Source organism: Ursus arctos, unplaced genomic scaffold (assembly GCF_023065955.2).
Source record: "Ursus arctos isolate Adak ecotype North America unplaced genomic scaffold, UrsArc2.0 scaffold_1, whole genome shotgun sequence".
NCBI lineage: Eukaryota > Metazoa > Chordata > Mammalia > Carnivora > Ursidae > Ursus > Ursus arctos.
The window spans coordinates 20,474,945-20,619,123 of record NW_026622763.1 but is presented as its reverse complement, the minus strand read 5'-3'; the positions used below and the strand labels follow the sequence as shown (position 1 = coordinate 20,619,123).

The window sequence follows — 144,179 nt, the reverse complement described above, 5'->3', positions numbered from 1 at the left end:
GACATGGTCCTTTTCCCTGCAGAGCTTACAGTTCAATAATCAAAACGGGCCATCAAGTTGCATTTAGTTCTTCATAATAACAGCAGGCAGGACTAAAGATGGAGGGGAGGAAGGAAAGGAGCCAGTTTTGAGCTTCCCTCCTTCAATAATTCTGTGCTCACTGCCAAATGGATATTGGAAAGTAGAGAGCATGAGAGTAGAAACGTTTTATACAGTATCACTGTAGAAATGGTTTTCATAGATTCATAAAATGTAAAAATAGGAAAGGTGATCTTAGAGACGTGTTGTCTAGCCACCTTATGTTACAGACGTGGAGACCAAAACACAGGGAGTGGTTGCGTAGGGTAACACGGCTAATTAGGAGCAGAGGGTTAGGACCAGAAATCAGATACCCTGACTCTCTAAGTCCAGTGCTCTTTCTAGAACACTGTACAGCAATGTTCCCCCTCTTTTTGGTTAGCATCCTTCCTTCTCTATTTCGTGGCCCCAAATCTATCCAGAATGCTGAGAATGATCAGAACCCCCTGAAAGTTCATTTCTAAACAAAGTCAAGAGTCCTAGATGAATCAGTTTAAAAGCTTTAACAAATTGAACGAAACCTCAAGTTAACAAAACTTTATGCTAATTGCATGGTTTCATGTAGACAAAATAAAGTACTAAAAGAATCACTGATTGAGCTATGTCACTTGAGAATACAGACCCCATTCACTTAGAGGATATTCCAGTCAGAAAATTTACCTACATTCCATTCAATCAGCATATACTGTCTCCCCTCAGGAGGGAAGGAAGGGGGAAGGGAAGAAGGAAGAGAGAGAAAGAGAGAGACAGGGAGGGTAAATTTCACTAGAATCATTACAAGAATTTACACTGCTTTATGTGATGCTCGTTTCCTTTTTTCAAAAAAGATTTTATGTATTTGGGAGAGAGTGAGAGCACATGTGCACATGCAAGTAGGGGGAGGATCTGAGGGAAGAGGGACAAGCAGACTCTGCGCTGAAAACAGATCCCAATGCGGGGCTGGATCCCACAACCCTGTGATCAGGACCTGAGCCAAAATCAAGAGTCGGACGATTAACCAACTGAACCACCCAGGGGCCCCTCTGTGATGCTAGTTTCTAAGTCACTCTATCCAACAAATATTTCATGAGCGCCTACTGTGTGTAAGGCACATCGTGAGCAGTCACTGTGTTCAAGGCTGGGTGTTACAGGTGATACCGGGAAAGGGTCTCACATCTCAAGGAGTCTGCAATCTAGCTCCAGAAGCTATACTCAAATAACAAACACAGACCAGACTGTGCTCAGGGTTACAATGGAGGGAAAATGACCTGGAAACACAGACGGGGAAAAGGGCGTGGGAGGAAATTTTCTAGATGAGCCTGCATTTGAGCTGGGCCTTGAAGATCGGATGAGACACTACGCAGAAAGAATTCAGACCTCCTGATCTTAAAAGAGTGGCCCACTTTATGTTTTCCACTCTTCATTCCTGGCTCATGTCTCAATCCCTTGAAATGTAGATTCCACTTCCCACCTCTGAATTTAAGCTATTCACACCAATTTCTCCAGTGACCTCCTAGCTGTCAGATTCAACCAGCATTCTTCGTCCTGATTCCAAACTATCCCCTTTGCAAACGCTGTTGGCCTTGACCTTCTTGAAATGCTTCTCTCGTTTTCACCATCCACTCCCTCCTGCTGCTCCCTTGCCTCTGTAACAGCTCCCTCTCAGTCCTCCTGTTCTCCATAGCTCTTTGCTCATATCTTTGAGGTTTGGGCCTTATACATCCTACCTAGATCATTTCCCCAACTCCACAGCTCCAACTCCTTCCTTGCACTAACGACATAAATCTAAACTTCTCATTCCCTATCTTTTTTTTAAACTCCAAACTCATCTTTCCAACTATTCACTGACCCACCAATGTGGACAGCCTATAAATGCCCCAAACTGAACATGCCTGGAACCGAATGCATCCTTTTTCTCCCTAAGCCTCCTCCTCCTCCTCCAATGTTCCTGATTTCTACTCCAAACTCTAATGCATACTCTTTCATAGTTCTCTACCTTTTGCATCCTATTCCCTATGCTAGGAATTCTTTTCTACACGTGAACTACCGAGAAAAGTTCAGCTATAAACAACTGACACACTTGTCACTTCCTCTGTGATAGCCCAGGGAATAATGTGCTATCCTGAAAAGGTAGCATCCAATTTTGAATCCTGGTCCCAGCACTTACTAAGTAGTCCTATAACCTTGACCCCACTGAACTTACCTTTCCTCAGCTACAGTATCGACCTCAGAGGGTCGTAAGCTTCTACTGAGATTCTATAGGAAGGACCTAGTGCAGGAAATGGCACCTGGCAGGTCCTCCATGAATAGATGTCATCTTCCCTTCCCTCCTGTCACTGGGCTACCAAAGCACATGAACCTGTCGACAGAGGCTCTGGTTATATGATGTTCTCACTGCAATTCTTCCAACCTACACTCTGCAGTGCGAAAAGCCTACAACACAGCAGTACCAATGGACATTCAGTACATATTTATTTAATTCAATAATACTGGAGACAGCTCAGCACCCAACCCTAGGACTCAGGATCCTGAGTTGGCATCACTGAGGAAATGATGGTACTATTAACAAAAATAGAGAAATCAAGGATAAATTCCTTTTAGGTATAATGTGACAAATTCCACATGGGGTACGTGGACATTTAAAGGGCAGAAGGAAGACACCCAGCAGGCAATTGGGGCTGTGGCTGGGGCAGAAGCCTGCATTTAAGTAAAGGGGGGATGGGGAGGGGAGGAGGAAGAAACAGGAGATAGCAGCAAGGGAAAAAGGCAGGAAGACATCAGAACAATGCAGTGATGGAGAAACAAAAAAAGGAAGAAATTCAGGAAGAAAGCAGAGAGCCCACAGTGCTGAATACAAAAGAGAGTTCCTAGAATTAAGACAAAAAAACAGGCTCTGGGGTTTTAGTCAAGGAGAAAACAATCTCAACAGAAGAATGAAGGCAAAAAAGGTTGCAAGAGGTTAAGAAGTGAGTGGGAGAAAATAGGGGAAAATCTCCAAGGTAACTAACTCATGTCTAGCATCTGTATGTGTGTAAATGTGCAGAATTTTCCATTCCTGACATTTGATACTGTCTGCAGCAGAGCAGAGGCTAGAACCCGGGTTTCCTGCTTCCTAGGAGTCATGATTCCACCACACCGTGCTGGAAGGCATGGTGTCTTTTTTGTTTCTACTTAATTCTCCCCGCCTTCACCCCATCACAGCTACGTGACTCTTAGACATTGGCCTGCGGTCTCATTCAACTAAAGGCTGAGCATCGGATGTGCTCCTGCCTCGCATCATTGACAATTTCATCACTCAGAAGGTGAGGAAGCAATGAGAGCTTTCCCTCGATTAATTTTAATCAGCAGTCAGCCTTGAGTGACAGAGTGGAAGTGACAGCTTCCATGGAACTTTGGGAGAAAAGTGATGAAATTGTTTTGTAATAATCAAGAAAGAGAAAGCTGGTCATAGTCAGACACAACTCATGGCTTAGGAGAGTGGGCTTTATGTGTGACTCCCCAAGGCACAGAACTCCTAAAAGGAAAAGATAGGACCATGAGCCCAGTGCCAGCTGTTTGGTTTGCTTTTCTTTTTCTTGACTGGATAAATTCATGCATCTTAAATTGAAGATGACACAACAGAAGAAGAGAACTTGGAGGAGTAGAATGAGGACCTCAAGATCACTCAATGGGCTCGTGGGATGAATTGAAACTAACAAGATTAATTTTATTTATTTATTTATTTATTTATTTATTTTTAAAGATTTTAATTATTTATTTGACAGAGATAGAGACAGCCAGCGAGAGAGGGAACACAAGCAGGGGGAGTGGGAGAGGAAGAAGCAGGCTCATAGCGGAGGAGCCTGATGCGGGGCTCGATCCCATAACACCGGGATCACGCCCTGAGCCGAAGGCAGATGCTTAACGACTGAGCCACTCAGGTCCCCAAACAAGATTAATTTTAATTAAAAATATATAAAGCTCTTCCTTAGTTAAAAAAAAAAAAAGAACAGAAGAAATACAGGATAAAGATATTTAATTTTAGGCTTTTAAAAATTTGGAAAGAATGTTAAAATTATTAATGATAAGCACTTAGAAACTAGAAATATGATCTATAACTTGCAATAGGAGAAAAAAATCGGAACTTTAAAAATCAAGCAGAAAGCAGGAAGGGAGGAAGGATGGAGTGATAAAATAAAAGTACAAAATATATGGCAAAAATGAGTCCAGTTGCCTTAGTTTTCTCAACAAATATAAATGAAAAAGCTTACCCATTAAAATTCAGAGTATTAAATAGGATTTTGTTAATACACTATACATAAGAGATAATTCTAAAACAAAGTAATATAGGAAATTGAAAATAATGTAAAGGCAAAAAATGCAGGGAAAATCTTGGCAGAACATTTTTAATACAGTAATATCTTTCCAAGACAAAATAGATTTTAAGGTTAAAAACATTCATATGAATAAACAGGGTGACTATATATTAATCAAGGGAACTACCCCAGGAGCAGACCACTGTCATTAAATTACACGCAGAAATGTAGGATAGAAGAGCTCAATTTAACAGTAGACCATGTAAAAATGATGGGGCTTTATTTTTCTAAGTTTAATAATGGCCACAAGGTTAACACAGTTGCCTCCAAAAGTCATTGCAATCTTGGTTAACGTTGATAGTGTGCAGAATAGCTCAGGTTAAGAGCCACTTTCTCTGCACTGTCAAAACTTATCTGGAGTGGAGTGCTCAGGTCTGGGTATGTCATCCTGAGACAGACATTGTCAAATTGGAGAACTTCCAATAGAGATCAACCAGGATGCAAACAGCATGAAAAAACATCACCTAAGTAACAGCTGAAGGACAAGTGATATTATTTAAGAAAAATTTAGAGAAGCATGTCAACCAAGGTGGGCATCATAGAAAGTGGTGGAGCCATGACTGAAGCAGAGCCAGTCTCACTACAGAGAGCATTGTAACCATCCTTAAGTACTCTATCCTTGTTGTCTTTCTATAAAAATAACAGAAGAAAATAAAAGAAATAGCTTTCAGAATATCAGAGTGAAAAATATATCCCTGACTGTACCATGAAGACCACTGCCATAAATGAAAAGAGGACTTCTTTAAACAACGTTAATTTTTGAAATTTTGCATAGAGGAAGATACAGGAAACAGAGAGTAAATAAAGACATAATGAATAGTAGAGTGGCAATACAAAATGCTAGTGAAGACGCAGAGTAACTGGGTGACTCCTACATGACTGGTGGGCATATAAAACAGTACAGCCACTTTGGAAAACAGCTTGGTAATTTCTTGTCAAACTAAATGGTCATTGACCATACAACCTGAAACCACACTTAGGAATTTATTCCAGAGAAATGAAGACCTACATTCACACAAAAACCTGTACATGGATGTTTACAGCAGCTTTATTCATAAAGGCCCAAACTGGAAACAACCCGGATGTCCATCGATGGGTGAATACTTACATCAGCTATGGTGCCTCCAGACCAGAGAACACCACTCAGCAATGAAAAGAAATGCACTACTTATGGGCACAACAACTTGGATAAATTGTCAGAGAATTACACTGACTGAAAAACGTCAGTCCCAAAAGGTTGCTTAGTGTGCAATTCCATTTTGTACAACATTTTTGAAATGACAAAATGGAGAACAACTTAGTGATTGCCGGGGCGGCAGCAAAGAAGGGAGATGGATATGGTTATAAAAGGGTTTCATGAGGGATCCTTGTGGTGATGGGATTGTTCAGTATCTTGATTATGATGGTGGATACAAGAAACTACATATGTGATAAAATTGGAGAATACTTTGGAAGTTCTTCAAAATGTTAAGCATAGAGTTCCTATGTGACTTAGCAATTCTACTCCTAGGTATATACCAAAGAAAAATGGAAACATACATCCACACAAAAACTTGCACGTCAACGTTCCTAGCAGCATTAATCATACTAGTCCAAATGTGTAAATAACCCAGGTTCTATCATCTGATGAATGGGTAAAATAACATGGTAAATCCTTACAGCAGAATATTATTCTGCAATAAAAAGGAAAGAAGTATTGATACATGGTACAACATGAATGAATCCTGAAAATGTTATTTATGCTGAGTGCAACAAATCAGTCATAAAACACCACATGTTGTATGATTCCACTGACGTGAAACGTGTAGAATACACAAATCCATAGAGAAAGAAGATGAGTGGTTACCTAGAGCTGGAGAGAGGGATGGGGAGAGAATGCTAACAAGTACAGAGTTTTCTTTGTGGGTTGATAAAAATGTTCTAGAATTAGACCGTAGTGAAGGTTTCATAACTCTGTGAATATACTAAAAATCACCAGACTGTGTGCTCTAAATGTTAATGAAGTGAATGGATAAAGAAGATATATATATATATATATATATATATATATATATATATATATATATATATGTATATATATATATACACACACACACACACACACACACATACATACAATGGACTACTACTCAGCCATCAAAAAAATGAAATCTTGCCATTTGCAATGACGTGGATGCAACTAGAGGGTATTATGCTAAGCAAAATAAGTCAATCAGAGAAAGACAATTATCATATGATCTCACTCATATGTGGAATTTAAGAAACAAAACAGAAGATCATGGGGGAAGTGGGGGAAAAATAAAACAAGAAGAAGTCAGAGAGGGAGACAAACCATAAGACTCTTAATCATAGGAAACAAGCTGAGAGTTGCTGGAGGGAGGGGGTGCAGGAATGGGGTAACAGGGTGATGAATCTTAAAGAGGGCACGTGATGGAATGAGCACTGGGTGTTATATAAGACTGATGAATCACCGACCTCTACTTCTGAAACTAATAATACAGTATATGTTAATTAATTGAATTTAAATTTAAAAACAAAGAGAAAATAAAGTGTATAGAACTAAATACACACACACATTCGTACAAGTAAAACTGGGCAACTGAATAATACAGGTAAATTCTATCAATGTCAACATCTTAGCCGTGCTATTATACTACCATCTTGCAAAATGGTACCATTGAGGGAAATGATAAAATGTACACAAGATTTCTCCATGGTATTTCTTAAAGCTGCATGTGAAGCTACAGAAGCTGCTTCAAAATTTCACATTCACCATATGCTGCAAAACTTCACATTCACCTACATACACTCGCTCATCAGTGCTAGAGGAGCAATACTACCTTCTGCTTCTGTCTGCTTTCCAATCCCGTGTGAGTCCTGTTACTGACAGAGTCTAAATTAGAACCCAGCTGGCAAAGGATTCTGGGACATGCTGTCCTAGGCTTCCTGCCCCTCTGATACAGGGAGATCATAGAGAGAGTAAGGGTGAAGGCCAATATATATAATTTATATGTACACAGATATATTCATACAAATGCATATATAAATATAAATTATAACCAATATATATACAAGTTCATGTGTATATATGTATGTATGTATATGTATGTGTATATGTATACATATACAGATATATTTATCTCCTAAACTCATAGCATAATGTTTAAATGAAATCTGTGTTGAAAATTGCATCTACAGCAAAGTTTGATGCGTGGGTGATTTATTGAGGGATATGATCCCAGGGAGCAAGAGTAGAGGGGTAGGAGGATTGAACAGAAGAGGACGGAGAGAGAATATAAAGATGAAGTATTGCACTGACCTCTACAAAGAGAAGCCAGACTGCTCCATCTCTTTCTGAAAAGCCCGAGGAACAAAAGGGCGTGTCCCTTTAGTCAGAGGTTTGGGTTGTCCATGTTGAGCAGTTCTCCGAGATGTGTCACACGGCACCATTGTATCAGAGAAGCAAGAGGTACACGGAACTTTCCAGAAGTGAGGCAATGTCAGGTTACACCTGCGGTAAACTGGCTGAAGCCTGCAGAGCCATGGCTGGTGATAATAAGGAGATCTGAAGCAGGGCACAAGAGGTATCTGATAAATATAGGATGATGCCAACTACAGGAATACATGTATCAGAATGAAAAATATCTGGAAGGAAATTTAGTGATATGCTAGCAGTGTTTATTGCTGGGTTATAGAATTATGGATTATTTTTGGTTTCTTTTTTTATATGTTCTTATACTTTCAAGTTTTCTGCAGTAAGTCTATACTATTTCTGTAATCACAAAATGCAACAGAAATTATTTTTAGGGAGCTGAGCTATATGATTGGACGGTGAATATTCATACAGAGACCAGATCACTGAGATGTAGAATTCTACTGGATGGAAAGATCTGACCTCTCAGATCACCAGCCAGGGCTCTATGATAATCAACCTGTCTGCAATGCTTAGGGAAGAACCAGGCACCAGCACTTAACACAGCATATATTTGCCGAATGAATGTACTGTAACAGCAAGACAGAAAAAGTTAGAAAACTCTTGCTTACAGAAACTCACAATCTCTTAGATTAAAGACAAAGACTCAAAGTCATAGGGTCACCATATGACCCAGCAAATCCACTCCTAGGTATATATTCAAAAGAAATGAAAACATGTCCACACAAAAACTTGTATACCAATGTTCACAGGAACACCATTCACAATAGTCAAAAAAGTGGAAACCACCCAAATGTCCATCAACAGATAAATGAATAAACAAAATGTAGTATATCAATAATGGAATATTCCACTATAATAAGGAGTGAAGTACTGATCGATGCTACCACATGCACGAACCTTGAAAATGTTATGCTAAGTGAAAGAAGCTAGACACTTACAGCCATATATTGTATGATTTCTTTAGTGTGAAATATCCAGAATGGGGAAATCCATAAGGAATAAAAAGTAGATTGGCAGCTGCCAAAGGCTGGGGGAAGGGGAAAATGGTCAGTGGTTACTTAGTGGGTATGAGGTTTATTTGGGAGTAATGAAACGTTCTAGAATTAAATGGTGGTGATGGTGGTACAACATTGCGAACATACTAAAAATTACTGAATCGTCCACTTTATAGTGGTTAGAGTGGTAGACTTTATGTTGTGAATTTTATTTCAATTAAAAATGATAGTAAACAGTTCTGGGTAACATGTAATGTGTGGCAAATAGTGGTATTAGAGTCTAGAGGAGAGCAAGAGAGGTCACATGGGTCTAGGGGCATCAGAGATGGCTTCATGAAGGAGGTAGGAGTTTGGGACTTTGAAGGAACAGGATAACAGACATTCCAACGATGCTTGTGGAATGAATTCAACCACAAAACATTCAGGAAGAAGTATCAGCAAAGGCATCAAGATAACAAGGTGCAGGATGAGTCCTTAGGACAACTGGTCAACTTCTCTGGGTAAGGACCATTGCACAGTGAAGGCGTGGTAGCAGATAAGGCACCAGGAAAAAATATTGGGACATTCAGATAAACACTTGACACTGAAAAATCCTGACCAGACAGTGTTTTCTCCAATTTCTACGGTTTTCGTTTCTGATTATAGAAATGATATAAAAGAAGGCACTCTGGTGTAATGGTTTTTTGTGCCAGTCAGATAGTCATGCCACAGAACAAATGACCCCAGGATTTTAGTGGCTTCCAACAGGAATCATTCATTTGTCACCCATTCTACATGCCCATTATGGATGGGCTGTGGCCATACTCTATGTCTAAGCTTCAATCTTCACCTATTAAATGAAGATAAATATTCTTGTGCTATGGAATTATCATGAAGATTAAATGAGATCCTGTAAGTGAATGCTTGGTACCATACTTGCCTCAAATTCACTGCTGACTAAAATGACCAGCTCTACCAGATAATAAATTCCTTGTGGGCAAGGACTTCACTTTACCCACTGTTTACTCAACACCTAGCCTATGTCCAGCATACTCTAAGTACTTCAGTACCTGCTTGGTAAAGGAGTAAATTAGTGAATAAATGGATGAATTAATATATGCTTACTAAAGAAAATTTAGAAAGCACAGAAAAGCACTCAGAAGAAAAATAAACTTACTCTTTTCAATTAACGTCCAATGTACAGGGAATGCACTGATGAGCGAGTTATGGGTCCTTTTTAATCTACATCCTTTCTTGCCCTGGCTCACACCTGATGCAGAAATCAAAGCTTAAATGCACAGACTCTGCCTTTCTTTTGGAGAGCTGAACATAATTCTGAATAACCTTTCTAGCGCAGCGGGGGCCCGGCAATAAACAGTCCTTACAGAGCTCCGCGTCCACACAGGGCACTGGATTGTGCTGGGAACTCCTGAAGGTGAGAGCAAGAGACAGGAAATGGAAATTAATGCCCAACTTGCTCCTTCCTGGGATGGGGATCTCCAAAGAATGCATTCATTTGTCATCCAACAGGATAACAGAGAAGTTCTTCTTGAGATTTTAAATTTTTTATTTAAAAGCCCGTAATTTAGGGCACCTGGGTGGCTCAGTCATTAAGCATCTGCCTTCGGCTCAGGTCATGATCCCAGGGTTCTGGGATCGAGTCCCGCATCGGACTCCCTGCTCAGCGGGGAGCTTGCTTCTCCCTCTCCCACTCCCCTGCTTGTAGTCCCTCTCTCACTGTCTCTCTCTGTCAAATAAATAAAATCCTCAAAAAAATAAATAAAAAATAAAAAAATAAAAGCCCATAATTTAAATTTATACCAGTAGATATGGGAACGAGGAAATACAAGTAAAAATCACGACCAAACCCCACCCTGACTAAATGCAAAAATCGTACCTACTTCTTCACACTCCTTTCAAATATATGAATTAGATATTAAATTTGCCTTTATAATATACAAATTTTCATTACTTGTAGACCCCTTGATTGGTACAGCCCATTATTACAAAGGTTTACTACAGGTAAGAAAATGTTCCCCTCACACCACACACACACACACACTCATTCACACACATGCCCAGACACACACACACACATATATGCACCCACACTACATATATGAGAAGAGACATAATTGCTATCTGTTCTAAGGGCTCCTCTAAGGAATAGAAATCCTTGCCCTGTGTAGCTAATTAGTAGAAGCCACAAGGAAACATTTCTCAGTTAAATGGAAGACTTCTCAAAGAGATAGCTTTTAAAGACCCTGAGATGCAGTGATACTGGTAATAGCCTGCTCTAGCCTAAAGAGCCCGCCGGGCAAGTGTTCCATTGTATTTACGGTTCTTTCTGTTCCCTGAGGGTCTGACAACAAATGCTGGTGAGCACATGCGCACTGTCCCCCACTCTGCTAGACGTTATGAGCACCATCAGACTCAGGACCACAAACCCTCTGAGGGGTTTACCCTCTACCTGTGCAAAAGAGGCACCTATAGAAAATTCAGTCACATGGCCAACAATGACACAATGGCTCACAATGTCACAAGAAAGAATGGTGTCAATTGCCACGAAATTACCACAGACTTTCAGTGCAGAGGGATGGATACATATACCAAAATCCACTCTAGCCGTTGCCTACTTGACAAATTTAGATTAAATATGCTATCAGCAAAACAGATTTGTCAGATTCTCTTGGGCAGATGTTTCAGAAAAACCTCCACCCACTCTCAAGTCCCCGACTCCACCCCCAATACCAGCCCCCCATAAATACACATATGCACACTCACACCTCCCCAACTTCACCCCACCCAAGGACCTCTCATCCTACACACACGCTCACACACACGCACACGCACACACACCACACACACATATTACGACTCTGTGGGGAAGGCTTTTCAGTGCAACAGCTCCTGCACTGTGAACTGTACCATCTTTATAGTTCTCTCCACTTTTTTCCCCTTTGGTCTGACCACCTGCTCATTGCTAAAAGCCACCTGCTTCCTTCTAGGGCTTCGAAACTTGGTTGGACAATCAAAACACTCCATCTGATCCCTTGTAGAATACAGGCAAGATCTGAGAGGGACTAAGAGAGGGCATTCTGAGAAGAGGAGGACATGACCCCTGTTCCTCAAATATTTAAAAGGAAAAAGCAGGCTTGTCCTGTCTGACTTCAAAAGGCAGCAGTTAGGATGATAAGATTTGGCTCAACCTACAACAACACTTTGAACAGGCCATGTCACCCAGGGGTGGCATGAGCCATCGTGGGCACTGGTGAGCTCTTTGTCACCAGCAGAGTTCAAGCCAAGAAGTGGCAAATGCCTGGCAAGGGTGATCTCGGAGCCTGGCCTGAGGGGCCTTCAGGCCTCTCTCCATCTAGCATGTCTGTGCTCTGCAATCCCAGGAATGCACAGGGATTGTCAGGGAAGAGAGACTGGAGCTGGGGGGAGGCTACTGAGTAGCAGGTTAGAACAAACGGACACAATTCCTGGGACAAAGGCTTGAGGGAAAGCACAGGGATTGAGATCATTCGGGGACAGTGGAGGGATTAGACCTGTGTGTGTCTGAATGGGAGGCTTCAGAAGCCTGGTAACCAGGAGACGACAGGGAGAAATTAGTTGGGATTCAATTTTAGATGACCATAAAGGCAAAGATTAAAAATGTAGGTTTTGGGGTTGCCTGGGTGGCTAAGTCGGTCAAGCATCTACCTTCAGCTCGGGACATGATCTCAGGGTCCCAGGATTGAGCCCCGCATTGGGCTCCATGCTCCCCAGGGAGCCTGCTTCTCCTTCTCCCTCTGCTTGTGCTCTCTCTCTCACTCTCTCTGTCAAATAAATAAAATCTTTCAAAAAAATTTAGGTTTTGTCTTAAAGGCCATTGTTTACAAACTGGTAGCCACTGATGCCTTTGTACTTGAATTGCCTGGTGTTTTAAAAGGTATTTGGTCCCAGCACAAGCAGTTTAGAGCCCAGTATCTTACATGCAACAGAACTGTACATGTTTCTATTACCTGCCAGCCGCTGTGACTGCTCCCACAGATGATGATAAATCACCGATGATTTTAAAGTGGGAACGTGGACTGACTGCAACTGTAGGGAAATCAGTACAGCAGGGACGTCCTCCTCAGATCTGAGGCAAGGGAGTCTAGAACATTTCCATTGCAATAGTCCAGGTATGACACACTTGGGCCCCAACCTGAAGAGTGCCAGTGGGAGAGGAAATGAAAGGGAGATGCAAGATGGGTTAGAAGAAGGAAGGGGTGGTAAGAGAAGAGGAGCAACTAGGGGGAGAGCCTCTATTGTATTCAAACCCCCTTTCAGCCAAGATATGCTGTGTGTCTCAGGGAATGTTACGTTACAGCTCTGTTGCTTTACTTGCTCACACAATGTGGATAAAACCGTCTATCCTGCAATGTTGTCCTAAGGATTTGTAATAATTTATGTATATCTACATAAAGTTCTGAGCACAGGCACTGCCACACAGTAAGCATTTTATAAATGATACAAAATGTTATTGTATACGATGAAAATAAAATTGTCTGGTTATGTGTATGTGCCTGTGTGATATACTGACAGCCTCAAAGGAAGAAAAGTCCAAAACCACTAATTTAAACACACTTGAAATGCAGATTTGAGGACAAGATGAGTAGTTAGGTCAGATATTTTGAGTCTGAAGAACAGGGGCTCATAAGTTATATCTAAGCAACAATCTGGAAGTTGACAACATGCACATGCAAGTGGGAAAAAGTTAGACTGAGGTTTCAGATTCATTGGGAAGTTTTGTGCTGTAAGTAACCAAAAACTCAAACTCAACTGGCTGAAACAATAAAGAAAGCAGGTTAGTTCCTACAATGAGAAGTCCAAAGGTGGGACAGCTCAGGATTATTATTTTAAGCACTCTGTGGTGTCCTGAGAAATTCCAGTTCTTTCTATCTCTCCTCCGCCATCACCCCCACCAGCAACCTAAACCCATGCCAACTTATCTCTAGGCCTCTAACCTCATGGTCACAACATGGCTGCAGCCACTTCAAGGATTAGTACATCACGACACAACAATGGAGCCACTCTTTCCCGTGAGAAAATATTTACCAGATATCCCCCAGTATATTTCTCCTCTCTTCTCTTTGGCTAAATTTGGGATAAATTCCCCTTCCTAAACCAGTCATTGGCAAGAACTGGACTTCTAAATTTAACTTAGATTAATCCAGGAGTAAAGCTGAGTCCTGCGCCTGAATCAGGAGACAGAGGAGTAGACCCTCAGATAAAGACAAAAATGGCTGCTGGGCAGTGGCATCACTGGCTGAGTCAGCTGTTCCTCAGCTCCAGGCATCCGGTTAAATTCGTCACCATTGTCCTAGAAGTACTTCAATAAAGCAAGGCACTAGTGGTGGCAGTTTCTTACTTCCCCACCACCACCTGCTGCTCTGGCATTGTCTTTGCAAAACCAGGATAGATCCGATCAGTTACTTGGAGGGCCTCACTCCCCCCACTGAGTCACACAACAGACAGGAAGCTGGATTGGCTGGCTGGCTGGCAGATGGCGGCAAGGGGTGCCCGGCAGATGGTGGAAGGCTGCCCAGTTGCCAAGTGGAGCAGTAAACCCTCGTCCTAGCAGAACCCGAGCCCTTTGTGTCCTTATCCCCAAGACAATCTCACTCTCCATCCGCACAGGATCCCTCCCCTTTCCTGAGGTCCTCCTTGTTTACAATTGACCAGGAGGTGGCATCAGAGCACAGGACAACATGGCTGGCCACCCGCAGTTCTCTGGCGGAGCAACGTGGAGGCGGCCAGAGGAACTTAGGACCTTCACCTCACTCTCACCAAGCAGGAAACTCATAACCAGCTAATCTAAAAACGCCAGCAGGAAAAGATCATTAACCCACCTGCCTGCGTCTCAAGTCTGAATTGAAGTCATTCTGGAATGACCACATTCTCTTAGAACGTTCGTGGCCGTACCACAAACTTTCATGGACTCCCTTGGTAACACACATGCCCCCAGTGAGCCAGTTTGTTTTAATAGCTGAGCCCGCTAATGATGGATGGACTTGTCAAATCGCTATGTTGTACACCTGAAACTAATGTAACACTGCAGCAGCTCTGCTTCAGCTAAAAATGAAAAGAGTCGAGCCCAGAGGATTATTTTTCTGAATTGTATTACTCAATTTAAAATAAAATAAATTTAAAAATAAGGCCACTGGCCCTGAAGCCTTTCACAAGTGGTCCCCTAGGAAATTGTTCATTATATTTTTCCCCAGGGTCGGGCCCACATTTAAAAAATCATTGTCTTCTGAACAATTTTTCCAGCAACAATTAATTTCCTCTCTCATATTACGAAAAGTCATATTTAACTGGGCATGCAATAAAAAGCTGAAATGGCTATCATATAATTTCCATTAAACATTTTTTAAAATTTGAACTGAAGTATAATATGATGTAGAAAAGCACATGCATCGAAAATATATTGCTCAATTTATCTTCACAAACTGAATACACCCACAGAACCAGAATCCAGATTAAGAAACAGAACACGGTAAGTACCCTCGATTACCAGCACCTTCGACCTCCTCTCCGGTCACTAGGCATCACTGCCACCCTGAAGGATAACCACCATCCCGACTTGAGGAGCAGAGAGTAGTTCCTCTGTTTTTGGACTTTATTTAGGTCAATGGGTTTTACAATATGTGTTGTCTCTAGCTACTTTCTGTCAACATTAGCTAAAATCCAGGCTACACACAGGTAAGATCATTCATTCTCAGGCATAGTGCATATTCTATTAAATACGATATAATAAATACAAATACAATAAATAAATACAATTTATCAGTTCTACTACAGGTGGGCATTTGGGTAATTTCCAGGTATTGGCTATCTCCAATAGTACTACTTTGAACACTGGCACCTGTCGTTTGTGCAATATATGCAAGCATCTCCGTATTGAGTGCCCATACCTAGTGGAGGAATTGCTAGATATGCGTGTATTCAGCTTTAGTAGATAGATTCTACCAAACAGAATCTGTCAAAGTGGTTCCATGAAGCATTGGAGATATTTGAGATGTGGAAAATAGCTTGTAGACCCCACTGTTGCCTTCATGGATCCCTTAGAGGTCTAAGGACATCCACTTACGGGCACCTGGGTGGTTCAGTTGGTTAAGTGTCTGCCTTCAACTCAGGTCCTGATCCCAGGGTTCTGGGATGGAGCCCCACATCAGGCTCCCTGCACAGCAGAGAGCCTGCTTCTCCCACTCCCTCTGTGGCTCCCTCTGCTTGTTCTCCCTTTCTGTCAAATAAATAAAAAAAAATATTTTTAAAAAAAAGAAATTCCACTTACAAGAAATTTGTTGTCTTCTGTTCTCAATTAAAATGGGTAATACCTACTATTCCTCATAAAATGCCCTTCAGCTCTTTTGATTAAATCTCTCGGCCCCATGACCCCTGGGCTGTAGAAACCTTTTCTCACAGGTAATGCCCAGCTGAGGCCTTTGTGCTCCCCGGAGGCCTCTCCGTGATGAGGACCCTGAGTCTCAGAGCATTACGTAATCCCAGTTAGAGGAGATAGGTGAGTTCCAGAACCACATCCCCCGTAACATACAGCCTCTCTCTTCAGCATGAGATAGAAAAGGAGACAGAACAGGATCAAAAAGGCACACACTTTGGGGTAGACGGGCCTCCGTCTAGACTCTTGACTTGTGACTAACAACAGTTCCTTCTGGTCTGGTTCCATCCATATGCCTACAATGAGCTTTGCTTTTCTAAACGTAGAGCCTTCCTTCCTGCTGGTTGAAAGAGGCAATCAGAATGAAATCTAAATTCCTTCCCTTGTCCATAATGCCCCACCTGAACCGCATGCATCCTGGTCCCGTTTCCTCCCACTCCCTCCTTGGCTCACGAGGCTCCAGGTGCATGGGTCCTTTTTCTTCCCTGAAACACGGCAAGCACGTTGTCTTTTCAGAGTGTGTCTTCCCCCTGTTCCCTCTGCTCCAGGTGCTCTTTCCCTTGATCTCCACGTGGCTGCCTCATCCTCACGGTTCAGGTCTCAGCTTAAACATCACCGCCTTGGAGCGCCCTTCACTAACCAGCCCTCAGAAAGCAGCCTCCCACCATCTTTCTATATCCCATTAGCCTACTGTTCTTTATAGCATATATCATGTGACATCATTTGCTTATATGCTTATTGCCTTCTAAAACTATATGAAAGATCCATGAGAACAGTGACAATGTTTCTAATTCATTGCTAGGTCCCCAGCATCTAGAAAAGTCCCTGGGACATAGTAGGTATGCAATACATGTTTGAGGAATGAATGACTGTGGTCCCATTGAAGGAGTGTGTGGGCTACCGTTGATTGCTTTTGCAAAAAAAAAAAATTGAAAGCCCAGGTCCCACTCACCATAGTTCAGTACCTTTACCTCCTGAGCCCAGGATCAGCAATTTTGCTGGCTCTAAAGACACCCACTCATCGGAGGGCCCAGCATTACTCTGACCTCATTTCAATAAATCAATGTTGTAAACCTTCTGTTCCACACAAGTTTGCACTAATGCCTTGCAGTGAATCACGAATACACCAAGAAGACCATTTAACTTATCAAAATGAAAACTGTCGGCTGTGGGAAATGCAAACCTGGAGCCTGAAGGCTCTGCAAGGCCACGATGCTCTCCCTGCGAGCAATTCAGGGTCTCACAGGCAAGGCAAGAGCAGTGGGGAAGCGGTCCAGGAGGGCAGACCACATACAGGCAAGGGTGCGGCACCTGCCGAGGCCAGCAAAGGCAGGAGGCACTGCTCGGCGCCTTGCATCACAGGGACACGGTCAGCAGCTTCGAGAGACTCCCGAAGCTCTGCCAGGAAGAAGGGGTTCATTTGTTGGAAGTCCTCAGATTGAAAAACAATACGCATCCATGGTTTCATCTTTTCCCAGAAAGTGTGAGTTCCATGAATATGAACGAATAAGTTTTTGCTTTGCCAACTTCAGTGCTGGTCAACACTTGTAAGAGATCCAGACACAACGCAAAATAATGAAAATCTCAAGAAGCTGTAAGTGCTCTTCAAACAGAACCCTTTAATGCATAGGCTTCATCTGCCAGAAAATGAACCAAGATCATGTAATCAACTCTAGCAGTGGCCTGGCCTGGGCCCTTTATGCTGACATGAATATAGGCCTTGAAGACCCTCTGATTATTCAGCTTCGACGCTAACCACCTATTCCAACCCATCAGTAAATGAGAGCACAGACCACTCCTGAAGCCACAGACTTCTGGCAGGACTTCCCTCCTATCAGAATATAATCTCGCCTCTCCTCTTAACCAAGTCCACCACCATAGGCCGTAATGTCAGTGTTGCCACTGTGTTCGTCTTCGTCCCAGTACCCGGGGAGGAGCAAGACACATCAGGAATCATCACGCCCACAGGTCCATCCTGACTCCGCTGTTCAGAACTCCCTGGCTAAGTGCATGCTGCGGATCACGGCAGCCATGGCACCAGCCTGCTTCTAGAGAGGACCAGGAAGGCCGGGCTGGGGACCAGAAGCACTAGGTGAGATCTTTGTTCAAGGTCCTCTGACTCCTTCGGCCAGGTGGACACACAGAAACTGCGTTACATGGCAAGAACCCAGACACAGACTTCCACCTCCAAGATTCTAGGTGGGGTAGTTGGCGAAGCTGACCTCGTAGGCAGGCACAGCACGTGGCTCACAAGTGGAGGGTCTGGGGGCTCGTGGAGCCGACCTGCGGAAAACCTCGTCTGTGGCAGAGCTTCCTTGTGCGACAACACAACTGTGCTCGGTTGGCAGGAGATCCGGCCAAAAGAGAGCACAAAGGATGTTAAAGCCCAAAACACAAAAATGAGGAAACCAGGATGGGAGCTTGAAATTGACATGGAAACCACTGCAAGCAGTACAGTCATGTACAGAACCGACCCTTTGGAGGTGCGGGAGGCCTCTTAAAGGGGCAATGGCCTCACAGTGTGTTTCTTCAGAAACCTCTGCTACATAAACTTTTGATGATATCCACTTACCCATGACCATGGCTTATACCATTATTATTGGATGGTGCTCACTCCATATCCTAATAGAGCTGGGTCAGATAATAATAATGTGAATTATTTGCCAACATCTTTACACGGGCAAATTGCACATAAAAATCCATACTTACGGGGCGCCTGGGTGGCACGGCGGTTAAGCGTCTGCCTTCGGCTCAGGGCGTGATCCCGGCGTTGTGGGATCGAGCCCCACATCAGGCTCCTCTGCTATGAGCCTGCTTCTTCCTCTCCCACTCCCCCTGCTTGTGTTCCCTCTCTCGCTGGCTGTCTCTATCTCTGTCAAATAAATAAATAAATAATCTTTAAAAAAAAAAATCCATACTTACTATGTCTCTTGAGAAATGCAAAGATCCGACAGAAGTGAGCCTATAGTCCAGCATGGAAACATTCGACCAGAGCCAAGTAGCAGTCTTCTCTCTGGTGAGGCCACGGGCTCTAGGTTCACTGCCATCCCTGTGGCCTATTTATTTAAGCTCCTGCCTGGCCTAGCAGGAATTTGATTTTGAGACCCCTGAGCTCAGCACTTAGTGCACCGAACAGTGGGTGTCTGTGGTGGCACCTGGGGTAAACTAATCATGGTGGTGGCTGATGTAATTGCTCTTGGCCTCACTGTCCTTGTTGAGGTTTGCTGTTGGAGAGTCTATGTGGTACAGTGCCTGTCTCAGGAGACAAGATAGCCATACATCTTCACTGCAAGAGCTTTAAACCAACGGAAAGATCAACATAGGTTGATTTGGTAAGACACTGCAAAAATTCAAAGTGACAATGATTGATGAGGCACAAGAACAGAGGCTCCATAAAGAGAATGGGAGATCATAAACCGGAATTTCATTGCTCACTGTCATAGAGGGAATGAAAGATTCAGCCCATAGCCTCAGATATGAGACAGACAGCTGCAGTTGGCCCCCTTCTGGGTTTTAGTTGCAAAGTCCTGGGATAGCCATAAAGAGGAGAACCCCTGACTCTAAAGCCTGACCTCCTATCAACTCAGGATGCCTCAGGAGGGGTGTTTTTGAGCACTTAGTATGTGCTGGCACTGAATGAGGTACTTGGCCTACACTGGTTCAGAGGAGAGGCAATCTTGGAGTACGGGCTCATAGTTGGCTGACTGGGTTCAAATGCTGGCTCCGTGCCTTACAAGTTGTCAGACCTTGGGTATCTAACCTCTTTAAAATTTTCCTTCCCAACCTATAAAAAGGGAAATTAATGGTCCCTACCATATTGTTGTTAGGTGGATTAAATTAAAGGGTTTAGGATAGTAGCTGGCTTCTACTTAATACACGTAAGTAACTATTAGCATCATTATTATTATTACTAAGCTTCTAGTGGGTGAAAAAAAGTGAAAGCCAAAAAGAGTTAGAACTTGCCCAAGATTATCATATAATCAGTAATAGAACCAGTACTCAAATTCACGTTCATCTGCCTAAGAATATCTATGCTTCTGGCACTTTCCCTCCAAAGATGTCTCAGGACTAGCTGAACAAAGAATAGAGATCCTAACTGAGAAAGACAGAAAGAGTTTGGGTAATGCTTTTGAAGTACAGCATGGCATCATTCCTAGTTTCTGGAACTTTTCCCCCCCTAATTCCCATTGTTCTACCCATCAGTGACGCCATTTTCCATGCACATGTTAAACCCAATTCTCCATGGAACGACAATGTTATCCATCCCAGGCACAAGTCATGCTTAATAGAGAATGGCAGGACAGGGTCATCAGCAAAGCCTGGATCTCAGCCAGTCCTTCCACATGGAAGGTGAACTCACTGCCACTCAACCCCACTGTCCTGGATATTCTCCAGGAATGAGTGACAGGTCCCACCATGTGGGCACTCAAAGGCATGGGGCTGGTGGAGATCGTATGGGAGATGGAGGAAACACATTGGAGATGAGCAAAAGCCAAACAGATGGCATGGCCTCGCTGCAGGTGGCAAAGAAACCACAGCAGTAGGCTGACTAATCGGGCATACACACAGCGGAGGGAGCCGGGAGAGGGGCAAAGGCGGCGAGTCCAAAAGGCACCAGGCTTGGCAAAGAACAGCCACAGGGTTCATGGACTAGTAAAGAATCAAACCCCAGTGGTGTGAGCGGCTCAGGACTGGTGGGGAGCAGGGGCGGGGGACGGGGAGGGGAGAAGTGGAATACTCAGGAATACAGAGCAGCTGAGAACAGAGCCTGAAGCCAGACTGGCCAAGACTAAAAAAATCAGGAAGTAGGGATCACTAACACAAGGACGGTGAGCGAAGTTAGAACGCCTAAGTGCACCAATGCCAAGAAGTCTCCTAATGTCTCAACAAGGCTAAGGGACCAGCTGGATTTCTGTTAGCAGCCCCAGCCCACTCCCCAGAGACAGCCATCGTTAACGGGCATACGCACATATATATAAACGTACAGATGCGTATATATCAAGCATACACGTGCATCTGTCCTCAGATATTCAAAAATGGAATTAGACTATAGATACATTGTCCAATTTTTTTTCACTCGTCTAGATCAGGAACACTTTTCCACGCCTGTGACTGTACTGCCGCGTGATCATTTTATTGCTGTCCTCCGTCACGTACGTGAGCCACAACCCACTCAGCCACTCCCCACTGAAGGGCACGAACCGTAGGGTGTGCACCATTTTCCTCTGTTATAATACAGTACAGTCGTCATCATCTGTTTCTTTGGGATTAATTCCTAGGTGTAGAACTGGTGAAGCAAAGGGCAACAGCATTTTAAAATCTATTGCTACATAAGGAGAAAAAAAAGTGAGGGACGCCTGAGTGGCTCAGTCGGTTAAGCGTCTGCCTTCGGCTCAGGTCATGATCTCAGGGTCCCGGGATCGAGCCCCACACTGGGCTCCCTGCTCAACAGGGTGTCTGCTTCTCTCTCTCACTCTCCCTTTGTGCCCTCTCTCTCCCTCGAAAATAAATAAATAAAATCTTTTAAAAAGAAAAAAAAAAGGAAAAGGCTACATTACTTTGCCTTCTCTCCAGTAGCATGAAAGGGCAATTTGTTCCACACCCGCCCCAACACTGGGTATTATTATTTTGTCAGTTGGCTAAGTAAAAAGTGCCATGTCATTTTTGTATCTGCATTCCTCTATTTATTACAGAGGCTGAACATTTTCAAAAGCACATTCATAATTCCTAAGTACAAGACTGAGTCCCTTATAGAAAGATGACATGGAAGAGGGTGGGTGGGGCCCACTGAGCAGAGGCTCAGACCTGGCCTCAGAGACTCTGTCTTCATGTCTGCACATTCACTCAGCGGTCCCAGAGAAGGCGCCTCAGCTTTGCAGATGCAAAATCTGACTTCTGTTCGCCCAAGTGTGTTCTGGCTCCAAGAACAAATGTTTGCTAAGAAAATTCACAGGTCATGTGCCGATAAACCAGGACATTAATGTATCAACTTATAATAAATATATATATATATATATATAATCTTGGGGCACCTGGGTGGCTCAGTGGGTTAAGCGTCCAACTCTTGATTTCGGCTCAGGTCATGATCTCAGGGTCACAGGATTGAGCTCGGTGGGGAGTCTGCTTGAGATTCTCTCTCTCCCTCTCCCTCTCCCTCTGCCCCTCCCCTGCTTGTGTGTATGCACACGCTCTCTCTCTCTCTAATAAATAAAAAAATCTTTAGAAAAATATATAATCTTTGCAACAGTGGAAATACTCATGTACAATATCTAGGATACTCCGTTCTGAAACACAAATGAGGAATCAGGAGGTTAGCTGATGAATAAAAACATATCCCCAGAGACAGAGAGGAGCTGCAAAAGAGCATTTCTAGAGACCAGAATATATCTGCAGAGAGAGTCAGAATCCCACCCACTGGAGAATTCTTTCTCCAGCTGCATGTGTCCTGAGGACGGTTAGTCTCACCACGCCCATCCAGAGACCCAGCCCCCCTCCTACACAAGGCCAGGAGAGGGGTCTGTGGCTATGGATGACCCACGTGATGGTAAGCTAACAACTTCAGTCTCAGTCACCCGCTACCTACAAGACTTATCAGTCAACAGGCCTAAGGGCACAGAGCCAACAGCTTCCATTAACACCCTGTCCTAAACTTCTGGGTCAATCAATCAATCAATATCCTCTCTCTATCTCTGTCCCTCTGTCTCTCTCTTTCTCTATCTCCATCTCTCTGTCTCTGTCTCCCTCTCTCCTTCTCTTTCTCTCTCACACTTCATTTCCTTGTTTTCTCATACAGTGGTACAGATGTTTTCTATTTTGCCTTACCTTTCTTTTATTACATGAATCCACACTTTGTCTCCCCAGCTTGTACCTGCCTGAGGCCACCCACTGGCTCCCAAACAGGTTACTTGTACCCTGGAGGGTTCACCAAAGTTGTTTGAGTTATACTTGGAGCCAGAGAGATAAATATGGCTTATCGGAGAAAACTCATTTTTCTTAATGTTACATAATTTAAAACATTTCAAAAGTAGAGAAAACATACAATATGTAGAATACAACATGCATGAGTTCTTCAAATAAAATATTTAAAAAAATAACTCAAAAAATTCAATTTGCCTACAGTGTCTGATTCAACCCCTAACCAGTCCCTACCCTCCCACATCCACACCCACCATGGGAAGGCAATGCATCTGAGCTCCTCTGTCCTTAAGAACACCTCGGTGGTAAAGTTTAGGAAGCACTAATGATAACCTAGGGTAAAGGTTAGAGGCAAAGATCAGATAGACCTGGCATCCTATAGACCAGGGTCATGTAGACCTGGCCTGGAAAACAGAACCTCTTTATGAGTTGGGTCGCTTCAAGTGAGTTATTTAATACCTCTAAGCCTCAATTCCTTCATTTGCTGAATGGGATAATAACAGAATAATTGACAGAATATTTGATAGTCATGAGAGCCTAATAAAATTGGCAAAATTGATTTTTACAAATTTATTTATAACCGATCTCAGCTTAGCTCTTGGATTTCCATTTCTGCTGAGAGTGGAAAACTGATCATTCTTCAGTACAAGATAACCCGATCGTCTCTAATTCAAGACTTTCTTTGGGGGTAAGTATCGGTAAACATTGAATAGAGGTTCACCCTTCAAACTTCTCCATCCTTGGAAGGCATCTGAGTCCAAGAGGCTTCTTCATTGTATTGGGACGGAGCAGCGACTGTCAAGTCAGGCCCCCAGCTGGGGTTCACATCTGTTCTGGTGCTCGTGCTGGAAGTATTGTTCCAGCCATGGCCACAGCCAGAGTTAGGGGAGGGAAGGCAAGCCTCTTGTTCGATACCTGGATCGATCGAACTTTGGTGATTTCTGCTAGTAATCCTCATCCAAGGTGGTATGCGGATTTTTCTGGCAACATTCAGCTGCCTCCTGGCTTCCCGGCATATAGACCCTCGAAGAGGTAGCCAAGGTGCCCTGCGGCGACTCCAGGGGCACATGCCCCACTGCAGTGTCCTCTCTGGTGTGCCTTCTGTGATTCAGTCAAGCATCGCCCAGGGCAACACACTGGTACTCACGCTCACACTTTGTCCACTCAGGGAGCTGGGGTCCAGGTGGGTGGAGGTTTGAGGGTACATGTCTTTGGGAAGCCTATGGATATTCTCCTAAGGATGGGACCAGCTAGAACCCAGGACAACTCTGCTGTTTATGAAGCAACTTGCTAGTTTATCTCCTGCTGTCGTGCTCCCTGTCGTAAACCTCGATCTCTGAGGAGAATTTCCAGGCAGGACGCAGGACCTTGGAGGTCAGTTCTGAGCCAAAAGCTATTCAAATAATGGTTGTGCATCAGACAAAAGTTCTCATGGGTTCCCAGTCCACAAAGAGTGCAGTAAACAAAATTAAATGGAAGTCTTCATGACGGAAAATGAAATAGCTACCGACAAAAAAAAGCAGGCGGAAAACACTTATAAACTTGAAACATATACAAATCATGACTTGAAATGACACTTATCTCTAAGTATCATGAGAATTAACTAATGTTGAGCTCCTGGAGAATATAAGTGATATATAAATGCTAAACAATTTACGTTTGCTGAACCACTTAGGGTGCTTACTGAAATACCATGTAATACTGATATTCTAGAAGATTAATCCCCCCAAAAGCAAATGACTTCCAAAGTGGCTTGACAAATGACAAGGAAATAGCAGTTTTATGAATCTGATGCTGATGTTTTGTGTGACAATGGAACAAGTATTAAAAGAGAAAGACCTATCTATATCTCCAGGATAATTTGATGGTGACTGGGTAGTTGCACCTGAATTTCTGAAGAAAGCCATACCAACGCAACAGCTTTCCCCAAAGGCACTGGCACATGAAGAAATGGGTTTGCTACTTCAGTTCACATTTTGTGAACATCTAGATTCTGGTACTATGCGAAATCTTGGGAATACAAAGACAAATAAAGAATGATCCTGCCCTGAGGTCACTCACCCTCACTTGATATTTCACCTATGACCTCTATCTTGACAATACCGTCCCTGGGACTGTCCCAGTCTTCCTGACCTCAACAACCTGGCATCCACCCTGCACTCCTCTGTGCCCCTCAAATGCCAAATCCAATCAGTCACCAGGATCCAGGGCCACTGCTCCAATCCCCCATGGGTTGAGAGTTGCCCCTGGGGTGATGACTCCCCTGTGCTTCTAGGCATTGGAGAAGGTCCTGAGGCAGAGAAGCAAGGAGGGCTTGAAACTGTCCTCCACAGCTCTGGCTGGAATCACTGACAGAGCCAGGAATGTGATACTGGGCACCCAAGCATTTGCTTCACCAGCTGAACTACCCAAGCAGGGCCAGAGAGCTCTTAATGGAGAGACAGTGGGGATAAGGGACCAGAGAGGTACTGAGGAAGAAAGAGAAACAAAGATGGTAGGAACAGAGTCAAGGAGAAGAAAAGAAAAGAGAAAAGAAGGAGTCCAGAAGCCAAGTGAGAGGAAGTAGTGAGGATCCCAGGAAAAGTTCAAACACCTGTTCAGGGGAACAGAATGAGGAGCAGAGAGTAGGGGCTTGGATAAATAAGACAGTGCTACTTGTTGAAATGGGTTTAGAAGCCCTTAGTGGCCTCCAGGTATCTGTCTGAGTGGACCTCTCAGATCATGGAGGTGGGAGTCAGGAGGGTGTTATAAAACATAGTTGAAAAAATTAGGGAGGAAATGGCACTGGGCTTTACCCCCAAATACAGTCATATTCTGAACAGAAGGATCTGAGAATTTGAAATGTGAAATTTGCAACTTGGAGGAAGGAAAAACAAAGGCAATTAGCTGGCCTATAAATTCCACAATGATTGGCAACCTCCACTGCTGGAAAAAGTGTGCTTCCTGCACGGATCTGACATTCCTAATGCAATGTGAGCACAGAGTAAGAGGAGAAGAGAAAGCCGGCACCTAGAAGACCTCTCTCCTCCAAAACTGCCCTCTCACCAACTCACTGCTGCCTGAAACGCCACAGAGTTTTATATCTGGTAGAAGAAAAAAGATGAATGACTGGGTACTGAGTGCCACTCTTGGGCTAGCTCTAAGCCAGGGGATTTACATACATTATCTCATTTTCTTCTCATGACATCTTCTGAAATAAAGAGGTTTAATTCCTCATTTGATAGGTGAGAACATGAATGTGGAGACTGGTTAAGAAACACCTCCAAGGTCACAAAGCTAATAAGAAGCAGAGCCACAACTCAAGTGACACCTCAGTTCCCAATTCTTACCCTATACCATGCCGTAGCTATCAAGCTTAATTAATAATACCTTATCTCTTGGTAGCAATGCCATCAACCCTAAAAAGAATCACACTTTTACATCTGACTTTGTTCATTCATTCATTCATTCATTCATTGCATATCTATCTACTGAGCACTCCACTGGATTTATTCATTCAGCAGGTATTGAGAGTCTGACTATGTGCCAGGTACTACGCTAGGATACCTCAGCAAATGACTTAGATGGGATCCCTATGGTTTGGCGGGATAAAGGAACACAAAACAAATTAAAGAATTACGAACTGCAAATTGTGGAATGGGCTATGAAAAAACTATGAAGGAGGCTGGGACAGACAGTACTAGGGGGAGGGTGGTGCACATTGGAAGGCGACAATTCAAAACAGGCTCTGAAGAATGAAAGGGGCAGCCTCGGAGGAAGGTACTCCAAGCAGCAGGAACAAGCTGGGAAAAGAGGTGAAACAACTTAAAGAAAGCTCATCTGACTGGAGAATGCTGAGTGTAGGAAGTGGGTATGCAGGATGCTTGAGAATCAGGCAGGGCTCTGTAAGCTCTTTGGGGACTTGGGGTTTTATGTGTGTAGGAAGCCTGGTGGATTTCAATCAGAGAAGGGACATGATCCATTTATTTTTAAGAGATTTCCCTGATGCTCATGGAAAATGGACTGTCAGAGGCCAATGGTAGAGACTGGGAGAACAGTTTGTAGGCTGCCACAGTATTTCATAAAAGAAACAAAGATGGCTTGGGTTAGAGTGGTGGCATAGAGGGGGAGGGAAGGAGCTGGCTCTGAGATCTTTTGCAGGTGGAGCCAAAAGAGATTGTTAATAGATCAGATTTGGGAAATGGAAAGGAAGTAAGTACCAGGTTTCTGATGGAGAAATTAGATGGATAGTGGAGCCATATATTGAGATGTTTTGATAAGGGAAGAAGGGGAACAATAGTTTTGATTTTGAATTCTTGGTTTCTGAGATTTGATTTGTCTCTGAGACATCCAAGTGGAGATGTCTAGTAAAAATCCAGCTGTGTGAGTCCGGGACTTGGAGGAGAGGCCAGCTCAGGAGACATCAATTCTGGAGTTGGGAGAAAGAATAAAGAGAGAGGAGAAGCCCAAGTGAAAAGCTGATGTTTAGAGATCTGGATTTAGAAAACTGAGAAGGAGCAGCCAATGGGAAGTCTGAGGAGAACCAGGGGAGACGATGTCATGGAAGCAAGGCAAGACCACCTTTAGGGCCATTCTAAGGCTGCTGAAGTGAAAGAAGTTTCGAGAGTAAAATGATAAATAAGATAGAACTCTCATCGCAAAAGAGTTCACAGTCTGATTAGAAAGAGCAATATGATTGATGAAGGAATAAAAAGCTAGTGTAACATTTATTGAGCACTTACTACCTGACAGGAACAAAGCTAAATGATTTGCAAGCATTATCATCAAAGCCCCCGATGAAGTAGGAATCATTATTATCCTCATTTTACAGATGAGAGAGCTAAGGCTCAGAAAGAGTAGCTCTCCAAAGATCACAGAGCTAGTAAGGGGGAGAATCGGGATTTAAAGGTAGGCAGTGTGACTCCCAAGGCATACTTCTAACCACAAAGATATCCACCTCTAGTTGGGGACATAGACACATAGCCAATTCCCTTATTACTCTCCTTGGTTCTCTCCTGCCTAACTTACTCCTCACCCCTGTTCCCATACAGGTCCTTGCTTAGCACCTGGGACAGCTCTTCTCCCTGCAGTGACCTTGTTCAACGTAAGGATGAGGCTCAGAGGCAGCCCCAGCCCCCGGGCTCTCACAGCACTGAGTTTTCATGTCCCCTCCACTCCCTCATACCTACAGGGTTAACTTACCAGGACGCTAAACCTTGCCCAAGGTCCCCATAAAGGCCCCAACCCCAAAACCTGGCCTGGGGATATTTAGCCTTTATTTTTACATCAGAAACTGATCAGATCAGTCTCGGGCACTATTAGATGTGGGCTGACACGGCACAGAAGCAAAGGGAGTAATCATTCCTGATAAAATTGAGGGAAAAAAAGGAAAAAAGCTATTTTAGCTTAAATTGTTTCCTATAAAACAGTTTTGAAGGTAAAAGGTACTATCTTCTTGTCAGTGTCAACATTTCTCTTGCTGGATAAGTGAAATTATGTTTCTGTCAATGATGAAATCTTTCCAAAAGGGAGGTGACATTTTGTTTGGTTTCTGGCAAGGAATGATTAGGTCTGATAAGACTGGATGCATAAAAGAACATTTCCATAGGACATGAGTGAACATCACCAAATTTCTATAGTCTGCAATGAGCATATGGCCAGAACTCTCAAACCTTGCCTATACTAATTTGGCTCAATGGCCTTGGTGAATATTTTTCACTGAAATTTTGCCCATTGTTTGGGTGATAGATATAGCCAGAGACTGTATGCTCTAGCTTTCTCCCTATGACCTACTATCCAGACTCATCACCTAATTGTCAGCAGCCAATATCCAGAGGGACATCTTTGCTCTCTCTCCCCTATAACATTCAGCAGTATCATCTTCCTGACCCCATCAGTGCTGTAGACTAACCCACATTCATCTGAGTTCAGTTGCATCACAAAACCAAAATGAGACTAAGAGATTCCTGATCCTGCATGAAAACAAAACATTCAAGACTCCCGACCTGAGGCTACCAGGTCCTGGTTTTCCAGCCTCAATGCTTCTCCCTCTGTAGTACAGATGACATGCCAACTGAGCCCATCATAGTTCATGTCTTCACCTCTAAGTGGGAGTCCTCAAGACCTGCAGCTGCACAAAGGAACAAAAGGAATTGCTCTGGAGGGTTCAAAGCATTCCTCCCAGTGGGAGAGAACCAAGGCTCCTTTATTTCATAGTCGCGGAGCTGAAGCTTGTAGCTGCTTGGCATTGAGCATGAGCGTGTGCCCAGAAAATCCAAGATGAGAAAGAGAAGCAGAAGTACAGCTTGGGCAGACATCAATGTGTTTGGACTTAGAGGAAGTGCAACTCTCTAAGATATCAAGGAGCCCTTCATCCCACCTTATGGAACGGCTCTGGTGCTGTTCTTGTCATGGCTGATTCTTCTCCAACCAACAGTTGATCTAAGTCCTGTGGGAGGCTGCAAGTGTGGAGCATGCACCGAGCCCAAGACTCAAGTACATGAGAAGCAGAGAAGGGGTAGGAGGAAAAAAAGTGAAGGAGAATTCAGAAGGAAAAATTTAACCATTTTCGTGGATTCATCCAAAGAATTCAAGTAAATGTCATTTTTATTCCCAAATAGTCATACAAATAATAACTAAAGAAAAAAAGGTTTTTCTGAATTATGCCATTATATAAGGCATCAAATTTTCTCCCACTTCTGTCCTCTTCCTCCTTCTCCACCCCCACCTCACCTCTAAATAAATCAAATTTACAAACTAAGATGTGGCTGATTATAATAGGCAGCATTCCTTTGTAAGCCAGCACAAAAGGAAAAAAAACGCTGCCAGTTAAACCCCAAGGCACACACCTTGGTTTCAGAGATGTTAAAATGTAAAAAAGGTGTTCATCATAAAACCCACAAACCACAACATACACACACACACACACACACACACACACACACACGTGCATACGCACATCACAATCATCGATGAATTTCTCCAGCAAGGGCAGGAAAGCTGTCATCAAGAACCAATTTTCCAAACAGCTAGAGTTGTGCCACTCCTACAAAGGAGGAGGCGGAGAGTTTCAAGTTTATTTTATGGCATATATTTGCTGCCTGAAGACAACTCAGAACACCATTGGCAGATAATGGACCACATTTCATATCTGAGAAATGTGTCTTCTTTTTAAAACTGAAAGCAGAGAAAGTCATTAGATTTGCTTTCACTCTTGCCAACAGAATGGCAGGGCAATTTTCATCGTATCCGCTCCTCTTTGTTTTCTTCATTTTCCATTTTCCTCTCTTCTTTACATTCATCTTCATTCTCACTTTCTCGGTTTTGTGGGTTGTTCTTTTGTTTTTGTTTTTTTGTTTTTTACTTAAAATCTCATTTAGTTGTCTCCATACCTCATTAATGTGGCTTGCCTCAAAGGTGCTTAATAGTAACTTATTGTACATGTTTATTACACTTGATAGGAAGTAATTTTACTGAAGTCCCTTTTGTCTCCTCATTTGTAAGTAATCTTGTGTCTCCACATCTGTAATACTATCCCTAAGAAACTAGTATTCTTAGCATTATACTTGTTTCTTACAGCCAGGGAGATGATAATGAGAATTCATGAGGCTGAAAAGCAGGTACACTGACTCCATCTCCAAACCATCCCATGCCTAACTATAATGAACTATAATGAAGATGATCTGTATTGATTTGGCATAATGTTCCTGACACCTATTATAGTGGCCATTTTCTCTTCAAGACGAAGGATTTATCTAGATTAACTTTCTCATTGCATTGGTTATTTGTTAAAGCCTTAACTAGGTCACTCACACAAAAAGTTGGTGCCAACTAATTGAAATTTAATTATTCATCCAGTCAATATTTACAAAGTGTCCAACTTTTGCCCAGATATTCTGCAGGCACTGAGGATAGCTCACGAGCTAAGACATAGTCTGAGGCTTCAGGTTTAGCAGAAAAGGGAAACTCATTGGAAATAAACATGGCCCACTTCACTGGTCCTTACCAGCTGCTAGAACAAATGACCGACTGAGTAGCTTATAAAGAACAAGTATTTCTTTTGCACGGTTCTGGAGGCTGAAAATCTGAGATCAGACTACCCAGCATGGTCAGGTGAGGGCTCTCTTCTGGCTCACAGACTTCTCATCATATATTCATATGGTGAAAGGGGCTCAGGGGTGACTTGGGGTCTTTCTTATCAAGAGCTCTAATCACATCTATAAGGGCTCCACCCTCTACACCTCATCACCTCCCTAATCACCGCCCCCCCCCCTTCTAACGTCATCACACTGGGCATTAGAACTCAACATGTGAATTTTGAGGGGACGCAAACACTTGGAACATAGCATTCAACAGCCCTCAGTTAAATTAGCACAGTCCCTCCCATAATTGCCCCAGCTGACTAGCGCTTACCACCTCCTCTGGACCCTTGTTCCCCCAACTGAGAGAGCCCGAGCCTATGCCGACAGCACTCCCACTACCTAACCCCACAGACAAGCACAAAATATATCTGTGAGAAAGAAAGACAAATGGAAGTATCAACAAGAGGCACAGCCGATTCCATTATTTATGTCTTCAGCTGCATTTCTCTAAGGCCTTCAAACAAAAACAAAAACTAGAATGTGTTTCAATTATACTTTCACCATTGATTATGGAAATTTTCAAATATATAAAGTAGAAAGAATAGCATATGAATCCCAAGCACCTAGCCCCAGCTTCAATAATTACCAACAATTCTGCCATTTTGATTTTATCTCTGCCCCCTGCCTTTTTTCTTATTGCATTTCAAAGCCAATCCCAGATGTCCTACCATTTCAGCCATAAATACCTCAGCATGTATCTCAAAGTGACTGAGACATTTTTCTTTTTAACATCACCACAATGCCATTATCTCATCCAACAAAATTAACAAGAACTTCTTATTATCACCTAATAACCTGCCTTATTTTTCCCTGGTTTCAAAAATGTGTTTTTACAGTCAATTTGTTGAAATCAGGAGCCACACAAAGTCCACAAATAGCTTTTATTAGTTTCTTAAGTCTCTTTTAATCCAAAACAGTTTTTTCTCCCTTTCTTCTCCATACTGTTTACTTGTTGAAGAAAATTAGTCATTTGTCCAGTGGCTGAATGCATCACTGGTTTTCATCCAGCATGTTTCCCTTTCTGCTGCATTTTCTGGAAACTGGTATTTGGATCTAGAGACATCTAGGTTCAATATTTTCAGCAACAAGATGCCAGAGATAATGCTGTGACTTCCTACTGCATCACATCAGGAGGCATAGAATGTCTGTGGTTTTTTTTTTTTTTTTTCACTTTTTGTGATAATCATTAAGCGCAAGAGATGTCAGCCTGATCCCACTAAAAAGTCTCCCCGTGACCTTTCACCTAGTGCTTGTGGTAACTACTGATAATCATTGCTTAGAGAAACTCTTCTATTCGGGATTTTATTTCGATTAATCAGCCCTTTCACGTTGTAAGTATACTGCAGAGTGAGATCATTTACCCTCCTGTACGTGAAGGTAAATCAGAAAAAACTAAATTTTGAAACATTTTTTAAAACCCCAAAACACACTTGAGACAGTTACCCAAAAAAGTGGCATTTTTCAAATTATAGATTTCTCTACCTCTTTTGAGAACAAGAACCCTAATTTAATATCTAAACATTTCATAGCTCCCCTACTTGATAGTAGTTGTACTTTTGATACCTATTGATTAGGAAAATTCAAATGATGAAAAGCTTCTATGAATTCAGTGACCCCCTAAACAGATTTCTATTATTTTGATCATAATAGTACTCTAAACACATGAGATTTAGCAAGGTCATGTGTCATAGGAATAAAATAAAACACTTTAGAGTATAGAAGTTGCAATCTTTCCCCCTTCTGTCTTATATCCTAAACCATGCCCTTCTGGAGAGAGGAAGGATTTGAAGTTGCTGGTGCAGCCCCATGCACTCCTCTGGAGAACAGATCCCCAGTAATTAACTAAGACGGCATACGGGGAGGGACGGCGGGGGCGGGGGGTAGTGTTTGCAAACGACTCAGCCCAGACAGCCCATAGAGGATACACTATAAAAGGTGACCAAGAAAGACGATGAAGGAAGAAGCTCTTTGGGTTAAGTGTTAGGGAAAGTCTGTGGGCGTTTACAGAGAGCAAAGAGCAAGATTTTATTTAAAGAGCAAGATTTTATTTTCTGGCCGGATTTGTTCTCCTCTCCACTCTCTACCCTTTGCCATTTTCAAAAGAGATTTCAAAGCCTCAAATTCCTATTCCGATTATCCTAGACACCAGGACTTATATGACTTATAAATATACAATGTGAGGCACCGTGTTGATTCAGGACATAATGTTTCCTTACAACTTTCAGGCAGGCCCTGTCCTTCTCCTGACCCCACTGGGATCCCCAGCCAAGCAACTGCCCAATATGGGTATATGGTACTTTGGTTCCTAACACTTCACCTACAGGCTCTATCATCATCACCATCCCATAATAACATCAAGAATACTCTATTAAATGCCATGTCTATATAAATTCAGAGGCAAACAAGGATATTCGCCCCCACAGGGCACCTTTTAAGCTAGAGGTTGGTCCCCCAAGAGCAATCAGACAGCCCACAGGCCCATTAGACTGTTGATCATCAAGGTAAGAAGGCTCATTGGCCTACTCTCCTGTTGAGACCAAAAACTCACCCGGTGCAACTACCTACTTAGGCTGGTTGATCACTGATTAGATACTGGGCTAGTTAGGCCAGCAGCTTAAACTCATGTTTGGAGCGTGCACTCTTTAGGGCGCCAAACTCAACCCTCTTTCATCTATGCAGTAGGCTACTTGGTACTTCTGCTGATATTCTTCACTCAGTGAAGCCATTGCATTCAAAAACTCATGAAGTGCAACCCTTGAAATTGTGAAGGAGTTAAGTGATTTGTTCTAAGCAGAGTTGGCTTTATCGAGATGCTGAGAAGATGAAGTGTAGCTTCAGTCCATCAATCAGAATGAATTTGCAAAACATCCTGAGTGAGTCAGCTCCCTGGGAAGACAGCTCAGATGAGTGGTGGGGGGCATCATGGACCTGAAGGGAATGGTGAGGCTGCCAGCTAAGCAAGAGCCCCTGCCCCAATCCTTAAATCCTATTTGGTTTAAGGGTGCTTTTCCTAATACCCCCTGGATATTAAAAATCCAGAGGGAAAAATTTGCCATGATCCAAAAGGCTAAATTCACTTTCTTCATCAAGCATTTAGCCCAAAACGTTTAAGCACTCTTAACTTTTGTTTATAACTGCTCAACCAGGGGGCACCTGGGTGACTCAGTGGTTGGGCATCTGGCTCTTGGTTTGGGCTTAGGTCATGGTTTCAGGGTCCTGGGATCTGGCTCAGTCTCACAACCCTGAGATCACAACCCTAGTCGAAACCAAGAGTCCCAAGCTCAACTGACTGAGCCACCCAGGTGTCCCTGGACCTATTATGAATAAAGAAAATGTAAACATTTATGTACATGTTTTTCTTTTGTTTTCTTTCGAGATTTTATTTAAATTCAAGTTAATTCACATATAGGGTATTAGTTACAGGGGTAGAATTTAGTGATTCATCAGTTGCAAATAACACCCAGCGCTCATTATATCAAGTGCCCTCCTCAAGGTCCATCACCCAATTACCCCAACCCCCCACTCCAGCAATCCTCAGTTTGTTCCCTATATTTAAGAATCTCTTATGGTTTGCTTCTTTCTCTGTCTTTATTTTATTTTTCCTTCCTTTCCCCTATGTTCATCTGTTTTGTTTCTTAAATTCCACATATGAGTGAAATCATATGGTATTTGTCTTTCTCTGACTGACTTATTTTGCTTAGCATAATACACTCTAGTTCCATCCACGTCATTGCAAATAGCGAGATTTCATTCTTTTTTATGACTAATATTCCTCTGTGTGTGTGTGTGTGTGTGTGTGTGTGTGTGTACCACATCTTCCTTGTCCATTCATCAGTTGATGAACATCTGGGCTCTTTCCATGTTTTGGCTAATGTGGATAGTGCTACTACAAACATTGGGGTACATGTGCCCCTTCAAATCATTCTTTTTGTATCCTTTGGATAAATACCTAGTAGTGCAATTGCCAGGTCATAGGGTAGCTCTATTTTTAACTTTTTGAGGAACCTCCATATTGTTTTTTCAGGAGTGGCTACACCAGTTTGCACTCCCACCAACAGTGTAAGAAGGTTCCCCTTTCTCTGCATCCTAACCAAAACCTATTGTTTCCTGAGTTGTTAATTTTAACCATTCTGACCCCTGTGAGGTGGTATCTTATTGTGGTTTTGATTTGTATTTCCCTGATGATTAGTGATGTTGAGATTCTTTTCATGTGTCTGTTGGCCATCTGTATGCACTCTTTGGAATTCGGATACTCTACCCATTTTCGTAATCAGATTTTTTTTCATTATTATTATTGAGTTGTATGGGTTCTTCCTATATTTTGGACATTGATCCTTTATTGAATATATGATTTGCAAGTATCTTCTCCTTTTCAGTAAGGTGTCTTCATTTTGCTGATGGTTTCCTTCACTATGCTTTAAAAAACAAGCTTTTAACTTTGATGTAGTCCCATTTACTTATTTTTGTTTTGTTGCCCTTGTCTTTGAATTAAGATCCAAAAAACATCACTAAGACATGTCAAGGAGCTTACCATTTACGTTTTCTTCTAGAAATTTTACAATTTCAGATCTTACACACTTTGAACTAATTTTTGTATACGGTATAAGACAGTGGTCCAGCTTCATTCTTTTGCATGCGGCTGTCCAGTTTTCCCAACACCACTGATTGAAAAGACTATCTCTTCCAATTGTATACTTTTGCCTCCTTTGTCATAAATTAATTGACCATCTATATGAGGGTTTATTTCTGGGCTCTCTATTCTGTTCTATTGATCTTTGTGTCTGTTTTTATTGCAATATCACACTGTTTTGATTACTGTAGTTCCATAGTATAGTTTGAAATCAGGGAGCGTCATACTTCTGGCTCGCTCTATCTCAAGATTGCTTTGTTTATTCAGGCTTTTGTGGTTCCAGCACAAATTTTAGAATTGTTTGTTCTAATTCTGTGAAAAATGCCATTGAGATTGTGATGAGATTGCACTGAATATGGAGATTGCTTTGGGCAGTATGGACGACTTAATAGTATTAATTCTTCCAACCTATGAATATGGAATAATTTTCCGTATATTTGTCTTTTCTTCAACTTCTTTCATTCGTGTCTTACAATTTTCAATATTCATGTATTTCGCCTCCTTGGTAAAACTCCCTGCTAGGTATTTTATTCTATTTGATGCAATTATAAATGGGATTGTTTTCTTGATTTTTCTTTTGCATAATTTGTTGTTAAGTGTACAGAAAAGCAACAGAATTTTATATACGGATTTTGCATCCTGCAACTGTACTAAATTCATTTATTAGCTCTAATAGTTTTCTGGTGGCCTTATAAAATAAGTTCAGAAGTGTTCCCTCCTTTTCCATTTTTGGAAGTGTTTGAGAAGGATAGGTGTTAAGTCTTTGAATGTTTGGTCTCTTGTTCTTTTGAATTTGGAACATATTCCTCTGTCCCCTTATTTTGCCTGATTCTCTGTTTCCTTTTATATATTAGATGAAACAGCTACCTCTGCCAGTCTTGAAGGAGTACATCCTCCCTGATGTAGGAGATGGCCCGTGGGGCTCACAGGCACAACCCCCCCCGCCCCGCACCACCAAAGCCAGGCACTCCCGGGCTGCGTACACCTGCTAGCCATGGTGGAGCCATGGCAGCACAGCAGGGATGGCATGGCACTTGCCAGCCTGTGGTGCAGCTGTGGCATGGGGAGAAGGGGCATTCACCCAGCTGTGGTGGGGCTGCACAGACCCTCATTTTCAAATGGTCATGGAGCATTGGGTTCACTGTGCAGAAATGAGCTGTGGAGGTAACACATTTCCATCCCTTCGCTGCTGGACAGGTTGCCAAATCCCTGGCTTTGAGGAACCATCACAGTGCCCCCTCCAGTTAGTGCTATGGCTGGCTTGGAGGAGTCTCAGAAGCACTGGCAGGAAGGTATACCAGGCGTCCCTCGCTGCTCAGTGGAGCTTTGAGCTAGCCTACATCCCTCTTCTCCCCAGGCGCCTCTAACCATAATGTGAACAGAGAGCACCGGGGGAGTTGTTACAATGCAGATTCCTGGGCCCTGCCCCAGAAATTCTGATTCAGGCAGTCCAGGGTGAGCCCAGCTACCTGCATTTATAACAGGTAAACCAGGCTGGGCTCCCCCAGCCGCTCCCTCTTCCTGGTTCATACTTCGGGTAATCTCCTCCTGAGTCTGTGTGGGACCTGTGATTTGCTTCTCGACAGAGGATACAAGTGACGGAATCACGTTCCTATGATTACATTATATTATAGAAGACTCCATCTCGCTAGAAGACTCACGCTAGAAATTTCTTGCTGGCTTGATGAAATAAGTGGCCATGTTGGAAAACTCTAAGTGGCAAAGAACAGCAGGCAGCCTCCAGCCTCTGCCAGCAAGAAGGCATAACCTTTGGCCGGACAACCGCAGGATGTGAATCCTGCCAGCAACCTGAGTGGCAGGATTCTTCCACAGGCGGACTTTTCCACAGCCTGGACAGTCAACATTTCAACCGCAGCCTCGTAAGAGGACACAAGCCACATGAGCCCTGCCCAGGTTCCTGACCCGTGAAACTGTGAGATAACAAATGCAGGCGTTTTAAGCTGCTAGATTTGTAGTAATTTGTTACACATCAATGGGGGGGGGGGAGGTGTTACAGAACGAATGTCTGTGTCCCCTCCCCATTCATATGTTGAAATATAATCCCCAACGTGATTGTGATGGGAGGTGGGGCCTTTGGGAGGTGATTAAGTCATAAGAGTAGAGACCCCATGAATGGGATTAGGGCCCTAGAAGAAGCGGCCAGAGACACAGCTCGCTTTTTTTCAGCCATGTGAGGATACAAGTCAGCAGTTAGAGACCTGAAAGACAGTCCTCCTCAGAGCTCAGCCATGCCGGCACCCTGATCTTGGGCTTCCAGCCTCAGAACCGTGAGCAATAAATGCGTGCTGTTTAAGCCCCCAAGTCTGTGGTATTTTATCGCGCAGCCCGAGCTAAGGCACCAGGTGACCCCTATTTATGCAGCAAGGACACCAACATGCCGAGTGACCCTGGCGCACATCGTGGAGCCTACCCTGGTCCCCACCTTGAGAACCACCGATCCAAATTAAGGTGAGGCTAAGCCTCAGGGGTCTCCAGTACTCACCTGTCTTGAACCAAACACTAGAGGTCTTCTGGACATTAAAGACCAGCCTGGCTCCTGGAGGGGGAAGACGGAGGTCCTTGAATTCTTCAGGAGTCCTTTGAAGTTTCATTATAACTGCTTCCTGCCCCCAGGCTTCCATCTGACTGTCCAATCCAGAGGTGGCCCAGGACCATAGGCTTAGAAGCCAAAGAGCAGACACGTTGTAGTTTGTCCCTTTCACTACTCTTCACAGTAGTGGGGAGCATCTGGAAAAATCTTAGGGGTCCTAAATATCTCTACTTGACCTTCTAATATCTAAATGATCACAAGATCAGTTTGGGGTTTTTTAAAGATTTTATTTATTTACTTGTCAGAGAGAGAGGGGGGAGAGAGAACATAAGCGAGGGGGGGTGGGCAGAGGGAGAAGCAGGTGCCCAGCTGAGCAGGGAGCCTGATGTGGGGACGCAATCACAGGAGCCCAGGATCATGACCTGACCCGAAAGCAGGCGCTTAACCGACTCAGCCACCCAGGCGTCCCACAATATCAGCTTTTAAATGACAAAAAGACTGACAGTTCCAATTACGTGTACATGAACAAATATATATATATTTGTTTCAGTGTTTGTGTCCCTCTACACACATACACACACGTACACACACAGAGGAACAGAAGCACTATACATAAGGGCAGGGATTTTTTCTGTGGTGCTCACTGATGTATCTCCAGAGCCTAGAACTTTGCCTAACATCTATTTGTAGGAAGGAAAGAAGGATGGATTAGAGTGAGAGGGTGGGATACTGTAATGGTCTCCCATCAGGACAGTGTTAAACTAATCAATAAAACTAAGCCAGTGTTAATGGGTGATCACAGTCTCGTCCTTTTCTGCCTCAGAGCAGCAGCCAGTAGAAATAGTCCAAGGCTCTGACACAGCGATTCACATTCCAAAGACAGTTGTCCATTTCATCCCCTTTCAGGGACAGCGGGGCAGCTTAACTGCATGTTCATTTGTCTTAAAATGGCCCCGGTGCCCTCAATTTGCCACAATTTGCAGCCAATTGAAGACAGCATGCATATTTTTAGAAACCCTTACAGTGACATACCACTGCTCACCCATGAGACTTCGTCTCATGATAATTCACATCCTGTCAAACAGTGGAGTCACACAAGCAGGGTGGCCCGTTGGGGAGAGCCTCGTGAATGCACAATAGCCTTAATGGGCCAATCTTTAAACAGACCACCCAGTACGGAGAGGAGTAATAGAAGCAAGTCTGAGAGAGACAGTTCTCTTTAACTTTTAATTTCCTTTTCTGGCCAAAGACAGATCTGTGATGTGATTTTAACATGACTTTTTACAGCTCCAGATTTCTCTAGCAGTAAAACCAGCTTCGTGTCGGTACTTTTCCTTCTTAACCACTTCTCTCGCTTTGGGGATCAAGTTCTTTCAAACCTATCTGTGGATGAGTCTAAGCAGCTTCCAGCATCATTTGTCCTCAAGTGAATTAGGAAAACCATTACCAGCTTGCCTCATGTTTCTTGGCAAGTCTAACCATTGAGCAGACTGATGTCCTGTTTAATCAAAGAATTTATTTACACAGAATTGACATTTCTATTCATACCTCACCTTACAAAATGAAGGAGGAAAGACAAACTTCTTAAATCTCTAGTCTTTAATTTGGAACCTGGTTCACCACCATCACCTACCTCTCTTCACCCCGGGGAGCAGGGTGGGGGAGGAAGGGAAGGCACAAGAATGTGCACTAACAAGGTCTGCCTGGCATGCCCGGCCTGTGTGTGCACATGTGTGGGATAAGAGCAAGGATTCTGTCTGGCACCATACATTTTCCCTGCAGCATGGTGCTCAACGAAGCTCCCATAATTTACTCTAGGTTCCAAACGAGATCAGAGAGCAGCACTGCGACAGGCTGTATGTCACTGGGATTTGGGAGAACAGTGACTCCCTTTCTCTGTCCATGAACCAACAAATCTTAAGTGCTCATTAGGTGCTAAGGACCGACTGAACAAAGAATATATGAAAACAGAAGGCCACCAAGTGGGGAGAAGGGAGCCACTGTGTGCCACACTGGGTGCTAGGCACTGACCCATGTTTTCTCCTTTAATTCCCAAGAGATACAAATTTGTTCTTTGCCATTTTACTCAGGCAGAAACTGAGGCTCAGAGGAGTTAAGTAACTTGCTCAAAGTCACACCGCCGATTTTGAACCAAGCCATCTTCTTCCTGCTATACCACAAACTCTTCCTGGTTTGTTCCTAACTACCCCTCTTCCCCACATGGCTTCTTTATGCTTCCACCTCCATTCACAGTCAAGGATTTGTCTGACTTTTTTAAAAAAATACTACAGAATTAGGGCTACGCTCTTCCAAGATAACTTCCAACAGGGTCGGTATTTTATGTTACTACTAAGTTCGCCCCACAAGTTGGGCCAGATTTTAGAAGAATGGGATGATACATGACTAAAGCATTCAGCATACCCCCCCCCCATAGAGCTGAACAAATGATAGGATATGAATCTTCACACCAAGAGCTGGAAAACAAGTGTGTGACCCCTAAGAAGAACAAATTTTGGTGGCACAAACTCTTAAAAACATAACCTTTATTTCTTCAATAGAGGCCTTTCATTAAATTGCACAGATAAATAGCCAAACATACAAACAAATGAATCAATAAGGCTTCAAAAGAAATGAGGACCACAGAGAAAGCCTAATGTGCTCATTCTTCGCTTTCACCCACCAAATCAACACCCTCCCCGGGTGCTTTGGGTGCCTCCTGCTCTTCTATGCACTTGCCCATAAGAGCAATGACATTTGTTGATTACACTCATTTGGTTTTTAGAGGCCAAGGTGGATTGTATTCGCCTTTTCTATTAGCCTTGCAATACCTCCCTGTATTTTTTGCAGTAGATTTTCTGAACAGCAATAGGTTCTAATCAATCTTCCTGGCTTCATTTCTCAGAATCTCACAATCTCCTCAAGGAACATTTCAAACCTGATTTATCATCATTACCAGACCCTAAATATTCACCAGATTCTTTATTATTTATTACACCTAGTTAATTTGCCTGTTCTGGCCTTATGGGTCAAATCACAGAGCATGCGAAAGATTATCCCACAATATGTCATGAAGACTGTACTATAATGCACAGTCACATTTAGGAAGAAGCATTTCTCTCTCTCTCTCTCTCTCTCTCTCTCTCTCTCTCTCACACACACACACACACACACACACACACACACACACACACACACACAGTAGCTTTGAACCGTGGCAGAGCCCCTCTGCTTCTCTTCGAGACTCTGACCCGCATCCAGGCATTCGCCCCTTGCTCTGAGCACCTTCTGAACCGCACGCGCAGGGCAAGTACCAGCAACTTCCCCATCTCCCTCCAGCTGGGCAAAGCCCCATCTGTGCTCTCTGTTAAAGAGCCTGGCAAGGGACTGCATGGGAAAAAGTGATTCCAGGTCAGTCCTGTGTGGGGAAAAAGCGTCCTAAGGTTATAATGAGGTGAGAAATGGAAACAGGTTACATTGCTACCCTTCTGGGATGAAATGACACCCTCAGGTTGACCCATCCTAGAGAACAAAGATCTCCCAATGGTGACCCTCTGAGGGAGACACGTCACACCCGCACCCCTCATGCCACTCACCAAATTAGCTGTAGCTTCCCAGTCCACAGCTCCAGCACCCTCCCCTTTGCCCCGGATGAAGGAATTTTGGCTCAGCCATGAGCAGTCCAAACTGGTGTTCCACCCATCACACAGTGATGATAGAAGGGGTTCTGTTCGAATCCCCTTTTCGAAAAACATCTCTAGCTCAGTCCCTGTGCTGTGCTCTGAGAAGACGTTTCCGAGCCTGACTCTGCCCAGGAAACAGCTGTCTGGGGTGTGTTAGTGAATGCAAGCAGGCTCGTCCAGGACGAAAACTCCAAGACACCAAAGATGTATTCTGTGCTGCTCCAGATGACAGAATTAGAACCAATCAGAGAAGTTGTTGAACAAGGAGTTTCTTCTTCATACAAGGAAGAGCTTCAGACAGTCCCTTTTCAGAACAGTCTGTCTTGTGGAACAGCTAAAGAGGTTAGTTAACCATTGCCAAGGGATGGTGCGTGAGAGGCAACCCACACACCCGCCAGGACCTCTTCCAACTCAAAGCTGGTGTGACTCTGAGGAGACGTTCTACACCAACTCACAGAGCCAAAGCATTCTATACCGGGAACAGATTTCCGGGTTCATCGTGTCTAGACGTTGCAAATTAGACATCCCAGGCTGAATTTAGCCCAGGGGCAAATTTCATTTTGTTTACAGAGTGTTGGTGTGCACAGGCTTAGTGTTTCACCCAATATTGAAAAATATTTATCCAAAATAAAGAAAACACTTTACATAAAATCTGAATTTTTCAGCTTTTCTTTTAAAGAAAAATCAGAAGATCTGGTCATACGAGGCCTGCATTCAACTTGAAGCTGAATCATGGCTGCTCCTTTTAGATGGGACTGTGCTCTGGCACGGTCCCCGCCATCTTCCATTGCCCCCCAGCCTCACATTAAAGTTGGGGTTTTGTTGGCTTTCTGTTTTATTGGTTTGTTTTGTTGTGTTTTGTTTCAGGATCTCTTTATCCACATGTATTTTCTGTCTTCCTGTAGCCATGAGTGTTTGCTTCTGCTGGCCTAGTGAAACCCTAGATAAACTGACTAAGGCTCAGAGAAGTTAAGTGACTTGTCCAAGGTCACCAGCCAGCTAATACAAAGCAAGGAGCACAACTCAGTTTCTCTTGTGACCCAGTGCTCCAACGACTTGGCCACACTGCCAGCCCTTCACAGCTGATTTCCCTGGACCAATTTGAATATTCACATTCAGGTCGTGCAAGCTATCCCTCTGCACTTCCATCTAATATATCCTAGTGATATAGCTCCACATTTGCCCTTGAAAAACAATAATAATAGCAAAAAATAAAAACAAAAACAAAAAACCCACCTCTTCTCTCCAGATGACTTTGCAAGTTACTACCACCCAAAGACCAAACACCCTTTTGTGTGTCCAATAAAAAATCGATCTGATGAACACATAAGATTTCAATCTTCCTTGCAAAATCAAGAATAGGCCAAAACCTTATTATTTCAGACTCTGCAGTGATAATCCAAATCAATAGTGCAAACAAGATTTCTGGGGGAAAGGTTAAAGTAATTGGCAGAACACACTGGTGTCAAGCTACCGTAAGCACTTTCAAAGCAAATAATTAAATACGAATAATTGATAAGCTCGCCATAAACAATTCATTTATATATATATATATGGATTTATAAGACATCTCTTTAGAATCTACGTTACTGTCTGCACTTGAAAATGCTATAACCACACACTTCCTAAAATCTTCCATGATCAGACCTGTACCTGATTTAACCTGCCTATGCTCCACACCAGTCAGGAATTTTAAATACTGAGTAAACCAAAAACTGATGAAGTACTTTTTTTTTTTTTTAGAGAGAGAGAACATGATTGGGGGGGGGGGGGTTGGCAAAGGAAGAGAGAATCTTAAGCAGGCTCCACGCCGACCGTGGAGCTAATGCAGGGTTCTATCTCAACGACCCTGAGACTGATCGTGATCTGAGCTGAAATCAAAGGCACCCCCCGATGAAGGACATTTTTAAAAGTTTTTAGTTGGGGTGGGAGACCACTCAAGGCAGAGCCTAGGTTAACTCACTCTGCCCATGTGTTAAGCAGTTCTATTTTGCCCTGGCACTAAACAGAGACCCACCTGGGACTGACTCACTGTCAGGTCCCCACATAGGAGGGAGATGGACTTGGCTGGGTCAGGTCACATTTGGGCTCAGCTCTTGGATGAGACTGATGTAGAGAGAGCATGTTAAAAGACTGCCTAATCACTGAGGCCATAGATACCAAGCTGTCAGACTAGAAAACGGATTGAGGATTACCTGAGCTGTCCTTTAAGCCTAACCTCAGCTAGAGATATAACAGACTTAGTCACCTGCGGCCTACCCAGGATCTACTCACCCTTCCTCCTTCCTAGGAAAATCCACATTGTAGTTAGGTATCTAGGATTGATAATCAGCTAGAACACAACAGACAGACTTACCGTTGTTCAGAGCTAGTATCCATTCTGACTGATCGTAACCAAACTGTACTAGATGTAACATATTTAAAGATTTATTTATTTGAGGGGCTCCTGGGTGGCTCAGTAGGTTAAGCATCTGCCTTCCGCTCAGGTCATGCTCTCAGGGTCCTCGGATCGAGCCCTGTATCAGACCCCCTGCTCAGCAGGGAGTCTGCTCTCCCTCTCCCACTTTCCCTCTGTTCTTGCTCTCTCTCTCTCTCTCTCCGCTTGATCTAAGAGTGTGAGCACAAGCATGGGGGGTAAGGTGGGGATAAAGGGGTAGAGGGAGAGGGAGAGAGAAAAATCTTAAGCAGGCTCCCTGCTGAGCCTGGAGCCACCCAGCACAGCATGCAGGGCTCCATCTCATCACCCTGATGACGTGAGCTGAAACCACGAGTCTGCTGCTTAATCGACTATGCCACCCGGGCACCCCTAGACCTAACAAATATAGAATCTCAGTCCTCTGGGAAAGCAGTGTACCTACCAGTTCTGACTACAGAAAAGAACCCTGATTAGTAGCAGCCAATCACAGTAATCCCATTCTTCTATCTCCAATTCATCTTGTTGATGATTGGTTTAAGTACCCTGCCTTTGGCCAATCAGGTCAGAGTATTCCCCCTTTTGATTGCTATTCTTTCAGGGTTGGACCTACAATCTAACTAACCCAGTCAGGCTAAAGAAATGGAATATTTAGTCCATGACTCAGGGAAAGATTTTCCTCTCACTCCCACAAAACAAAGAAGTCACTAGTCCTGGCTGTTAATAGCGAGCCCTCTTCAAACTCTGAGGGCAGTCCTCTTGAGGACAGAGCCTAGACACAGATGAGGATAAGCGGGGAGAGCATGAAGACTTGCAGAGAAATAGAGCCATAGGTCCAAGGATTAGGGTACTGTGCCTGGAGCTTGCCCTACCTCTTGTCCTCCGGCCTAAGAAACAGTAAATTTCCTGACTGTTTAAACTACTTTAGGTGGCAATTCTGTTCCTTACAGTTAAAAATATTCAGTATTTGCACAAGCCAAAATATTCAAAGCAGGTTAGAGGGACTTTCCAGGTGAAGCCAGTGTTTTAACCCATCCCTATGCAGACTTTATAATCAGAACAGATAGAGCAACTGTTTGCAGCTGCAAAGTTCAGTTTGCATTCTTGTTTTTGACAGTAGTTGAAACACAATGTTACATTAATTTCAGGTGTACAACATGGTGATACAACAAATTTATACATTACGCGAGGCTCACCAGAAGTGTAGCTGCCATCTGTCCCAATGCATCACTATTACAATATCATTGACTCTATTCCTTCTGCTGTGACTTTTATTCCCATAACTTACTCATTCCCTAGCTGGAAGCCTGTATCTCCCACTCCCCTTCACCCATTTCGCCCATACCCCACCGCCCCTCCTGCAACCATCACTTTGTTCTCTGTATTCATAGGACTGATTCTGCTTTTTGGTAGTTTATACTTTCCTTTTCTTTCTTTCTTTTTTTTTTTTAGATTCCACATATGAGTGAAATCATACTGTATTTTTCTTCCTCAGTCTTATTTCTCTTAGCATAATACCCTCTAGGTCCATCCATATTGTCTCAAACGGCACTACCTCATCCTTTGTTATGGCTATATATATTATGGAAACTCAGCATATATATTATGGAAACTCAGCATATATATTATGGAAACTCAGCATATATATAAGGAAGATATGGCCTCTGTGTGTGTGTGTGTGTGTGTGTGTGTATACACATCCATTTGTCTACTGAGGGACACTTAGGTTGCTTCCATATGTTGGCTATTATAAATAATGATGCAATAAACATAGGGCTGCATGTATCTTTGCAAATTAGTGTTTTCATTTTCTTTGGTAAATACCCAATAGTGGAACTATTGGGTCATATGGTACTTACGTTTTTAATTTTTTGAGGAACCTCCATACGGTTTTCTGCAGTGACCGCACCAATTTATTTTCCCACCAATAGTGTACAAGTGTTCTTTTTTCCCCCACATTCTGTCCAACACTTGTTATTTCTTGTCTTTTTGACTTTAGCCACTCTGACAGTATAAGGTGATATCTCATTGTAATTTTGATTTGCATTTCCCTGATGATGAGTGATGGTGAGCATCTTTTCATGTGTCTGTTGGCCATATGTAGGTCTTCTCTAGAAAAATGCCTATTCAGGTCCTCTGCCCATTTTTATTTTTTATTTTTTTCTTATTATAATATTTTTTATTATATTCTGTTAGTCACCATACAGTACATCCCTGGTTTCTGATGTAAAGTTCGATGATTCATTAGTTGCATATAACACCCAGTGCACCATGCAATATGTGCCCTCCTTACTACCCATCACCAGCCTATCCCATTCCCCCACACCCCTCCCCTCTGAAGCCCTCAGTTTGTTTCTCAGAGTCCATAGACTCTCATGTTTCATTCTGCCCATTTTTAATCAGATTTTTTGGCATTGAGTTGTATAAATTCTTTATATATTTTGGATATTAATTCCTTATTATCATTTGCAAATATCTTCTCCTATTCAGTAGGTTGCCTTTTCATTCTATTGATATTTTCCTTTGCTGTGCAAAAGTTTTTTTATTTTGATGTAGTCTCAATAGTTTATTTTTGCTTTTGTTTCTCTTCCCTCAGGATATATATCTAGAAAAATGTTGCTACGGCCAATGTCAGAAAAATCACTGCCTGTGCTCTCTTCTAGATTTTTATGGTTTCAGGTAACATTTAGGTCTTTAATCCATTTTTACTTTATTTTTGTGTATGGTGTAAGAAAGTGGTCCAGGTTCATTCTTTTGCATGTAGCTGTCCAGTTTTCCCAGCACCATTTATTGAAGAGAACATCTTTCCCCCATCATATATTCTTGCTTCCTTTGTCATAGATTAATTGACTATATAATCTTGGGTTTATTTCTGGCTCTCTATTCTGTCCCATTGATCTATGTGTCTATTTTCATGCCAGTACCATACTGTTTTCATTACTACAGCTCTGCAGTATATCTTGAAATCTGGAATTGTGATATTTTCAGCTTTGTTTTTCTTTTTCAAGATTGCCTTGGCTGTTCGGGGTCTTTTGTGGTTCCATAGGAATTTTAGTATTATTTGTTCTACTTCGTGAAAAATGCTGTTGTATTTTGATATGGATTGCTCTGACTCTGTAGATTTCCTTGGGTAATATGGAAATTTTAACAGTATTAATTCTTTCAATCCAGAAGCATGGGATATCTTTCCATTTGTGTTTTCTTTAATTTTTTTTATCAGTTTTTTTTTTTTAATTTTTCAGAGTACAGGTCTTTCAATTCTTTGGTTAAGTTTATTCCCTAGTATTTTATTATTTTTGGTGCAATTGTAAATGGTGTTGTTTTCTTAATTTCTCTTTCTGCTACTTCATTATTAGTGTATAAGAATGCTAATGGTTTTTCATCATTGAGTATGAAGTTAGCTGCAGATTTGCCATATATGGCCTTTGTTATCTTGAGGTATATTCCAACCCTAGTTGGTTGAGAATTTTTATCATGAAAAGATGTTGAATTTTGTCAAATGCTTTTTCGTCATCTATTGAGATGATCATATAATTTTTATCCTTCCTTTTGTTGATGTGATGTATCAGGTTGATAGATTCGTGAATACTGAACCATCCTTCTATCCCTGGGATAAATCTCACTTGATCATGGTAGCTGATCCTTTTAATGCATTGTTGAATGCAGTTCCATAGTGTTTTGTTGGGGATTTTTGCATCGACGTTCATAGGGGTTATTGACCTTTTCTTTTATTGTGGTGTCTTTGTTTGGTTTTGGTATCAGGGTAATGCTGGCCTCACAGAATATATTTGGAAGTTTTCCTTCCTCTTCTATTTTTTGGAAGAGTTTGAGGGGAATAGACACTAACTCTTCTTTAAATGTCTGGTGGAATTTCCCTGGGCCTGGAGTTTTATTTTTTGGTAGTTTTTCTATTACCAATCAATTTCATTGCTTGTAATCGGTTTGTTCAGATTTTTTATTTTTCCGTGATTTGGTTTTAGATTATGTGTTTCTAGGAATTTGTCTGTTTTTCTTGGTTGTGCCATTTGTTGGCATAATAAGTTTTCTGTAGTGTTCTCTCAAAATCCTTTGTATTTCTGTGGTGTCAGCTGTCCTTCTCTCTCATTTCTGATTTTATTTGGATTCTTTCTCTTTTTTTCTTGATTGAGTCTGGCTAAGGGTTTATCAATTTTGTTTGTCTTTTCAAAGAACCAGCTCTTGGTTTCACTGATGTTTTTTCTATTTTTTTTTTTTTGTTTGGGTGGGTGGTTTTTTTTGTGAGTCTGTATGTCATTTATTTTTGCTCTGATCTTTATTTTCTTCTTCCTTCTACTCACCCTGGGCTTTGTTTACTCTTCTTTTCTTGTTCCTTTAGGTGTAAGGTTAGATTGTTTATTTGAGCTTTTTCTTATTTCTTGAAGTAGGACTGTGTCACTATATATTTCCCTCTTAGAACTGCTTTCACTGTGTCCCAAAGATTTTGGACCATTGTGCTTTCAGTTTATTTGTCTCTGGGTATTTTTTTTATTTCTTCTTTGAATGCTTTACTGACCTATTTGTTGTTTAATATCATGTTTTTGAGCTTCCAAATGTTTGTGCTTTTTCCAGTTTTTTTCTTGTGATTTATTTCTAGTTTCATATTGTTGTGATCAGAAAAGATGTATGGTATGATCTTAATCTTCTTAAATTTATTGAGGCTTATTTTGTGGCCTATTATATGATCTATTCTGGAGAACATTCCATATACACTTGGAAAGAAAGTGTATTCTGTTGTTTCAGGGTGGAATGTGCTGTCTATATCTGTTCTGTCCATCTGGTTGAATGTGTCATTCAAAGACACTGTTTTCTTGTTGATTTTCTGTCCGGATAATCTATCCATTGATGTAAGTAGGGTGTTAAAGTCCCCTACTATTACTGTATTACCATCAATTTCTCTTTTTATGTTCATTAGTATTTGCTCTATGTTTTTAGCTGCTCTGGTACTGGGTGTGTATTTATTTCTTATATCCAATTGTTGGATTGATCCTTTCATCATTACATAAGACAGTTCAAAGTTTTTAATGCACCCACTTGGTGCACGCCCAGACACTTGTAACTGGGCAAGGAAAGGAGGTCAGTAAACTGGGGAAAACACAGCTCTGGCATGAGATAGTCTTGGGTCCATCTCAGCTGTTCCATTTATAAATTCTGTGACCACAGGAAAGTGTCAATATCAGCACATTATGGGAAAATACATATATAATTGTTCTGAGAATTCAAGTAATTGCAATGTACAAAATGTCTAGTGTGCAAGATAGAAGCTTAATAAATAAAAGACATCCTCCTTCCCCTTTTCCACCCCATCATCTAAGAAGTCTTTCCAGATCCCCTGACCCCAGAGTTCCAGGTACCCCAACTGCTCCAGCTTCTATTTCACCCCTTTCCTTTCTTCCCCTCCAACTCCACACTTGTCTAATTTCTATCCCTGTTATGTTTTGTGTGGCTGGTATATGCTTTGCATTGACTCCATTTACTGGTACTTAATATGCAGTAGGTACTGTTATGACACTTAATCCTCACAACCACAATCAGCCAGTAAGAAAAGTGATATGCTTGTTTTATAGCTGATGAAATGAGGCTCAGTGAAGTGGTATAAACTTGTCCATGACTTTTTTTTAAGGTGAATTAAGAGGAAGGAATTCTAGGCCAACGTGATTCCAAAGGCTATGTTCTTATCTACTTCATTACACTGCCCATCCAAGGAGTAATTTATATATGTTTCTGTATATCTCTTCCAACAGACTGAGTTGTTCAAAAACAGAGCCATTGCTTTCTAAAGAAAGGTAGGTAATGAAAGAACTGAACAGCTGCCCATTCTAAGCCATCATTGACAACACACACTTTTGATTGCCCATTGTGTGAGCCTTCTTGAGTCCTGGGATACACGAAAAGGCATAAGACACTGTTCTTGCCCTCCAGAGACTCAAAACCAGATGTAGAAATAGGACCTTTACATAGAAAGCAATCTGAGATAGCATATCTTATTTCTCCAGGGAGAACTGCCAAATCCAAGTGCCAGAGGGGGTCAAAGGAAGGAGATCATCAAGAGCTGAAATGAGATAAACAGAAGTGGAGCAAACACTGCAGGCCCATGGGGATTAAGCAGAACTTCAGAAGGGAGATCCTGTGTGCACGGAGGCGGGGGAGAGATGATAAACGAGGGGAGGATGGGGGAGAGTGTTGGAGGCAACACGGAACAGAGAAGGTGTCAAAGATAAACAAAGCCAGATGCTAGTTAGAGTGGTAAGAACAGATTCTAATCAGTAATATCCTATTAGAATAGGAAAGAGTCCAGCATGAACAGAACTCAACTTTGATTTGTACAGAGATGACTGGGCATTTTAAAGGGAGGGTGAAGAAGTAGGGAGGGGGTGAGCAGGGGCTCCACAGAATCAGGAATTGAAAAATCACAAAAAGCAGGAAGAGGGTTGGTCCATGTGAACCCCATGTGGGTTTGCTAACTGGTGCTTATTAAAGTTAGACTCCTACCCTCTCACTGAGACTGAGAAACCAGAGTGTTGGCTGGAAGAAAGAGCAAATTCTTTTACCAACCTTGGGTTTTCTCAGGCAGGTGCTTTAAGGGGACCAGGGGCATCCTAGGGAGGCAGTCTTGAGCTGTTAGAAACCATGCTAGTGTTTGTTCAAGTCTTTTTAGGCCAAGGTTGAGGCCTAGTGGAGAAGAGAGCTCCGAGGAGCCTGGCTGCAGTTTGGTCAAGGGCTTCTGACAGGGAGCACCTTCTAGCCAGCAGGCCGGGCACTGACAGAGGTCTCTATATCGAAGACAGGATTGATAATGACAGGTGAAAAACCAAGCTGCTGATTTTGAACTCTCCCTTAGAGGGAGGGCAAGCACCAGTCCCAAAGTGCCTAAGACTGAGTGAGGGGTTTCCCAGCATGGGAAACGTTTGGTGCCAGCATAGGAAAAATCAGGCAAACAGGGACCCATGGCTCAGCACCCCATCAGAGGCAGGGGCACCTGGGACAGGTTACTGCGCAGGAAGGCACTGGCAAAGTTAGGGACTTCAGGTGATTCCTCCTGCTGTAAAACATTGAAGACCCCAGGCCTCGCTGGCCCTTTAGAGGGTCAGGTGGTGTGGTGTTCACTGTGCCAAGACATACTAGTTCTGGCCATCTTAGTCACGGTTCCAGAGTTTCTGAGTTGAGTCTGGGTCTGCCTCCTTTGCTCTGAGAGCCTCAGACACACAGTATTGCACTTCGTGAATTGTCTGAGAAGGTAGGACCACTCACTGCAGGTCTGCCTTTTAAAGAAATGGAGGAATTTGACTCCAGAGGCAGAAGGACCAGATGGGAACACACTCCCCACAGCAGCTAGCCCTGTGAGTCTGGGCCTTTCTATCCCTCATCCGTAAATAGAGATTAAAAACACCACCTAGCTCACAGGGCTAGGGGGAGAATTAAATGAGATTATGCATGAAAGGCCCTTAACAGGCACCTGTAATATATGAAACATTAAGTGAATAGCGGCTATTGTTATAATTGTGGTAGTTGTTTTTGCCCTTAAGCATGGACAGGAAGCATGATTTTATTCCGCATTTAAAGGTCAACATCCTGAAACATTTCCACAGGGTTAGATTTTCAGGTGAAAGAAACAAACACAAGGAATCTGTCACATAAATAGAAGTGGACCCTAGGTCCCTAGACTTATGTAATGGCCACTCAGAGACGTCTGGAAAAACAAAGTAGACTCGTGAAAAATGCTTGTATTGCCCTGGGTGCCATCCATCAGTGGGAAAGGCCTCACCCCGGATTTTGTTTTCTATGTTAGGGGAAGGCCAAAAGAAGGGGAACGAAATTCAATTAACAAAAACATAATTGATTTCAGAAATCCAAACGCAGAGCATCGTTCTTGCTCCTCGAGGAAAACACTATCAGCATCAAGGCTGGTTAACACGGAGAGTTAAACACTTATTTATTAATTTTTAAAAATATGCTCTTCTTTCAAAGCCTCAGAAGCAAAGTATAATCAAATCACTCTGTAAACTACTGACACTGGATTATTGCTGCAGTGATGAGCGAAATCCAAATGCAGCAAGTCACCTGTCGAGGCCCCCCAGCCCCAGGAGGCCTCTGAAAGGGGTGCTGTGAGCAGCTAGCTTAGGACCCTTTAAACCTCCCCCATCCCCACCCAGCATGGTCTGGCCACAGCGGTCCTGTCACTACCCTGAGCACACGGGCACCTCCATTCGGCCGGCCTGGCCTTCTCCTGGACTTGCAGCCCCGAAAAAATCCTGGCTTTGTCACTTGCAGATTCCAGTACCAGACGTGGCCTCTCTAAAGCCTCGGTCTTCTCGGCTGTGCCATGGGGAAAAGATTTACTAGCCAGAATTATTCTGATGATAAAGAGGAAATGGTTGCGAAGTCCTTCATTCCGTGCCTGGCACACAGTGAGCACACAACAATCTTCCCTCCTCTGTCCTCTGAATCTCTTAGTACCCCTGACTCTTCCAGACTGCCAGCTCACACCCTTCCCCAGGACCTCACGGTGTTGAGTTAGCAATTACGTCTCATTTCATCAGGATCCGTTTTTCCAACCTAATAACAGGGTCAATTCTTTAAGCCAGAGATGGCTGATTATTTCATAAACACATAGAGTGTATGTACCAATCTCAGCTCTACATCTTTACAGTGACTTGTTAAGTCCTCATAACAACCCTATGAGGCCATCAGTATGATTCTTGTTTTAAAGATGAGGAAACTGAGGCACAGAGCGATTCGTAACTGCAAAGGTGGCAGCTCGTCAGCTGCTGTGCTGACATTTAAACTCATGAGAGCTGGCTCCAGCAGCCGTGCTCTTCTCCCCCAGACCCCTGCTCTTGGGACTTCCGTGGCCAAAGCTCCTACCACAGGGAACGACCTCAACAAATACCTCTCAACGGAAAGATGATTTAGTCAACAAGTGTCACTTTGAACATGAGGAAACTGGAAAACGAGGTTACATGGATGATCCCAGGTCAAAAGGACAACTGGGAAGTTGATTATGGCCCAAAGTGTCACATCCCCAGTGGCTTGCTCTTTTGACCACGTCTTCTGAGGGAAGAGTTACACACTGATGGAAGGACAGAAAGAGAAGACATTCGATCCCACACCTGGGCCAGGTGAGGGCCACACTTCTCTCACCCCATGACCCCACCCACCATGTCCCAAAAGGGGTCTTCACACTACGTCAGCTATTCCTACTTCCCCGCTCTCATTTTCAGGGGTTCTTCGTGCTGCACATGTGCAAGAGAACCAGCTGAACTCGAGGCCAGGCCAACGAGACAGAGGCCCAGCTGGACGCCTCACAGGCTACTGCTTGGGGCAAATTTGCACCAACTTCAAACACGTATCTCTCTTCCTGGAGGTTTTCCAAACCAAATTCTGTTTTGGGCGTGCTGTGGAATTTTCTTTCAGGAATCATTTTATAATGTTTCGCCACTCAGTTTTTAAAAACTCAAGAGAATAAATCCCTAGTTTTAACCATTTATAGTCTATCGATATGTTACCTTGTGCTGCCGAGGAAACTTACTGCTGTTTTGCAACCTGGGCACGGTCTTAGGACTCAGGGACCTGGGTGCAAATCTCAGCCCCTGAACTTGGTAGCTGTGGGGTACTGGGCCTTGTGCCTCACTTTCCTCATAATTAAAAGGGTAATAAACATAGAATCTACCTCATAGATAGCCTTGTTTTGAGGATTAAATGAGTTATGTGTATATATATATATATATATTTCTGTGTGTACACAGATGTGTATTTATACATACAGACACATATATACATATTGCATACATACTACATATATACCCATAGATATAACTGTACCCATATAGTGTATAACTATGTGACTAGGTATAGTCATACACTATATATACAGGCGTAGTATGTATATACATACATACATATACAAACATATATATACAAACATATATATACAAACATATATATATGTAGATAATTTTTGGTTGAATTGTGTTCCCCCAAAATTCGTACATTGACATCCTAACCTCCAGGACCTCAGAATGTGACCCTATTGGGAGAATGGGTTTTTACAGAGGTAAGCAAGCTAAAATGGAGTCATTAGGATGGGCTCTACTCCGGTATGACTTCTAAGAAGCAGAAATTGGACACAAGCCATGTACAGACATGTGAAGACACAGGGAAAAGACGGCCATCTACCAGCCAAGGAGAGAAGCCTGGAGGAGGAGGAACAGATTCTCCTCCACAGCCCTCAGAAGGAACCAGCCCTGTCGACACCTTTCAGACTGCTAGCCTCCAAACTGTGAGAAAATAAGTTTCTGTTGTTAAACCACCCAAATTTGTGGCACTTCATTATAGTAGTCCTAGAAAACTAGTATGTGTCTGTTTCTGTGTGTGTGTGTGTGTGTGTGTGTGTGTGTACAGAGAGGCACCACCGCTCAAAAAGTACCCAGTACAAGTCAGTAAATTACCTATTAATAGTAGTAAATGTTATTAATCAGAAAGTGTGTGATTTTACACTACACTTTTTAAAAAAGCAGACCTGTGAGGGACGCTTGGGTGGCTCAACCGGTTAAGCATCTACCTTCGGCTCAGGTCATAATCTGAGAGTCCTGGGATCGAGTCCAGCATCGGGTTCTTTGCTCAGAGGGGAACCTGCTTCTCCCTCTGCCCCTCCCCCTCTCCCTCCCCCTTGCTTGTGCTTGCTGTCTTTCTCTCTCCCAAATAGATAAATAAAAACAAAAAATAAACATGCAGACCGGTGGAATACAAAACAGCACACGCGGAAATCTAGGGCGGCTGCAGTCTGCATGTATTCCACGGAAACGCCAGGCTGGCCCGGCTCATCTCAGATCTAGACCTAGCCGTAAGAGCGGCACCATACCAGTAATAATGGAGTCTCTCTAGAGCTTGTTGGAAGTCCTGTGTTTTTCCCTGGCCGTAATAAGTCAAACGTGAGCCTGTATCGCCGCTGATGTAATGTTGAAACAAACACTTCCAACTGCTCTTCTTTCCAGCTTCCAAATGAGTTTAACGAAAATGTATGTTACACAAAGGCAAGCTACCAAAAATGTTACATTTTATAGCTAATTATCTGCAAATTCACCCCAGTATTGTGCAACCGAATCACAGTGGGACTGATTGGGATTTGGGGAACTGAGGCTCACATAAGCTTGTGACTGCCATCCATAACCCCTTACGGCATATTTCATGTTAACCAAAACAGTCCCATTTCCCCTTGCTGTTTATAAGTAAATTATAAACTTGAACTGATGTAATATAGATTTGCCCTAGTACAAATTCCTGATTCATATCTGCGTCATGAATTAGAAGACAACAGAACAGTATGGTTGAAAAAGAGGGGGACCGTGATGGTTAATGGTAGCCCCCTTGACCAGGGCCACAAGGTGCCCAGATACTCGGTCGAACATTTTTCTGGGTGTGGCTGCGAGGGTGTTCCTAAACCAGATTTGCACTCAGATCATTAGACTGAGGAACACAGAGCCCCGTTCCCCGTGTGGATGAGCCTCATCCCATCTACTGGAGGCCTGGAGAGAACAAAAAGGCTGAGTAAAGGAGAATCCCCTCTCTCCCTGTCTGCCTGTCCTTGAACTTGTAGACTGCCTTCTCCTGCCTTCAAACTTGGACTGGAACTCACACCCTCAGTTCTCCTGGTTCTCCGGCCTGACTCAAACCCCACTACACCACCAGCTCTTCCGGGGCTCGAACTTCCTAACTGCAGGCCTGGGGCTTGTCAGCCTCCATAATCACATGAGCCAACGCCTTATTATAAACGTGACAGAGGTAGAGAGATGGGGCAGGGAGAGGGAGGACAGAGGGAGGGGTAGAGAGGCAGAGAGAGGGGGAGGGAGGCAGGGGGGAGGTTCTGTTTCTCCGGAGAACCCCGACTGCTCACAGAGGAGCTGTTCTGTTGCTGGTTAATATTCCCTCTACCACGCTCTTTGCCAAAAACTGCTCTATTCAAGTGAGCTTTGCCTCCTGTAAGCATCACTGCTGCATTCCTTTCCGATGCGGGAGAATGGTGGCCAGGAAGCTCAGACACAGGGTTCTGTTGAACCACAGCAACGGCCCTGACCCCCACAGCTGATGTCTCTGCCGCCTCTTCACTCTTAGCGCACATTATAGTTACCAAACTGGTTTAGTCATCTCATTGCACACACGAAGTTCTCTTTGGAAAAGTGTAAGTATAGTCAATAACTAATTTTTTGGCTAACGTACAAATCCAAATTTCATTTGAGTTTACCATGATATGATAATGGTCAGGTGTTTTCCATGAAAGAAACAACTGAACAACATTTGGCTTTTCTTTCCCCCTCTTTCCTCCATTCCACCGATAGGCATCCCCCTCTAGACTACAACCGAATAACGTAATAAAGTATGATCTGAAAATGTTGCATCACCTGACAGTTTCTGAAGCATCACCATGTTCTCTATAATTATTTTTAACTGTAGGCTCCACAGGCAGATATATTGGCTTATCTCTTGCTGCCCAGGTTCCTGAAAGACAAAACATAGCAATTACTGTTAAAGGAAAGAATTATAAAAAATCATGCATCTTTAATGAAAGCCACAGGAATAGAAGTATTATTATCTAGCTCGGCTGGTTCCCAGTTTGAGCCTCTCAGGAGCCTATCCTGCCAGTAACTGTGGGGGCAGTGGAGAAGGTCCTGCACCGGGGAGTCAGGATCCCAGGGTTCAGGATCCTGGGGTTCCGGTCCTCTCTCTGCATTTAAGCAACTAGATGACCTTGGGCAAGTCGATTATTGTTTGCAGATCTGAGTCATCTGTAGAACTGGGGCTCTGGGATATATCATAATTAAGGTGTGTTAGCATAAGGCTTACGGTGTGGGTCCTGGACCAGCCAAGGTGACCTTGGATGAGTTACTTAACTCCTTGCTTCTGTTCCTTATCTGTGAAATGGAAATAATAACACACTTCCCTCATAGACTCTTTATAAGATATAATCAAATTAATACATGTAAAGGGCTCAGAATGGTACCTTGCCCAGAGCAAAGCCTTCTTGAAATGTCAGCTATTATGATTATCTCCAAAGTGCCTTATCATTTGAAAATTATTCAAATTTACTCTGATACCTCCCCCAAAGTTCTTAGTATTCTGGGATCTCATCATTGGGATAGAAAGTGAACACGGAAAGAAAATGTGGAAATTGAAGAGTCATATTTTTCTCTCTTTACATTCATATTAGTAGAAGGTTAAAAGTAACAGAAATTTCACAAGTAACCAACACTGATATAATAGGCTATATATAAAATGAGCAATTTCACATGGTAAATGCCTTAAAAGAAGAGGGAAGAAGATGGAAAAATTGTCTTTGAGAGAAGGTCACGTTCACTGAGCACCCAGTACCTGCTGGATATTCTACAACCTCATCCCATCAAACCCTCCACCATCACTATGAAGCCATTGGCACTGTCCCCATTGTACAGACGAGGAAACCAAGGCTCAAGGAGGCTAATTACAGTTCCTAAAGCATATGGAGGAGGCTCGGATGCCACCCAGGCCTGACTGCAAGATGCTACTTCTTCCATACCAGAAGGCTGGCTCCCGAACACAGGCATTCCCTACTCAGGGTGGTGGTGGTTAGGGAGAAGTAGATTTTTATAAAATAAACTTTAAGTGCACTGGAAAAATATTCTCTTTAAAAGACCCCTTCCATAAGTTTTCATATGAAGCAAAAAATAAAATCTCCAAAATACTGCCTCATTTCCAAATGTCTTAATACTAGTAACAGGAAAGAACAGTTATTAAGTTAAGGATTGAGGGGGAAGAGATCATTGGAATGCAGTGAGAAAGAATTCAAAATCAATGGGGATAAAATGTACTTCATAGGGCATGTAGTCAATGGTACCGTAAGAGTGTTATGTGGTAACACACAGTAGGTACACTTGTGATGAGCACAGCACAATGTACAGACTTGCAGAATCACTACGTTGTACACCTGAAACTAACGTAACCTTTGCCAACAATACTTCAGCTAAAAAAAAAAAAAAAAATGGAAATCAGATTACCTAAGTTTTAGGCCTACTTTTGACACTTAAAAGCAGAATACAGTCACTGTCTCAGATTTGAATAAAGACAACTGCATGGTCTTCCTCATAATCTATGAGGTTGGAGCAAAAGATGAGAAAGACTCCAATTTCTGCAATGACCATTCTAATTATTTGGTATTATGTTCAGAAAGAGAGTGTTTCTTACGTGTCCGGCAAGTTTGAACACTCAGCTACAATCTGAAATAGCACCTCTACAAATTCTTTCCTGAACCCTCCCATCACCAGGTACAACTGGGAATTCACATCTGCTCCCACATTTGGGTCTCGCGGTTCCACAAGCATCTACGAGACTGGATTGCAGGGATGTGTCCTGAAACGAGGTGGTAAGACCCAGGAAGCAGAGACCATCCCCTTCATTAATCTTCGCATCTCTTACACCCGGTACTGTGGTGTACTGAGTAGATGTTTGTTGAATGAGTGAATAAATCTTGGAATTCCATTTAGCTGTGCCTGGGTATAGAGTCAGCTACATAATTTATGGGGCCCGGAGCAAAATGCAAATTCGGGGCCCTTCGTTCAAAAAGTAGAGGGAAAAAAGTGATGTTAAAGGATTCAAATATAAAGCTTTGTCCTTTGTGCTGTGGTCCCTCCTTCTGCTTGTCATGGTGCCTTTTATTTGCTATTCCATGTTATTCTAAATCAAGAAAAACTAACTATTTAAATTATTAGCAAGAATCTTGTTCATCTTTCTATTGTATAATGCTAGCTTTAAACACAGCTATAAATGACTTCCTTGGTCATATGGCCATGAAGTCAGCCCACCCCGAGTACAGTTCCAACAAATTAAGGAATAAAGGACAAAATTCAGTTCTCTCCTGGCATGAGCTTATACAACAGTAGCAAGCAAAATCAAGAAAGTCTGCCTGTGATGGGCAGAGGGCATTGTGGAGTAGCTTTATTCAACTTGTAACAACACTGAGAAAATCGTCCGTTTAACTGATTGCAAGCCAGATTTCTTCCCATGGAGATGAAGTCCTTCGTAGTACATAAAATGCTCAAGTAAGTAAAGTTTCTATGTTCTTGGAAAAAAGAGAAGGAGAATAGAGAAAATACGCTATTGATATAAAGAATTATGGATGGAGAAAATTGCTGGGTTTTATTTACTCACATTCCAGTCTACCTTCATGCATGCAAGAGGCTGGCAAAATATTATATCATAATTATGGACTCCCCTAGCAGCTTGAGCATCAATGGTTCCTATTGTTCCAAGGTTTGCACCAGCCCATGAGCTCCCAGATTGCATCACGCAGAAAAAGAGCAGGCGCTAATTGCACTGCATATTTATACTTCCCCCCACGCCGCCATTACCCGCATAATTCCCTGTGGGTTCTAATTAGCTCAATCAGGGCTGAAGGGGAATAAAATTTTAAGCAATTTCAAATAAATATGGGGTTTGCTACCACCACAAAATTTGGCAAAATGCTCACCTTACCCAAAACACTTTATCTCCCATTTCTGAAGAAACTGGAGAGCTTTTTTGTTGTGCTCAGATTTAATCAACGATAATGGCTCTTAAATAATATCAATCCTGGGTGGTTTGCATTTTGGTACTTTCCTGGAATTGGAACCAGAAAAGAAAATCCATCTTGAATATCATTTTTGTTGGGTTCTTCTGTGATAGCTGTGAAGATAACATCCGATAACTGTCCCGGGGTCCCTTCCCTCTCCTGTTTTATAATCTGCACGGCCCACAATCCTTATCTTTTAATCCTGTCAAACTGTAATGAATGGTGCTTAGGAAAGGGATTTTCCTGAAGGGTCGGTCGTGCTCTGAGAAAAGGAGCTTAATTAATCCAGGTACCAATCAGCTTGATTCAATGTTTAGAGAAATATTCTTTTTTTTTTCTTGCAAAAGCACCTAAAACTTCTCTTAACATAACCAAGTGTAGTGTAAGAGTCTCTCCTTTTCCCTGTCACCTCATTATTAATTCATCTGGCTTTAGAATCTCAGTTCTAATCAGGGAGCCGGCTCCTGCGGCTGCACTTATAATCAGCTCGATGCCAAAACGGCCTCATGCAATCACCCTCCTCAAACCCACGGAGGACTCTTGATGAAGAAAAGCATTCAGAAGGCAACATATACACAGAAACCCAGTTCGCAGTGTCCGATGGCTGGAGCTGAGGGGCTCATACCCCCTTGTCTTCTCCTAACCATCCAATCTCGATCTTGGGGCAGGTCAGGCCAAGCAGGGAGAGGGAGCCCCAAAGAGACTTCCAGACAGGATCTGAGGAGGCAACCCAGAGCCAAGCCTGGCCACCCAAGGACTGAATGCAGTCCTCCAAAACATTTTGTTTTTTCCCACCTTCCTGGGCCTGTCCTGATACTTAGTCTTTTACAAGTCACAAACATTTAAATGGAAGTATTCACACAGAACTCCAGAAACAGGAGGCTTGTGTTCTGACCTATTAAAATTGGTAAATGCTAAGTTGAGGCAGCCATCTTTCCACAGGACAAAGGCTCCTTGTTCTCTGTCACTCCTCGCCCACGAGGCTGGTTCATTCTTTGACCTGTCTAGCTCCTACAGATAATTGAATTTGTTCCCCTGAATCCAAAACTCATGGTCCTCCCCATGGGCATTTGCTCCAAGTATCTCCAGATGGTGGCTGATCTGAACCAAAATGCTACAGGGGCGATCAGCCCAGTGAGAGAGAAAAATATATAAAGTTAAAGCTTCACTCAAATGATTTTATTTCTAGAAACTGAAATAGGGGAATGATTAGGCATCCTCATGCCTCATTCAATACATATTTACTGGATGCCTACCATGTGCCTGGTATAGTTTGAGGAGCTGGAGAAGCAATGGAAACAAGACTAGACCCCTCCCCTTACAAAGCTTCCCTTCTCTTGTGGGACAGGCAATAACTAGAAAAATAAATACGTATCACCTTCAGTAAACAGTAAGTGCTGAGAGACTAAATATACAAACAGCTGACGGCCAGGCTATACATAAAAATAGAATTCTGACCTGCAACCTGCAGCAACCTGCCCAGGAAACCAGCCCAGGAAGCCAGCCTGCTATAAGTCAGACTGGTAGGAAGTCAGACCACAATCTCTAGCGACAGTTCAGGAATCCAAACAATAATCCCTGTAACAACTGGCAAGGACTTTATTAGTAACTGGCAGCTTCCCTACCTTTTACACTTGCTTCCAAATTAGGACCAATCAGAAAAAGGCAAATATAAACCCCTGACCAATCACATGGGAGGCCCTACTTCTGCTTAGCCCACCTACAGCCTCCCCAGGACATTAGCCTCCAGTCAAGCCATACCTGAGGCTTCCCTTTTTCCACTATGAAGCTTTCCACGCCTCTGCCTGCCAAATGCAAAGGATGGTGGCTGAGTTTCTTGTAGCAAGCTCTGAATAAGTGGCCTTGGCTTGTTCTCATTTGGGTGGTCTTAATTTACGTCCATAAGGCTTTGAAGCAAAATAAAGCAGATTAATGGGACAGAGTAATGAGCAGATGGGGAGACTGGGAAGGAGATGACACCGGAGCCACGTTCCCAGAAGACAGAAGGAGGCAGGAGGGAGGCATGTGGCTCTGGTAGAAAAGCATTCCAAGCAGAGGGAACAGCAACACAAGGCCAGTGGAGAAAAAAGGCTGGTGCGTTCCAGAATCATCAAGCAGAATGAAGGAGGGAAAGAGAGTTAGAGGAGCAAATCAGAGAGGCGGCTGCCAACCACAGGCCCAGCTGTATGTGGCTCGCCGGTCCTGGGCAGGACGCTGACTTTCATACTCAGTGGAATAGAAAGGCCGTGTAAGGGGCGCCTGGGTGGCTCAGTTGTTAAGCGTCTGCCTTCGGCTCAGGGCGTGGTCCCTGAGTTCTGGGATCAAGCCCCACATCAGGCTCCTCCGCTATGAGTCTGCTTCTTCCTCTCCCATTCCCCCTGCTTGTGTTCCCTCTCTCACTGGCTGTCTCTATCTCTGTCAAATAAATAAAATCTTTAAAAAATAATAAATAAATAAATAAATAAAGGCCGTGTAAGGTTCTGAGCAGGACAGTAACATGCCCGAGCTCTGCACTCAGCCTGCTGTGTGGAGAGGCAGCAGAGTGCAATGGTTCACGGGACAGAGGATGGCCACTGGGCCTTGCCGGGGGCAAAGGAGGTGGTGAGAGGCCACCAGGTTTGGAATATGAATATTGCTAGGGTGTTGAATGTGACGGGATAAGGAAAGTAGGGAGTCAAAGATGGCTCCTCTTCTCTGTTCCTCCTATTTTCTAGCCAAAATGATTAACTCCTCCTGCCTCCCTACCCCACACGCCTACCACCACCCTCTCCAAAGTCACTTGCCTCGCACTACAAATAGATACACACTCATGTGGCCAACAGTGGGTGAGGCGAAGCATGTGGCCCACAAGTTCCTCAGGAGGGAACAATAGGAGTCACAACAGCCAAGCCAGGGTGTTCTTTGTGAGGGAAGTCCAGAGGGCCCCTTATCTAAAATACTCCCCCCATGTCAGGAAACCTCCGGGGCTTCCAGAGTAGCTTCCTCCAGAGGCCCCAAAGCTCTTCTCTCTGCTTCTCAGTGAGCTTCACCACCCTTTCCTGGTGGTGCCAGTACCTAATGACCAATGTTGCCGGTGCCCACACCCTCCAGCCCTCTCCCATGTCTGTACAAGGCAGCCTGATTTCCAGCCACCTCTCCAGACTAGAGGAGCCTGGGAATGAAGGCCTCCCTGCAACCAGCCTCCCTACCCAGCCCACCAGCCAGCCCCACACAGTAGCCCCGCGCCAGTGTCTGACAGGTGTGGGGGTTACACACTCCAGCTTTCTCACCCCTTAGCCAGGTAGTTTTGAAGTGTGTGTTGTACACCATTTTCCAAAGTAGGCAGCCTGATAGCGCCCTTCCTGTGTTGCCTCACCCTCACCTAACACTGCTCTTCCCGACCAACAGCTTGCCTCGGAATCCTTGGCTCAAAGGTCTGGTTCTGGGGAACCTAAACTGAGACGATGTTCTATTGTCTGAACCTGTGTGCCCCCTCTCCCAAATTCATATGTTAAAATCCTAACCCCCAAAGGGATGGTATTAGGACCTAGGGACTTTGCCAGGTGATTAAGTGATAAGGGTGGTCCTTCGTGAATGGGATTAATGCCCTCATGCAAGAAACCCCACAGGGCTCCCTAGGCCTTCAACCATGTAAGGATGTAAGTCCTCAGTCTACAGCCTGCAAGATGATCTTACCAGAACCCAACCCTGCTGGCACCGTGACCTTGGACTTCTAGCCTCCAGAAATGTAAACAATAAATTTCTGTTATTTATAAGCCACTCAGTTCTATGGTATTTTGTTACGGCAACCTGAATGGACTAAGGCACTGCCTATGACAGATTTAGATAGCAACCATGGAATGAAAAAAAAATTGGCTTTAGATTATGGTATAAAATTACCACTGTCTACAAAAAGGGATGGGACTCCTTGGAGGAAAAGCTAATTCCAGAGCGGGGACGGGGAAAGTACAAGACAATCTAGAAACATCTTATTGTACCAAAAAGTGAGGAAGTACTCAAAGAACGATGAGAACATGTTAAAAGGACACAGGAGGCAGCTTGAAAGGGTTCCCACTGGTTAAACTTGGGACAACTGAACATCAAAATAAATAAAAACATTAATGAACTATATAAGCCATTGAATAAAATAAGAATCCATGAGTCTAGGTAGATAATAGATAAACAAACATAAAAAAGGGGAAATCTCTTCCTTTCCATAAAATGCTGACTAATAAATACAGAAGGAATGACAGAATTCGTAAAACTCCATCTTAAACCATCATAGCAGAGACTGAGGCAAATAAATCCTCCTTGGATGCTACATCTAGAAAGGAAACTTTGATAAGGAATGGGGTATTTATAGTGCCTCCCCACAAGTTACTCATTAATTATAAAAGGAAAATAGTAACTATACAGTGGAGAAAGTGGAACAAAATAGAGACCATTTCCTCAAACATGCCCAGAGATTTTCACCTATTGCTCACTAGAAACGGAATAAGGACTAAGATCAGATCCCAGGGACTGTATCACATACATCTTTATGAGAACGGCTACGCTTACGTTAACAACTAGGTACATGTACCTAGGGGTAGGGTCATTCTTCACTACTCCCTTTACCCTTTCCATAAAGCCTGGGTTTTATTAGAGAACCACGTCACATCCAGGTTGAGCCCTACCTGCTCCTCCTTCAAAATCATCATCATTCAGTATTGAGACAAGGAAGGAAATTGTGAGTGACAGTGAGTGACTTAAGTCTTCACTGACGGAGCCCTAACAAAGCCAGGGACCCCACCACATTCAGCCCCTGAATGAATATGCGTGCTACCCCTTCTGTGAGGCTTACACCATCCTGTTGCATCTACCTAGTATTTAAACACCAAATTGTGGCACAATTGTCTTTCCCTATCTCCAGCAGAGAACCCCAAAGACTGAGGGCATTTCCATTCTTTTTTTTTAACCAATTTTTCATGTTCATCATTTAAGACCAGAAGTTTACAAATTTTTTTAACAGCATGTAGTGGGCTAAATGGTAGTCTCCAAACAGATATGTCCACATCCTAATCCCGGAACACATGAATGTAACCTCACTGAAGAAGAGACTCTAATAAGGAGTCTTTTTAGCTATAATTAAGTTAATTAATTAAACTACATTACACTGATCTTTTATTAATGTAAAAATTTTGAAATCAAGAGACTATCCCGGATTATCCCTATAAGCCCTAAATGCCATCACAAGTGTCCTTACAAAAGAGTCAGAAGGAGATCGGAAACACCTTTACAGAGAAGGTGGAGAGAAGATGAAGCCGAGAAAGAGGCTGCCACAAGCCAAGGAATGCCAAAAGCAACCAGAAACCAGAGGAGACCAGGAAGGTGTAGGGGCCAAGAGCAGGCCCCCCAAACGTGCCACTCTGTCATATCAACTGTTTTAAATTAAAGTTGCTTAACAAACACCTGGTGCAAGGACGCCCAGACACTCCTTTGTCCCTGTGAAAGCAGGAAACAAATCTCCCATATAAAAAATATCCTCCCCACACCAAAGTAAAAAGACATTCTTATCACCAGAGAGAAGGATTTTAAAGACCAGAAAGTTATAAAAACAAACCTGGTTACTTTTTACTAATCTACTACACCTCAGTTCCCAATTCCACTTAGAATTCCTTAATAATTAAAGCTCCCGAATACCTGTTTTTCCTTATCCTATAAATTCCTCACTAATTGTCTTTTTGTCTAAAATGTATAAAAACTACCTGCTTTAATCATTTCTTTAGGTCTCAATTTCATTATTGAGCCTCCGTGTGCACGTCATAAAACTTTGTGGTTTTTTCTCCTATTAACTTGCCTCATGTATATTTGGTCCTTAGTCCAGCTGGAAGAACTTAAAGGGGAGAGGAAGAATTCTGCCTTCTCTTCAAGGGGATTCTCCCCTAGAACCTCTGGAGGAAGTGTGGTCCCACGCACACCCTGATTTCAGACCTCTGGTCTCCTGACCATAAGAAAATAAATTTCTGTTGTTGTTAAGGCACCAAGTTTGGTACAATTTGTTACAGCAGCCACATGAAACTAATACAGCAAAAACATTCTTGCAAATGAAATCTTATACAGCCCCCCACTATAAAATAGACCAAAGGAGAACTGCTGTCAAGGGGGAAGCAGTGGCCTCCATCACGGGTCATCTCTCCCCTGCTACCCTCACATTGACCCAGGACACTGAAGGAAACACTCCCACTGGCCTGGGAGCACCAAAACAGTTCTGAGGAACAGAATTTTAAAAACACTCTTCAAAACATTCATCACAGTCAATATCCTAATGTTTTAACTCCCTGGATATGCATCCCATCCTATATGTCTGCTTCTCCTCTCCCTGCTTTTTCATTTAAACAACCATTTCCTTGCATGAGTGTCCTTGGAAAAGGTGACAAAAATAGGTATGTGGGTTGAGCTACAGGCTCAGTTTCTGAGCCACAGCCTCTGGAACATTCTCCTGTTAACAATTTCTGGCTCCTGTCCCTTGTTTTAAACTTATAGTTGGTGTCCTCCTCCTCTTCCTCAGCTCCCACTTTTGATTCCACCTCTACCGCCAGGGTTTGTCCTTGGCCTATTCCAGAACCTTCCTTTTGGTTTCATTTGATGTTTTTCAATCTCAGACCCTTGATCTTGATCCTGGAGTGCAGATTCATTTTGTTCACCTTCCGAAGCTCTCCTGCCCCTCTTGGGTCACTGCTTCACACCACATATTACTTCCCTGCAAAGGCTGCAGGTGTTTCCTGCCATCTCTTCTAGCTTTTTGAAGCCAGTAGATTTATCCCTTCAAGTACCATCCAGAGTTGGTTCTATATATTTCAACGCCATTCACAGGCCACGAATAATACCCAAGATGCAGAGGTAAAATCCCTTGCCTTGTAAAAACTCTGTGAGTAGGACATGGAAATGGAGCAAGAACCACAGTGCTTCTAATTCACACATTTCTTAGATGATTTCTGCCATTGACAGCAGAGCCCTCTTAGGATTCAAGCAAAACCTCTGGATAAATGGAGATGGAAAGAAAAGATAAGAGAGAGGTGAGGAGGAAAACCAGAAATTCATGTCAAATAACCAACTTTGAAATGCAGTGAGTGTACATCTTTGGTCATAACTTGAAGACCACCTGCACATTCTTCTCTGCGTTTTTATTGCTCACTTTTGGATGGCATTGACCCAGCTGCTGCCCATGCAGCCTCTCCCAACTTCTCACAAAATACAGAGGCACCTCACCTTTCATGTTCAACTTGCAAACAGTCTGTACATCCACACGTTATGTATTAGCACTCCAAACCCCTTTTCATAAGCCAAACTCTGACTGCATTCAATAGCTGAAGACTGATCAATTCAAGCTATCACATAGTAGTGTTACCGAAGAATGAATTATTCTGTTTCAGCCCAGAACTATTTGTGTGATGATCTGCATGTTTACTTTATTTTGTCCTGTTATTTCATAAAATGAGAGAAAAACAGAAACATGAAAGTGCTGATACAAGTGATTAAGAAGTATAAGCCATGCAAATGTAATATAATTGAGAAAAAGATGAAAATGATCAACAGCCTGAAGACAATCTTTCACCCTAATCAGATTCTCATTGGACTCAGGCAGGTCAATTGTGTGTTCAATCAATTGTGAAGGAAAAGAACACAATTAAAGAACATGTACAGAATATTGGCAATAAATCATAAACGACTGTGTTCAAAAAGCCGAGGTGTAATCAGGGATCGTCAGCCTCTTTTAGCTCTCTGGGAGTGGAACTCCTACCTCCCTTATATCTAATAAGTCTATGGTCTGGCTTTCCCACATTCGGGTCTTGTACAAATTTCCAAGAATATTCTATGCATTAAAGGAGAGAACTGCCTGAACTTATGACCAAAAAAAGGGACAAAATACTGAAGTATTAACTGATTTCAACCTAATCAATAGCTGAAAGGAACTTACTTGCACCATAAAGCAAATAAAGCTGAATTGAGAAACCTAACCACGGACTTCTCCCCAAGATAGAGACCACCTGAGCAAATACAGAATGGCAAAGACCATGAAGACAAAACTCCACAAATACGAAACAACCTCTGCACAGGGCTATTTATGGCCATAGCATCTGTAAAGGCAAAAAACTGGAAATCCAAATATCTCTCAGTAGGGAACCGGTTGAACAGCCCATAAGACACAATGGAGAACCATGCAGCCATTATAGCAAAGTTAAGATCTGCGTGAATTAATATGGAGTGATTTCCAGAAAATACTACTAAGTTACAAAATCAAAGTGGGAAATATTGTATAGTTTGATATCTTTTATATAAGAAAGGCAGAGGAATGAGTATATATACAGACAATTTGCTTATTTTTCAAAGTACGTAAAAGTTAGCTAACGGTTGTCTATAGAGGGTGGTGATGATATGGAGAACAAGGGAACTTCTCAAAATATACTTTGTATGTGATTTTTACTTCTAAAGCATGTAAATATTCTACATATTTAAAAATTATATTAAGCCAAAAATAAAGCTTGTACAGAATCAGAAACAAATGAACCCAACAGCATATAAAAATGGTAACCACACAGAGAAAATCGGTCTTCAAATTTCTTTGAATATAAAACTATGACTATACTTCTTTAGGGTATATATTCTAAAGGTAAAGAACAGCAGTGAATTACTAAACTTACTCAGTGGGCTTACTATGAACATTGATATTAGAGTTCTAAAATTTTTTAAAAAGATTTTATTTATTTATTTGATGGAGAGAGCACAAGCAGAGGGAATGGCAGGCAAGGCAGAGGGAGAAACAGGCTCCCCGCTGAGCAGGAAGACCAATGTGGGGCTCAATCCCAGGACCCCAGGATCATGACCTGAGCTGAAGGCAGATGCTTAACTGACGGAGCCACCCAGGCACCCCTAGAATTCTAATTTTTAAAACGATTTTACAGTTACTATTTTGAGTGGGGGGATTTTTAATCTAGGAATTTTATACCCAGCCAAGTTGTGTCTCAAATATAAAGGTAAAATATGCTATCACTATTCTCCTGTGGAAAAAGGAGGCACTTAGCAATATGTTTCAAGAACCCAGAGAAGAATCACATATAAGAGATCAAGTGGTATAAAATAATTTACTCACTTTGGACCTCAAACAAGAATGTCTTTGGGTTTTATGTTTCTAGAAGGATTGCATTTCTCAGGACATAAGTTGGCCTTGAAATGCTACCCTTGACTGCTTTCTCTATCTTACCAACACCAGAAAGTATGTTTCGTGAGTCCTATTCTTTATCCCAGAGTTTGGATAAAAGCTTTCACCATGTTTCATTGCCACTTAAAATAACCTATATTATTCTGTTCCAGCACTTGCTCTGATAATAGGTAAACTATTTACATGGTTAAGATTCTGTGCTGGGAGAATTACTAACCTAAGGTATTTTTTCTTTCTTCTTCCATAAAAGTATAGCTGCATAGTGCAACATAATAACCATTTTCATGGCCAAAGAACTCACGTAATGATTTTCTGCAACTTAATAACTCATATTGAATGACCTAAGACTCAGAGTTTTGCTTTGTCGTTAAAAGCTAAATAAAAAAAAAAACAACTAGTCTATAGCAGATGTTATCTCTTTAATCCTTCTTTTCATCATCTTCCACCTAACAGTTACAAATGCCCCTGCATTTACTATATTTTAAACTTTGAAACAAATATATTTTTTATTTTTTTATTTAAATCCAATTAGCCAAGGTATAGTACATCATTAGTTTTTGACATAATGTTCAATGATTCATTATTTGAGTATAACACCCAGTCCTCATCATATCATTGTGCCCTCTTTAAGGCCCATCACCCAGTTACTGCATCCTCCGACCCACCTCCCTTTCTGCAACCCTCAGTTTGTTTCCCAGAGTCAAGAATCTCATACTGTTTGTCTCCCTCTCTGATTTCTTCCCATTCAGTGTCCTCACCCCATTGTCCTCTGCACTATTCCTTATGGTCCACATATGAGTGAAACCATATGATAATTATGTTTCTCTGATTGACTTGTTTCACTTAGCATAATATCCTCCACTAAAATCCTAGAGGAGAACACAAGCAGCAACCTCTTTGACCTTGGACAAAGCAACTTCTTGCAAGATATGTCTCTAAAGGCAAGGGAAACAAAAGCAAAAATGAACTATTGGGACTTTATCAGGATAAAAAGCTTCTGCACAGCAAAGGAAATAATCAACAAAACTAAAAGACAAACTACGGAATGGGAGAGGATATTTGCAAATGCCATTACAGATAAAGGGCTAGTATTCAAGATCTATAAAGTACTTCTCAAACTCAACACCCAAAAACAAATAGTCCAGTCAAGAAATGGGCAGAAGACATGAACAGACATTTCTCCAAAGAAGACATACAAGAGGCCAACAGACACATGAAAAAATGCTCCACACCACTGGCCATCAGGGAAATACAAATCAAAACCACAATGAGATACCACCTTACACCAGTCAGAATGATTAAAGAAACAAATACATTTTTAAATGCATACGATAAAATGGAGCAATGGTAAATTAATCTCTGAATGGTAAAATTCTGTGTAATTATTTTTTCTTTATACTTTTAGAGTTTTCAAGTTTTATGCAAAGCATATATATCACTTTCATATGCACAAAATAGATGTTTAAATCAGTACAATTTTGTGTATATAATATGATCATAATTATGTTTTTTTAATATACACACCAAAAAAGAAAACCAACATTGTTATTTTTTCTGATAAGACTATGACTAATTGTTTTCTCTTTCCCTCAACTTTTCTGTATCTTCCAAGTTTTCTATGATAAATGTGCATTTATTCATAATGCTTAGGGGATTTTGTGTGTGTGTGTGTGTGTGTGTGTGTGGTTTTTTTGGTGGTGAGGGAAAGAACAAGTCAAAATCACTACTCAGCTGGAAATCACCAGGCTAACCATTACTAATTTGAACCGAGGATAGAGGATAACCAAGAAAGAGACGTTGAGGCATGTTTGTACTCATGCACACTTAGCTTCTACATCTACTCCAGCCCCACACAGCAGCAAATGTATGTCCTTATCAGACTGATCTCACTCAGGCTCCCAGTCCTCAGTTCTGTACCACTGTGAGCCACGGCAAGGGTGAAGTGGACTTTACTATCACCATTCCTCCCCAGATTATCCACTGTGCCATGAAAACGATACAGGCAAACCACGATATTAATCCTCTTTCCCCCCAGCATGTGAATTGGAAAGCTGTGTATTTATTTGCAAAGAAAGACGTGGTTGCCTTGTAAAGCCCAGAATTAAGTGCCCTAAACAGATTTTGGTTTACGGGACTCCTTCAAACTGCATTACTTTTCCTCTAATAAAGTTTTCCTCCTTGCTGCCACAGTAGAGAGAAATATTTTATGGCTCGCCTTTAAAAATGATATGGCGGGAGGCTGATAGCACAATAAGAAATTTGATTTCTCTGATGGAAAAGCCAGCCCTAGCAGACGTTACTCTATAGCAACTAATAGCTTCTAAGTACACATATCTCTGTTTTTTAAAACATCCCAGGGTAAATGCCTGCTGTTCATTTTGTAAAAAAAATTGACAAGTCTTCTTTTGCTATTGTGTTAGCCTGTGTGACCTAAAAGGAAAAGAAGTGGCTAATCTACCAGGGGCTTCGGAACTATTTTTAATAATACGCGTTGCCTCTGTACTGCACGATGACAAGGAACATGCAGAGGTGGGTGCTATTACATGTCCTCACCCCTCGAGTGTTTACACCAGCATTGCACTCATAATCATTCCTCTTCGAGCTTCACTATGGGCAGAATGATATTGTATTTTCTCTTTTATTTTTCCTAATGCCCTTACTATGGTAGGTAATATTTCTTTGGCCTCTCCGGGGCAGCTTGGACCAATTTTTTTCAGGAAATGTGTCTATGCTGCTTCATTAATGCCACTGTTGGGCTGTCAATTTCTCTCTCTCTGACCCCACTCCATACTCCAAATGAGATGGGCAGCTTTTCCCACAGTGGGAAAAAGCTGGGCTTTGGAGCCAGCCACAGCTTGATTCTAATCCCAGCTCAGCCACTTACTGGTTGATGAGTTAGAGGGGACAACTCACTCTAAGATGCAACTTGATCACTTAAAAGATGGATAAAAGGCCTTCATATCCCAAAGTTGCTGCAACAAAGAGAGATATTGTGTGGAAGGTTCCAGCCAATAGCAGACGTCATGAAAAGGCTGCTGTTATTCTAATCAGTCACATCATTAACACTTGTCCTCACTGACCCCTCCTGCCAACATTCTGCCTGGTAAAAGATCACCAGGGCTTTTCTTATGGCCTAGTTATTTATTGCTTAGATGGGTTTGATGTCGTTCTGAGCTCTACATATTTCCCTGCATGCTCGCTCTTCTTTATCACCCAAGATGATTAAATACCTTCAGCAAACACAACTGAGTGCATGGACTCGTCCAAACACACGAAAGTGAAGCATCTGCCTGCCCAAAGCTTACAGTCTAGGGGACAGGCAAGATGTACACACACAGGAAAGAGTTACGATGGCAGAGGAGTAGGAAGACCCAAAGCCTGCCTCGTCCCTCGAACACAGTTAAATAGTTGTCAAATCATCCCGAACACCCAAGAAATCAACTGGAGGTCTGACAGAACAAACCTGCAAGTCTACAAGTAGAAAAACAACCTTTTGGAAGGTAGGAGGTGCAGAGAGTTGATTTGGGGGAGATAAAACTGTGGCTACTAGGGCTGGGAGGGAGCCCTGCTTACGGAGTCTACTGCAAAGTATTTTAAGCAGCAAAGCACAAAATCTGAACTTTGAGAAGTCCACTACCATGGGGTATGTGCCTGGCTTAAAGGTGCTCAGGTGGCAAAGAGGGGTGGAGTCCCAGGAGTGACGGCACATAAGGGTCCCCTGGGTCATAAGGAGAATGGGTGGTGCCTACATGCGGCACTGTTCCCAGACATAGGAGCAGAGATCCCGGCTGAGAGCGGGGAATCTTGGTGCTGGTTTTCTGTTCTGTTTTGCCATGCATTCCAAACTGCTGCACAGTCATGCTACCGCTTCCTGGGACAGGCCAGCAAATGACAAAAGCTTAGCAAGACCCTCTCCCAGAGGATCAGTGCAGGTCCACAATGCAGGAGTCCCTAAAATTTGGAGTTTTGAAACTCAGTCCTGTGCCTGAGATTAAAAAAACTCAAACATAGGTAGGCTGAACAAAAAATTCTGATGGAAACTATGGTCACAAGAGGGGTGAATGATGCTCTTCTGTGAGGGCTCTCAGAAGAGTGGGAGGGGCGCAAACTTTTAGCCCGGGGCTAGAGAGTGGGTTCCAGACATAATCATCCCACCCATCAGCCCTGAAAGACTTCAGGGAGCAAAACAGCACCACCTAGTGGAGGCTAGAGCTGCTTACACCGAGCCCCGCCCCCTGCACCCTGAAGGTACATTTCCACTGAGGTAAGTCCACCCAAGAATCAGAGCAAAAGGCCCCTCCACCAGAAGACCAGCACAAACAACTCACTTGCACCAAGTCTACTGATCATAGAATACTGCAAAGCTTCAGCTCTAGGGTAAATAGAGTATAGCTTCTCTTTTACTTTTATTTTTTAAGTTTTTTTAATTATTAGTTTTTCATTTATTTTCTATTTTTTCAATTATTTTTTATTTTTTATTATTCTTAAATTTTATTTATATATTTTAAATATGTATATTTTTTATTTTTTGGTAATTTTATTTTTTAAAAATTTTTGGATCTAGATTCTTTTTTTTTTTTTTAATGTTCAGTTAGCCAACATATAGTACATCATTAGTTTTTGATGTAGTGTTTAACGATTCATTAGTTGTAATCCAGATTCTCTTAACAAGCAGACCAAAACACACCCAGGATCTAGGGGGTTTTTTGTTTGTTTGTTTTAGGGGCTTTTTTCTGTTGTTTGGTTGTTATTGTTTTTCTTTATTCCTTTTTTTTTTTTTTTTCTGAACAAAGTGATGAGACAGAGAAATTCACCCCAAAGAAAGAACAGGAAGTAGAACCCACAGCCAGGGACTTAATCAATACAGATATAAGTAAGACGTCTGAACTAGAATTTAAAACGATTATAAGGATAGTAGCTGGGCTTCAAAAAAAGCATAGGGGTGCCTGTGTGGCCCAGTCAGTTAAGTGTCTGCCTTCAGCTCAGGTCATGATCCCAGAGTCTGGGGATTGAGCCTCACATCAGGCTCCCTGCTCAGCGGGAAGCCTGCTTCTCCCTGTGCTCCTTCCCCTGCTCATGCACTCTCTCTCAAATAAATAAATATATAAATACATAAATAAATACATAAATAAAATCTTTTAAAAAAAGAAAGAAAAATGCATAGAAGACACTGCAGAAATAAAAGAACTAAAATATAGCCAGGTGGACGTTAAAAATGCTATAACCAAGATGCAAACCCAAATCGATGCCATAAAAACAAGGATGGACAATACAGAGGAATGAATCAATGAAACAGAAGATAAAATTATGGAAAATAATGAAGCTGAAAAGAAGAGGGAAAGAAAGGTAATGGATCACAAAGGTACACTTAGGGAACTCAGTGCCTTAGTAAAATGTAATAACATTCATATCATCAGAGTCCCAGGAGCTGAAGAGAGAGAAAAAGGGGCAGACAGTTTATTTGAAAAATTATATGCCAACAAACCGGGCAATCTAGAAGAAATGGGTAAATTCCTAGAAACTTACAAACTACCAAAACTGAAACAGGAAGAAATAGAAAATCTGAACAGACCCATAATCAGCAAAGAAATTGAATCAGTAATCAAAAATATCACAACAAACAAAAGTCCTGGGCCAGATGGCTTCTCAAGAGAATTCTACCAGACATTTAAACAAGAGTAAATATCTAATTCTCCTCAAGCTGTTCCAAAAAAAATAGAAATGGAAAGAAAACTTCCAAAGTCATTCTACGAAGCAAGCATTACCTTGATTCCAAAACCACACAAAGACGCCACTAAAAAGGAGAATTACAGGCCAATATCCCTGATGAACATGGATGCAAAAATTCTCAACAAGAATATTAGCAAACCAAATTCACAGTACACTCACCACAGTCAAGTGGGATTTATTCCTGGGTTGCAGGGGTGGTTCGATATTCACAAATGAATCAACATGATACACCACATTAATAAAACAAAGGATAAGAACCATATGATCCTCTCAATAGATGCAGAAAAAGCATTTGACAAAATACAGCATCCACTCTTGATTAAAAAAAGAAAATTCTCAACAAAGTAGGGACAGATGGAACATATCTCAATGTCATAAAGGCCATATATGAAAGACCCACAAGATAATATCTTATTAATATCGTCCTCAATGGGGAAAAACTGAGAGCTTTTCCCCTATGGTCAGAACAAGACAGGGATGTTCACTCTCACCATTACTACTTAACACAGTACGGGAAGTCTTGCCTCAGAAATCAGACAACAAAAAGAAATAAACAGGCATACAAACTGGCAAGGAAGAAGTCAAACTTCCACTATTTGCAGACAACATGATACTCTACGTAGAAAACCCAATGACTCCACCATAACTATACTAGAAGCGGGGCTGAACTTTTCATAAGAGATTTTATTTTGTGAAATGAAACAGTAACAAGATAGCACAACCCAGCATGACTTAGATAAAGCATGAAGTTATACCAACACAGATGTCCAAGCACCTTCTTCTATTTCCAGTGTGCAAAGACGAGGCAATAAAAAGACAAATACTGTATCATTCCGTTTATATGAAATATCCAGAATTGGCAAATTCATAGAGATGGAAAGCAGATTAGAGATTGCCAGGGGCTGAAGGGAGGGGAGAATGGAAGTTAGCACCCACTGGTTACAGAGTTAATTTGGAGTGATGGAACTAATTAACTTTTTTTTTAAAGATTTTATTTATTTTTTCGACAGAGATAGAGACAGCCAGCGAGAGAGGGAACACAAGCAGGGGGAGTGGGAGAGGAAGAAGCAGGCTCATAGCAGAGGAGCCTGACGTAGGGCTCGATCCCACAACGCTGGGATCACGCCCTGAGCCAAAGGCAGAGGCTCAACCGCTGTGCCACCCAGGCGCCCCCTTTTTTTTTTTTTTTTAAGATTTTATTTGGAACTAATTAACTCTTAAAAATGGTTAAAACCACAAATTTTATGTTATGAAAATTTTACCACAATTTTTTAAAAAGAAAGTAAAATAAAAATACAGAGTTACAGACAGCAAAGTGTCTCTCCTCCCACCACATCCCAGCCCCTCTGGACTACATGTGGCTTGGTACACAAGCCTTTCACAGCAATTTAGTCACTTAAGTGTTTCTTGAAAGCACTGTGTGTCAGGCACTGTGCTAGGAGCTGGAGAAGAACCAGAAACATCTCACACCTACACTCAGTCAAGACCCACAGCCGAAAGTGCCACCATCCTGTTTGTCCAACTCAGTGCCACCTCCTTCTAGAAGCTTCTAAGAGCACCAGGTTGGAATGAACTGCCCCCTTGTCTGTATCCCCACAGCTTTCCTTGCCCCACTGTCTGAGCCTTCATGTCAGTTTCCCTTGTATTTTGTCCTTCACATAGCGGTCTCCACCCCACCCAAAGCCCCACTGCTGCTCTGGCAAACTCTTTAGAGGTCCAGAGTCTAACTTTTCAACTACACACCCACCCCTTCACATACTGTGTGCCCAATAGGCCCTCAATCTATGCTGAGTTCAATTGTCAGGAGGGCAACATCATCAGAGCCCGCCAACATCCAGGAGCACCCCTCCCACTCTGTTTTACTCAGTCCGCTCTCATCCCTCCTTACTGTATTGCCTCTATAAGCTGCTTCTTAATCATGAATAAGAAAGAAAGAAAGAAAGAAAGAAAGAAAGAAAGAAAGAAAGAAAGAAAGAAAGAAAGAAGAAAGAAAGAAAGAAAGAAAGAAAGAAAGAAAGAAAGAAAGAAAGAAAGAAAGAAAGAAAGAAAGAAAGAAAGAAAAAAAGAAAGAAAGAAAAACTGGGTATTTCTCCTTTGTGAATTAGGAATGCTGAGATGTGCTCAGTGCTGGTCTCCTATCCCCAGCTGATAATAGGAGCACACCTGTGAGTGTTCAATGCACATGTATTTTAATTCCAGATAAGGTCAATCATTACCAATCAAAGAAGTAAATGTGGGCAAGAGGAGAAGGGAAGAATGAAGGGGAATATTCTATTATACCCACAGAAAGAATGTTTCTAATAAATGACCAGCAGTCCTAGGAGCTGATTTCTCCTCAGCTGAGCTCTAACTGAAGCACCTACACAGGCAGACTTGGGGAACCCTGGATATAATATGTTTATATTTGTATTTTCATTTACAAGCCTTTTGCAGTTTTAAACCTGAAATAAGAGCTACCATTTGTTAGGTAGTTACTACAAGCCACATACCATTAAACCTGACATACAGTAGCTTACTGAACCCCTCCAACAATCCTGGGAGGACATAAATATTGTCGCCCCGAGGACACCCACACCCAGAGAGAGTAAATCCCTTGTCCAAGGTCACATGGCCGGGAAGTGGAAAAGTCAGCATTAAAATAGCTTTCTGATTCCAAATTAAGATCTCATTCAGTACCCTAAAATGACTGCTCACTGGTCCCTAATGCCCCCTGCTTTTGCCTGTCTTTGCACTTTTGCCAAAAACCCAGGGGTCACCTCTGATCCCTGCCTTTATTTACTCCACGTTCAATAAGTCATCAAGTCCTGCTGGCACTGCCTCCAAAATGCATCCTGAACTTGACCCATTTCTCTTCTCCTCCACTTTTCAAATTCTGATCCAAGCCAGCCTTATGTCTGGCCTGGACCCCAGTGGGGCCTTCCAGCTGATCTTTCTACTTCCATTCTTGCTCCGGACTCCCTATTTCTCTGTGGGGTGGGCTGGGTGATCTCCACTGACTACGGAATAAAATCCTAAGTCTGACTATGGTCCACAAGGCCTGTCCTAAGCAGTCCCCTGTTTTTCACCTTCCCTCCTTCCTAACCCCCAACCCCCACAGGCCACTGGCTTCCTCCCACACCCTCCAAGCATGCCACTGCTGCTTACCGGCCTGCAGTGTTCTTCCTACAGGCCTCCTTTTAACCTTGGAGGTCATCTCAGAGAAACCTTTCCCATCTTTTCTAGCTAAAGTGCCACCCCACCTCATCATTCTCTGTCCCATGCCATATTTTATTTGCTCCATACTACCTCTATCTAAAATTGTCTTCGTTATTGATTTAAATATTTACTGGCTGTCTCCTTGATCCCACCCCTCAAAACTAGAACATAAGCTTCATGAAGGCAGGTACTGTATCTTCAATGCTTGGCACGGTGGCTGGTTCATACCAGAGATGCTTAATGACGGCTAGTTCAATTCATGTGAGCAGTTCCCTCTGCAGATCCTTCCTTCCCATCTTCACCTAATCCCTGTCTCTCAATACCAGCTAAGAGATAACTTCTTTCAAGAGGCCTTCCCAGCAATCTCAGCTGGACTCCGCTCCTCTCCGTGCCATCTTCCTCTTCCATCAGCATATTTATCAAACTCAGCTGTAACTGTCTACCTCCCTCACGGGATCATGACCTCCTCTGGCTTTTACTTCCACATCGCTATTCTCCAATACAGCCTGGCTATGCAGTAGCGACTCAATATATGGTTGATTAAAAAAAGAAGCAAACAAATCATTTTTAATTATTTTTTTGGCAAAAGGGAACTTCTTAGAGTGCTTTTAGAATAAGCTACATTGAAAAACAATTTTAAAAATTTTAATGTGCCTATGTCTTAAAGCTTACCCTCAGAATAGCAGTCAAGATGAAGGGAGGATGTTATGATCCTAGGTAATGATGCATGAGAAATGCTTAGTACATCCTATATGGATGACTGACAGGGTGACAGACATGGACGTTGCAGGTGGCCAGCCACCACAGGGATACACCATTTCCTTGAAACACTCACCAGACCATGCTTTGGCCCCACGCAGACCTTCCCATACAGAGCAGACTCTTCCAAGGAGGCTGAATAGCTAAAGGCTCCCAGATGTTCTGTCTTTATCTCTTGCACACATCGGTAAACCAAACAAATCCTGAATCGCCGAGTCCCCTTTTCCTTTAAATCTATGACAACAGTCCTTTCTCTTACAAGAAGTCTTTCTTTGGCCATGTCAGTCCATCTCTCCGGCCATGGCCGTGACTTGCTTTTCTGGTTTGGGGGTCTGTCTTGAAAGATGCGCCTACAGATATCAGATCTCACCAGCGTAGGACTGATTCTTCTAGTGTATGTCACAGGGGTCTGGGGATACCTCATTCTTCACCCCATACCATGCTCATTACAATGGTCTGAAATTTTCATTTTGCTGTTTATTAAATCCCAATGTTCTCCAGCAAAGAAGGATCATTTCCTCTTGCTATCTGACCTTTACCCTTTCCTGCATCTTAATTTGAGTTATTGATAGAATTTCTCCCCCTTGATCAATTGTGATTTCATTGTGTGTACAATGGCATGCAGTAAATAATCCTTGTCTCGCGGACTATGCTGGCTCTCTCCCTAAATTGCATTCCCAGATGGAACTGCCTCATTTCTCTGAGTTGAGTCTATTTAGTCAATATAGGGTTGAAAAGGCTGGGAGGCTGGGATTTATGGATGTTCCTACCTACAGTTCAGTAGTAAATTCCTCTAACACATTTACTAGACACTGCAAAGTTGAATTCTATTTTGCTGGCCTTCTTACTTCAGATGTTGACAAAACAAGTTATTTCTTAGCTGACACTGAATTCCATTATGTCTAGCTTTTGTGCATTCAAAACGTGGATTGCTGGGGGGTTTTGTTTTTTTGTTCAATTCTTTTTGCTCAACTTTGCAGATTTAATATTTGCTTCATGTTGAAAGAAAACAATGGAAAAATTGCCTTATCACAGATGGCTTTTTATAGTCTTAGCCCTTTTGCTAAAAACAAGATTCTAATATCAGACCATCTCAATCCAGTCACTTAGAAATCATTCCTCATGATTCTGCCTCCAAACATGAGGTCATACTCAACCTTGTCAAAATCCCCTTCTATTCTGCAAGGAGAATCAAACCATCTCAAATCTTCCTCGTGTCAAGACTCAAGAACCTCACCGCAAAACTGGTAGCAAGAGGGCAGAGCTGAGGATGGTAGTTCTGGCCTGCAGTTTGTCCGGTGGGGTTTCATTACTGAGAAGTCATAATGCAGACAATGCAGGCTATGCCGACGTCACGATCCTGAAATTCCGAAATGTGATCTTCTGGAGACAAGGTGAATCCATATACTCAGTAGCTCTTCTGGAGGGTCTGAGAGGGAAAAAAATGATGTTATCAATCTGAATGATTTAGGGGACATTCTAAAAAGCATTTCCAGCACTCCCAAGATTGCTGGAGACACTTGCTGTATACTCAAGGTTTTAGCTTTGTGTTTACAGAGTAGTGATAATCCTCTTGAACATCAGCCCAAAAGGAGAGAAAGCAGAGATCATTAATTCAATGTAAGAGCAGGGCTCGATTTAACTCAACAAACAGTAAGTGTCTGCCTTGATCAGGTATTATGCGGGATGGTAGAAATACGGAAATGCATAACATAGTCCCTGTTCTCAAGGAGTGTAAAACCTATATGGGGAAATAGATGCATAAATAATTAAATATGATTTGGAGGTGAAATAATAGGTGTATACACAGAATGATACGGAAACATGTGGAAGGATGTTCAGCCCCAGGGAAGGGTCTTAAAGGAGCAGGAAGAATCAAAATCATTTTTTAAATTTGTTTCTAGGCAGTTTATAATTCTTACCCAAAGAGGCCATAGTAGTTTATGCTTAGTCAAAACATAAAAATGATATTTGGAAGGCTGGAAGATAAACATTATAGCAAAAATGTATGTAAGCCTTCAAATCATCAAAACATAAAAACTGTGGTGCAGTGTGTGTGTGTGTGCGCACGTGCGTGTGTGCAAGCGTGCGTGCACGTGTGTACAAACAGACATACTTGGTAAATTACCCTTAGAGAACAGGTACTTTACTGTACTTCTAAAACATAAGTTGACAAAGAATTAATCGAGTGAGAATTACAACCCACACATGTGTAATAGATTCCTCACAGATTTAGAAATAATCAGCAATCTGCCCACACAGACAAGAATTCGTAGTAAAACCCACTCCCAGATTATTTCAGTTATGCCTTCTTCATTTGAGAACATTTGCCTTTTAGGAGAGAGGGTCGTATGTGCGAGTCGCACTGAAAATGATCACTTGGTTGGAGTTCTAGCTTCTCATTTTTAAATCCCCTTTTTAAGGGAAAGAAAAATAACAGCAGTTGAGCACCTATTACATGAAAAACATAGGTCCTTTACTTATATTACATTTGTTTAATCTTTACAGCTATCTTCCAAGGAAGCTACTGTTATACTCCAGCTCCTACACCCGCCACACTACACACATTTTACATGAAGAAATGCAGATTTGGAGAAGTTAAGCACATGCCAGCGGTCCCACGGGTAGTTTTGATTTCTTCTAAATATGTTTATCTTGGTTCCCAAAAGACATAAAAAGTTCTCCAATGTAAGAAATAGTTCTTCTATTTCACCTATACCTCTCTACAGTGCATCACAAAAACAATAGTCTGAACAAATAATAGATATGTTGGGTTTCCTCAACCTACCTGGCAGGTAGAAGCTAAGTACAGGTTAACAGCTGCTTCACTTAGGCAAGAGAAAGCCCTAATATATTTCATAGCCCTGTATCCTAGGTTTTTCCAGAAATTGCTCTAATGTCAAATATTGAAGTACGGCCACCATAAATCACCAAATTCTAGCGCACACACACACACACACACACACACACACACACACACAAAGGAGCTTCTAGTGAAAATGGCCTTGCCCATGTTTTCATGGAAATAACTATTAAGATATTCCAAGATAGACACCCAACATTAAAATCAAAACCAAGAGTCAAGATATCACCACAAGAATGTACCCATATTAAAAACCGGCCCACCAACACCAAAGAGAGAAAGAGTTAAGAATGTTGGAAGATCTTTTTCCCTCCTTCTACATTATTTGACCCTAGTTTTCAACATAAGGTCCGTGCCAACCAGATCTTTGAAACATGGGTGTCACCTTCTGAGGCAGCCATATACTTCCCCTTTTATCTAAACTAGCAGTACTTTTCTAAAGTTGTGCTACAACGTACACAATATAAAATTTCCAATCTTAATAACCATTTTTAAGTATACAGTTCAGTGGCATTGAGTATACTGATACTGTTGTACAACCATCACCACCATCTATCTCCAGAACTTTCTCCATCATCCCAAACTAAAATTCTATACCCATTAAACAATCACTCTCCATTCCCTCCTACTCCACCCCCAGCAACCACCATTCTACTTTTTATCTATGAATTTGACTACTCTAGGCACATCATATAACTGGAATCATACAGTATTTGTCCTTTCATAACTGAATTATTTCACATAGCAGAGTATCTTCAAGGCTCAACCTTGTTTTAGCATGTGTCAAAATTTCCTTTTTAGGGCTGAATGATATTCCATTGAATGGGTAAAGTACATTTTGTCTATCCATTTATCCACTGGTAGACACTTGGGTTGTCTCCACCTTTTGGCTATTATGTGAATAATACTGCTGCTGTAAAAGCGTACAGGTTACTGGTCATTTTATAATACAAAATTGAAAGCTACGACTCCTAAATAACAGATTCTTATTGTTGTTTGTTTCTTGTTGTATTCCCTCCGGGGTTGAGGTAAGCTACAGCCAGTTGGGTTAATGTTGATTATAGAAAGATCATTGTCAGCCAGTCTGCCCCTCCCTCAAACACAGTTCTTCCCTAGCCTGTCCCAAGGACCTGTAGGCCTGCAGGTGGGGGTGGGGTGAGCAGGGGGCTGCCTCATTCGGTGGCAAGGAAAAGGGAAGGTTCTTGGGTCAGGGTGGCATGAGGTGGGGCAAGGGTAGGTGGGACTTGGGCTCCTTGGTGGGCCATGGCTTTGGTGGTGGCCTGTTCCTGCTTGCACCCCTCCAAGGGCTCTAGGCACGGTGCAGTGGCAGATGTGGGAAGCCCTTGGGTCTCTTCTGGCTCCTGTGTCCTGGGGTACCCAGATCCCCTCAATCCCTCTGGGTCCTGCCCGAGATGGGAAGACAGAACAGGAAGTTGGTAAGAGTACCCGTCAGGAGAGCTCAAAGCATCCCCTTGGACCGAGCCCACCCCACTGCCCCCCACCCCCAGTGGGTGGACAAAAGGTGGATGCAGCTGTGGTGTGGTCGTGGGCGAGTGTGCAGTGCGGGCATGAGGGCCATGCACAGAGTCCCCGAGTATGCGTGCATGCGGCTGGGCCCACCCGCCACCCCTCCCTACACTGGCGGGGCCAGGAAGAGTGTGGGGCGGGGCTTTCACCGGGTTCGCCCTGCGTCCTGTGCTGGGCTGCAGGCACGAGGGCTCCCCTGAGGGCAGGGCCAGGAGAAGGCATCCCCACCAGGAGCTTGGGGGCTTCATGTACCAGGGGCGGGGAGGCCAAGGCTACTCCATGATGAGAAGGATGGGCAGGTGCCGTGAAAAGTACTTGAAGAGCCGGGGGGGGGGGGGTTGGCCCCAGGGCAGTTGGTCAGCTCCAGCTCCTCCAGCTCCTGCAGCTGCACCAGGCCCAACAGCCCCCTGGTAGTCAGCAGCCATCAGCCTGTCTGAGACAAGAGACGCAAACTCCTCATGACCAGGAGGTGCTTCAGCCCCAAGCCCTGCACCTGGCAGCACCATTGCAGGTAGAGGCCAAGGAGGGACGACGTGGTGGACAAATGGCTGAGGCTGGTATCCCTGATGTGTACACACCTGTGGGGGCAACAGGGGGCACTGCCAGCCTTCAGAACAGAAGATGGAGGAATTTGAGGTGGAGAAGTTAACATTAGCATATTTAATTCTGGGACATAAAAGTACCTCAAGTGAAACATGAAGGACTTGACAGAGAAAAGGATAGAACCAGTGGGAGTACACCCAAGTGGCTACTGGGTCAGCAGAGAAGGAAAGAGAGAATCCTAAGTCAACCCAGGTGAAGTACAAAGAGAAATACAGTGATAACACCAGATATGGGGGTAGGAACGTGCATATACAATCATCCTAAAAAGGAGATGTGATCAACATCAAAATGGACAGAATATGGGGCCAAGGTCTGACTTCTCTGTAGACAAATACTAACTCTATTTAGATCTCTCTTTGTATGAGGGTGAGAAAAGAGAAGAGTAAAGAATAAGATTTATGACAATCACTACATAACAAGGGAAAGCCAGGCTGTGAAGATTGGAAGAAGGGTTTGCTCATTCAAATGTAGACACCAAAGCAAACTACATGGATCATGAAGAATCAGTCAAAGGTAATACCCCCAAAGGAAACTAATAAAACTCCAATAACTGACCCCAGAGTAATAGAAATTTATGAATTGCCTGAAAAAGAATTTAAAATAATAATCTTAAAGAAACAATAAAATGCAAGAGGGCAAAGGTAAACAATTAAATGAAATCAAGAAAACAATGCATGAACAAAATGAGAAGTTCAATTATAAACTAGAAACCATAAAAAAGAAGCAAACAGAAATCTTGGAATACAATAAAACTAAAAAATTCAATTGAGACCTTCAACAGCAGACTTGGCAAAGCAGAATCAGCAAATTCAAAAACAAGTGATTTAAAACTAGCTAGTCAGAGGAATAAAGAGGAAAAAAAGAATGAAAAAGAGAGAAGAAAACCAATGTGAATTATGAAACACCATCAGGAGAACTAACATGTGCATTATGAGAGCCCCAGAAGAAAAAAAGAAAGAAAAGGGGGCAAAAAGCTTATTTAAATAAATAACAACTGAAAGCTTCCCAAATCTATGGAGAGGAGAGATACAGACATCCAGGTACAAGAAGTTCAAAGGACCTCAAGTGGGGCACCTGGGTGGCTCGGTCAGTTAAGCATCAGGCTCTTGATTTTGGCTCAGGTCATGATCTCAGGGTTGTGAGATCTAGCCCCACGTTGGGCTCCATGCTCAGTGCAGAGTCTACTTGAGATTCTTTCTCTCCCTCTCCCTCTGCTCCTCTGCTCCTCCTCCTGTCTCTGTCTCTCAAATAAATAAGTAAATAAAATCTTCAAATAACCTCAAACAAGATAAACCCAAAGAAGACTACTCTAGGATACATTATAATCAAAATGTTAAAAGTCAAAGATGAAGAGGAATTTGGAAATCAGCAAGAGAGAGATGACTCATCATACATAGAGGAATTCTTATAAGGCTGTCAGTGGATTTTTCAACAGAAAACTTACAGGCTGGGAGGGAGTGGGATGACAGATTCAAAATACTGAAAGGAAAGAAACCCTGCTATTCAAGAATACCATACCCAGCACAACTATCCTTTAGAAATGAAGGCCAGATAAAGACATTCTTAGGCAAACAAAAGCCAGAGGAGGTCAGCACCACTAGACAAGCCGTACAAGAAATGCTAAAGGGAGTTCTTCAAGTTGAAATTAAAAGATGTTAAGTAACAGCATAAAAACATATGAAAGTATAAAACTTTCATTTAAAGGTAAATGTGTAGTCAAATTCAGAATACTCTAATACTGTAATGGTGGTGTGCAAATTGTGTTTATCTCTGGTATAAATGTTAAGAGACAATGGTACTAAAAATAACCATAGCTACAATAATTTGTTATTGGATATACAATATAAAAGAAAAAGTGTGGCATTAGCAGCATAAAAGGTAGGAAAAGAAGTAAAAGTGTAGAGCTATCTCCTGTGACTGAAGATAAGTTGTTTTTAGCTTAAAATAGACTGTTATATTTGTAAGATATGTTATGTTTAATGTTTTTTAAAGCATCAAGAGAAAAGAAAACAGTTACAGACCAGGGAAACTCTGTGAGGCTGTGAGCTGATTTTTCAGCAGAAACTTTGCAGGTCAGAAAAGAGTGGCATGACATAGTCAAAATGCTGAAAGGAAAAAAAAGTAATAATAAAATCTGCAAGCAAGAATACTCTATCCAGCAAGGCTATCATTCAGACTAGAAGGTGAGGTAAAGCATTTCCCAGACAAATAAAAGTTAAAGGAATTCATAACCACTAACCCAGCCTTACAAGAAATGTTAAGGGAATTCTCAATCTCAGGGCCCAGAGCTCGTGACCTGAGCCAAAGGCAGACGTTTAACCATCTGAGCCACTCAGGTGCCCCTCAAGGGAATTCTTTAAGTGGAAAGGAAAGACCATAAGCAGGACTAAGAAAAGTAGGTAAGGAAAAAGTTTCATAGGTACATATATACTTAATAAATGTAGTAGATTAATCACTTATAAAACCAGTATAGAGGTTAAAGCACAAAGCTGTAAAATCAAGTATATCTATAAAACTGGTCAAAGAATTCACAAAATAAAAATATGACACCACATACCTAAAAACATGGGGGGGGGAAGTAAAAATTTAGTGCTTTTAGAATGAGTCCAAACTTAAGCAACTATCAACTTAATATAAATTATTATACACATAAGATGTTATATATAAACTTAATGGTAACTGTAAATTAAAGCCAGTAATAGATATACAAAAAGAGAAAGAGAAAGGAATACAAGCATATCACTAAAGAAAGCCATCAAACCACAGAAGAACAAGAGAAGAAAGAAACAGGGAAGAACTTAAAAACAACCATAAAACAAGTAACAAAATGGTGATGAGTACATACCTATCAATAATTACTTTGAATGTAAATAGACTAAATGCTCCAATCCAAAAACAGAATGGATTTAAAAAGTAAGACCTGTTTTTATGCTGCCTCCAAGAGACTCATTTCCGACCTAAAGACATGCAGATTGAAAGGGAAGGGGTGGACATCAGGAAAATATAAATCAAAACCATGATGAGATACCACCTCACACCTGTCAGAATAGCTAAAATTAAGAACATAAGAAACAACAAGTGTTTATGAGGATGAGAAGAAAGGGGAAATCTCTTGTACTGTTGGTGGAAATGCAAACTGGTGCAGCCACTCTGGAGAATAGTATGGAGGCTCCTCAAAAAGCTAAAAATAGAACTACCCTATGATTCAGCAATTGCACTACTAGGTATTTACCCAAAGGATACAAAAATACAGATTCAAAAGGGTACACGCACCCCAATGTTTATAGCAGCATTATCAACAATAGCCAAACTATGGAAAGAACCCAAATGACCATCAAAGATGAATGGATAAAGAAGATGTGGTGTGTATACACACACACACACACACACACACACACACACACTGGAATATTACTCAGCCATCAAAAAGAATGAAATCTTGCAACATGGATGGTGTTGGAGTATATTATGCTAAGTGAAATCAGAGAAAGACAAATACCATATGATTTCACTCATATGTGGAATTTAAGAAACAAAATACATGAACATATAGGGGTGGGGAGAGAGAGGAAACAAACCATAAGAGATTCTTCATGTTAGAGAACAAACTGAAGGTTGACGGAAGGAGGTGAGTGGGGGACGGGCTAGATGGGTGACAGGCATTGAGGGTACTTGTTATGATGAGCACTGGGTGTTGTATGTAAGTGATGAATCACTGAATTCTACTCCAGAAACCAATACTGCACTGTATGTTAACTCACTAGAATTTAAATAAAAATTTATAAATAAGTAAATAAATAACAAAAAGGAAAGTGAAGGGATAGAAAAACATTTTTCCTGCAAATGAAAGTAAAAGAAAGGTAGGGTAGCAATACTTATATGGACAAAATAGACTTTGAAACAAAATCTGTAACAAGAGACAAAGAAGGACACTATGTAACCATAAAGAGAACAATCCAACAAGAACATGTAACAATTGTAAATATTTATGCACCCAACATGAAAGCACCCAAATACATAAAGCAACTATTAATAAACATAAAGGAAGTAATCAGTAGTATACAACAATAGTAGGGGCCTTTAATATCCCACTTATATTAATGGATAGATCATCCAAACAGAAAATCAACAAGGCAACAGTGGCTTTGAATGACACATTGTACCAGCTAAATCTAACAGATATATTCAGAACATTCCATCCTAAAACAGCGGAATACAGATTCTTTCCAAGTGCACATGGAACATTCTCCAGAAAAGATCACATTAGGCCACAAAAAAGTCTGAACAAATTCAAGAAGAATGAAGTCATATCATGCATCTTTTCCAACCACAACGCTATACTAGAAATCAACCACAGGAAAAAATCTAGAAAAAACACAGATACATAAGGTTAAATAACATGCTACTAAACAATGAATGGTCAACCAAGAAATTAAAGAGGAACTCAAAAAATAAATATGGAGAAAATGAAAATAAAAACACGATGGCCCCAAATCTTTAGGCTCTAGCTAAAACTATTTTTAGAGGAAAGATTATAGCAATACAGGTCTATTTCAAGAAGCAAGAAAAATCTCAAGGGAAAACCTAACCTTACATCTAAAGGCGTTAGAAAAAGCAGAACTAACAAAACTCAAAACGAGTAAAAGGAAATAATGAAGATAAGAGCAGAAATAAATGGTAAAGAAACTAAAAAATAAAATTAAAAAAAATAGAGCAGATCAATAAAACCAGGAGCTAGTTCTTTGAAAAGATCAACAAAGTTGATAAACTTTTAGCCAGACACATTAAAAACAAAAGAGAGAGGGGGGACTCAAATAAATGAAATCAGGAATAAAGGAGGAGAAATAACAACCAACACCACAGAAATACAAGAATTGGAGGAAAATATTATGAAAAATTATATGCCAACAAATTGGACAATCTAGAAGAAATGGATAAATTCCTAGAAACATACAAACTCCTATAACTGAATCAAGAAGAAATGGAAAATTTGGACAGAATGATTACCAAGATTGAAATTTAATCAGTAATCAAAAACTCCCAATAAACAAAAATCCAGGACCAGAGGGCTTCACAGTTGATTTCTACCAAACATTTAAAGGTGAGTTAAATCCTATTTTTCTCAAATTATTCCAAAAAACAGAAGAGGAAGGAAAGCTTTCAAATTCATTCTATGAGGCCAGCATTACCCAGATATCAAACCCAGATAAAGAAACTACCAAAAAAGAGAACTATAGGCAAATATCTCTGATTAATGTCGATGCAAAAATCCTCAACAAATAGTGAAACAAATCCAACAATACATTAAAATAATCATTCACCACAGTCAAGTGGGATTTATTCCTGGGAGGTTCAATACTTGCAAATCAATCAACATGGTATATTACATCAACAACAGAAAAGCTAAAAACCATATGATTACTTCAATAGATACGACAAAAGCTCTTAACAAAGTACATCCTCATTCATGATAGAAACCCTCAACAAAGTAGGTTTAGAGGGAACATACCTCAACATAATAAAGGCCATATATGAAAAACCAACAACTAACATCATCCTTAGTGGGGGAAAACTGAGAGCTTTTCCCCTATTACAGGAACAAAGCAAGGGTATCCATTTTCCACTTTTATTCAACTTAGTACTGGAAGTCTTAGCCACGGCAATCAGAAAACAAAAAGAAATAAAAGGCATCCAAATTGGTAAGGAGGAAACAAAACGTTCACTCTTTGCAGATGACATGATACTGTTTATGGAAAACCCTAAAGACTCCACACAAAAAAACCTACTAGAACTGATAAATGAATTCAAAAGTCACAGGATACAAAATCAATATATGGAAATCTGTTGGATTTCTATACACTAATAATGAAGTCACAGAAAGAGAAATTAAGAAAACAATGTCACTTACAATTATCCCAAAAACAATAAAATACCTAGGAATAAACTTAACAAAGGTGAAAGAACTGTACTCTAAAAACTATAAAAGAGCGGTGAAAAAAAACTAAAGGTAACACAAGCAGATGGAAAAACATTTCATGTTCACAGATTGGGAGAACAAATTTTGTTAAAATGTCCATACTACCCAAAGCAATCTGCAGATTTAACGAAATCCCTATCAAAATACCAACAGCATTTTGCACTGAACTAGAACAAATAATTCTCAAATTTATATGAACCACAAAATACCCTGAAGAGCCAAAGCAATCTCAAAAAAGAAGAAAACATGAGGTATCACAATCCCAGATTCCAAGGTATACTACAAAGCTGTAGTAATCAAAATAATATGGTGCTGGACAAAAATAGACACATAGATCAACAGAACACAATGGAGGCCCAGAAATAAACCCATGTTTATATGGTCAATTAATATATGACAAAGGAGGCAAGAATACGCAGTAGCAAAAAGACAGTTTCTTCAACAAATGGTATTGGGAAAACCCGACAGCAACATGGAAAAGAATGAAACTGGACCACTTTCAAATATCACACACTAAAATAAAACCAAAATGGATTAAAGAATTAAATGTGAGATCTGAAACTATAAAATTCCTAAAAGAGAACACAGACAGTAATTTCTTTGGCGTGGACCATAAAAAAATTTATTCTACATGTCTCCTCAGGCAAGGGAAACAACAGAAAAAATAAACTGTTAGGACTAAATCAAAATGAAAGGCTTCTGACACAGCAAAGGAAACAATCAACAAAACAAAAAGAGAACCCACTAAATGGAGGACATATTTGTGAATGATATATAAAGGGCTAATAGGGGTTAATACAAAATTTATTAAAGAACTTATACCACTGAACACCAAAAAAAACCAAATAATCCAATTTAAAAATAGGCAGAGGACCTGAATAGACATTTTTCCATAGAAGACATACAGATGGCAAACAAACACATAAAAAATGTTCAAAATCACTGATTATTAGGGATACAGAAATCAAAACCACAATGAAATATCGCCTCAGACCATTTAGAATGGTTAAAATAAAAAATACAAGAAACAACAAGTGTTGACAGAGATGGAGGAAAAGGAACCCTTATGCACTGTTGGTGGGAATGCAAATTGGTACAGCCACTATGGAAGACAGTATGGAGATTCCTCAAAAAATTAAAAATAAAATGACCATATGATCCAGTAATTCCACTACTAGGTGTTTACCCAAAGAAAACAAAAACATTAATTCAAAAAGCTATATGCACCCATAGTTTACTGCAGCATTATTTACAATAGCCAAGGTACAGAAGTAACTCAAGTGTCCACAGACTCATGAATGGATAACAAAGATGTGGTATATATATGCAATGAAATAATAGCCATAAAAAAGAATGACATCTTGCCATTTGCAAAACATGGATGGGTCTGGAGGGCATAACACTAAGTGAAATTAGTCAGTCAGAGAAAGGCAAATACCATATGATTTCACTCATATATGGAATTTAAGAAACAAAACAAACCAAGAAGAGACAAAAAAACAGACTCTTAAATATGGAGAACCAGTGGTTGCCAAAAGGTTAGGTGGGGTGGGAGGGTGAGTAAAATAGGTGAAGGGGATTAAGAGTATACTTATCATCATGAGCACTGAGTACAGAATTGTTGAATTAATCTATTGTATACCTGAAACTAATATAACACTGTATGTTAATTTTACTGGAATTTTTAAATATGAAAATAAAATAATTTTAAAGAGAAAAGTTTATAACAAAAATGTGTACATTAAGAAAAGAGGAAGATTTCAAATAAACAATCTGCCGTTATACCTCAAGAAACCAGAAAAAAGAAAAAAGACTAAGTTAGCCAAAAGAAATAACAAAGATTACAGCAGAAATAAATGAAATAGAGACTAGAAAAACAATAGAAAAAAATCAATGAAACTAAGAGTTGTCTTTTTGAAAAGATAAACAAAATTGATAAACCTTTAGCTAGACTGACAAAGAAAAAAGAGAGAAGACTCAAGTAAATGAAATTATAAATGAAAGAAGAGACATTACAACCGACACCACCGAAATACAAAGAACCATAAGAGACTACTATGAAATACTATACACCAATAAATGGACAACCTAGGAAAAATGGAAAACTTTCCAGAAACATACAACCAAGAATCAATCATGAAAAAATAGAAAATCAGAACAGAGTAGTAACAAGGAGATTGAATGAGTAATCGAAAACCTCCCAAAAAAAACCAAAAATAAGGCAAGGATCAAATGGCTTCACGGGTAAATTCTACCAAACATTAAAAAAAAAAAAATTCCAATTATCAAACTCTTCCAAAAATTGAAGAGAAGGGAAAGCTTTCAATCTCATTTTATGAGGCCAGTATCACCCTCATACTAAAGCCAGATAAGGATACTACATGAAAAGAAAATGACAAGACAATATCTCTGAAGAATATAGTTAAAATATCCTCACCAAAATACTAGCAAACTGAATTCAACACCACAGGAAAAGGATCATACACCATGATCAAGTAGGATTTATCCCTTAGCCATAAGGATGGTTCGACATATGCAAATCATAAATGTGTTATCTTAACAAGATTAAGGATAAAAATCATATGATTATCTCAATAGACGCACAAAAAGAATTTGACAAAATTCAACATTCTTTCACAATAACAACTTGCACAAATGAGTCTAGAAGGAACATACCTCCACACAATATATGACAAACCCAGAGCTAATATCATACTCGATGATGAAAGGCTGAAAGCTTTTCCTCTAAGATCAAGAACAAGACAAGGATGTGCACTCTCACTGCTGCTATTCAACATAGTACTGGAAGTCCTAGACAGAGCAATTAGGCAAGAAAAAGAAATTAAAAGCATCCAAATTGAAAAGGAAGAAGTAAAATCTTCTCTATTTGCAGATGACATGATCTTATAGATAAGAAACTGTTAAGATTCCACCAAGAAACTGTTAGAATAAATGAATTTGGTAAAGTTGCAGGATACAAAATCAATATAGAAAAAACAGTTGCATTTGCATCTACTAACAGTAAAGAAAACAATTTCATTTACAATGGCATCAAAAAGAATAAAATGCTTAGGAATAGATCTAATCAAGAGGTGAAAGACCTGCACACTGAAAACTCTAAGACACTAATTAAAATCACTGAAGAAGACATAAATAATTGAAAAGGTATCCCATTTGTTCTTGGAATGAAAGAATTAATGTTGTAAAGCTGACCAAATTACCTAAAACAATCTACAGATTCACTGCAATCTCTTTATCAAAATTCCAAAGGCATTTTTCACAGAAATTTTTTATGAAATGTATGGAACCACAAAAGACCCTGAATAGCCAAAGCAATCATGAGAAAATAGAACAAAAGCCGGAGGTATCACACTTACTGATTTCAAACCATGTTACAAAGCTTGAGCATTCAAAACGGTATGCTTCTGGCATAAAAACTGGTGTACAGACCAATGGTACAGAATTGAAAACCCAGAAATAAAGCTACATACACATGGTCAACTTAATCCATGACAAAGGTGCCAAGAATACACAATAGGGAAAGGATAGTCTCTTCAAGAAATGGTGCTGGGAAAACTGGACATCCAAACACAAAAGAATAAAATTGGACCCTTATCTTACACCATATGCAAAAATCAACTCAAACTGGATTAAAGACTTAAACATAGGCCCGAAACCATAAAACTTCAAGAAGACAACATAGGGAAAAAGCTCCTTGACATTGGTCTTGGCAATGATTTTTTTTTTACTATGACACCAAAAGCACAAGCAACAAAGAAAAAGAAAAGTGGTACTTCATCCAACTAAAAAGTTCCTGCACAGGAAAGGAAATAACAAAATGAAAATCCAACTTATGAAATGGGAGAAAGTATTTGCAGACCATATATCTGATAAGGATTAAATATCCAAAATATATTACAAAACTCATACAACTCAGTAGCAAAAAAACCCAAAAGCAAACAAACAAACAAAAAAAAAAAAGCAAAACAAAACAAAACAAAACAAAAAAACACCAAATAACTCAATTTAAAAAATGGGCCAAAGACCTGAATAGACATTTTCCCAAAGAACATATACAGATGGCCATGAGGTGCATGAAAAGGTGCTCACCATCACTAATCATCAGGCAGGTACAAATCAAAACCACAATGAACTATTACCTCACACCTATTAAAATGGCTATTATCAAAAAGACAAGAGATAGCAAGTGTTCTCAAAGGCATGAAGAAAAGGGAATTCTTTTGCACTGTTGGTGGAAATATAAGTTGGTACAGCCCTTATGGAAAAGAGTATGGAGGTTCCTCAAAAAATTAAACATAGAATGACCATATGATCCAGCAATCCCACTACCGGATATATATCTGAAGAAAATGAAATTGGTATCTCAAAAGGTATCTGCACCCATATGTTCATTGTAGCATTATTCACAATAGCCAGATTTGAAACAACCTAAGTGTCCATCAACGATGGATGAATGGATAAAGAAAATGTGATACACACACACACACATGCACACACACACACACACTGGAATACTATATGATCCTACTTATATGTGAAATCTAAAGAAGAAAGAGAATAGAACTGTAGTTACCAGTTAGAAAGTGGGGGAGAGGGGTTTGGAAGAGGTTGGTCAAAGTGTACAAACTTTCAGTGATTAGATGAATAAGTTCTAGAGCCCTAATGTATAGCATGGTGACATCACTGTATACTTGAAATTTGGTAATCATTTCACAATGTATACATATATCAAACTATCATGTTGTTATACACCTTAAATATATACAATTTTTATTTGCCAATCCTATCTCAATAAAGCTGGGAGGGGGGAGGAAAGGATAAGAGAGGACTGGTCCAAGAGGGCAACGTATAGCCAATAGAAGCTACAGAAAGGAAAACAAAAATATTCAAGGAGTAAATTAATCACAGAAATAAAGAAATTTTCGCAAAACTGATGAAACACTCAAGCTCTCACAACCCTCCTCATGTTTAAGAACATTAAATATAAATGCAAGATCCAGAATGAGGGAAAATAGTTTACCTGCAATAGATATATTTTTTTAAATTTAAAATATCTTACAGCTATCTTGGATACTAGAAAACAATGAAACAACGCTTTCAAAGTTCAGAAAGAAAAACAATTTTGAACGTAGCATTCTATACCAGCCAAACCATCAATCAAGTTCAAGAGCAAAATAAAAGACATTTTTCAGACATATTTTAACTTGAAAGCTTAACTTTTATAAACACTTTCTGAAGAACGTATTTTGAGTATACTCCACTAAGATGAAGCATGGAAAAAATTTAAAGTAAGATATAGGATCCTAGAAACAGTATAATTAACTTAAAATACAATGAAAAGTAATCCCAGGCTGACATCTGTGCAGCAGGCAGGCCTAGAAAAACATTAGGGAATTCAACAAGTGGTTTGCTTTTAAAAGCTGAATGAGTTTAGGTATATGGTGAAGAAGGCATATGTTCGTCCAGTCAACAAGGGGAAAAAAAATGAAGGCAATTATAAACTTTCAGTAAAGCAAATACATGTTCTTAGAAAGTTGAATTCCAAATATGCATAATTTTTAAAAGACTCCTTGAAACTTATATATAGTGATATATTACATATCCTTTTCTAAAGGTGTAATAATACAAAGTAGTCCTATAATAAATATTACAGATGCTATTGAATCTTGATGTTTTACTTAATTAAAATGTAATATAAATGCTACAAAACCTTATCAATAAAAATGTACTGGGATGGTTGACCAGCTAGGAGGTAGATGAAGAAAATACAATACAAAGTGTTGAGGCACTAAATTTCTCATACAGATTAGAAATTAGATAATTAATTTTAGAAATCAGGAGGAAGAGAGATCACATTAAAAGGATAATAGAAGTGAATTTCACCCTCATTTGTTTTTACTGAAGTGTCAATAAATACAACCTAAAGTTGATAAACCAATGAATTGAGGTACAGATCTTCCTTGACTTACAGTGGGGTTACATCCCAATAAACCCATCATAAATTGAAAATATCATGTCAGGGGCGCCTGGGTGGCACAGCGGTTAAGCGTCTGCCTTCGGCTCAGGGCGTGATCCCGGCGATCTGGGATTGAGCCCCACATCAGGCTCTCCTGCTGTGAGCCTGCTTCTTCCTCTCCCACTCCCCCTGCTTGTGTTCCCTCTCTCGCTGGCTGTCTCTATCTCTGTCGAATAAATAAATAAAATCTTTAAAAAAAAAAAAAAGAAAAAAAGAAAATATCATGTCAAAAATCATTTAATATACCTAACCTACCAAACATCATAGTTTAGCCTAGCCTACCTTAAACATACTCAGAATACTTACATTAGTGTACAGTTGGGCAAACTCACCAAACACAAAGCCTGTTTTATAAGAAAGTGTTGAATATTTCATATAATTTATTGAATACTGTACTGAAAGAGAAAAACAAAATGGCTGTGTGGTACAGAATGGTTCTAAGTCTATCAGTTGTTTACCCTGGTGATCATGGCAGACTGGAAGCTGTGGTTTGCTGCTGCTGTCCAGCACCATGAGAAAGTATCTTACCACATATATCAGTAGCTCAGGAAAAGATAAAAATTCAAAATTCAAAGTGCAGTTTCTACTGAATGCATATTACTCTCACGCCATTGTAAACTAAAAGAATCATAAGTCAAGCCACATAATTCAGGGACCATCTGTTTATGTTTATTATTTAGAATTATGCTTTCATAACATTAACAGAATTGGGTTAGGGGAATCTTATTACTCATGCTACACCATTCTGTACTAATATTTTAATTTCTATATACATGTACTACAATAGCAATAATATAACAGGGAGTACAAGTTCACCACTGTCTTGGCCCAAGGGACAATTTTCCACTGGTTCCGTCCAAACACCACTCGGCCCCCATCTTGATCAAGAGACAAGGGTTTCTCTTCATACCACCATGTCTACCCCACAAGGACTGAATTTTCCCTAGTCTCTATCCCCAAAGGTATACGGTGGCCCATGACCAGCAGCAAGTTATGGTTGGGGCAGGGAAAGAGACTGGACTGAAACTCCATGGCCCACGCAAGTGTCACTTTGACCCAGATATTCATGGCTACAAGAAGCCAACCACTGGCTATTGATGATAACAAGATGGATAGCTGACTAAGCGAACCCAGGATTCCCTGGTGTTCTCCACCTGTCATGCCATCCCTCCTCCTCCAAACCAGGCTTGGGGGTTTCCCACTCTTTCCTCTTCCCTCAGTCCTTCAAATTACTCACGCTTCTTTCCCATTTCAGTCATAACTTATAAAAATGGGAAAATTCATTCAGTAAGCCTGCTTCCAAATCTTGCATCTAACTCTTTCATCAGACAATTTTATAAGCAGCTTCTTTTGCATTTTAAGCTCTTAGTGGCTGCCTCGGGGGTGGTGACCGAAGCCCACAGATCTGAGCACTGGGGAAGGGAAAACCTCTCCAGACACAAGTCAGAGAGATATTAGTGAGTCTAGTGAGGGTGAGAAACATGCAGGAAACATACAGATACAATCCAACTATGACATCAACAACAAAAATAATGACAGTAATAATACTGTACAGATTCTCAGAGACCAAAAAAAAAAAAAAAAAAAAAAGCTTCTATCCTATCATATTAGCCAAATCTTCCCTGAGCAGGAAAAACATTTGGAATGTCTCTACAAATCTGATATATATAATAAAGACATTATTATTTTAAGGAAGTACATAGCTCATAAGCTTTATGATAAAATGGAAATGCCTTGGGGTCTTCAGTCAGTTAAGTGTCCAACTCTTGGTTTCAGCTCAGGTCATGATCTCACGGTAGCGAGATTGAGCCTGTGTCAGGCTCCACACTCAGTGCAGAGTTTACTTGGGATTCTCTGCCTCTCCCTCTACCCCTCCCCTGGCTCATGCACTCACACTCTCTCTCTCTAAAATAAATAAATAAAATCTTTTTAGAAAAATGGAAATGCCTTTGTACCCTGCCTAAACAAATGCTAAAAGTAAATCTACTGGCATTATGGATAAAAAAAACTTGATTTTAAAACTACATTCAAACCTGAGTGTGTTTTCTTCTTCTTCCCCTTCCCATTCCTTTCTGAACAATTCAATCCAAAAGTCCTGGGTGAAGGAGGAACTTGCACTGGCCCAGAGTGAGGTACTGGAACCTTACCAGGGAAAGGAAAGCAACCTTATGTGGAGGGGAGGGAAAAGAGGATGGAAAAGATGGAGGGAAACAGTCCTAGATGGTTTGTTGAAAGCCAGGTGCAGAAGCAAGGCATTCATAAGAGATGGAGAAGGGTTGGTGGTCCAGCCCAGTGTGTAATTTCAGAGCCTGAGTAGGGCAAGAAGGACAGCAGCACAGGGTGTCAGAGCTAGAGCTAAGCAAGAAGATCATCCATGGATACATGTGAGGGGCAGCCCAGCACAAAGCATCAGAGTCTGAGCTGGGTACAGAGATCATCTGTACAGGAAAGTGGCCCACAAGGGGATCACAGCCCAGATTGGGTGAGGGGCATCTGTGCATCCTAGAGCAGCAGCAAGTATAGACAGGTGTCAAAGTCCAAAGAGGATGGGGATGGTGTCTGTGTAGGCAGTAGGTAGCAGTGGTGAGGGGAAATTGATCATATAGACAGGGAAGCTGATCAAATATATAAAAAAGTAAAGATAGTGAGAATCAGATCTCTCACCATCAGAGCTAGGAGCTACAAATACAGAAAGGGAGAAAACTAGAATAAAATTAGGTGTTGGACTAGAACTGAAGATATCAATGTGTACTCATGGTTTTCAGTATGTATAGTCAGATATTAAAACAAACATAAGTATAAATGCACGTACACACACACACGCACACAATCCCTAGTCTGTCTAGTGAGTAGGCCTGGAAGTAGTGACATCCCAGGAGTAATGAGCACATCTAGTACCCGGATCTTGATTTCTAAATACTATTTGCCACTGAAAAGAAAAGAAAGAAAAGAAAAGAAAAGAAAAGAAAAGAAAAGGGAAAGGAAAGGAAAAAAAGGAAAAAAGGGAAGGAAAGGAAAGGAAAGGAAAGGAAAGGAAAGGAAAGGAAAGGAAAGGAAAGGAAAGGGAAAGAAGGGAAGGGAAGGGAAGGGAAGGGAAGGGAAGGGAAGGGAAGGAAAACGAAAACGAAAACAAAATGAAACTAAGGTTCCTTAGAGAAATGGCTGATTCCAGGGCTCATGGCAAAGAAAATGTAAGATAAGCCTGGAACATCTTATACCAGAAAGCATGGAAGGGCTCAACAAATGATGGCGATGTGTCAAAAGGACAAAGAAGTGACCCTGAAAGGGTTTCCATTGGCCCAATCTAAGATAATTTGATCATCATAATAATGATAATAATAGATTACAATCCATTAATAAAATAGAAATCTATGAGTCCCATACCCATACAAATGGATGGATGGATGGATGGATGGATGGATGGATGGATGGATGGAGAGAGAGAGAGAGAGAGAGAGAGAAAGAAAGAAAGAAAGAAAGAAAAGAAAGAAAAGGGAAGGAAGGAATGAGGGAGGGAGGAAGGAAAGAGAGAAAGAAAGAGTTTGAAAAAGAACAGTGAATTTAACTAATCTCAAAATTTTTCTTCACAAAATACTTATTAATTACAAAGAGAAAAAATAACTTTATAGTGGAGAAGAGCGATGGCCATCACTTTAATCAAGTAGCTAAAGTAAACATCATCAGATATAGAATAAATTGAAATTGTGCACCACTTAATGGGATGCAATGAGAAAAACTCAGCATCACATCTGGGATATCTGGCAAGAGTCCATAATCTGAGTCAAATCATGAGGCAATGTCAGACAAATGCAAATCAAGGAACACTTTACAAAATAACTGGCCTGTCATCTCCAAAGGTGTCAAGATTACGAAAATCCAAAAGAGATTAGGGCACTATTCCCAATTGAAGGGTATTTTAAATGAACATGACAAATAAATGCAATGGGAGAGTCTGGGTGTCATCCTTTCGCTATAAGGGACATGAAAATTGGGGACACTGGCAGAATGTAAATGGACTGGGAGGAGTAGACCGTGGTAATGTACCAGTATTAATTCCCTGATTTGTACGGTTGTGATGAGGTAATATAGGATACTCTACAAACTATGTGGTATATAATCTTGAATGTTGGTCAGAATCATCTAGTAGATTTGTTACGATACAGATAGCTGAACTCCATTCCAGAATTTCTGATTCAGGGGGTCTGGAATGGGGCTCAAGAATTTGCATCTCTAACATATTAATAGGAAATACTGATGCTGCTTTGAGAGCCACTGATATAAGAGAATATTCTTGCTTTAGAAAAACAAACTCAAGTATTCATGGGCAAAGAGTCTTACTATCAGTGCTTCAGGACAAGAACAGTTCTTCGTCATGTGCTTGCAAGTTTTATTTAATTTTGAAATGTTTCAATAAACAACTTCATTAATTCCAAAGCCATCAAATAAGAATTCAGGATAACCGGGCAGTGAGGCAGCTGTGGTTGAGCAGTGCCCAGTACACCCCTTCCTAATGGGTAGTGCAAAGTAAAGTAAGTAAGATAGGAAAGGGGCCATTTAACGCATGTGAGAGAACCATATGTATTCAAGTTCTTAAAAACATTTGTTGACCCCCCAAAAAAAAAAAATTTGTTGACAACAAACGTTCAAAACACTCCATCTCTAAACATTAGAATAGGTGTCCTTTATTAAAAATTTGAGTCTTCCTCAATGGCTATTTCCCTCCATATCTCCAAATTCCTCCTTGTCCATCTTACTGGTACCTCAGGCTCTACATTAAAAAATAAGCAAACACATCTAATAAAAGAGCTGATCCCCCTCCAAAAAATCATCTGGTACCATGTTACAGGGTTAGGCAAGAAAATAAAATCCATTCACTGGATTTAATCCACTGAACACTCTTCAATGCCATACCTTTCCAGGTTTGCTGGGCCCTCCACCTACCAGTCATGTGATCCCAGGTGAGTATCCTATCCTCTCTGTAGCTCCATTTCCCTATCAGTAAAATGGGAATAATAATAGCACCTATACCTCACTGGAGTGTTATGAGGACTGAATAAATGTAATGGACGTGGAATAAGCCTGGTGCATGGTAGGCCCTAGATAAATGTGATAGGCTGTTGTTTCAAGTTTGGCAACATAAAATATTTTTTGGATTTGATAATGGCCATCCCAGCACCCACCACACTCCCCTTACCACTTTATATGTGAAGCTAGAAGGCCTCTGGGCAGAAAATTCAGCAAGTTTGCACAGAAACCAAGGAGTTTCCTTGGAGGAAAGATACCAAGATGCTGACCCATACATCTATTGAGATTCAATGTTCCAGACCATCTTCGGTGATTCTCATGGCTCTACCTCCGATCAGAGAGGCAGCAAATTGTGGTGGCGGGAACTTGAGCTCCAACGACGGAGCCTGGGGTCTAAGTCCAGGTTCCACCACGTACTGTCTCACCTTCAGCAAGTTACTTAACCTCTGCGTATTTCAGTTTCCCTCTTTGTAAAATGGGAGAGATGATAATAATATCTACTTCATAAGGCTGTTGGAAAGACGAAGGAGACAATTTATACCAAGCAATTGCTATAGTGCCGGACATATAAAATACACTTAGTAAAACTTGTGGGCACAAGGTGTGGCCATAGGACTAGTTGTAGTCAGTGACATGGTGTCACTTCCTCAGGGGAGGAAAAAGATGTTTTCTCTACCCTCGTATGTTTAGTACCTGAAGACTGCAAGTTAAACTGACCAAAGATAGGTGCTGCACAGAAAACAAGCGAAGACCGAAAAAGTAACTGGGCTTGAGAGCATACGGACCATTTTAACAAAGGCTGAGAGACTGTAGAAAAGGATGTTTGGGCTTTTAGGGATAGTAAGTTGTGATAAGGTAAAGATATGGGGAAAACTAACAGAAGGCGAGGTTTTTTTCGTAAGGCCATTATGCAGACTGAGTCAGTACCAGCTCTGTGGTGAAGAGCCATCTACAGTGATTAAAAGTTAGTCTCTTCAGGAGTTGAAAAGAAAAAGACGGATACCTTCACAAAGGGAAATGCGCGCCTGCTTTCAGGCAGGAAGGCAGAGGGCAGAGAATTCCTCCTCTATTTCGGTTTCTCAAGTGCCTTGAGCTCAAAATAATCCTCATGCCAAAGTAGAATATTTGGGGACAGCATATTGTGATCACCTTCACTTCTAAGCTGAACCACTTAATTACCAGTACAAGATCCTCAAGAATGCTTTCCCTCTGACGTGACGACCAATAAATTTCTAGGCAACAGCTTCTCGGTCAACTTGGGGCCCTGAGTACTTGCAATAAAAGCAGAGCCATCTCTGTGACCTACAAGGGCCCATCTAACCTTTGTTATTACACCACTAAAATGTAGGAGTTGTTTGTTACTGCAGCGTAACCTACCCTATCCTGACTGATCGAGCACCACTACCACCACCCCCCCACTGCCAAGGAGAACCAACCCTGAAGGAGGAAGGAATTTGGATTGTTGACCTTGGCCTGGATGGAGGTGATGGGGTATTGTTTCTGAGTGTGGTGTGTGGCTGAGACTGAAAATCCTGTCACTCAACCGACATTGGAATAGTTATCCACTGCCATGTAACATATTATCCCAAAACTTAGCGGCCCATGTGCACAGACCACCACACCATACTGTCAATACTCAGAGCTGGATCTCCCACCTCTCCCAGCCCCCATGCCCTTCCTCCCCCGTCTATCGGTACATCCTCTCCAGCACATGAAGATTACATAAAATGTCAGGTGCAAGTCAAGCTTCTGTGAAAGGAAAGGCAAAATCAGCTGACCGGGTCTCAACACTTAGAAAAACACAAGGGTAAAAGACCACCAAGAAACACAGTTACTTGCAAAGGGGTGGGCGGGGAGCACGAGCCAGCAGCAAGTCACACCTGCACCCTTGGTTGGTGGGGTGAATCAGCACATAAAAATGGTGTCTCCCATAGATGACCCTTTTTCCTCACCTGACCATCTGCCCATTGATGTTTCAATTGCTTATTTCACACTGCTTCCCAAAGGTGTTTTCGACATAGTCTTAACAACCATCATACCAACACATTATCTTAAAAATATATATAAGAAAGAGGTCACTAGAGAACGTGCTGTGCAACCCCTCCATCTTCCCCTCTAGCTACATCTGGGCCACCAAACCCTGTCCCAGCAAATCCTAACATATAAGTGGACAGGTCTAACAAGGACCCTGATGTAATAGCCTAGAAAGAGTTGAACACCAAAAAAAAAATCATGCAAGGAGCCACAGCAAGTGATTTAATATTACCAGGCAGACACCCCTCCTTCCCAAGGAAAAAGATGGCAATTTAGAGGTTCCTCCTGTCCCCAATTCCATGCACACATAATTGCTTCAGGAAAAACAGACCAGGAACTGCTGGCACATTCTACTCCCAGATAGCCTGCCACCCCCACAGGCTGTGTTTCCAATCAGGGTGTGAGTGAATGGAGAGGATGGAGTTCTTCCCTGGAGACAGAGAGGTATCATTTGCAGAGAAATGGAACAGGGTGGAAAAGGGATGTGGAAAATCATCAAACTGCTCCCCAGGCATGGTCAATGAAATAAGTTAAAGCCATCATTTCAAGGTTAAGTCAGGAGACAAACACACATGATGCTATAAATACAGTGTCCCTTCGGGCACCACGGCATAGATCATAACAGGCCAAGGGCTAAATGGGACACATGGTGGGTGCCCGTCTCTGTCGGGCCTGATGGATTGACAGGCAGACAAATATGAAATGCAAGCCTTGCAGCCAGGCCCTGCCCTGGGTGAAATTCCATTAAAATGCACAACAAAGATCAAATGGAGGGAATAAAAAGTAAAAAAGCAGAACAACAGCCAACCTTGGGGGGGTAAGAAAGGAGGAAAGTTAGCATTATCCAGGAACCATTCCCAGCGGCCCCTGGCTACCTGACCTTCAACAACTTGGCAGGCTCCTTCTGAGGCCATGAGACCTCAACACCATCCTGCTTCACAGCCTTGGGAGGGACTCATGAGATAATGCCATAACACACAGCCTCACTACGTGCCTGGCACTGTGCTAAGTGCCCTGGGCATATCCTCTCATTTTGCGATCCTGAGGGTTGGCGGAGGCAGGTTTCATCCATCCCACTTCACAGACGCACAAGCTGGAGGTCAGAAGAGTTCATTCACTGGTGCAAGATCACACAGGTGGTAAAGCCAGCATTTGAACCCAGATATTTCCAACCCCAAAGCTTATGCTTTTATCCCTGCTGCTGCTGCCTCAGCTCTTGGAGTATCACAAGCTACCTGGCCCTCCCCCCACCATCCTTCACCGCAGCTCGGCCAAGAGTGGCACATACAAGCTGCCACTCCCCCCCATGCCCCTTTGTCACTAATTAATAATCATGGGCCCTGCTGGGCCTGCACCCCACTGAGAACCCTGCTGAGAGCAGTGCTTCCGAGTAGCCTCTGCCAACCCACCCAAGGGCTGCAGGAGCAAACTAAGTGGACACATGTGGTTAGCACAACGTCTCAAGTGGAGCTGATGGCCAGCATGAGAGTGCCCAGGAAGGAAAGGACACTCCTCACCCCCTTGGTCACATGTGTCCCCTCTCTATTTGCCTAGCTCAGGTTCTCCTTATCTCTCCTGGGCTACACTTGGCCACAGAGGTCTGTCAGCACACATCTGAGCATGCCTCCTTCCAGCTCGGCATCCTTCAGGGGCTCCCCACTGCCCCCAGGATCAAGCGAATCCTCCTCAGCCAGAACCCTCCCAAAGGCCCTCGCGCCCCGTGGCCACCTGCAGAAGGCCCTCTCGGCTTACAAGACTTGGCTCAAGGACACACACCACACAGCTGATATCGATGACTTCCAAAGCTGAGATGAAAAGGGATAGGAGGGAAAATGTCAGCTCTGTACTGACTCAGCTGTGTATTATTTTACTTTCCATAAACATTTTCATGGTTTTCAAAGTCATGATGAAGTCAAAAGGTAATAAATACATAAAGATGGGGGAATGGATATCTAGTTCTCCATACCTTCTTGCTCTCCCCTGTATGGGTAAGACCCAGCATCCAGGACTCCTTACTGTCCTCACTGACCCGGTTCGATGGCACTTGGGCACTCCTGGAAGACAGGAACTTTCTTTTACATCGCTGAACCTGGAGGGTGAACACCACATCGGAATACTATCTGATGAAAAAAATGAATAAACAATGAAATGAATGTGCCCCTGAGAAATGTTGTTCACTTATGGCGAAGTCCTCTCACCCCTGATGGCTGCCAGTCTGTGCAAGGGGCTCCCCAAGTCCAAGGGAGAGTTCTCCAGAAATAAAGTCTATTGATAACTTAAATAAGAGGGTCTAGATTCATGTTCCTCAAGATGTGACCTGTGCAACTGCACAGGACACATGGCCCATTTCTTCAGTAAGTATACAGCACAGGTTTAAAAAGTAGTCTCTGAGCACCAGGTGTTGTGTGCGAGTGATGAATCACTAAATTCGACACCTGAAACTCATATTGCACTATACGTTAACAAGCTGGAATTTCAGTGAAAACGTGGGGGGAAAAAAAGAAAAAAAAAGTCTCAGGCTTACGAAAAAAAAAGTCTCAGACTTAAGAAATGTTACCACCAAAAACAGTGTGAGAGTCTTTATTGGATACTAACAAACCAACTCTGAAGAGACATTTTTGAGACAATTAGGGAAATTTCAACAACGGAGTGTGAGAGGATATTAAAGATTATCGTGAATTTTGTTAGGTGTGATAATGGTATTGCGGTTGTGCAAAAAAGAAGTCCATATTGGATATGGGTGAAATAATGTCTGAAAATTGCTTTAAAATGCTCTAACTTAAAATAGATTGTACACAGAAAAAATGGTATAGAGATAAGATGAAACATTACGAAAATGTATTGCTAATTATTGGGGCCGGATGAACACATATGGGGTTCTTTATTCTGCTTTTGTATCTACTCTCAAGGATTTCCACAGTGAGAAGTCTTAAAAAGGCTCCTACATTTTAAAAAAAAGTAGCCCGTGAACTGCAAGGGAAACACCTGGCGCTTGTTAAAATGCATATTCCCAGGCTGCTCTGACCAGTCAGGAGGAGGGCAGTGGCCTTGAAGCTGCACGTTACAAGCGAACCCTGCCCCTCCTCCAGCTCTAGCACACCTCGGTTCTGATGAGGATTCCACACACCCGGTTTGCCAGGAACCGGCGTGGATTGCACCCGCTGTCCCCCCTTCCCTCTCAGGAGCGGCCCAGTTTGGACCACGAAGCACACAGTCACTGTAGTGGGAGTGAGCCACGCTCACTCTTCACAGGCTGCCCTGACCTGTGTGTGCTGAACCCCCGCTTGTCTGGCAAGGCCCAGCTCAAGCACCCCAAGACCTTCTCTGAGGACTCCAGGTGAGAGAATTCCTCCACGCTTTACACCACAGACCCAAGCCTACAGGGAGTACCGAGCGCTGGCCTCAGGTCTATCCATCTATGCGGATGGCTGTGATATTGTGACACAGTAAGAAAGAGCAGATTTGGTCTCTGCCCCTGGTTCACGGCCCAGAACTCCTGAAACCTTTGAAATTTCCTGAGTGGTAGCAGTAAGAGTTGTGTCTTTGTTACTCATAATAAGCCTCTTTCAAACACCTGAGTTTATGCTAATGAGGGGACTCCTAGCAGCTGGGAGCTGTTTGCCAGAGGAACCAACCAGGTGATGAGAAGGTTGGAACTTTCAGCCGCACCCCCAGGGAAGGGGGAAGGGAGAAGCGCTAAAGATGGAGCCAGTGGACGCTGATTTAAGTAACTGTGCCTACATAATGGAACCTCGATAAAAACTCTAAACCACGGGGTTCAGAGAGCTTTCCAGGTTGGTGAACACCCTGAGGTGCTGGGAAGGTGCTATGCCAGTAGAGGGTCTGGGGGCTCCAAACTCCAATCCTTGCCACACACGTCTCCCAGTGCATCTCTTCCAACTGACTCGAGTTGTATCCTTTATAATAAACTGGTAAGTGCAAGTAAGTGTTTCCTGGAGTTCTGTGAGCAATTATAGCAAATTATCCAGCCTGAAAACGGGAATGGGGGAACCTTCAATTTACAGCTAGTCGGTCAGAAGTGCAGGAGGCCTGTTGTAGTGATTGGCATCTGAAGGGGGGGACAGTCTTGTGGAACGGAGCCCTTAACCTGTGGGGTCCCTGCTAAATCCGGGTAGTGTCAGAATTGATTTGTAGGAAACCCAGTTGGTGTCCAGAGAGTCAGAAACTGATTGGTGTAGGAAAACTGCTCACACATTTGGTGTCAGAAGTATTGTGAGTAGAAAAACTGTTTTCTTTTAATGCTCATCCTTAGTTTGCCTGTCTCTAGCCTGGGGACTCCTTAAAGGCAAGGACTATGTCTTACTAATGCTGGCACAGAACCCATGGCTGATAAGTGTTAGTTTGATAAATGAAGAAACAAACAAATGAATTAATAAACAGGAGTCATTGTGCTGGGCATCTCATGAGACATATCTGTGCTAACTTAAATTCTGACTTACCATCATGATGAGAGGTTAGGTAGCCTTAATTTAAGATGACTAGTGTGAAAACTGGGTAAAAGCAGGGGGGAAATGTGATGTAGCACGTGGGGGAAAAGATCAAAATTTCAGAAAGTATGTGTACACTAATGGTAATTATAAAAATACATATGTCTACTATTATTTTTATGAGACCAAAAGGTCATACGCAAGAGAAAAAATAGTGAGATTTTCGGCAACTATACTTGTATTTCATGTATTTACATTTTCCAAATATTCTTTTTTTTTTTTAAGATTTTATTTATTTGAGAGAGAGTGCACAAGCAAGGGGGAGGGGCAGAAGGAGAAGTGGACTCCAGGCTGAGTAGGGAGCCCCATGTGGGGCTCTATCCCCGGAGGACCCCAGGATCACGGCCCAACCAACTGAGCCACTCAGGCGCCCCCCACCCCCCGCACCTTTTTTTAAGGAAAGAAGAAACTGGGAAAAACAGCTTGGAGTCTGTTTTGGTCTGGTGGTAAATGCATGACCCCAACTCCAGCACCACAGGGCCCCTCCCAAGGCCCCCACCAACCCCAACAGAGGAGAAAAAGCCTGCAACAATGCCTCTGGCACTGGGGCAGGGGAGGGAAGTGGAGACAAACCGTTTTTCCACATAACCCCTAGGTTTCCCCTGGTTGAGTTTGATAAGACCTCCAACCCCTAAGACAGGGAGTCAATAAATTTCCATGCTCTGCATGCTGCACAGACCCACGTGTACGGAGGTATTGAAAAGAGCAAAGAGCTTCAACAGTCCCTCGGTCTGTACCGAGAGCATCCCGGGCTTTCCAGTCATCCTGCAAGGAGCCTGCTCCAGTATTAACAGGTATCAATCTAATATATTGTGCAGCAAGCACCATTATTTTCTTCTCAATCTACTTTACCTGCCACATCTCTCAGGGGCAGATTGGAAAATATGTGGTAATTATATATTGATAGAACGGGGGAGCAGGTTATATACGGACCCATTGTACTTGGCTTCCTTATTAACCAGCTCAGATGTGCTCTGTGGGATCCTTCTTTGCTCTTTAAGGAATCTCTGGAGCTGAGCTATTATTTTGCTGTTTATGATTTTTTTTCCTTGCTCGTAAAAATTGTCCAGCTTTACCAGAACCTCACATGCACCAAGCCAAGATGGGGCTTTGAAGCACAACCCTGGTGTCATTCTCCTTGGCAAGGTTCCCACCACGAAGCTGGCGACTTCCACACAAAGACACACAACAACTTCACCGGGCTGGCTTCCCAGTCCCCTGCACCACTTCATCGAGGAAGAGTCAGTCAGTAGGAAAAGTACTTAAGAAAAAGTCAATGAACCATATTGGTGAGCCTTCCGAACAAATTATTTTTTTTTTTTAAAGAAACATAGCAAGCTATAGGTTTAACAGTAGGTTTTCCTCACAAACACTAATGATAGTAGTCCTCAGTGAAGAAGCCACAGGAAAACAAGAACAGGCACCTCTGGGAAGTTTAATGGTCTTTACTTAGTTGATTTGTCTGGACTGGTTAAGCAAAGGGAGAGGGAGGAAGGGAGGAGGGAGGAGTAAGGGAGGGGAGGGGTGAAGGAGAGATGGGGGGATGAGGGAGAGATAAGGGAGGGAGAGGGAAAAGTGAGGGAGGAAAGGGGGAGGGAGGGGTGAGGGAGAGATGGGGGAGGGAGAGGAAGGGGTAAGGGAGGAGGCCTCTGGTCGAAGACCTCTGAGTAAAGGGCAGGTGGAAAGCAAGTGGTAATCCACAAGCACTTTGGGACTGCTGCCCAGGTGATCTAAATGGATGGTTGGTCACTCTGAGTGATCTAAATGGATCTCAAGTCTAGAAGAAATGTGAGAAGGCCATATAATCCACATATGGTGGGTGCAGCCAAACCGTTCCAACCCCGTCACTCAGCATGCACTCACGCAGCATTTCCTGGGCACCCAATTCCAGCTGGAGTCCCACTGTCCCCAGCTGCCCAGACCTCAGGCTCCCCTACGGAAAGGTGACAAGTGGCAGTTCCCTTAATGTGAGTCCTGACACCTGGGTTCTCCTACCAGCCCTGCCACCTGATTAGTGGGCTGGATTTCCACAGGCCTTGCTTCCCTGTACCCTTTCCAATCAGAAAATAAAAAGTGGGGGAGACAGTGGACCACTTATATCCCAACCAGCTGTGACAACTGACTGCATACGTGCAAAGAACCCACCCCATATTGCTGCTTTCTTTTCTTAGCCTGGTCTTGTCTGTCTACACGGTTCTTGTGCCAAAAGCTACCCCTGGGTGGCTGAGCCGAACAACTGCGCAGGGGAACTGCCTTCCATCAGGTGGACCTGGAAAGGGCACAAGGAAACAGAACTTGCCCTCGAAGGTGAGACTCTGCCAGTTAAAAATTCAAGCCCAGAAATCATCATCTAACTTATTGAATACAACCTACCACCACCACTTGCAAGGAAAAAAAAAAAAAAAACACAGCCAGTGTAACCTCACCAATAAGTAATTAGGGCAGCGTACTCCCTCTAAAATGAAACCACCAGCACTGGAACTTCAGTTAAATTTAATTACTACCTTATTTCCTTTACAATAGATGACCCAGTTTTTGGATAATATTCTCAGAAAGAGATTACGTGTGGGTGTAAAACTCTGCCCTATCTTCAAGAAGCAGAGAGACCATTCACTGAGCTCACCTAATCCACCCAGATATGTGTGCAAGGCGAATGGATAAGATACAGCCCACGGAAGAAACACGCTCTATTCTTACACAAAGGCCGAAGAGGCAAGCAATCCGACATTTATGCCTCTAACAAAAAGCAATCCCATGGATCCCCGAGCGCTGCTTGTCAGGCTTGCTGACCAACTTCCAGAGGGCAGCCTTGGACAATTATATGAAGAGCCCGTCACCCCCAGCGTATGCAGACCCAGATACGCCCCAGGCCCTGGATCCCCGGGCAAGGATGGGCCCCTGGCACAAAGCAGATCTACATCTTGGCCGCTGCACGGACTCTCATGACCTAGAAAGTCCCTGATCTGGCAGGAAAGCAGAGAGGGTGGGTCCACAGATGCCTTGACTTGCCCTCACTACTCACCACAGTTCTCCTAGGCTGAGCTGAGCACAACGCACAGTGACATGTGAATGACCATGAATGGTGACATGTGCAGTGAATGGTAACAGAGAGGTGTCCAGAGCATCCCAATCCCAGGCAGCCAGAACATCCTGGAAGACAAGATCAAATACGTCTTCGTTCATTCCTTCCCATAATGAAAAGTGAGGGGGTGGGGATCAACATCCTACCCTCAAGGAGCTCAGAGACTGGGAGGGAAATAAATATGTAAACAGGCAATCATAAAAGAGTAGAATTAATTCTCCAGCAGGAGGAAAAGGTAGCAGGGGAAAGAGAGAAGGAGAGTCAGGATGGCTTCCTGGAGCTCAGGACCTTGAAGGCTGGATCTCAGATATAAAAAGAAAACGAGAGCCATACGGGGTACAGGGTGGGGTGGGAGAAACTAGACACCCCAGATGAAGGGGTGCAGGCCTACCAGCAGAGAGAGAGGACGGTAGTTCGAGGAAAGCAAGGGCTTCCGTGGGACCGTAAGGAAATGAGGAGGAAATGAGGGAGTGAGGAGGAAACAGAGGAGCCTGCTGATAAGTGGGTGTAGACTGTGGTGTTAGCGCCTGAGCCCGCAGATCTCAAGTGACACGGAAAGGCTTTCAGCAGGCCAGTGACAAGTCCACATCTGTGTTTAAGAATCATCACACTGACAAAAATACAAAAATGTTGTCACTAAAGCAAAATACAAAATCAACAGAAAGGGGGGTTGATGAGGAAATGGTGAATGGCTGACAGTGGCTGAAGTCAGGGGATGGGAACATGGGCGTTCGTTATACTATTCTCTCTCGTTTCATCTAGGCTTGAAATTTTCCGGAGTGGAAATGTTTTTTAAACGAACATGAATCTTTTTTAAATCAGAAGCATGTCTTCTTGTGATTTTTTAAAAAATGTTATATATCCTAGCTCATTAGCCAAAAATAAATGGGAGTGTGTTTGTATTTTTTTTTCTTTCTACATTTTAAAAATACCACCGTGCTGCAGGGTGGCGAACAGATTGGAGAGAAGGGAAGAGGGGACAGGAAGCCGTTAGGAGGCCGTGTGGGGACCCAAGTGAGAGACGGTGGTGGCCTAGACTGACACGGTGGCAGGGCGGATAAAGGGCTGGATTTAAAACATTCAGGAAGTACAATGGCCAGGACCCGGTGACTGACTAGACACGAATGAATCATGCATTCGGGCACTCTCTCTCAAAGATTTAGGGCCACCTGCTCTGCCCACAGCACTGCCAGGGACTGCAGGAAAATGAACAGGCAGGTCTGACATGAGGCCAGACATCAGCACAGCTATCGATGACAGAAATAAGATGAAATAAGCCAAAAGGACAAAAACAGTCTTGGAAAAGTAAAAAAGTAAAAGCCACAAGTAAACATTAGCTTAAAACATGCTGTAATACCAGCAAAACTGAAAAATGCTGGAAAATAATTTTTTTTAAAGATTTTATTTATTTATTTATTTATTTATTTATTTATTTGACAGAGAGACAGCCAGTGAGAGAGGGAACACAAGCAGGCGAAGTGGGAGAGGAAGAAGCAGGTTCATAGTGGAGGAGCCTGATGTGGGGCTCGATCCCATAACGCCAGGATCACGCCCTGAGCCGAAGGCAGACGCTTAACGACTGCACCACCCAGGCGCCCCTGGAAAATAAATTTGAGGCATTTAACCACACGCACTTAAAATGTGAGAACGATAAAAGACAGCCAAGATAAACGGTAGGATTGCATCATAAAAGAACAGTACTACAATCAAAACTATAGATAAAAAGCAAAAAAGGGAAATAATATCAGCTAATGGACTATATTAAAAAGATTAAACAGTGAAATAAAATTATTGAGGATGCATACATTTTGCTAAAGTACATTCTAACCAAAGGATATCCATCTATCGGGAGAAGCACAGGTTGTGATGTGGAGACCAGCTGCCCAGGCCACCTGCTTAACCTCAACCCCCAGAGCCACCTTGACGGGCTCCGAGCCCAGCCACACCAAGTACTCGCCATTCCCCAAATCTGCCCTGTTTTCCTTAAAGGACACTGCTGGGAGGAGGTAAGGATTACACTGCGCTATCCACAGAAAAGGCTCCTAAAAATCCCCTCTGCACATCCGTCCTTCTCCTCAAAGCTTCCCAGTGCCAAAAATCTCTGCTGTCACGCCCTCCCTGATATATTGTCCGTTCCTAAAGATGCCTGCCTTCTCCGCCCCAGCACTCTTGCTTCAGCTGAGAGAGAGACCCTCCTTGCCACAGCCGTCCCCTGGGGGACAGCAGTCCAGCTTGAGCCTCTGAGGGCTCCTCTTAACAGAAAGAGCACCTTAGACCTGAGTGAACGGAATTCTCCCCCTCATGACATCTACACACATGCCAGGCTTCCCCCAAAACTGGACTCTTCCTAAATAAAGTGTCCTAGGGTCTGGCCATGGGCCTGGCACATAGACAGTGCTCGGTTAACATCTGTTGAAGGCAAAGAAATGAAAGGAAAGATCGGTAGCCTTCCAGCTGAAGTGGTCAGGGCTCCATTCTTGAACAAGGACAAATGCCACAGCAGGGATCCTGGCCCCAGGGAGGCTTCTTTCAATGCGCGTCTCAGGAGAGAGCCCTGGGCTCCTGCCTTGCACGCGGGCATTGTCAGCTCTTCCCAAAAGGCACGTAAGGTAGCAGCAGGGATGCCCTCGCGCAGGGTCCATGGCAACAACGCGAGGAAGGCAAGGGCAGTGCTGCTGCAGGGCCTCGAGGAGAGGCGGTTTGCAGGCACGGATCAGGAGGGCTTACCGGAGGAAGGGGTCAGAGCCAAGGCTCCAAAGATGGCGAGGCCGCCTGGATGGAGGGAGAACAGGACAGGATTTCTAGCAAGGGAACAGGATATGAGCCACCACACGGAGCCGATTTCATCCCCCAGCACAAAGACTGCCCTTCCCCCAGGCCCCCAGCACACAGTCAGCCAGAATCCCGCAGGCAGCGTTTCTGTGCAGCGTGAAGCAAGTTCCCCAAATTCCACCGTGGCTACCCAAGTCGTGGCCAGATCACATCTCTGTGATGCAGAGACCTGCTACTGGGCTTTCAGCAGCCCCTCCAGCACCAAGCCACCCCGGGCGGAAACTACATTTGCATTTTGGACAGCCTTAAGTGTGAGAAGCCATCACACTCTATTCTCTGAGGGAACATAACAATTCCAGCTGCCTCTTCCAGAAGGCACTCCCTGTGAAGTTTAAATAGCCAGTGACAGTTCGCAGCATTATACTCCTTAGCACGGATTTGCCTGACCTCCTGTATGAGCCAGTTCTCAGCTCTCCCAGCCATTCGGGTTATGTAAATCGTGATACATACTTATGACTAGCAGGACGATTGCTGGCTTTTTATTTTTTCAGTTCTAGAAAGAGCAAGAACTTCCTTTGTCTCAACTTTAGGGAAGCCTTGACAAGAGGTTCACCAGCTGTCCAGCCTTGCATTCATCTGAAACGAGATGCTTTCCTGGAATTTTCCTGTCTGTTCCAAACGAGACCCTGGTACCACAGATCTCAGACAGTACCTCGAGTGAAGGAGAGCCCTGCTAGAGACTGAACGTGTGCGTCTCCCCTCCAATTCAGATCTTGATATCCTAACCCATAATGCTCTGGTGTTTGGAAGTGGGACCTTGGGGAGGTGATTAGGTCATGAGAGCAGAGCCCCCACACAGGAGATTAGTTTCCTTATAAAAGACACCCCAGAGAGCTCCCCTGTCCCTTCCACCACGGGAACACAGAAAGAGGACAAGCGTCCATAAGCCAGAACACAGGCCCTCACCAGATTCTAAATCTGCTGGCACCTCGACTGTGGCACTTCCCGTCCTTCATAACTGGGAGATATAAGTTTGTGTTGTTTGCACACCGTTCAGTCCGTGATATTCCGTGGGAACAACCCGAACAGACGAAGACAAGGCTCCAATGCAGAACTGACAGGAGATGGTGAGGAACCAGCTTCACGGCTCCTGAGCTCCCCACCCAGAGGCCTTTATCTGCTTTGGGAACATACAATTTTGAGAGAAGAGAGGAAAGGGGGAATCTGTGAAGCGAGTATTTTGAAGAAACAATTAAGATACTGTGAGCCCCACACGCCGCTGCCACATGAAGGGAAGAGAACGTGCTTTCTGTCAACTCAAGCCTGGGGAGGGGGCTTCCACGGGGCCAGTCGAGGACAATGAAGACCATCCCAGTACTTGGGGGGCGCTGGGTACTGTAGAGAACACTGGGGAGCACGTGGCAGCCAGAGAAAGCATACAGATGGGACTGGCCTGCACCCCCAGGGTTTACACGAACGGGATGTGGACAACGTGGGAAAGCCAGGCTGGGTCCATCTTAAAGCCTGCCCCAAAGGATGCCTGGGAGGGGGTGAGGCCTCCAAGGGCAGGAAGAAATGTGGAGAAACATCACAAAACCAGAATGAGACCAGCACAGAAGGGGAGAAATGACATGGTCTGCATCAAGGGAGCAGCAGGGGGGCTCCCAGGAGGAGGCATTCCCAAGCAGCTCACCAGAGCATCCATGAGAAAGAGTCAGCTAAGAATATCTGCCAGGCCTGGGAGTGGGACACACAGAGCAGTTCAAGGAAGAGCTCTCCTGGCTCCCTCTCCTCCTCTCGTCCCTCCTGGAGCACCCAGGGTCAGTAAGGGCAGTTACAGGGTACAGACAGAAGAGCAGACAAAAGAAGAAGGCCATGCCTCTGCTCTGGCGAGGGGTCGGCCACAGTGAGTGTCCAGCTGTGGGAAGGACACAATCCCATATTCATTAAATTCAGAGATTTGATTAATTTGGGGGTCTAGATATTCCTAATTTCTCAAACATGTTTGCAACTGACATAACCGTTGGATCGTCTGCTGCCTACGAGTGAGTAGAAAAATCAGGGACTTGCCCAAATGTCATCAGAGGCAAGGGAAATTCATCCCCCCACCCCTACCCAATAAAATTTAAAAAGGCAATGAGAGACAAAATAAGGCTACCTTTGATTATATCCCGAAGTCAGGTTTGTTTAATACAGAATAAAAGCCATGTATCACCGTTGCTATCAGCACAGTTGAGAAGTAATTCTTTAAACCTGTTTTTCAGATTATAACTTTTGAGCCATATATTTAGAAATTATCCTAAGAAAATCATCCTAACTACAGACAACGAGACTGAACGCATCCTTGTCTCTGCCTAGACACTGAAGTTCAATGCGCCCAACACGAACTGCGGGCTTCTCCCGTTTGCCTGCTGTTCTGTAAAGGCGTCAAAGCTAAAGGCTCACCTTCGCAGTCTCGCTTGCGCTAGGAGCGGACTGTGACACAGCGCGGGCCGGTGAAACACAGCCAAACGTCTCCAGGTGCGGCCTTTCGCCTTCTACCTTCCCCACGGTAAATGCAGTGGAAATGGCCAGAACCACAGCCATTTAACCACCATTAGGTCTTAAAAAGCGGCCAAGGGAACTGCAGAGAATCCAGAACTAACATCATGAGCCACTGAACTTGGCAATTATGCTCTCTCTGCGGAACTCATGCTAGGTGAGACAAATAAACATCCATTCATTTAAGACACTGTGGCTGGGTCTTCTGCCACTTAGAGCTAAATGCAACCCAAGGCTGTGGAACATTCGCACACACATACGACACATACATGCCTACCAAAATATCTATCTATCTATCTATCATCTATCTATCTATATATATATATATGAGAGCTACACCAAAATGTATGTGTGCTGGGATTGTGTCTCATTTTTATTTTCTTCCTTTTCTCCTGCTGATATTTTAAAATTTTTCTGCACTGAACACGTGTTGCTCTTGTGATAAGACAAAAAAATTTATGAAAACTACTTTTTGACAGTGAAGCCCTAACTATGCTCACTGAAATGTAGACATGTTTCGTGGTCCTCAAGAGCTCTGTGTTCTTTGTTCTATGGCTGGCTCAGCACACACCCACCCCAAAACACTTCTATGAAGATGGAATCCTGAAGAGACCACGTAAAATTCTACCAAGATAAACTGAGCATGAAGTGATAAGGAACAGATTTATCAGACATGAAAAGGCAGATGTTGATCATATTTGGGGTAAAATCTGCAAGGCCTAGAGATTACAGGTATCACAGGAGAAAAGAGAGCAAATCAAAGATGGCTGAGGGTTGGGGTCCCAGGTACTCAATAGTAACTGACAGGACTAAGGAAGTTGGGAAGCAGAGCCAGCTTTGGGGAGGGCAGAATCATGATCTGTTTTGGACAGGTGGGACTTAAAGCTGGTGGTGGGACCACCCAGGAAAGAAAGCCAATAGGCTGGGGTGCTGGTTCAGTCAGTAAAGTGGCTAACTCTTGATCTCAGCTCAGGTCTTAATCTACGGGTCATGAGTTCAAGCCCCATGTTGGGCTCCATGCTGGTTGTGGACCCTACATTAAAAGGAAGGGAGGAAGGGGAAAGAAAGAATGAATGAATGAAAGAAAGAAAACAAGGAGGGAGGGAGGGAGGAAGGAAGGAAGGAAGGAAGGAAAAGAAAGAAGGGAGGGAAGAAAGGGAGGGAGGAAAGAGAGGAGGGAAAGAAAGAAAGAAAGAAAGAAAAAGAAAGAAAGAAAGAAAGAAAGAAAGAAAGAAAGAAAGAAAGAAAGAAAGAAAGAAAGAAAGAAAGAAAGAAAGAAAGAAATCCACTAGTCTGGTGATAATTGTTCACCCAGTAAACCCTCAGTGAACACCTAATACATGAGCAGAATCACATGCTAATACACGCTCATCACTATTCTATATACAGAGACAAATAAGATATGGTAGCCGCTTTGCTCAACAGCTTGCAGTCTGGAGAGACAAAAAACGTAAGCACCACGGCACAGCAGAACTTAAAGAAAAGCTAAGAAGAACAGGTAATTCTGATTCCATAGCGAAGATTTCACCAAGATGGTGGAGCCTGGACTGAGGCTTAAAGAATAAAAATGTAATATATAAGAGAGAAGGCAGGGGAGAGACTTACAGACTGAAGAAGCCTCATGAGCCAAGGCACAGAGGCACAAGGCGCGCTACCCAGCTGACAAGGGCAGAGTCTGGGCAGGTGTGATGGAAGAAGGGGCAGGGCCAGCAGGGGAACAAGGGAATCCACAGGCAGAGGAATCCAAACACCAGGCAATGAGGAGCCCCTGGGAAGATTCGAAGAGGGTAGAGGAGGGATCCCACCGGTATTTGAGGAAGATAAGCCTGGCTGAGAAGGCCAAACTGCAGAGGCAAGACATCAGAGGGGCGGAAACCAGTTAGGAAGCTACTGAACCACGCAGGCAAGAGAGAAGAGACTTGAACTTGGGGAATTTCAGGGAATGGTTACAAGAGATGAGCTGACACAATGATAGGACTTCGTGACTCACTGCGGGGATTTTTGAGTGAGAAACAGAGAGGAGTAAAAAAATTGCTCAGCGTGGTACCTGAGAAGGTGAGGTATTTGCCCTAATAAAATCTTTGCAAACCTAATCCTGCTTTAGGGTCTATGTCTTTATCCTAGACTAACACAGACATTTTTTGTTCTTGTATAATTAAAAAAAAAAATTCTAGCCGTATTGAGATATCTGACATGTAACATTGTGTTAAGATGTACAGTGTGATTATTTGATATCCTTCTGTATTAGGAATATTTACCCCAATAAGGTTAGTTAATACCTCCTTCAAACATAATTACTATTTTATTGTGGTGGTGGTGGTAGTTTGATAAAATCTAAGTTTTACTCTCATAGCAACTTTCTGGTACACAATATAGGACGTGTTAACCGTAGTCACCCGCTGTACGTTAGATCCCCGAAATATGTCCATCTTAGTTTGTACCTTTTTTTTTTTAATAATGATTTTTTATTATATTATGTTAGTCACCATACAGTTAGTTTGTACCTTTTGACCAACATCTCCTAGTGACTCCCACGCTCCAGTCCCTGATAATCATCAATCTAATCTCTGTTTCTATAAGATCAACATTTTTAGATTTCACATATAAGTGGGATCATAAAGTACCTGTTTTTCCCTCTCTGACTCATTTCACTTTGTATAATACCCCCAAGCTTCATTCCCATTATCACAAATGATACGGATTTCCTTCTTTTTTTGTGGCTGAATAATATTCCATTGTGTGTATCACATTTGAGATATATATATATATGTATATATATATGTATGTATGTATATATGAATATATACATATATATCTCATTTTCTTTATCCATTCTTCTGTCAATGGACCATTGTTTCCATGTCTTGGCTACTGTGAATAATGATGCAGTGAACATGAACATGGGAGAGCAGATATATCTTCAAGATGGTGGTTTCATTTCCTTTGGATATACTGCCAGAATTGGGATTGCTAGACCATACCATAGCTAGACCATCCCGCAATTTTTTGAGGAACCTCCATACTGTTTTCCATAATGGCTGCACCAATTTACATTCCCAACAATAGTGTGCAAGGGTTGTCTTTTGTCAACATCCTCAAAGGAATTTCTCTCTTGTTGGAACAGCCATTCTAACAGGTATGAGGAGATATCTCGTTGTGGTTTTGATTTGCATTTCCCTGATGATGAGTGAGGTTGAGCACCTTTTGTTTGTTTGCTATGGAGTTGTATGAGTCCTTTATATATTTATAATACTAACCCCTTATCAGATATATGGTGTGCAAATATCTTCTCCCACCCAATGGTTGCCTTTTCATTTTGCTGATTGCTCCTCATGCTACGCTGTGTTATTTCATTTGCTCTAGTCTCTTTACTGATTATTGCTTTGGTTGCTTGTGCTTTTGGTGGTATACATACACAAAAAAATCATTGCCAAGAACTATGTTACAAAGCCTTTTTCCTATGTTTTCTTCTAGGAGTTGTACAGGTTCAGGTCAACACTGAAGTCCTTAATCCATTTTGAGTTAATTTTTATGAGTGACGTAAGAGAACTGCCCAATTTCATTCTTTTGAAAGTTAATATTCTGTTTTACCAACATCATTTATTGAAAAGACTACCATTTCCCCATTGAGTATTCTTGGCTCCTTCTTGTCACGGATTAGATGACCAGATATGTGTGGCTTTAGTTTTAGACTCTCGATTCTTTCCTTCAGACTCTCTGTCTGTTTTTACATACCTTACTGTTTTGATTCCTATAGCTTTGTAATATAGATTGAAATCATGAAGTGTGATACCTCCCACCTTGTTCTTTCTCAAGATTGCTTTTGCTATTCAGTCTTTTGTGTTCGATACAAATTTTAGGATTGTTTTTCTATTTATTTGAAAAATGCTAGGGTGTCTGGGTGGCTCAGTCGGTTAAGAGTCTTCCTTCGGCTCAGGTCATGATCCCAGGGTACTGGGATCGGGCCCCACGTCTGGCTCCCTGCTCAGCAAGGAGTCTGCTTCTCCCTCTCCCTCTCCTTTTGTGCTCTCTCTCTCTCAAATAATTAAATAAAATCTTTTACAAAAAAAGAAAAAGAAAAATGCCATTGGAAATTTCATAGAGATTTCATTGAATCTATAGATGGTTTCGGGTAGTATGGGCATTTTAACATTAAGTCTTTCAAACCATAAACATGGAATAACCTTCCCTTTGTCTTCAATTTCTTTCATCAGCATCTTATAGTTTTCAGGGTACAGATCGTTCACTTCCTTGGCCAATTTATTCCTAAGGATTTTATTGCTTTTGATTTATTATAAACGGGACTTTCAAATTCTTTTTCAGATAGTTCATGGTTAGTGTATAGAAATGCTACTGATTTTTGCACGTTGATTTTATATCCTAAAACTTTACTGATGGTGGGGGGAGGGAGCACGTGGCATCTCTGGGTCTAGATGGGCAAGATGTGCTGTCAGTTCAGGCCCCTGGGATCCATAACATTGACAAATGTGTGGTGTTTGGCCCATGCGTAGGGGTCCACAGTGGCTACAAAGGCTCCTGGGGGCCTTATCAGTGCCTCCAGGTCCAGCGACTAGGGACCACGGCTGGCAGTGGTAGCAGCTGTGCGTGGTGGTGCACACACAATCAGCTGTGGGGGCCAGCTACAGGTGCCTGCATAATGGCAGGGGTCAGAGACACACACACATCATGGTAAGGGCCGCGGCCAGCAGCAAGGACAGGGTCAGCTGTAGGCGCACTAGCAGCTGCAAGGACCCTGGCTGTCAGCACGTACTCCTGTGGCTGGAAACTCTCACCATGGGCGTGCACACAGCAATGCTGGCAGGTGACGAGGATCAGGCCAGCAGTGCACAGGTGTACAGCTAAAGGGGCTTAGCTGCAAGTGAACCCAGTAGCGCAGGCCTGTGACAGGAGTCAGGGCCAGTTTCAGGCTGACAAGCAGCTGCGAGGGCACTGACTGTCGATATGCACTCCTATGGCTGTCGGGTCCCACCGCAGGTACACGGCAATGCAGACCAGTACCAGGAGCTGGACAGGAGGCATGCAGGTGAAGAGTCGGGGGGCTAGCCACAGCTGAGCCCCATAGTGCAGGCCAGTAACCAGAGACGCTCAGCAGCTGCAGGGGCCTCGGCTGTCAGCATGCCCTTTCACAGCGGCATGGTCTTGTCACAGGTTCGCACACAACAATAAAGGCATGTGACAGGAGTCCAGCCTGCAGCATGCAGGTGCATGGCTGGAAGGTCCGGCCCCAGGTACGCACACAGCAGTGAGGTCAGCCATGGGGGTCTAGGCTGTCATCTTGCACTTGAGCAACACGGGGGCTGGGGCTGGCTGCTGGGACAGATGCCAGGCTCCAGAGGATGGGAGCTTGGGGGGAGATGTAGAGAGCAGGGAGGGACTCAGCAGCTGGCTTTAGCTAAGACGAATACCTGTGGAGTGAAAACCAGTAAATCTGCAGGTGGTCTGTTGGTTTCTTCAATGGCAAAAGCTCCTGGGGTCCTATTCAGAGCAGGTCACCGGGAACCGCCATCTCTCCTGCTCTGTGGCTGATACTGGCAGCCTCGGCTCCTTTTCCTTGTTCCCAGCTCTCTCTATAATCTCAGGTCTGCTGATGTCTGTGTGGAGTGAAACTGAAGTGAATCCCGGGGCAGTGCCCTAGAAGCCTAGGGAAGCTGGCCACACACCCTGCTCTCCCTTTTCCAGCGAGGGGAGCTCTCCCTAGGTCGGGATTCTCTCTTGGCACCGAGTGGATTCCTCCTGGGGGCAGAGATGATGTGGACAAAATGAAGCTGTTCTTCCTTCCCTTTCCGCGTGGTTATTCTCAGGTGTTGCGTTGCTGAAGTTTCTTAAGTGGACTGCAGAGCACTCCCGGGCTGGTTTTGCTCATGGATAGTGGTCTGTTGATCTTTGTGGAGGGATGGAGGACGGGGTCTCCTATGCCACCATCTTGGCGACATCACCTCCCTAACAGAGGCTTTTGGAAGGAAGGAATCATGTTATACCCCAACCCCTATTATACAACAAATGTTCAGTAAATTAATAAATACAGAACGAGGGAATCGATCAATGAAAATAGAAGTTCCTACAGTTTTGTTTTTTTGGGTTTTTTTAAGACAATAAAAAAGAAGAGCAAAGAAATCACAACAACTTCTCTTCCTGGGCACCTGGCTGGCTCAGCTGGTAGAGCACGCAACTCTTAATCTCAGGGTCACGAGTTCAAGCCCCAGGTTGGGCATGGAGTCTACTTAAAAAAACAAAGAAACAACTTCTCTTCCTATCCTTGCCTCTAATCAGCCCAACAGCTTCACCTATTTATCTGAATCCTTCATTTTTCAATGGGCTGCTTTGGCAAAAAAAACCAAAACAACTCCCCCCCTAAAAAAACCCCAAACCTGACATAGATTCTGCACCCTTCTTATTACTCCGCCAACTCCTACTGGGACTCAGTGGCCTGCAAAGCTCTTCACTAACAAATTAGTCCCCGAGTGCCCAGGAGAGAAGTCCCCGCTCTCAGACTGGCAGATGGGATGGTTTCTCCGATTTGACAGACGGACCGAGCCCACACACCACTGCTCGGGCTAGGCATCTGTTGCATCAAAGCCCCCAGAGGACCGAGCCCTCCTCCCATGTGCTTGACCAACTATTGCAGCACCTTTTTCTGATGTCAAAAGCCAAACTGAATCTTCCATAGCAGTTCCAGATTTGGCAGATTTATGCTCAGCATGTCGAGATCCAGGAACTCATTATGACACATAAGGTCGTTTGTTCAGTAAAACCACAAAAGCATAAATGAAAAGAGAAACCAACGGCCACACGGCAACAAAGTGTATAAAACAGCAGGAATCACACAGACTCCAATCCCATCAGGAAAATAGGAGGTGATTAAGGGGGGAAACAAACAGCTTTAATGCTCTCGCGTGGAATGATTGCAGCCTTTCCCTGAGTCATCATTTATGAAAATAAATTCACTTATTTCTAGCAAGCTATGCTAAAAATGTATATATACAAAAGGCCGGGGCTTCTTTCTTAGTTGTTTAGACTCTCATAGTAATTCAGTCCAGGTCAGTGGTTCAACTCCCGTGTGGCCTCAGTAGTTTCACGGAGGAAAACTCAGTGCACCACCGAGATCACTGTGCTTCCTGAAGTCAGTCTTCCCTCCAAGTCTTACTGGCTACCGGCATCATGGGTGGACAAGCAACCCTTCTCCAATTTGGAAAAGCAACACCAAATCTTTATGCTTTAAATATAATGAGTCATCCTGCATCAATCACTTTTTTATTTATGCGATGTTATGAGCTGAATTGTGTCCCTCCCTCAACTTATATGATGAAATGTGACTCACTCAGAATGTGACTTCATTTGCAGATGGTGTCTTTAGAGAGCTAATTAAATTAAAAATGGAGTCACCAAAGCGGGCCCTAACCCAATATAACTAGTGTCCCTTTAAGAAGAGGAAATTTGAACAGAGACACAGACAGAGAAAAGAGAACATGAAGACACAGGAGAGACCACGGCCATCTATAAGCCAAGGAGAGAGGCCTCGGAAGGAACCAATCCTGCTGACACCTTGCTTGCAGATTTTTAACCTCCGTGACTGTGAGACCATAAATTTATGTTGTGTAAGCACGCAGTCTGTGGTACCTTGTTTTTGCAGCCCTGACAAACTAAGACGTGCCCCGCTTTCTCTAACCAACGTCGTAACTCCAACAGAACGTAAGCTCCAGGAAAGCAAGGATTTTTGTAGGTCTGGACTCCTGCCATATTCTCAGCATCTGGAGTGACGCCTAGTAGAGAATGGGCACTCAACTAATATTTGCTGAAGAATGACTTACACAACTTCAGTTCAGAATACCATTTTGAACTATTCTTCCCATCCCTCCTACTCCGCTCAAGTCAATACTGGTTATATTGTTGAAAAAATGATTCAGGGAATCCAAACCACCAGTAAATGCACCACGTCCATTTTGTCCAGTCCGATCAGATGTGCATGCAGTCTCTGCACCGGCTTCCTCTTGGATACACAGTTGCTGGTGACAGATTCCGACCATCAGAGACAGAAGAAACCGTCCCCTTTGTTCGGTTTTGCTGTGGCAAATCCACAGCATAAAGAGTCACCTCCAGCCCGAAAGACTAGTGACCTCACAGGAGCCAAGGGGGCCTGGCTCAAACTTATCCCAGACGCCCACCTATCCCTCAGTCAGGCCACCTCCACCACTGACCCAAACCTCAAGTATCCCCCAGTTCCATTCAACATGTTTTTATGGAGCACATACTCGGTGTTCAGCAACAAAGCAAAAGGAAGTGGAAGACATGCATATAAACATATGAGCCCAGCCCTCCAGCTTCATGGTATGTCTGAGATGCAAGGAGAAATAGAGGAAGCTTGTGGCCTGGAGACAGAAGGGAACCCGGACTGGAGTCAGGAGACCTGCTGGCCAGGGGCAAGTTCTCTGTCTCTGCAGCGTCAGCGTGCCCGTCTGCAAAATGGGGAGGGCAGGGGGGGCCTCCCCAAAGCTCTCTTCCGGTCAGGCTGTGGATCTGTGGCTGGGGGGACAGGCTGCCTCGTTCGGTTGCAAGGACAAAGAGAGCCAAGCAAGTCACCTCCAGGGAAGGGGTGGGTGAGGAAAGTGATTGTCAGAGACACAGGGGCTGGACCTGAGAAACCCCGAGAACAGGAAGTTGGGGGCTCCTCTCTGGCACTTGATTCACTGTGTGCCCCACACAGTTCTTTCCTGTCTGCTAATGTATTTGCATTTTCCGCTCCCTCAGAATCTCATTTTACACGTGGCTTTGGCCATGGCTCTGTCCCGCTCTCTGCCTCAGCAGGTCCCTGGTAAACCCTCTTCACGTTTGGGAGCTCAGGTTCCCGAGACAGAACATCTGGTTGCTCTCACTCACCTTTTTAGGCCAGATGATAACCATAATGTAGTGTGGCCCGGGCATGCTTGTGCCAGGCCCCAGCCCAGGCTACAGGTACGGTGGGGGATGGGGCACAGGCCAGGCCTGGCACTAAGCGTGGCAGCTGAGGCAGCAGAAGGGATGGCAGGCAGCCTCCCTTAGAAGGGGGCACAGTGGATCATTTGGAAGTCAAAGGTCATGATGTATGGTACAGCCAAAAAGTGCCTAACGCAGTATATTATCTGGAATGCGGGTTGGACTGCCCCACAAGCGATGGCACGTCATCTCCTATACCCTCCCTCCTGCGTCCACAATTAGACTGTACCGGGGGTGCGTGGGTCTTTACCCTCTGACTTAATTCTTCTGGAGACCGGGAAAGCGGTCACAGTCAGTCCCCTGACCATCAATAATCCTAGGGCTAGGGGCACCCAGATGGGTCAGTTGATTAATCGACCCACTCTCGGTTTTGGCTCAGGCCCTGATCTCAGGGTCTTGGGATCAAGCCCTGAGTTGAGCTCTGAGCTCAGCATGGAGTCTGCTAGAGATTATCTTCCTCTCCCTCTGCCCCTCCCTCTGTTCCTCACCCCCCTCCCCCGCCCGCTTACTCTCTCTCTCTAAAATAAATAAATAAAATCTTAAAAAAAAAAAAAAGGAATAATCCTAGGGCTATCGCACTGATGAGTCATGCCTCTAAGCACAGGGAGGTCTGCGATCAGGCACAAAGGCCCCTGGATTACAAATGATAGTCCTGGGCCATTTGTGTGACCTTGAGAAAAATCACTTAACCTTCTGGACCTTGATTTCTCACTTGTAAAGAGAATAACATCTTCCCTACATCTTTTATAGAATTATAATGAGAAACAAAAGAGGAAACAAATTAAAAATTGCTTTTAAAAGCATAAAGTCCTAAATGCATTTAAATAAAGAAGTTAACAATAACTTCAGTCAAATCAGAAAATAGAGTCTATAGGAAATACAGGCATAGAAAAGAAAAAAAAAAAAAAGATTAGAAGGAAATACACCAAAATGGTCAGTTGTCTCTGGTATACAATGATAATTACCTCTGGATGGTGAGATATGGGTGATTTTCCTTTCTTCATACTTTTATCCTATTTTCTTCAAATTTTCTGTAACAAATACATTAGTGTGATAAGTCGAAAAATATTCCATTAAAAAATATGTGTATCAAAGAGATCTCACTTTCTTCCCTGGCTATGTTAGTTGCATTCTTGGACATTCTATTGTTTTGTTTCTAAGTGTTTCACTTACAGGCTGAGCAAAGGAAATAAAAGAAGGTCAGCTTCAAACCAGTCAATTTCTGCTGCATGTTAGCTCGCCTTTGAAAGAATGCAATAGCAAGAGAATGCGGAACCTCCCAGCTGCAATGAGACTCACATGGCACGTTTGCATTTCAGCTACTGGGGCTGCCCTTGCTCTCCGCTACTGAGATTTAACTCTGCAATGCTGTTTCCTCTCATCTTGGGACCACACATGATGCTATTGTGAAAATTATTTTTAAAAATGTTCACAGATCCTCAAGTAAAAAGGTACAACGTGGAACGTTTATGCATATGAGATTCAAAAGTGGTACTGGATACCCGGAGCCAACAGATCAGCAATGGTAACAAAAACATACACTTTTGTAGCTGACCTAAATATATCTTGATTCTCTACCGTGTGCCACACTCTTTGCTAAACAGAATAGGATAGAAGGTGACAAAGACAGACCCAGTCCCCGAGCACCTAACACAGTGCTGAAAAAATATATGAGCATTTCTGCTTCTGGGGGCGCCCCCTCCCCACAGACGTGGGCAGGGCTGTCCTGGAAGGGATTTAGAACCCAAGGTCATGCTAAGGAAAAGAGGCCAGAAACCAGGGGCAAGCCACCTGTGTGCCCCTTTCACCAACTACACTACTCCAAAAAGGGGGGGGAGGACAAATATTATTTATCCCTTTGGAATCAAATTATCAAAGATAAAGGAGAGAAATAAGTGTCTCAAAAGCTAAACTGAGTGAACAGAGACCATTAGATGATACTAAGGAATCACTGTTAACATTTTTGGAGTGATAAAGTTTTTGCGGCTATGGATTTTTTTAAGTTCTGAATGCATACTGAAGCATGTAAAATGAAATCACGTAAGCCTGGTATTTGCTTTAAAATAATCTGAAGGTGATGGGGAATTGGAGATCTAGGACACAAGGAGGACAAGATCGGCGAGACTGGCCACCTGTTGATAATTGTGGAAGCCAGGTGACAAGGACACCAGAGGTTCCCAGACTTGTCAGTACATGGGACCTAGCCAGGGAGCATCAAAAATGCTGATACCTGCGTTCCAACCCCAGAGACAGAGGGTTAAATGGTCTGGGAGGGTGCCTCAGCATTGGGATTTTCAAAAGATCCCTAAATGACTCCAATATGCAGGAACCAATAGCTTATACTATTCTCTGTATTGTTTTTTAAGATTCTTATTTATTTATTTATTTGAAAGAGAGAGAGAGAGCACCTGCATGTGGGAGAGGAGGAAGAGCAGAGGGGGATGGAGAGGGACAAGCAGACTTCGGGTTGAGCAGGCTGAGTGCGGGCTCAAGCCCATGACCCTGAGATGACGACCTGAGCTGAAATCAAGAGTCGGAGGCTCAACCAACTGAGCCACCAGGCGTCCCTATTCTCTATATTCTTGAGTGTATTTGACATTTTGCAAAGTAAAAGTGTTTTTTTTTTAATGCAATGAGGATAAAATGTAGTTAAGCATCTGAGGATAGAGGACCCCGTGGTCCCCCCCTGCCCACAGCTGTCTCTGCACCTCTTGGTTCCTGAAAGACGGTGGAACCTGCATCAACCCACTGTCACCTACAAATGCCCCCCCCCCCCGCCCCGAGCCCCTAAAAGGAAGGAGCCCCTGAAGGTGGCCATTCCCCTGAGTTTTCAAGTCTGGATCTAACAATGCAGCCTCCTCCCCCCTCCACCTCCACCCCTCTTCTCTTAGCCACCCGCACAGCACACCAGTCTCCCTCTGCTCCTTCTTTTGTGACATGAATTACCACTCTCACCTCCTGCCAGGAAGGGGAGGCCAGGGCTTCCTAACAGCCCCATGATTGCGATTAATCATCCTCAGATGGACAGATGTTTTTTACCTACTCATTTCCAGCAGGACCTCTCACCTGGCTTCCCAAAGACCCCCACGGACAGGCACATCTTACAGGATAATGCTTCATTTTAACCAGAATGTCTCAATAGTAGGTTTCATGTTCTCAGCTGTGCTCACAGTGGGGATGTGATTTTCCTTCATGAAAATGCTATTATTACAGGACTGCAGGCTGACAGTCCCACCAACAATAGGCCTCTATTATTTGTGGGGAAATGGTACTCTGGAGAGGGATTTGCATTAGGTTCTCTTAAATGAGCCAAGCATGGCTGATAGTCAAAGGCCTGAGCATAAACTGTAACTTCAGCCAGACTCCCAGACATTCCAGGGGCCCCTGCCTATGGCCAGGACTTCACTTCGAATGTAAGAGGACCCCCAAAACAAAACAGAAACCCCAGTGGGCTAAATCCTGACTTTACATCTGTGGCTCCAAGTGTTCTCTTTCCTTCATTCTTTTGTTGAGCCCTTCTTAGAGGTCTGCCGCTGTTGAGGGAACAGCCTGTGAGGCCAGCTCAGCCCTCAAGAAGGAAAGGAAATAGCAGGTATTAAGTACCCAAAATGTTCCACTGTTCTAAAGCTTGCACACTCCATTCCCATGTCCATAGGATTAGGGATGGAAAGTGAACAAGAAAGTGAGTTGAGTTGGGTGTGCAATAGGGTGTGGTGGAGACTGTAGTGCACACCGTCTAAAGAAAGCGGCCGCTACTTTGTGGGGCACCTGGGTGGCTCAGTTAGTTAGGCATCTGCCTTCAGCTCAGGTCATGATCCCAGGGTCCCAGGATCCAGCCCTGCAGCCTGCTCTCTGCTCAGCAGGGAGTCTGCTTCTCCCTCTCCCTCTGCCCTTACCCTTCCCCTGCTCATACTCTCTCTCTCAAATAAAAAAAAATCTTAAAAAAAGAGAGAGAGAAGGCAGCCACTGCTTCATTTTAAATCACTGTTTCGTGCCATAAAACTGGTTCAGTGTAGCCAAATCTTCATCTTCTCAGGGAAGCTGGAAACATGGAATTCCAAGTGAAATCACTCCACTTTTAAATGGTGGTAGAGAATTCCATTTTTAGAAAAAATGTGGTGGCAAACACTATACATTCCAAACTACAAGTGTGGTTGGGCTGGACCCCCAGCCCCACCCCCAGGGTAAATCTGCTACCTCTGCTTGCTACATCTGTCCCTCTGCTCCCTTCCGGAACACCCTTTAGCCAGGGCCCCCATGGGAACTTGTTAGTGCGCTTCTGCTGCACTGAGGACAGTCCTAGACATATCCGTCCCACCAATGGACTGTAAGGCACTGCGTCTTTTTTTTTTTTTTAAGATTTTATTTATTTGGGATAGATAGAGGGAGAGGGAGAAGCAGGCTCCCCATAGAGCTGGGAGCCGGACTCGGGACTCCAACCTGGAAATCCGGGATCATGACCTGAGCCAAAGGCAGCTGCTTAACTGTCTGAGCCACCCAGGCCCCATGTAAGGGACTGTGTCTTGTCTCGGAAGCCACAGTACTAATTTGTGCCTGGCACATTGGCCTTGAGTGAACGAGTGAATCCGCATTTCATTGACTCCTCACCACAGCCCATGATGCCAGTGTTTTTCATCCCCACCACACACAGGAGGAAACGAGCCTCAGACAGGGTGAGGGACTTGTCCCGAACCCCTAATCCCTGCCCACGCCTACAGCCGGGGAACCCCAAGCCTGAACTTTTGGGGCTGCACGGGCACTGCTTCCTGTCATTTTTCTCTTCACTTGCAAACACTTTGTACCCACTGAAAGCCATAGTCCTGGCTTAAGATTGGAACCAACAGCACGTTAAAATCACGGGGAGAAGTCCTCCACTTTTCATCTCAATGTGTCACCAAACCACTCACTGAGTTATTTACTGCTGTGGACTGTGACCCCTGCTAGGTCAAGGCTCAGCAAATCAATAATTTTAAGATGCCTATTAAATATCCAACAGATGGTGCGTGTTAACTGGAGTCACCCTCCCCCCATCACTTAGGAGTTTTCAAACAACACAGAACATCTCCTTCTCTGCCTCAGGCCTTTTAATTATTGTAAAGGAAATATCACCAAAACATCGCACTCCTTCATGGAAAAAAACAAAACAAAACAAAAAACAGAACAGCTTGCGAAAATTTCTCCTGAAGACACATGCACACACCCAAACGCCCGCCTTCCTGGGAGAGATACACTTGAGCCCCAGGGGAAAGTGGCTGTGGCCCGCTCCGCTCACTGGGCGGGGGGGGGGGGGGGGGGGGGGGGGGGGGGGGGGCGGGTAGGAACGGGGGAGGGGGCTTGCTCACCTTCCCTTGAGCACGAACGCTCGCCGGCTCCGGGAAACTGACCCGCCGGCTTCAGTTCTAGCCTGGGCATCAGCGGGAACCCCACCACCACCTCCTCCGGGCACCCCCAAACCTGCAAAGGCAGGGAGTCCCTCACACCCCTGAGCGAACTCCCCGGGCGCGAAGGGCTGCCTGCTGCGCGGGCCCCTGTCTGCCCCAATCCAAGTGCCTGGCCTGCCACCTTGTGGACACTGCGGGGACAGCACGCCGGTGGGCGGGCTCCAAATGCCCTCCGCCGGCGGATTATCACTCTCCACGAGGGCTGCAAGGGATGGGAAGACAGCAGCGGCAGACTAATTCGACAAAATTAAAGAGAACCCACGAGGAGGATCTGCGGGTCATTTTTTCCTCCATATGATTAGAGCTTTATACCAGGGACGGTGCACGCACCACAGCCGCATCTTTAATGACTGCGTGGCCCAGTAGTTACTAAAGTGTGGTGTGGGAGACAGAATCTTCCAGGGAGATTTTTAAAATGTAAATACCCCGCCCACTCCATTATATTATGACTAACATAATATAATAAAAAAAACATTAAAGTAAAAGTAAATAAATAAAATGTAAATACCCCACCCACTCCAATCTATTCATCCAAAATCTAGGTCAAGCATCATTTATTTATTTTTATTGTGATAAAAATCACATCCCATAAAATTTACCACCTTAACTAATTTTTTTAAAACATCCAGTGAAGTATAGTGCATACTGATACCCCTCGGGGCGGCCGGGAATGAAAGTATCCTTTCTATCAACTGCACCAGCCCCATGAGTGGGGGAGGGGACACGCAGCCTGCATTCTGTTTCCCTTGCCAGGTGTCCTGACTCAGGACTCTGTGGCCTGCAGGAAAACCCACTTTGCCTAGGTAAATCTAGACGTGGGGATGTTTCCTAATTCCCACAAAGATCCCATGTATTCTAGTTCTAACCCTGAAAACCAGGGACCAATGGGGACATGTGTGAGGGCCACCAGGAACCACTTGTACCAACTGGAAGACACTGGGAAATCTGACGTGACATTCTTCCTGCGTTAAAGTAAGGATTGTTGAGAGATTTCTGTTTTGCTGACAAGAACTGAGACCATACAAAGCCCCACAGGCCAAGGTGACCTAGGGAAATACGTTCACACACGGGAAGTTTGGAACACAGCTGTTCCTACTCTGCTGTTCTCCAGGAATTAGGCAAGCTCAGTGGCTCCATTAACAACCCCAATCGCTGTCCTTCTCCAGGCGACACAAGAATTATGGTCTTCGAGGGAGATGAGTTGACAGCACCCCTTCCAGAAAATCATGTCTTGGAAAGTTTATCTCACGTCTACGAAATCATTCCAAAGCCTGAACTAGGTGAGCAAGGATTTCTTAGTGTTTATAGTGCGTGCTCAAGGCTCAGGCAGGTTGTGGGATGAGACAGGAGCCACCGTAACCATTTTTAAGTGTACGGTTTAGCAGAGTGAAGTATATTCACTACTTTAGATACCTCGTATACGTACAACCACGCAGTGTTTGTCTGCCTGGGTCTGGCTTCCGTCACTTAGCATCGTGCGCTCCAGGTTGGTCCATGTTGCAGCATGTGACAGCACTTCTTCCTTCTCGGAGCCTGACTTATATTCCACCGTGGGTAGATGCCTCAGTTTGTTCACCCATTCACCTGTCAGTGGACGGTTGGGCTACTTCTACCTTTTGGCTACTGCGAATAATGCTGCTACGAATACGGGCGTGCAAACATCTCTTCAAGACCCTGCTTTCAATTCTTTTGGGTAAACACCCAGAAGTGGGGTTGCTGAATCATACGGTAGTTCTATTTGGCACCTTTAGTTTTCACAGGCCCCGTGGGTGACTGGGATACACAGGAGAACTACTGATGAGGTCCCGATGCTTCGCTGCATGGGGTGAGACACCAGGACCAGGGGGTGGGGTGGATGGGAGGATGCCATTGACCATCCTCCCTTACCGAAAGAGTTCTGTGTTGTTCCAGTTACTTGCCCTGGCGATAGCCTGGAAGAAAGAGACTATAAATGGGCAAATAAAGTAATTTCAAACAGTGATTAGTGCTACAAAGAAAACAAACCGGATTCGGTGACAGAGTGACTCAGAGTGGTGGAGGGTCCTCTAAAAATGACTCCAGCACTTCATGTAGCACCGACTGTGCCCCAGGCAATGTCTTAAGGGCTTCCTTTATATTAACTTCTATCAAGGGCACAACAACTTTATAAGGATATCACCATCCCCATTTGCAGCTGGGCAGAAGATGTCGAGCAGTTCAGTGTTTGCTGAATCTGGCACAGCCAGCACATGATAGAGCCAAGAATGGAAGCCAGGCAGGAGGGCTCTGGGGTCCCAGAGGGCAGGTGACATCTGAGCTGAGACCTGAATGGCAAGGAGGAGTCAGCCAAGCACAGTCCTGGGACAGAGCATTCCCAGGGAGCAAATGCGAAGGGGCAAGAACCTGCTTCCAGTACTTTTGAAAGAACACCAAAGTGACTGAAGCAGCAGGTAGAATCAGAGGGGAAAAGGAGAGCACATGGGAAGGCAGGGTCAGATCATAAAAGATCTCATAGCCAGAATGAGGAGGTTGGATTTTATTTGACTGACTCTGGGAAGCCACTGGAGAATTTTAAGCATGGGAGAGACTTCAGCTTTTGCTTTCCTCCTGACAGCTTTCCACAGTGATATGTATTAAATGTGGTTGCGACAAGAAACCAAAGTCTGGTGGGGGTCTTAAGAGTCCAAGTTTCTGAGTTTCTTCATTCTCGGCTATATTTCACTAATATTCTATGCATGGTTAGAATCTCTGAGGCTAGAGTTTCACATCCGTGAACACCTTCACACTGAGGCCAGCTCTCCTCAGCAACCATTACTTAACTGATGACCTCCGTCCACCTTAACTGCAAACTGTAATTTGCTTTTACCTCACGGCCCTATCATCACACCCCACGGCTCAGGGAACAGCACTTGATCTTTTTAGAGTTCTGATTTCCCACCACGGGGTGGGGGGTGGGCAGGATGACTTGCCCCCACTTAGGGAGATCTGCAAAGACCTGTAATTGCTGCAGGTGGGTTAATGAGTGTGAATTAGAAACTGCAACCCGATTAAGGAAAGAACAGGCAGCCAAGGAAATGGATGTGTTAGTGTTTTTACCATGGAACAGCTCTTACAGCTACATAAACTGGAGATTAAAAGAGCTCCTTTGTGCTTTGACAGGAAGCATTTGGCCTCCTCAGAGGCAGGGCTATTATTGTAAGCCTGTGTCCCCCAGGAGGGCACACCTGTCAGGAACTGCTCATCCCCAAGGTTTTCATGGCATCACCATCTTTGTCTTTTATCTTAACCAACTCACCTCATCCCAGGAAAGTCTAAATCCTCTGCACTTCCCAGGAGCACTCTGACTGCCCTGTAGGGACTGGCCTCTGTCCCCCACTGGATACAATCCTGCGGGACAAGAAACCCAGGTGCCTAGCCCCCAATAATGGGAGCTGGATGGGTCCCTGGAGGTTCCCTCCACTCTGCTCTTCCTCTCACCAACTCAGTACAGGGTGGTCATGTGACCTTCGCCCGGGACAGTCATGTCACCTTGGCTCAGCCAATCAAATACTTGCTTCCCTCAGATGCTGAAGCTTGGTTGAGGGACACAAGATCTGGCAAGGACTTGGGGTTCACTGACAAGATCCATGAGCAAAACCTGTTACCAAGGTCTTCCAGAGCCATTTGGTGCCCACGTGCTCCAGCCCAGTTCTTCAGCTCTCACTTCACTCTTGGGAGCAACCCCATAAGCTTCCTAAAACATGATTAGTCCTTTTATACTAGTATTAGCCAACGTTTGTGTTACTTGTAACTTAAAAAACCCGACGAGATACAATGAGCACTCAGAGATTACAATTAGGGATCAATAAGCACCTAATATCTTCAAGGAGGCACGTGCCTCTGCTATCCCAAAATACAATGGCCCAAGAGGGGGAGGGGGAGGCAGTTATTCTCTCTCACAATGAGGAGATCCAGAGGTAGGGACTCCAGGGCTGGTAGGGTGGCTCCGTGATGTTCACAGCGGTCCAGGCTCCCGCTCTGCTTCTGCTCTACCTTTAACTCACGCTTCCATGGATGAGGTGTCCTTAGGATCACACATCATCCCGGTGGCTCTAGTCATCCCAACCATGTCCCAGGTAGGACAGAGGGACAGGGAAAAGGGAAGGGTCTCCCAACAGCAAGTGAGTGTTCTTAAAAAAAAACTGCTGGAAGTTACTTCTACCCACACCTCATTGACCGCCCCAACCTCCAGGAAAGATAGCAAATGAAGTTTTTTTTTTTTTTAAGTGGGGCAGAGAAAGACAATTATCATATGGTTTCACTCATTTGTGGAACATAAGAAGTAGGAAGATCGGTAGGAGAAGAAAGGGAAGAAGAAAGCGAGGGTAAACAGAAGGGGAAATGAACCATGAGAGACTGTGGACTCTAGGAAACAAACTGAGGGCTTCAGAGGGGAGGGAGTGAGGGATTGGGATAGGCTGGTGATGGGTAGTAAGGAGGGCACGTATTGCATGGTGCACTGGGTGTTATACGCAAGTAATGAATCATGGAACTTTACATCAGAAACCAGGGATGTACTGTGTGGTGACTAACATAATATAATAAAAAATTATTATAAAAAAATAAAAAATAAAGTGGGGCAAATTGCCCATTCAAATATACAGAAGCCCTATCCCACAAAAGGTGAGAACGGATACTGTGTAGGCAACCAGCAATCTCTCTCAACATGGCTTTCTTAAAAATTGCTGAAGCCAGGGGCTCCTGGGTGGCTCGGTTGGTGAAGCGTCTGCCTTCAGCTCAGGTCATGATCTCTGGGTCCTGGGATCGAGCCCTACATCGGGCTCCCTGCTCAGTGGGAAGCCTGCTTCTCCCTCTGCCACTCTCTCTTTTTCTCTCTCAAATAAATAAATCTATAAAAAATCTTTTTTAAAAAAATTGCTGACGCTTCAGAAGGATATTCTCACTCATCTTTTCTCAACCTTTCTTGGTGAAGCCAGTCTGAAAATATCCCCTAAACTCTGATTATGAGGAAAAGGACAGGGACTGCCCATTTGCGTAGACCTGACTTGGAATCATGGTTCCAGCACATCTTTATGGAATGATTTTGAACCAGATACTTGATTCTTCAGAAACTTAATGGTCTAAAATGTAAAATCTGCCTCAATCAACACGGACTGACTGAGGTAACAACCCACAGTCCCATCGACTTCAAAGATGATATGGAACTAACATTTCCAATTGCACTGCAAAGAACACAAAAAGAAAAAAAGATACAATGGTCATAAAACGAACAGGACTTTTAATAGTTCTCAGTCTTGGCCCCAGAAAGAGTTTGAATCAGACCTTAAGCTTAGGCAGGAATCCGTCTGCCTGGATTTACTTAGAAACTAGAGAGGAAAAAATACTAGGATCCAAAGCCAGGGGTGAACTCACCTGAGGCAGCTGGGCAGGAAGGGAGAAATTGCAACCTTAGGGCAAAAACAGACCTTTGTTCCTGGTGGAAGAAAATTCTCCATGCATCTCTTGGGTTTCTGCACATGTTGCAAGGGGAGACACTGACTGCTTTTTTCCCAGATTATTTTCTCCAGGATATTTATACAGAGAACAGTCTCAGAAGACAGAGATAGGAGAAAAAAAAGAAGGAGGAGGAGGAGGAGAAAAAGAATACAGCAATAGTATGTCTCTGCAGAACAAAGGGTAAGTTGGCTTGCCCATAGATAATGTCTCCCTCCAGAGCTACGGGCGAGCAGGCTTGTCTCCCACTATAAAAGATTCAGGCTCCCTAAACTCAGGGTGCTTCTCCTGTAACAAAATTCCCTGCATTTGTGGGTGTCACCTGGGCCTCTCCATATCACCCGGTGGGAATGGGGTTCAGGAAACTGGCACAACCATGATACTCAGGCTACCGTTATTGTGTGAAGCAACAAACTCCTTTGTCTCTGAACCAGGAGTCCACCAGCATCCATAAAACCGCCGCAGGCTAGTAAGCAAGTCGGGTAAAATCCCAGACCCTTCACCCTTGATATCTTTTTCCCCTTTGTTGCCACCTTCCCCCGCGACATCTCCAGCCTACCTCCTGAATGTAAACGCTGGGTCCTTAGCTCCCAATCATCCCCCAGAAAACAGAAATATTTTTAACACTTCCAACTAAGTCATGGAAATCTCAAAATAATGCTCTGCACATTTTTAAGAACTTTCTAGTTGTGGAACAAATCCCTCCAGGCACTTAGTTCCCTGCTAGGGCCAAACCCTTGGCATGACATGGTCCAATCACACTTGCCCCTGGCGATGGATGTTTCTCATGAGGACCACATAAGGCACAAAAATGAGATTGTGTGTCAAACCCAGTGCTGCCCAGAAGCTACCCCAGCACCATGGAGGATGTACATTTATCTCCAAGTTCCATCTTCTGACATTATCAGGCTGAGCTGCTGATGGCTGATTTTTTTTTTTTCAAGAATTGGAAACTTAAGGGAATGGGCCTATAAATAACAGGCTAAGCTGACAGTGGATGAAACGGTCCATGCTGTTTGACTTTTCAATATTAAAAACCTTCAGTCACCCGAAATACACACAAAGAATGATCAGATAAGAAATAATCTACTCCTGGTCAAGCCCGGTGATCTGTTGTCATCTGCCGGGGTCATAGCAGAAATCAAACACTGAACAGTAATAAAAAAGATAGCAATCAACTCTGCCAATTCCATTCATTTCCGACCCATCTGCACCCGGGTACATCGGAAATTCAGCCCACAGAGAGCAAGAGTGCGCACGCTTCAGCCGTCAATCCCCAGCCGACCTTTCTTTCCCTTCTGGGAGAAGTCTGGAGCGAAAGCCAGCTTTCTCAAATTCCATTCTCCTCGGAGATATCATAAAAAAGGTTCTCTATTTCCATGAGCACAACCGCACTGGCCTGCTTTTCCTACGAGAAGGGCTTTGCTGTCGCATCGCTGGATGCTAGAGCTGAGCAGGACTTTGGAAACCGCCTTGCTCAAACTTGGATTTTTCATATGAAGAAGTAGGCTCAGAGCGGGGACAGTGATCACCAAACACTTATCAGACATACGGTTCACAAGTATTTTTTCCCATTCCATAGGGTTGTCTTCTCACTGTACTGTTGTTCCCTTTGCTGTGCCCAAGCTTTTTGGTTTGACAGTCCTGCCTGTTCATTTTTTATTTTGTTGCTTGTGCTTTAGGTGTCATATCTAAAAAATCATTGCCAAGATCCAGGTCAAGGAGGGTTGTTTTTTTCCTGTTTTCTTCTATAAGTTTCATGATTTCAGGTCTTACGAGTAAGTCTTTAATCAGACCATTAACACCTCATTGAGATTGGGCCAAGGCTGTGTGGGGAAGGAGTGGTTTTCACAAAATGCCTGTTGAGGAACCTCCTGAGTTGCTTCCTTCGGAGAGCAAGACTTTCTATTATGTTTGGGAAACTTCTGGTGTGCAATAATCTATTCTGCCTGAACCAGCTCTTCGATTAATCTCTTGGCTTTTTAGGTGAGGTAAACCCCAAGCATGTTCCTCTCTCTCAGCTGTGCAGGGACACATGGAAGGACAAGAAGGCACTCTTCTGATGTCTCCCTTCTGTCCATCCCCAAGCCATGTTCCAGTTTGGGTCAAGAGAGGGCATAAGCAGGTGCCACTTGAACCATTTGTTCACGTTGTACTGTACACTCATTTTTCTTTCCTTTTTTTTTTTAAAGATTTTATTTATTTATTTGACAGAGATAGAGACAGCCAGCGAGAGAGGGAACACAAGCAGGGGGAGTAGGAGAGGAAGAAGCAGGCTCACAGCAGAGGAGCCTGATGTGGGGCTCGATCCCATAAGGCTGGGATCACGCCCTGAGCCGAAGGCAGACGCCCAACCGCTGTGCCACCCAGGCGCCCCTGTACACTCATTTTTCAATTAAAATTTTTTTTCTCAGATGTAAAAATCAGATTTCACTTTCCCATCCCAAAATTCCAATTTCAGGTTTTTCTTGAAAAATCAAAATTAAAACCACAATGTCACATGGCAATGCCAAGGAGTGGCTGTGCTCTTTAGATGGTGACAGGAGCTCTCTGGTTTGCCATCATCCCCACTCCACTCATGACACTTCCTGCCTTTTCCTCATGGGAAATTGGATTTGTGACCTCTAGAATGAGATTTATTGTGGTAGTTTGCTCATTTCACCAAAAACATTAACTGATTGACTATGATGGTTAGCTAAACTTAGAAAAATCCCTGACAGCATGGAGTTTATATTCTGGTGTGGGATGACAGACAATAAACAAATAATTATAGAATATGTTGGAAGATAATTGTTCAATGAAGAAAACACAACAAAGAAGGAGATACCAAGTGTGGGTGGGTACAATTTAAAAATGGGATAGGCAGGGAAAGGTTCACCAAGACACTTAAGTTAAAACTTATAGAAGATGCAGGAATATGCCATGCAAATATGGCTTGGGAACAGCATTATGTGCAAAAAGAATGGCAAGTGCAAAGGCCCTGAGGCAGTGGGGTGTTGTAGAAAGAGCCATGGCTGGGGACCCAGACACTTCTGTATGTTCCAGGGAGCACAGGGGTTAAGTGCACCCCAGCTTGGAGGCAACTAGAAACCTCTCCAAGGGGTCCACAACCATGGATAATGTTAAGGAAATCAAATCCTGGATTTCCCACTCCCATCTCCACTCTTTCTAACACGGAACTCCTGTGGCCCTTTCTATAATAGAGGCTTCCTGGCAGTCTGTTGGTCGTCTCTGCCACCTCCCTGCTACCGCCACCCATGGCTCTCTATGAACACCAGCCCTTCCACCCGGCCTGACTCCTCCCACAGGACTTGGCCCAGGCGTTCCTGAGCAGGACCGAACCAAAGGCAAAGTAGGAGATGTGAGTGCAAGGCACCCGGCAGGGCCACTCGTTCCCCCCCAGTGTTAGGCATGTTCTGTTAAGGACCAACAGTAGCATTAAAGACAAGGTATTTTGGCCACGTTAGGAAGTTCTGAATTCAACTATTCAGAACCCCTACTTAGCGTCCTCTCCTCTTCTGTCCCCCACTTGCATCAAAGAAAGCAGTGCTCCTGAGACCTGGAGCAAAGCCGAGAATCTGGCACAGGCCTTACGTCACCAGGCAGCAAACTCCTAGCAAGCCTTCAGATCCCGCTTCTCTTTCTTGGAATTAAAACCAGAAGTGAGAGCATGATCACAGAGATGTCTACCAGAACTGGAAAGTGAAGTCTGATGTTTTCTGACAGGAAGCAAATAGATTTGGCTGATGGCCTTGACCATGGTGGACCTTTTCCATAAATTAAATTTATGGTTCCACATAAATACATTCAAAGCTTTTGCATTTGATATAAAATATTGCATTGGTGAAGTTGTGTTGTGTTGACCAATGTTTTATTTTCTCAATCATTTACAAATATATCAGGTTAAAGATTATACCTTTCATTGAAAAAATAAGTATAAGTATAATTTGATCGGGATTAATAAATACTTTTCACTCTAATTCCAAGAAATCAGGAGAGTGAATAAGTCTAACTGGATAAGAAATCTCTTGCAGGGGCACCTGGGTGGCTCAGTCATTAAGCATCTGCCTTTGGCTCAGGGCGTGATCCCGGGGTTCTGGGATCAAGCCCCACGTCAGGCTCTTCCGCTGGGAGCCTGCTTCTTCCTCTCCCACTCCCCCTGCTTGTGTTCCCTCTCTTGCTGGCTGTCTCTCTCTCTCTGTCAAATAAAGAAAATCTTTTAAAAAAAAAATCTTTTGCAATTCAGGCTGTCTCCAATTCTTTGCTTTTAATAAAATTGAAAGGAAACTTAACTGCATTGTTAAATGATATATCATTACTAAAATCATTGAATAAATGTTGTGCTATATCACTATTTGTTGTTATATACGCACAAAAAATTCAAACTGATATAATTAATCTTCCATAACATATGAATTATTTAATTTACAACTATAAAAAATGGGAAGAGAACTGATGCTTCCCTGTCTCTTTCTGGCAATAAGTTATAGTCAACCAGGAATACATTAACTATTTGTTAAAGACCCCATTACATCATTTAGCAGATATGTTTCAGATTTTTTTTACATTTTATGACTAATGTTGAAATTGTGATGTTGCCATGATATTATGGTCAGTAGCATACTAATGGTGTATTTGTGTATTGCTAATAATTATAATGATTACTTAATCAGGAAGATTTTGTTAATACTTAGGGCTTTATTATCACAGGCTATAAAGGAAGAATTCAGTTTTAGCCAGTGAAATTTTGGTTTTACGAGAACACGCTGGAACACTCAATAAAAAACTTTGAGGCATAAAAAATTTACATTACGGTAAGACTTTGTGGAGTCAGCAGAATAGAAACTCAAAGAAAGAAAGTAAAGATGCAACATGTTCAAATGCTACAGGAGAGCGTGTTTATGTGTTCTCAAACAGACAATAACGGGTATAGAAGTTCCACGGTATTTAGAGTCCATTGGATAAATTCATAAGAATAATATAAGTGATCTATTTTTAAATGTCAATATTCACAATATATCAGAAGTTACATACGTTGCATTATACTAATTTCCTGAGGTGTGATAATGGTATTTATTGTCTTATGACAGAAGAATGTTCATATTTGAGGAGATGTACTGGTTGTCATGAAATTCTCCGTATTCATAGATCAACTGGGCTATTATTAATTTAATGCTTTTATTTCAATTGGCTCATTTTCTTTTACTTCAGTTAGTTAATTTTGAAAGAAAACATTATGTCATTAGCACAAAGAGAAAATCGGCATTACTTGTTATAAAAAGAAGATAAACATCAATAGATAAAATGAAAATAGCGTGACATTTTGACTTTCTGGCAAGATTCTGTCACTTACACTATGAGTCTGAGCCTCAAACCTACTGTCTCTTATTTCAAAAAGGGCAGGGTCGTCCGGGAGAAAACAGTTTAGGGAGTGGTAGAAACATTAAAACCAAACTGACTTCATTTTTTTCTCTCAGGTGAGGCTGAAAATACAATTAAAATGGAGTGATGAGAAGGAACTCTTGCCATTTTGTGACAACATGGATGGACCAAGAGGGTATTATTCTAAGTGAACTAAGTCAGACAGAAGAAGACAAACACCATATGGTTTTACTTATATGTGGAACCTAAAAACCAAAGCAAATGAACAAACAAAGGAGCAAACAAAACCAAAAAAGACTCACAGATGCAGAGAACAAATTGGTGGCTGCCAGAGGGTGAGGGGTAGGGGGATGGGTGAAGCAGGTGAAGGGGACTAAGAGGTACAAATTTCCAGGTATGAAGTAAGTTACAGGGATAGAAAGTACAGCATTGGGAATAGAGTCAATAATAGAGTAATGACTTTGTGTGGTGACAGATGGGAAGCACACTAACTTTGATGAGCATTTTGTAACGTATATAAATGTCAAATCACTATGTTGTACAACTGCAACTAATATAATACTGTATGTCAACTATACTTCAATTAAAGAAAAAAGCTTAAAAAAATTTTAATGGAGTGCTTTCCATGCTACAGGGACAAGGTACAGACTGTTAGAAGAACGCACAGGGGGCTGGAGGTCGCAAACAGGCAAAGAGGGGACGTCGAAACAAAGGTCTACGGATGAAAGAACACAAAGCATATCTGAAGGTTCGGTATGACTTGGGTTGACTGAACCTCCCAGTTTTCATGAGAGAGTTCTTGTTTTCCCGGGGTAATAACTGACGGCATCCTCTTTCCTCCCAAGTATATACCATCTGGACAGTCAACCAGAGGTCTCCCCACATATGACGAAAATGTTGGAAGTATGGTGAGAAAAGGCTAGAAATGAGGCTGAAGAGGTGGGCAGAGCCCAGCTGAATCCCGAGGGCAACAGGGAACCGCGAAAGCACTCAGGCAGTGGAGTGCCCTGGTGAGACTGCGTGCAGCGACGGCTAACTGCGCCCAATGAACTGGAGGCCGGAAGACCCGATGGAGGTGAGGAGGGCAGAGGCAGTGGGAAAGAGGAGAGATGACCACAGAAACTGGTCTCCACTGCAGCGCTACACCCCATGCCACATGCCCAACCAGGCAAAGCAGATTCACATCTGGACGTGGGGCTTATGCACTGGTCCTCCAGGAACGCCCCCCCATATACGAGACAGAACTCTACCCTCCTGCATCTTCATAATCGCAACTGCAACATCAACTATTACAACTAAACCTTAAGGAGCATGTAATTTACACTTTGAAAACATTATCTAATTTATTCTTTAAAAGCAATCCTATGCCATACACAAATATCCGCATCTAATCAGTGAGGAATGTAAAGATCAGAGAGGTTAAGTTACTTGCTCCAGGTCACACAGCTATTGGGTGGCAGAGCCAGAATGTAAGCCCACATTTGCCTGACCCTGCTGGGACACCTCTACTTCCTACAAGGCTTGCTAACCAGGAGCATTTTACTCAAAATGGCTCAAGACCTCATGATGTTGAAACAGGGCAGAGTGTGCAACTCTCTAAATCTCTGCGGGAGAGAAAATGGTATAGGGGCTTAATCCTGGCCTGGAGTCAGAAGAATCCAGTTCGGGTCCTGACCTTGGCTGACTCAATTCACATAACCACCCTGGAATCTGTTTCCTCAGGCATAAAAGTGGGGGAGGTGTTGAATTGATCATGTATCCCCATCAATAAAATAGGTATGAATACATACTGCCAATATATATGCTTTTATTTATCCTCTCATTTATAAGGCAGAAATGTGCATCTTAATGAAGAAATACTGCACACATTATGAAAAGACATAAAAGTAAAATATTTAAAAGGATGAGAGAAAGATGAAGTAAGGAATATTAAATGTCCTATTGATCATAATAACTTGATACTATCATTAGCTAATACCTCAAGGCAAATATGAATTGGGGTAAGATTGATTTATCATAATTATAGTAGATGGTAATCTATAGACCAAATATCTAATATTTCAAGACATTTTTAGCCGACTTCTTACAGGTTAAATGGAACGGTCTTCGTTTTTCCCTCACGATGGCGGTTGATGGAGGGGGCAGTGCTGCCCTCTCCCTGTAGTCCCCTGCATTGCATCAGAGGTGTTATCTTCAAATGGTGGTGTCCTTGTGGAGTGTCCATTTGGTGAGGGATAGTTTCATTTAAACAAGGAAATAGAATTCATAAATCTACCTATGTGGGCACATGTATTTGTTTCCTGTAGCTGCCATGACAAAGTACCACCAACTGGATGGCTTAAAACAACAGAAATTTATTCTCTCACAGTTCCGGAGGCTGGAAATATGAAATCAAGGTGTCAGTGGTGCCACACTCCCTCTGAAACCTGTAGGGGAGAATCTTTCCCTAGATCTTCTAGCTGCTGGTGTTTGCCGGCAATCCTGGCATTCCTTGGCTTGCAAATGCTTCATTCCAATATATGCCCCTGCCATCACGTGGCTGTCTTTTCTCCAAATGTCTCTCTCTCTCTGTGTCTCTTCTCTTCTTATGGGGATGGCAGCCATATTGGATTGAGAGCCCATGCTAATTCAGTACAACCTCACCTAATGTAACTAATGGCATCTACAATGACCCTATTTCAGAATAAATCACCTTCTGAGGTACTAGGGGATTAGGAGCTCAACAAATCTTCTTGTGGGACCTAATTTAACCTTTAACAGCAGACATAAATATGCTGAAAGGAAATAAAACAGGGAAGCCAGCTTCGCCCATGCGATAGCCTCTATACCTTTGTCTCAGACACGGTATATTCTATACAAGAACCATGACCTTCTGGTGCCTAGAACAAGTAAGAATGCCATGTCAAG

General features: G+C 42.9%; 1 long non-coding RNA gene across 2 annotated transcripts; it reads right to left on the bottom strand.

Moving 5' to 3' along the window:
* Positions 1 to 56,984: 56,984 nt before the first annotated feature.
* Positions 56,985 to 130,411, bottom strand: LOC113263414 (uncharacterized). 2 transcript variants are annotated; one of them, XR_007188444.2, is made up of 4 exons: positions 130,320 to 130,411; positions 125,943 to 126,008; positions 79,094 to 80,446; positions 56,985 to 57,070 (listed from the first exon to the last, which is right to left on the bottom strand). It is a non-coding gene; the product is annotated as an uncharacterized LOC113263414 (long non-coding RNA). The 2 variants fall into 2 exon arrangements; XR_008961083.1 differs by lacking the exons at positions 125,943 to 126,008; positions 130,320 to 130,411 and adding an exon at positions 105,050 to 105,138.
* Between the last annotated feature and the right edge of the window lie 13,768 nt (positions 130,412 to 144,179).